The 115338-nt window shown below is 43.4% G+C and overlaps 6 protein-coding genes across 8 annotated transcripts; 3 read left to right on the top strand and 3 right to left on the bottom strand.

Annotated features, from left to right (window-relative positions):
- Positions 1 to 1549: 1549 nt before the first annotated feature.
- Positions 1550 to 36528, top strand: togaram1 (TOG array regulator of axonemal microtubules 1). Of its 2 annotated transcripts, XM_080784739.1 has the most exons (23): positions 1550 to 2346; positions 2489 to 3584; positions 7437 to 7506; positions 11711 to 11839; positions 12277 to 12540; positions 12990 to 13288; positions 14416 to 14639; positions 18589 to 18689; positions 18794 to 18964; positions 19450 to 19518; positions 21599 to 21780; positions 22320 to 22503; positions 23124 to 23354; positions 24517 to 24640; positions 25217 to 25322; positions 26924 to 27159; positions 28103 to 28261; positions 28969 to 29095; positions 29866 to 29969; positions 30984 to 31167; positions 32524 to 32743; positions 33413 to 33499; positions 34158 to 36528. In XM_080784739.1, exons 2-23 carry the CDS (start codon positions 2526 to 2528, stop codon positions 34484 to 34486), a joined length of 4659 nt encoding a protein of 1552 aa, XP_080640865.1. In that variant the 5' UTR covers positions 1550 to 2346; positions 2489 to 2525; the 3' UTR covers positions 34487 to 36528. The 2 variants fall into 2 exon arrangements, with proteins under 2 accessions (XP_080640865.1, XP_080640864.1); XM_080784738.1 differs by having other exon boundaries at positions 1550 to 3584.
- A 6531-nt stretch (positions 36529 to 43059) lies between these two features.
- On the bottom strand, positions 43060 to 55473 carry ccdc28b (coiled-coil domain containing 28B). Its single transcript, XM_080784744.1, has 6 exons — positions 55312 to 55473; positions 53581 to 53838; positions 50089 to 50258; positions 48508 to 48662; positions 45742 to 45764; positions 43060 to 44525 (listed from the first exon to the last, which is right to left on the bottom strand). The coding sequence occupies exons 2-6, from the start codon at positions 53814 to 53816 to the stop codon at positions 44471 to 44473; spliced, it is 639 nt and encodes a 212-aa protein (XP_080640870.1). The 5' UTR covers positions 53817 to 53838; positions 55312 to 55473; the 3' UTR covers positions 43060 to 44470.
- Positions 55474 to 59239: 3766 nt separating this feature from the next.
- tmem39b (transmembrane protein 39B) lies at positions 59240 to 70011 on the bottom strand. Its single transcript, XM_080783278.1, has 9 exons — positions 69843 to 70011; positions 67350 to 67557; positions 65390 to 65609; positions 64961 to 65044; positions 64183 to 64337; positions 62459 to 62792; positions 61369 to 61556; positions 60752 to 60872; positions 59240 to 59619 (listed from the first exon to the last, which is right to left on the bottom strand). The coding sequence occupies exons 2-9, from the start codon at positions 67478 to 67480 to the stop codon at positions 59386 to 59388; spliced, it is 1467 nt and encodes a 488-aa protein (XP_080639404.1). The 5' UTR covers positions 67481 to 67557; positions 69843 to 70011; the 3' UTR covers positions 59240 to 59385.
- Positions 70012 to 71932: 1921 nt separating this feature from the next.
- LOC308329587 (KH domain-containing, RNA-binding, signal transduction-associated protein 1-like) lies at positions 71933 to 79621 on the bottom strand. Of its 2 annotated transcripts, XR_013965413.1 has the most exons (10): positions 79274 to 79621; positions 78466 to 78590; positions 77886 to 78002; positions 77201 to 77347; positions 76671 to 77069; positions 76466 to 76542; positions 76265 to 76332; positions 75610 to 75800; positions 73805 to 73872; positions 71933 to 72509 (listed from the first exon to the last, which is right to left on the bottom strand). XR_013965413.1 is itself a non-coding variant. In XM_080783971.1 (8 exons), exons 1-8 carry the CDS (start codon positions 79431 to 79433, stop codon positions 75685 to 75687), a joined length of 1209 nt encoding a protein of 402 aa, XP_080640097.1. In that variant the 5' UTR covers positions 79434 to 79621; the 3' UTR covers positions 74807 to 75684. The 2 variants fall into 2 exon arrangements, 1 of the variants encoding a protein (XP_080640097.1); XM_080783971.1 differs by lacking the exons at positions 71933 to 72509; positions 73805 to 73872 and having other exon boundaries at positions 74807 to 75800.
- Positions 79622 to 83553: 3932 nt separating this feature from the next.
- LOC308328964 (uncharacterized protein) lies at positions 83554 to 92841 on the top strand. The gene is made up of 12 exons (XM_080783100.1): positions 83554 to 84178; positions 85194 to 87156; positions 87341 to 87501; positions 87605 to 87825; positions 87959 to 88079; positions 88301 to 88392; positions 89019 to 89632; positions 89873 to 90045; positions 90149 to 90372; positions 90516 to 90645; positions 90805 to 90902; positions 91404 to 92841. The coding sequence occupies exons 2-12, from the start codon at positions 85212 to 85214 to the stop codon at positions 91630 to 91632; spliced, it is 4008 nt and encodes a 1335-aa protein (XP_080639226.1). The 5' UTR covers positions 83554 to 84178; positions 85194 to 85211; the 3' UTR covers positions 91633 to 92841.
- A 4077-nt stretch (positions 92842 to 96918) lies between these two features.
- Positions 96919 to 100031, top strand: LOC308329524 (uncharacterized protein). The gene is made up of 6 exons (XM_080783856.1): positions 96919 to 97095; positions 97379 to 97545; positions 97648 to 97868; positions 98002 to 98131; positions 98355 to 98452; positions 99483 to 100031. Exons 3-6 carry the CDS (start codon positions 97657 to 97659, stop codon positions 99709 to 99711), a joined length of 669 nt encoding a protein of 222 aa, XP_080639982.1. The 5' UTR covers positions 96919 to 97095; positions 97379 to 97545; positions 97648 to 97656; the 3' UTR covers positions 99712 to 100031.
- Positions 100032 to 115338: the final 15307 nt, after the last annotated feature.

Raw genomic sequence — 115338 nt, 5'->3', positions numbered from 1 at the left:
TTTGGCTAGAACTGGAGATCTGGGGGAAAAAAATCAGTAAAAGTTACTGAAGTACATCTTTGTGATGTCACCGAGATGGGGGACCTTTATTATTAACTCTAAGGTATATTAATGACAGTAGAATGTTGAAAATGAGTGGTAGTCCCCTTTAAGGAAACCCAGTAATTACTAGGTAATGACAACTACCATGTAATTACCATGTGATTAATATGATTATAAGTAGGCAATTTACTGTAAAAGGAAGGGCTACCATATTGTATTTTGCTACCTTTCATAGTCTAAGTCAGAACTTTATATTTTCACCAAAAAAATAAAACAATTCTGACGTCATTTCTCTGTTGTCAATGGCAAAACTTTAGACGGGCAGGGACAAAAGGTGTTTATAGAAGGGCCCCTTGAAAGTTCACACCTGTGTGAAGTGAGGGCTGAGGGGCGCTCTTATCATCATACATCATCTCATTCTGGCCAATCACAATTTGCGTCCTCACTTTTCTCTTCAATGTTTGTGTTTACACACTTTTGTCTTCAATGATTGTGGTTACACAATGTTTACACACTTTTGTCTTCAATGATTGTGGTTAAACAATGTTTGTGTTTACACAAACACTCAAAGCTGGGCATAGGAGTCCCTCAATAATACACATCCACTCCGTCATAATAGGCCAGTGGTTCTCAATCTAGTGTCCTTGAGGGGGTTCCAGGTGGTCCCCAGCTAAATGATGGAGTAGGTGACCAAGGCAACCTTGAGTATAAAATGCATTTTCATTGCATGAAATGCAAATGCAGTTTCATTGCACGCTCTCAAGGAGGTAAAATGTGTTAATCATCTGCAGTATAGGCCTATACTTAATTTACAAGTCTACACAATTACAGAATCATGTAAGAATTGTCATTTTGTTCACGTTTGCCTGTTATCAGTCCTATGATGGTGCGACATCAATACAGCATGGAGTGATAACAATGCTCAAATGCCAAATAAAGAATGGGCCTCGATATGAAAAGGCCCAGCCATGGATGGTTCACATGACATGTCATGTTTCAGCCATGGATGGTTCACATGACATGTCATGTTTCAGCCATATATGGTTCACATGACATGTCATGTTTCAGGGCTAGGGCCCAAACATTGACTCTCATAGAGGTTTTTTTCGATTCTGAGTGACGAATCTCTCTCGTCAGAATCGAAAATAAATGTTTGGGTTTGAGTCTAAATGTTTGGGCTATATATATATATATATATATATATATATATATATATATATATATATATATATACATATACATACCGGGTATACACATACATATATAGCCTATACACAGTTACACACACACACACACACACACACACACACACACACACACACACACACGATCTACTTGTGTGTGTGTGTGTGTGTGTGTGTGTGTGTGTGTGTGTGTGTGTGTGTGTGTGTGTGTTTTATATCAGGGTTATAAATACACCAGACCGCTCTCGCTCGCATTTTATTCTCTCTCGAGAGTTGAAGTCGCGTCATCACCATGGCAGCGGTCAGTTAGTTTGCGACATGTATTCGCCATTTTGCTGCCTGTCTGTCTGTCTCGGTGTGTGTGTGGGCTTCACTGACTGAACGGAGCGGCCGTACTAGAGCCTCCAAAAACACCCACCCGAACCTCGATCATAGCCACCTGGACCACCACCACCACCACCACCGCCGTGGAACCATCTCCCCTGGCACTGCCCAGATCCAGAAGAATGTTCCGGACATCTGACGGTGGACTCTGCGTTCTGCTGAAGGAGCGATCGGGGACGACTTGCGGGGTGGAAAATGCGCGGTCTAGAAGCGAGATTTCACGGGCTTTCTTCTAACTTTGCTAAGAAGAATAGCATTAATCACAATACACGACAAGTCTCTTCCGACATCGGCGCGGTCTCCTCAGCAGCAGCAGCTAACTTTGGGCCATGGTGGTGGGTCGCGGTCCGCGGGTTGTTGTTGCTGGAGAAGAAGAAGGTAATCCGGTACCGTAACCAACGTTTGGTGTAAGTGAAAATGTTCTTGACGCCATGCAGATGAAGAGGGGGAGTCAGTGGAGAGAGAAGCCCTCTTCTTCTTCACCGTCGAAGCAGCAGCAGCAGCAGCAGCAGGGCTATTTCAGCCATTCCGACAGCCACAAGTGGTCGTGTTGCAGCTGTTGTTGTTGTTGTGGTTCAGACGCTCAATCTGGACAAAACAGATCGCGTGGAGGATCTATACGGCACCAGTCCAGCAAATACAATGTCAATACTGTCTACAAGTTGTTGTTGTTTACACGACAGTACCGCGCTGACGACAGACTGTACGCCTTTTAAACGTCTGGCTGGGGCTCGGGGTGAGTGATTATATGATATATGCTGGAACGAATCGCCATTAATCCACGCATGGTTCTATAGTGGAGTGTTCCTGACTGTCAGTCATAGGATTTCTAATTTTTAAATGGAATTGGTTTAAATACTTGTTGAATTTCCCCCCAGCTCTAGTGACCAGCACATCAGACTATAATTCGACTCAATGATGATACTTGGGTTGATCTCCCAGGAGTTACACGAGCAGCTCCTGGACCCGAAGAGCTACCAGAACCGAACAAACGGGGTGGAGGAGCTGAAAGACATCCTCTCCGACTTGGACCTGAAGTCGGTCCCGGCCGACAGTATCGACGAGTTCATACGTTTTCTCCACCAGCTCCTGGACGACAGCAATTTTAAAGTATTGTACGGCACTTTACAGGTCATAAATGTCCTCATTCAAAAGCTGGACTCGGACGTCGACAAGTATTTCAGACAGATAACCGGCGTGGCTCTGAAGTCCCTCGGGGACACCCACACCGTCACCAGGCGTGAATACATGAACGTCTTCCGACAGCTGATGAGAACCGCGGGACCGCAGGAGGTGCTGGACCTCGTCGTTGGACACCTGAGGCACAAAAACTCCAGGGTTCGAGAGGACATCCTCAACGTCATCACGGCGGCCATGCTCACCCATCCCCGGGGTGACTTCAACGTCCCCGACCTCTGCTTCGAAGTCGCGCCGTGCTTGGCGGACGGCAAGAGGAAGGTTCGCCACGCCGCCCTGGAGCTGTTTGCCGTTTTTGACCATTGCCTCGACGCGGGGAAAAAGCAGCCCCTCGTAAAGGCCGTGGACATGGTGGAGCTCAACGAGGACGCGGAGGGCCTGATGGCGGCGGTGCAGGCGAGGCGGGCACGGCACGTCCTCCCGAAGCTCTCCCCGGAGGGCCTGGTGGAATATGCCCTGGCGATGCCCAAACCGGGGCAGCAGCAGTGCTCTCCACAGACCGCCGGATCCGGAGCCGACCTGGACTGGGTGCTCAACGGAGGCTGGATTAACAACGGTGGCAGAAACAGTGGCAGGAACCACCGGAATGAACCGGACGGTGGCGCCGGCGGCGATCGGATGTACGGTTACGGCAGTTTGGGTTCACTGACCGATGCCATACCACCGCCGCCGAGGAGGATCGTCAGTGCGGGCAAAGGGAAGAACAAGCTGCCGTGGGAAATGTCCACGGAGAATGAGCAGCCATGCAGCGCTCCTAATGGGAAAGACTCTGAACAGGTGGGGTTATTCATCTCAATAGTCTGTATAGTCTACACCCCACCCAACTCTATCCTTCTCCTATCTATCCATCAGTGTCTTTACCCCAAACTCCCTATTGATCTCTATGCAAAGCATCCCTGGATTTGTCTGGTATTTTTCTTTTTATTGGTTTAGGATTGTTTAGGATTGAGCACATAATTATGAATAGTTTAGCTCTCCGCCTTCCCGTTGGAACCGATGCGAGGTGTTACCCTTTGTTGTCATTAATTAAGCAGTAATGTGACCACACACAAAAAAAAATATATATTATTTACAGTTCACACTGTCACTTGTTCACAACCTTGTACAGATGAGATTGAACATTCTGTCAGGTTGACTTTGAAACCCCCTTGCATCTCAAGGGCCCTAGGCTTTGATTGATGTTCATCTTGCTCCCCAATCACTCAAGGACAGCAGTAATTGCAAGCAGCACGACTCTTTGTGTGTGCTTCAATCGCTGTTTTTCTTTTGCCATGCATAATTCACCTAGGAATGCTGAAATTAAACCCGCCGAGATGATTATTGCGACTACAGGTCGCATTTACTATGAAATCGTACATGTTGTCCGTGACTGACTGTCAGTCAGCGTGTCACTCAAAATCCCCATACATCAGAAAGTCTCCAACTCTCCATATATGGTGCCCATGTCTCGTGACATTCAGATCCCTCGTCATAGTAAATGTGACCTGCTGTTGAAATTAAGCCCATATATGGAGATCAATATTGGCCAGCAACTCTACATCTGACCTCAAACCCTTCATATATGGATATGTCAGAACCTGTACACTCAAGACACGCTCCATATATGGCCAGTACAGAATTCATTCCATTATGTTGACCGACCCCCCCCCCCCCTGCCAAAGTGCCACCCAGGCGGATGCGTGCACGCGACCTCGGTCGCTTCTCACCCTCGGGCGTCTTACTGGTAGATATTGTATCCAAGAAGCCAACGTTTGCCGTTTTCATTCGACCACTGCTTATGTTGCACTACAGACAAGACAGTCAACCGGTTAGCTCCTTTACTTCCTCTAGAAGACCATGTAGTACCATTACGTGTAATATAGTCTAGTTCATGAACAAGGACCGCATGGCCACCCGTCCACAGCAGCAGCCTTTAGAGATCCAACAGAGGCGGTGCCTTTCGACGTCTGATGATGTCAACATCATCCTTCAAATCGTATGAGCACATTCCGTGCTCAAACGGACAGACAGACAGACAGACACACAAAGCTGTGCATAGCAGCGGTTGTACCGCTCAAAAACGTACGTCCAATTAATAGGACTAGTAGTTGAATCGACTGCGGGGGTCGCAGTCGATTCAACCGGTCAGTCTTTTTTTCTATGAACATCTCTGGCAAACTCTTATGACCCTTCAATAGCAAGTAGCAATTGTGAAATCAATGTTAACACGAAAAAAAATAAGCAAATATTTGATGAAAAATAGCTCATCTACAAGCTCACGCATCAATCATGTCGCAACACGTGTAGATTGACCATTTTAGCCTAACAGATTTGATGTACACTGTAGAGTGAACGAAGGAGATGACCAAGTACAGACCCCAGCCTGAGTGTAAATAGGGTTAAAACCCATTTTGGGGCGGGAACCCCTTTTGGTGTTAGCATTATGTTATGCTTTAGCTATTTAAAAATAGCAGATCTACAAGCTCATAGCACGCCACCGAGTGGCACGCTACGAGCTTGTAGGTCTGCTATTTTTTTGGAAAATCGAAGAACGACTGACATATAGAAACATAGCTTTTTCAGAAAACTGTCAGGATGTAGAAGATTTCTTTTTAAATCTGATCTCAGGTCAAAATGGGGTTAATTCACCATAGATTGATTTGAGAGGCATTACTCATCTCTGAGCCTTCTCCACAGAAAACCTTCTGTTTACACCAGCATGCGTCTCCCAGCAACAACCTCCGCCACACAGAGCACTTGGTGGGGTGGAGGTGGGGGGGGGGGCGCCTGAAACATAATTGGTAATATCGCAGGGCCCGTGTTGGCAGTAAAACATCGCTTATTTATATTTACTGCTCTTGTGTTGATTACCAACACCATCAGTGCACTGCATAGAGAGCTGATTGCACTGCAGAGGCGGCGAGATTGATCTCTCAGCCATTGATGGCCTCAGTCGATGAGGAGTGCCTCAGCATTGCTGCATGAAGCCATGCAAAAATGCTTTTACACAGGTGCTGCTGATTATTAAGTGATGTGCTTTTGTTCAGAACTGTATTCCCATATTAAAACATTGCTGTGGAGTATTTGTTCGGTAACACGGGGCTCTCCCCGTCTATCCAGCTCATTGCTAAACAAAAATCACACCCGTGTGAAGTGAGGGGCGCTAATATATTAAAGTCTTAGGTCCTATTTTACCGCTGTTTCGGCGCTGTAGTGCCGAAATGATTTCGGCTCGTCAGAAAATTTCAGTAGCACCGAAGAGGCGACTTTAGGACGGTACCCGCCCCCCCCCCGAACCTCAAATGACGTCACATTGTAGGCTCTACAGCGCCGAACCGACTTTTATTCGGCTCTAAAATAAGAGTATGAATCGGCCCTAACTCATGTTGATTAGGTTGAAACAAACGGTGCCAACACAAACATTAAATGCCACTAACAATAAAGAGACAATATGATGTATTGAGGGACAATATGACGTACATTTTCCCTTCATTGTCAATGGCGTTTTTAAAACAAACGTTGAACTGAAAACAAACATTAAACCTGTATATAGGACAAAAACTGAAAAGTCATTTTCAATTCTATTATTCAATCACGAGAGATTTGTTTTTGTCTCGTCACTTCCCATGTCACGTCTTCTTAATCCCGCTATATACTACATAGACGTTTCCTGTTCTGATAGGATGAAATTGGTATGAGAACCTGAAAATGAATTTTCTGTTCACTAAAGAGTTGGGGGGGGGGGGGGGGGGGGTGACCCGCTGTTGCTGAACAAACAATGATTACTTTCAGAATGCAGTGTAGAGCAGTGGTTCCCAAAGTGGGGTCCGGGGACCCCCAGGGGCCCTTGAGGGAGTTTCAGGGGGTCCCCAGCTAAATGATAGTTGGGAACCAAATGGCCCCCTATGTATCTGTAACTCTGACAGTGTACAAACTAATGCACGTAAACTGGGGGTCCTTGAAATTAAACGGGTTGAGAATCACTGCTTCTCTTATGGGGGTCCCTGGCATGTATTTTCAAATGGGGGTCCCGCGGGCTAATGTTGGGGGTCCTTGGCATGAAAAGGTTTGGAACCACTGGTAGAGCCACTGGACAGGTTTATCTGTCCAGTGGAAACCTCACAATGTCCAAAACTGTTACTTTTCAGGATTCAAATCTCAAAACAGCAGATCTACAAGCTCGCGTCGTCACTTCATTTCGAGCTTGTGGATCTGCTCACTCTTTATGCTTTCGCGTGACGCCGTGCGCATGATCAAGTTGGGCGTTAATTTACGAAACGAACGATAACAAAAATATCACTTACAACAACAAACCCCTGTTAACCTTTCGACGGTAAAAGATTAATGAGAACGGTCCTGGACATTTACGTGCCACTATTTAGGTGCCCTGGCAGAATCCCACCCCAAGTCCAGTGTCTCTGTGTGTGCGCTGCATCCCTTTTGTCGAGGCTGCTGGATAGAATTACAGAGGTCCCCTCTGCCTCCAGATTGCTCACGTTTTGTCATCTGAACTTCATGCTTTCTTTTTTTTTTCCTACTCCCGAAGGCACGCATGTCTTTTTCCATGTTGTAATTATGTCTCTCCACACACACACACACACACACACACACACACACATACATACACACACACGCACACACACTCTGCAGGTGACCCCAGGAGACGACAACCTGTCCCTCAGCAGGAAGAGCAGCCCAGAGACCTACATCCCCAGTTTTGGTAATTATCACCACCACCTCTTTGTTTAATAGACTTGAGCCCAGGGTGATATGGATAAAATCCAATCGTATTTTGACCAAATATCTCTATATTTCTTTTTTAAATGAAAATACTGAAGTGACTCACTACCTGTTTGCGATGTGACATGTCGTGAGTTTGTAGATCGCACAATCTTTGCCCTTATTGAAGTCTATACCACCGGAAGCTACAACATGACATCACGCTGCGGTGATGCTCACCCCAGCACCACAGAGTCACCTTATCGCCTAAAACAGGAGTATGAATAATGCCTTAAGTGTAATAATACAAGGCTTAATTGATTACAACCAGGAAAAAAAATATGCAATATCACTATATATATATATATATATATATATATATATATATATATATAACGATATCTAGTCTCATCACAAAATTGATGTAATACAGAAATAATGGCCAGCCCCAATTGATGCCACATACACTACCACATGAAGCCCAAAGGAGATAACGAGTGCAAGCTGGGATCCAAATTAGAGCAGCTTTGAATTGGATTAGAAAGCTTGCGGAGTGAAAGGAGTCGCCCACCGTTTGCACAGGATATCGAGTAGAGCTGTATTCTAGTTCAACAAGACACTGCTTTTCCCCCGAACGTGTTTGTGGAGGGGTGGGTAATTAAACATTTTCAAAGGGTCACAGAGTCACACATGGATGACGGTTCAACTTGCTACAGTAACAAAGCATTTATTGAATCTTTTCATCAAATTATGCAAACCTGCCGCGTGTTAGTTCAGTTCAGTTACATGGGCAAGGCATTTAGGGAGATGTTAATGTCACCTGAAACCTTTTGTCCGTAAGCACAACTGAGCAGAAAAAATAAAACGGCATGGCCTCCCTCTCCTCCCAGTCCCATCTTTAGCAAAGCTGCCCAAACCACAGTGCTGTGTATAGGCTGGCATTTTATGGGCATGTTGACCACATGTGCTGCTGATGGTCTATTTACATACATACTAGCGGCCCGGGGCCCATATTCCTCCCCCCCCCCCCCCCCCACCTTCACTTAACTGCAGCAACTTTAATGGGGCAATTCCAAAACATGCAACCATGACCCGCTTTAATTACGTTGTTCTAAATTAGTAGCTTAATGACTAGTATTAGTATAACTAAATGCTTTTGAAATTAAATAAAAAAGTTACTTTTCAGGATTCCAATAAAGAAATGGAAAAAATAGCGACCGTGACACGCTTGAGCTTGTAGATCGGCAATGTTTTGCTACTTTTGTAGTAGGACTTTTTTAGGGGAAAAGTTAAAATACGGAGAGGAGCGGTTTCTTCCCTACAGTAGATGCAAGGTGGCCTTCTGGAGTGAGTTTGGAAATATAATGGCCCTCTCCATCATCAAAAGTTGCCCACATCTGGTCTACTACATCTCCTAATCATGGAAATAACAATATTTATTCACCTATAAGTGGGAGAAAAAAGCGCTTCACCACTAAGAGACACGAAATACATGTTTTCACAGGCATGGATGATCAACCACGATCAGACTTTCACTCTTCACTATACACAGCTGTGGTTACAAGGACAACAGCATACATAATTTAGAGTCCTCTTAAATGAATAAAATGACCATCTAAAATAAATCTCCTCGACAGCTACGGTACGTCGGCTATTTTAGCTATTTGTCGTACGACAAAGTGCATAGTAAATGGCTTAAGGCCTTAAGCCTTAAAGTGGTTAAAAGTGCACATAATGTTAGCCATGTGTGGTTCTAAATGTCTGTGCAATCACAGAGCTCTAAACTACACTAGAGACACTGTGATTGTGGTTTGCACATAATGTGCGTGGGTGTCGGGACAGTAATATTGTGGAAGGGTGACAACATGCAATTAGAGTAAACATGATGGATTGTTGGCCCGAGGGTCAACGACGAGTCCCCTTCTTTTCGACGGGAGAGCTTCCCCCCCCCCCCCTCTATCATTGAACGTTAACGTCAGTAAACGACATGCAATTAACAGACATAAAGCAATATGCACCACCTTGGTATGTGCTAGATGTCCGTAACATAAGTATAGGTGTTCCCCATGTATCAAAAATATGTTTAATCATGTCATAAGTCCATCAAAAGCTATAGTAACAACAGCTTGATGCACCGAGTTCCCCGCAGTTTTGCGCAAACAAAGCGTCTCGTCTAACGCATGCAGGAGCTTGCAGGTTGGCTATTTTCTGTGCGTGACACCACTATAAATCCAGCTTTAAGTGCAAGGAGTCTAGGGGCTCAAATCCGCCGCGGTGCAGCCGACTTGCCGCGCGTCCATACAAACACAATTGGCCAGTGTTTCGGGGGAGGGGAGCCGTATACTCATTATCACACTGCTATGGGTTTGGGCAGCACCTGTCAGCGGGGAATGTAGCATTAAGTTAACTAGAGCGGTGCCCGTTGGGCACTGGCCTACTTGGAACGATGCAAGTTGGAAATGCATTCCCCACCCAGATATTATGTCTGTGTCCTGTTCATGCCCATATATGGAGTTCTTTGTCAGGCATGTCCAAAATGTGGAGTCTATGCAGACGTCAGAATGATGTTCTCCATATATGGACACCGGGCCCATGTCCAGAGCCGCGGGCAGAGGCCTTTTCGGGGCGGTTCTGGACAACCGTGGGTCCGACCGACTCGATACCGGGCACTGAACCCCCTGTGGGTGGGGCGGAACGCGTGTGTCGGTGGGGCGAACGGTTCTCGAGTTACGTGGATTACACACATACTGTACGACGTACTGTATGTACGTACAGACAGAGAATGACCGTGCCTTCTTATATACTAAATTATATAGTGCATATTGTTGTGGGGAGGTGGGTGGTATGGTCCCTGAGGATTGGGTGGAAATATGCTAGTGGTCCAGAGTTTAAAAAAAAAAGTTGAGACCATCCCCCAGTGGTCTGGTGTGTAGCCCAAGCCCATTTGACCACAACTCACGACAGACGTGACATTACTGCTGACCGTGTTCCTAAGCATACTGTGGGTTTCAAGGAAGCAGTTGGATTCCATTCATTCATTCATTCGTTCATTTCAGTATGGTATGAAAATCAACTTACATCAAACTTGCTTGAGACACAAGTTCATGATCCAAAACGGAGAGAGGGCTCACGATAGCGGCATTGTAACCTTTTGTCAAAGTTAACGTTATCGCTGCATTTAAATGCATTCTATAAAGTGTGGATTGATTTGGAAAGTGTCGCCAAAAACAGCCCCTTGAGAGAAGATTGATTTACTGTACAACCAATCGTATACAAACATTAATAATCAGACTAATCGATTTACTCGATTATAAAAATAAAAAAAATCTATTCGAATTCAGTCGATTTGTTGACATATAAGAAATTACTTCTCGATTATTCGATTAACCTACACAAGATTACGTTGGTTTTCAGTTCTTAATATCGGTTTTGATATATTTTCAGTTAATTGCCCAACCCCACTCTCTCTTAACTTGACCCTGTGACCATTTGATTTTGATTCCTTACGGAGGGATTGGATTCACCTCCGCCACTGTTGCTATGGTGGCATAATCTGGACACTATACATGCCAACACCGTAAGCCTCGAATGAAGATCACACCTGCGGCAGCAGGGTCGGGTGTACACCTGATTACACCTGATTACACCACGATTACACCTGCAGCCTCAGGGTGTACCTGTCCAGAGCAATGCACACCTGGCACGATTGTATCGATGCAGACTAAAGCACGTCTGTCACATGTTACCATTCAGTACTCTTTGTTTTTTTCCCCCTTCTCTTCGGTTATACACACACATGCCTGCTCAAAGAAGCATGCGACCCGACCCCCTGCATAGCCAGTGTCAGTGTACAGGAGACTGTACTGTAGTGTACACACAGGCAAGACTGGACTTGGCCGTGTTTTGTTACTAAAGGTTGCAGGGGATCTTGGCAGATTTGTTTTTACCACCGAAGCTCCACCAAACCACAAAATCTCCCTCAGAGGGAGATCTTAAGAGGGGCCTTTTAAGATTATTTCTTGTAAAATGAGTTATTCTAACCCATGTTGACCTCCGGGCACAAATGTAATGCTTTGCGATATCCACAGAAAAGCATAATGCAGTAGCCTCATCTTGTTATTGTAACACAAACCAGTATTGAAGCGTTACGCAACCCTAATTGGTTACCACCAGCGAGTATAGCTGACTTAAGGTTTTCCACGCAGGTTGCACGGAGCCCCAGAAGGCCCTGCTCTCCAGGAGAAGAGAGTCCCCGGCGCGTCTTAGACGAAGCGGAAGCCTCGACTCGGATCCCGACATATTCAAGCTCACCGGCTCCCTCGATACAGATGGTGGTACGGAATCCTTCTCCACATCATTGCCTTTCAACTTCAGCCGGCAATAAATCACATTTCCTTTCCATTATTATACGCAATGTCGTCCCCGTACAGGGGTTGATGATTCACTCGAAAACACGCTATTTTCCAGACAAATGAGAAAACAAAACTGATTTTCTTTTTTAAATTACAGTCTTACCTTATCTTACACAAATATATATTTTTTAATTTTCTTCTCTTATCCTTTTTAACCAATTATTAAATTATTATTATTATAAAGATCCTGTATTTTCTTCTTTTTTACACGCCCTCTGCCGTTTGCGTCACGATTCAAATTGCAATTTAACCGCGGTTCAAATTGTCACCAGTTTGAATCGGTTTACGACACATATCGTCGGATGCCCATATAGTCGACATTGCATCATTGGTTTCTCGTTTTGTCTTTTGTTCAACAGTGGCGCGCAAGTCGCGCGTTCTCTCGGGGAGCCCCGGCGTCGAGCGCACCTTCTCCCTCCCTTCAAACTCCGCCTCCTCGCCGTCGCCAGCGGGCTCCTTCCTCCTGCCGTCCTATCCGCTGGCGGGGGCGGGCCTGCAGCGCACGCCAACGCTGCTCCGCCGGCGAGCGGACTCCTTCCTCTCCATGTCCAACACCTGGCCCAACAAGAGAGACGGCGGCCCTCAGCAGCGGGACTCCATGAGCCCCTGGAGAGACGTCACAGGCAAGGAGGAAAAACCTGCTGAAAGCAGCAGCGGTGGATGTTTAAAGGGGAAACATTTGAGGGGAGCTCGGGTGGCACGGGGCAGGGTAAAGTTCCTATAGTGTCCTCCACCGCCGAGACTGGGAGTTTTGAGTCCTCTGCGGTGCATCTACACATGGGGTACAAGCCAAGGGGACCTGGGGATTGACAGAAGGATTAAACGGGGAGAATGGGAGGGATGGGGGGGGGGGGGGAATAGAAAGCACTGGGGAAGTACGGTCCTGAATCTGACGTAGTAAAACCTCTCACAGTGCGCTCGCTCTCATAAGGTGCTGCAGGCTGGTGGAGGTTCTAAAACGTGCGTTGCTGCCGGATTCAAGTTGCATTTTGCAGTGTCGAGCTTTCCCTCATTTCGTCGGTTTTGTCCAAAATGTCAGGGTTGACTTTATAATCCTCGTCTCTCTCTCCAGCGGACCACGCGGCCAGACAGTGCTCTCCCTGGCCGCCCCGCGCCTCCCCGGTGAGCTCCGCCTCCGTCTCCTCCTTCCGCCGCGCCCTGAGCAGCTCCAGGGTGTCCCTCCCCGTCTCGCCGGTCCTCGCCCTGCAGGCGGAGAGGGCCCAGTCGCACAACAACGGCCAGAAGCCTGACGCGAGCCCCTGGACCCAGCGGCGGCAGCCGGAGAGGAACCTCCATCTGGACCTCAGCGGCGGTCTCGGCGACGCCGTTCCAGAACCTCAGGAAGAGGAGGACCCCCTGGACATGGAGGAGGTGAGCCGGGGGAGCAACGCTTTGGTTCCACCTCGAGGCTTTTGTTCATACTTTGTCACGTGGCGGTGTGCCGTCGTCGTCGCGCGGCAAACGCGTTGCACGTTGGACGGAAGTAAACGCAGCGCTTCAGCGCTTCAACACAATCGATAATAATTATTAACGATTTAGGAAATCATCAGACGCTCTTAACCCGGAGCAACTTGGTAGTACGAAATCAGAGTAAGCCGATTTAAGGAAGAGCCCTAGCAAGAGACACAACGTGATAGTCACATGAATGGTGTTGTAAAGAGAACAATTTGGTGTTCAAGCTAAATGATACTTTCTGAAATGTATTTAGTGACAATGTCAGCCCATTCTTGAATTGAGCCTGAGGAAGGAAACGTTGCTTCTTAAATAAATGCTTTCCACATTGTATATGCCTCGTCATCGTCACACCTGCTCCAAATTACCTACCGGGTGTGCGGAAGTCATCTCTCTATAAGTGTTCAAGCTAAACAAATCTAAATAATAACTGGGGATTTTTTTGTATTTTCTTTATGACATTGCGTGTAACAAAGTATATATAAGCACTGCGGAATATAGTAAGACACTGTGCAACTTGTTCAGTGCAGGGACGTTAAATGTGGCTCATTGTAAACGCTCCACACGTCCCAAACGCTTCTCCCTTCTGGCTCCAAAGTCAGAACTGCAGCCTCACTCCCAATCTTCCGCCGTATTCTGAAAACCCAGCTCTTCAGACTCCACCATGGCTCGTAGCACTTGCCCTAGCCTAGCCCCTTAGATAGCACTTTATGTAGACTTAGATAGTATTTTAGACAGACTTATTATAGCTCAAAATGTGTCGCAGCACGATAATGTTGTTGTCGTTTATGAGCATGGTCTAGCTTTCCCCGTATTATGACATGCCCAGGCATCGGGCTCTATAGGCCTTCATGTGGTTAACCACTGATCCAGCGCGTAGACTTTGAGCAACTCGCTCAAATCTTGCATTGTGTTTCACAAGGCTGAGGAGGACAGCTGGTCTGCATTAGACCGCAGCAAAAACACTCACAAACACTGTGCTTTCCCATGGCATGGGTCTTAATGTGCGTGCTGTTCTTTTTTTTTTTCTTTTTTTTTTGGAACAGATGCTGAATTCCCTGCGCTCGCTGCGCAACAGCGCGGCCAAGAAGCGAGCCAAGATGAGCCTGAGCGGGTCGGACCCGGATCCGGACAGCCCGGACTCAGCCATGAGGCTGGAGGAGCTGGGCCTGGACTCCCCCGCGGTCACCAGTCCGGCCTGCAGCGAGAGCAGCCTCTCCAGCTTATGCTCGCCGCCCGGCTCTGCCGTCGCTGACCCCAAAACGAGGAGGTATGAAGGAAGGGGACCCACGGTTTGGATCAAGCATGTGTATTCCAATTTCCGCGTTCGTTTCTCGTGACGTTGCTTTAGCCACTTTCTTTTTTTTTTTAATATATTTTTTATCCCACGATTTTTGTAACCCATTTTTCACCCCTGTGTCAATCATCTAATGTGATCCTCGGCTCTACACACCCTCCACCAACCTGGGGAGAGCAACGGACTTAACTCATGCTTCCTTCATGCTTGAGTGTCCAAGTTGCTCCTTTACACCTGACAGGGGGGAGTTTCCCTGGTTGGACGTAGCGCGTGGAAGGAACACGTTATTCCAACCAGTTTCTTTCCCCTCCATCAGGCGCCCCGGCCGGCCAGGGGGAGGTAGTTTAGAGACCAGGATTACTGCATGTTTTTGTGAGGGTACCTACCCTAGGGGACACGGGGAGAACATGCAAACTCCACACAGAAAGGCCCTTTCGCCAACCCCGCCTTCGCTTTAGCCACTTTCAACCCAAGATCGCCAGATCGGCTGTAGCTTGTATAGTTTGCGGTTATTTTTTCCGAGCGACACTAACCATTTAAGCCCTATTTTATGCATTGTTGAAAGTACGCCAGTAGTTGCGATGATGATGATGATGAGGCTATGTGATGACCAGTGCCGGTTCTAGGCCTTTTGAGGCCCTAGGCAACATATTATACAGAGCCCCCCCCTCCTGCTTTGCCACGCCGGATAAAAATTGTAAATTTGCCATGAAAATGCTTCAATCTGGTGCACTTTGAGATCAAAATTAAGAAGCTAGGTGGGGGCCACATATGTTTATAAACAAATCCCAAAATGTTTATAAACAAATCACAAATGTTTATAAACAAATACCAAAATGTTTATAAACAAATCCCAAATCCCATGAGACTTGGTCCTACCCCCCCGACCATGAGACTTACTACAGGTCAACTGGTAGTGGTCCTACCCCCCCCATGAGACTTACAAATCCCAAATGTTTATAAACAAATCCCAAATGTTTGTAAACAAATCCCAAATGTTTATAAACAAATCCCAAAATGTTTATAAACAAATCACAAATGTTTATAAACAAATCACAAATGTTTATAAACAAATACCAAAATGTTTATAAACAAATCCCAAATCCCTTGGTCCTACCCCCCCGACCATCAGTGCCGGTTCTAGGCCTTTTGAGGCCCTAGGCAACATATTATACAGAGGCCCCCCCCTCCTGCTTTGCCACGCCAGATAAAAATTGTAAATTTGCCATGAAAATGCTTCAATCTGGTGCACTTTGAGATCAAAATTAAGAAGCTAGGTGGGGGCCACATGTGGCCAGTAGCCCATGTAAGGGATACATGAAAAATAATCTTCTCCCTGTGACGAGGCCCCCTCAGTGGTTGAGGCCCTAGGCGACCGCCTAGTTCGCCTATGCCTAGAACCGGCCCTGGTGATGACCCAATATCCATCTGGTGTTGGAACCGGTACCAACGTTGCAAAGGCTGACAACAACATCCCTTATTGACTCCCAGATTATTTATGGCCGTTTTTTAATGGTTGTAAAACAAAGAGTGAATTCTTCCTTTGCTCGCGTCTGTTGTGGGACTTGCATGGTTTGGCGAGCTAGGCTCGAAACGGGGAGAGGATGACATTGTGTGTACATGTGCGGTATTATACCGTTGCTGTCGGGAGGAAACCTCTTAACTCCATTTTTGAGGTTTTTGATTTCTTTGCATAAATCGGTGCTATTGAACAGCCTTTGTGCCAGTGTGTTTCGAAAATATTGAACCAATGGAAAGTAGGAAAAAAAGCCCCGCCTTGGACAAAACCTCTTAACTCCATTGGACCCTCAAACTGTCTGCTGAACAAAGCAACTAACTCCACCACCTTTCCCTCTCTCATGGAATTAATTGGCAATAAATAAAGTCACAACACCACCAAGTTTGATGAGGCAGTGTTGCTTTGTTTTCAAAATATTCGGTTTTCTTAATTTCCTGAAAAATTACCATTTTGGAGTTAGGTGGTTTCTTCCCGACAAATGGAGAACAACAATGATGGCATCCAGTCTCAGATAGAAGTGTTTGAAAGTGTGGCGCCGCTCTTAAAATAGCAGATCTACAAGCTCATAGCTCTATATGAACTTGTAGGTCTGCTATTTTTGAATAATCGTGAAAATGTGCCTCAAATCTTTGAATAGATATTATTACAGAGTGAACATTTTAACTCAAATCTTCACTTCTGGGGAGGTCCCTGGAACTACATATTTTCAGATAGGGGTCCTGCGGCCAAATAGAGATAATTCCGGGGGTCCATGACATGGAAAAGGTTGAGCAACACTGACATAGAAACATAGATTTTTCAGAAAACTGTTATAATTTAGAAGCCTCATTTTTCCTAAATGGGGTTAATTAGAGGAGGGGAGAACATGCCCAGTGCGTGAGCAGACGGCAACACATCCGATATGAGACGACGCATGCCGGCGATGCACGGTGTAAAATGTTCAGCAGTGTACCGTCTTCAACGTGTTCGCTAAAACAACAGGTTTTAACCGCAGCAGGTAGTGGAGGTGAAGGGTCGTCCGTTATCCCCCGAGAGTCTGGACAATCGATGAAGGGGATCAATAAGAACTGGAATGGAATCCATGACAGGGTGACAGGCCAATATGCCTCTATATGGCAGAATAATGGGCTACAGGTCACAAAGCACTCGCACTCTACTGTTCATTGTTTTTAGATTGCTTATGGTTTAACCCGGCGGTTCTCAACCTGTGGGTCGGGACTAGCTTTGGTCGTAGCGCGGCACTGAGTGCCGTGCTACGAGCTTGTAGAGTAGATCATGGGTTTTCTCAGAAAACCGAAGACATTTTGTAGAATCGAGTTCGGGTCGAAATGGGTTTAAGTTTCTATGTTGGTGGTGCTCAACCTTTTTCATGCCAAGGACCCCTAGAATTATCTGTATTTGGCCACGAAAATATGTTGTTCCAGGTACCCTCCCAGAAGCAAAGATTAGAGTAAAAAAAAAATCGCTCTGAAATTTGGACACTCAGGCATGAAGAAAGCATGAGTTCAAGTCCGTTGCTCTCCCCTTGTCCCCCATATATGGGGACTAGGTTGGTGGAGGGTGTGTAGAGCCCAGGATCACATTAGATGATTTGACACAGGGGTGAAAAATGGGTTACAAAATCGTGGGATAAAAAATATAAGGCATTGGCACCATTTGGTATTTTCACAGTGTTTGGTACTGTATGACTCGGGGCGGGGATTGAAGTTGAACCCGGACATCTCTGAGACAGTCTGAGTCTATCGCAAAGTTGGGGACCAACACAGATGTCATCAATGTGTCTGATTGGCGTAGCGTAGAACATTAGCTCCATGCTAATCAGACAAACTGACACGCCTGCGTTGGTCCCCAACGTGGCAGGTGCAGGACTGCATCCGAAACTCGTGAATAGGTGCAGTAGTAATGCAGCATTAAAGGAGAATTCCTGAAACTAAAGGGCTTTCTTACCTTTCTTTGTAGTCGTTACGTCCCCACCAAAGAGGTCCAGGTGTTATTTTGTGCAAAAGCTCCTTATTGGCTATTTCCCCTATCATAAGCCCTAAATGAATTGCATTGAATGGGGTGTTGTGCTAATTCACTTATTTCCATGGCTTTTTTTGTATATATCCTCTATATCTCTCTCTCTCATAATGTAAATAATATCCCAAGCGGCACACTTTACTACTTATTTCGATGGAAATAAGCGAATTAGCACAACACCCCATAGCCCCATTCAATTCAATGCAATTCATTGAGGGCTTATGGTATGGTTTTTGCACTTTGGTGGGGACGTAACGACTACAAAGAAAGGTATGAAAGCCTTCGAGCATGGAATTCTCCTTTAATATCAAATGCCCCATTTTGAACACATGTGATTCAACCTCTCTCTCTCTCTCTCTCTCTCTCTCTCCATCTTGTCAACAGCCCCGGAAGCTCTGCCTGCTCAGCGGCGAAGCTTCCCACTGCAAGAGTGCCTTCCACCAAACTCAGGTGTTCTCTGTCCATGGACTTCAGCAGCTTACAAGGTTAAGAGAGAAGGGAGATGTTCTAGAATTGTAATGTGTTGTAACCTGTCTCACTTCAAACGCAGGCCCTCATTCCTACACATTCTCTCTCTCTCTCTCTCTAGGCTTTTCCAAGAAGGACAAAGCCTCGCCCGAAGTGGGCGTCGTTGGCCAGAGAGTCTCCTACTCCAACGGACGGACGCAGGCCGACGACGAGGACGCTACGACCGCGCCCACTGAGCCGCCGGTCAGACCCACCTGCCGCGAGCCAATCAGAGCTCTGAGGCCTGCCAAAGGTCAGTCAGTCAGTGTCCAAAGTGTACACAAAAAAACAAACAATATATATACGTTTCTTGTAAGGAGCGAGATCTTTCAAAAAAATAAAGTGCCATGAGCTTGTATGCCTGCTATCTTTGAATAGCCAAAACGTATAAAATAACGGTTAAAGTCACAATCGCAAAAAATGACGCTTTCCAGGTTTTTATGGGTTAACGATCGATCAATCAATTGTGCTCCGGCTTGGATCAATAGAACAAACATTGTTTACCTTTAAGTTCCTAATTTTCTGTATCGCAATGAAAACACAAGAGGTTCAAGGTTTTTAAAGAAAATCATGACTCTTTTAGCTTATAGTTCAGTGTCTTACCGTTACGTTATCAATAAAGTCTTGTCCCAGTTGCAATATAAACACTGGCGGCCAGCAGGCTGGTAATGGCTGGCGTAGTGTAATAATCTATCAATAATCTAATGCATTCATGCCAATGCCTCCTGTGTCCACCAGGGTGTCAGAGCTACAGCAACAGGAGTTCACCGGTCACAGACATGATGCCTGACGGAGTGGTGGGAAAGGGTCAGTCATTGTTGTTCACTCATCTACTCAGCGTCTGGGTCACAGCTGCGTTTGAACGCAGACAGACTGCTGTGTTCTTTTCTTGGTCATAGCTGCGTTTGAACGCAGACAGACTGCCATGTGTTCTGTTCTGGGTCATAGCTGCGTTTGAACGCAGACAGACTGCTATGTTCTGTTCTGGGTCATAGCTGCGTTTGAACGCAGACAGACTACTATGTTCTGTTCTGGGTCATAGCTGCGTTTGAACGCAGACAGACTACTATGTTCTGTTCTGGGTCATAGCTGCGTTTGAACGCAGACAGACTGCCATGTGTTCTGTACTAGGTCATAGCTGCGTTTGAACGCAGACAGACTGCCATGTGTTCTGTTCTGGGTCATAGCTGCGTTTGAACGCAGACAGACTGCTATGTTCTGTTCTGGGTCATAGCTGCGTTTGAACGCAGACAGACTGCTGTGTTCTGTTCTGGGTCATAGCTGCATTTGAACGCAGACAGACTACTATGTTCTGTTCTGGGTCATAGCTGCGTTTGAACGCAGACAGACTGCCATGTGTTCTGTTCTGGGTCATAGCTGCGTTTGAACGCAGACAGACTGCTATGTTCTGTTCTGGGTCATAGCTGCGTTTGAACGCAGACAGACTACTATGTTCTGTTCTGGGTCATAGCTGCGTTTGAACGCAGACAGACTGCTGTGTTCTGTTCTGGGTCATAGCTGCGTTTGAACGCAGACAGACTGCCATGTGTTCTGTTCTGGGTCATAGCTGCGTTTGAACGCAGACAGACTGCTATGTTCTGTTCTGGGTCATAGCTGCGTTTGAACGCAGACAGACTACTATGTTCTGTTCTGGGTCATAGCTGCGTTTGAACGCAGACAGACTACTATGTTCTGTTCTGGGTCATAGCTGCGTTTGAACGCAGACAGACTGCCATGTGTTCTGTACTAGGTCATAGCTGCGTTTGAACGCAGACAGACTGCCATGTGTTCTGTTCTGGGTCATAGCTGCGTTTGAACGCAGACAGACTGCTATGTTCTGTTCTGGGTCATAGCTGCGTTTGAACGCAGACAGACTGCTGTGTTCTGTTCTGGGTCATAGCTGCATTTGAACGCAGACAGACTACTATGTTCTGTTCTGGGTCATAGCTGCGTTTGAACGCAGACAGACTGCCATGTGTTCTGTTCTGGGTCATAGCTGCGTTTGAACGCAGACAGACTGCTATGTTCTGTTCTGGGTCATAGCTGCGTTTGAACGCAGACAGACTACTATGTTCTGTTCTGGGTCATAGCTGCGTTTGAACGCAGACAGACTGCTGTGTTCTGTTCTGGGTCATAGCTGCGTTTGAACGCAGACAGACTGCTGTGTTCTGTTCTGGGTCATAGCTGCGTTTGAACGCAGACAGACTGCTGTGTTCTGTTCTGGGTCATAGCTGCGTTTGAACGCAGACAGACTGCTGTGTTCTGTTCTGGGTCATAGCTGCGTTTGAACGCAGACAGACTGCTGTGTTCTGTTCTGGGTCATAGCTGCATTTGAACGCAGACAGACTGCTGTGTTCTGTTCTGGGTCATAGCTGCGTTTGAACGCAGACAGACTGCTGTGTTCTGTTCTGGGTCATAGCTGCGTTTGAACGCAGACAGACTGCTGTGTTCTGTTCTAGGTCATAGCTGCGTTTGAACACAGACAGACTGCTGTGTTCTGTTCTAGGTCATAGCTGCGTTTGAACGCAGGCTCCCATGAGGATTATGAAAACTATTCGTCCCTGGTTACAACCATGTCTGAATGCACAAATCAGATCTGATCACTTGCAAATAAAACCGTCAGTACTAAAAGAACAGATTTGAGAAACCAAACACAATTGCCTGCCCTGCAGTCAGACCAAAGGCCAAAGGCCATTTCTGGTCTAAGAACCATTTCTGATGGGCCTTTCCTTCCAACAGTACTCCGGAACATGTGCAAAACAACACACACTTCTCACATTAGTTCTTGCATATAGCTTCAATTCAATCATTCAATTAGTGGGCATGAGTAAGTCACATCTGTCTAGCTGTCTGCGTCACCTCACCTGTCCGTCCTTTCCCCCCCCAGGCGTGTTTGGCTCGGCCGTGTTCTCCAGTCGCCAGGGAGTTGCTGAGATGATGCTTGAGCAGCAGGCCGACGGCGGTGGGGCCAGGTCCCCCAGCAGTCCCTTGAGGGCCGTCTACGGTCACGCCATGTCCGGCTGCCACCACGAAGCCGACGCCAACAGCTCGGCGCCGCACGAGGCTAAGGTACAGTGTGTCACTCTGTGGTACGCTGCGTGGACGACAGAAGAATATCACGCAGAGGTTCTACAACATGTTCATGACGAGGACACACAAAGTGACAATATATGTATTCGGACCTCCATTTTGAAAGGATGTTTGTGCCAGGGACACCCATGAGAGAAGATTGGTCAATGACTTCCAAACATTTGTGAAAAGAAGCAGCTTGGACTACTCGATGCATAGAAGGAAACATGAGGTCAGTCCGCTGCCCTCCCCAGGTTGGCAGAGGAAGTGTAGCGTCCCAGGATTACGTTAGATAATTGACACTGGGTGAAAAACATTTGTCAAAAACAATGTACAAGCTTATAACGTGTTGCATTGTGACACATTGTGAGCTTGTAGAACAGCCATTTTGGAATACCCTGCCAAGAAGACCTGGGGGTCCCTGGCTGTCCCAATGCTACGGAGAAACAATAGAACTATTGTGTTTTTAAATCGGTAGAATTTGAAAGTTTCTGCCAAGTGGAGGAAAACTAACACCCTGGTGTGTTTTCTGTGTGCAGGAGAGGGTCAGGGTTGCCAGGTGTGGTCGCGATAGCACACGGCCTCAGCGACTGGATTGGTCGGAGGTGCTTCAGGTGGAACACACGCGAGAGAGACAAACGGACGTCCAGACAGACGGACGACGGGTCAAACAGATGCTCTCCGAATGGCCCGCAGGTGACATCACGCCACCCGACAGCAGAGGTGAGAAAGATTTGCTTTTGGCCTATCCAGATCGGAATCGGATTATTCTGATTTATTTATTTATTTTAAGTCTGAACAGTCTGTCTGGTAAAGAATAAAGATGTCAAAGTCTGGAAAAGTCGGACACTGAAACCTGAATTATTCATCCGATGGCGTCGCTTGCTGAAAATGGCAGATGTACACAAGTCAAGCTCAATGTGTCGCGTAGTGAGTTTGTTACTGTATGTTGGGCTATAAGCTCACTGGAATGGTTTTGAGAATTCACCCCAAAAACGGGGATGCCCGGGGCTAATGTGGTCCACTACAAATACGTCTCCGTCGGATGTAAACCTCATACATGTCCAAAACTGTTACTTTTCAGGATTTAAAAAAAAAAGGAAAAACTCTAAACGCATCATTTCACGTAAAATACGGAGATGAAAGATTCCTGCCCGACGGCAGCGATATATATATATATATATATATATATATATATATATATATATATATCGCAACAACTAAAATGACAGAGAGGGGCTCCCAGCTTGAAAGGTATAACAAACAGCCTATAGGTGTATAAGTAACGGGTCTAATGTGGTCTCACGTGACTTTTGTTGGTTTTTTTTCCCCTGTCGTCATAGATCTGCAACTGAACGGCAGCACGTTGACCTCCACCAAGGTGGACTCTCCGCCCGACGAGACCCCCTCCTCGGCCCCCAGCCCCTCGGTACCCCATAGCCCTGCAGGCAGGAGCTCCTCCAGCCACCAGCCCAGTCCCCCTACGGTGCCTCCCTCCAACGCCAGGACGCTGCCCCGCGCCCGCCGGTCGCCCCGCCTCGGTGGGACGCGGCCCTCCCTCTCCCACAGCTCAGGTCAGCAGCAGCCGGTGTTGATCTCGTCTGCTATTATGACGACGATAAATGTTCGTCGACTACTTTATTTTTTTTCACCGATGAAAACTATACGCTACGATGACTAAAAACAACCATGACCACCGTAAATAACCCATTTAGGCCTGACCTCGAATTTTTTAATAATTCTTCAAAATCCTCCAGTTTTCTGAAATAAATATTTTCACGATTTTTCAAAAATAGCAGACCTACAAGCTTGTAGATCTGCTATTTTCCAATAGCTAAATTATAACATAATGTTTAAAACACCAAAAGGGGTTCCCGCCCCAAAATGGGATAAATATCCTGACAAATTTTGTAAAAAATAGACTTTAGACAAGTCATTTTATGACTTTGGCTCAGCTCGGGTGTTGCGCTCTGAAAATAGCCGGTCTACAAATCCCCCAAGCAGTGTGTGCTTGTAGAAATGCTGAAGTTGGCCAGAGAGTCTCCTACTCTGAAGTTAGCTTGTAGATCGGCTATTTTCAGCATGCAATACACATGGATAAACCGGTCCCTTAACCACATGGGGTGGCAGCGGCTCAGGGGTAGAGTGACCGAATGGAAACCGCAAGGTTCCCAGTTCGAACCTCCTTGAGCAAGACTCTGAACCCCTAATTGCTCCCGATGTGCAGGTTGGGGTGCCTTGCATGGTTTCCCCCGGCATCGGTGTATGAATGTGTGTGTGAATGAGTGAATGAATGCAATGCACAATCTCTGTAAAGCACATTGGATAAAGGCGCTATATAAATGCACCATTTACCATATTGACCACACCCTGAACCCTAGCATCTCCAGTCTGGGCCTACCATATAGACCTAGGTGGGACTCCATTCAACGAAGTCATTCTATGTGGAGTTTTAAGTGGCCGACACAAGGCCGCGCGCTTCATTAATTGGCCCGTCAAACCCGGCAGAGCACGGCCGAACAACATGCTCTCAGAACAACTAATGGGCCACTGCGCTCTCCTTTTGACGGGCTACTATTAAAATGCCTCCGCCCACGCCATGCACTGCTTGCTGTCAGGAGACGTAACGTGAAACTGTGTGTGTGTGTGTGTGTGTGTGTGTGTGTGTGCGTGCGCTGCGTGCGTGTGTGTCGACTGTGCGTGCGTGCGTACGTGTCTGCGCGTGCGGCCGTGCAGACGAGCTGTCCCCAGGTACTCCCAGCCAGACGAGAGATGTGACAGAATCTTCGGAGCTACGGCCCTTCTCTGATCCCGAGCTGGCTCTGACGCAGAGCTTCAAACTCCTCAGCTCAGAAGACTGGTAAGCACGAGCACACACACACACACACATGTGGATTTTAAAGCGTTGGATTTTTTAAAGCTGCACTTGGAACGTATTTTAAGCACACATCTATACAGTGATTAACTTGGAGGTGGTCTCTCTAGTCTTCCATTGACCCTGGTGTCTGAGTAGGACACCTACTGGTGAACAAGCAGTACTGCTGCCTGACGTTGAATAAAACAAAATAAAGAGTCTTCTGAAAGAATATAATTATGTTCAAAGATTTGTGCCGCATTTTCACGAAAAAAAAAAAAAAAAAAGCATATATATACATATTTTAAAGCAAACATTTGTAACTCAAAACTTTGGCGGCCAGATACATCTACTTGCACGTACTCTCCTAACGGGCTGGGGGCGTCACCTGTCAGCGGGGACTGTTGGGCACAAACCACTGATTTTAACAGGATTTAGAAGACATTTTGTAGAATCGGCTTCAGGTCCAACTGGGTTAAAATGGCAAATGAATGAACCTGCGTTATGAACACGTGGCCAGTGATATCTGTTGTGATGTCTGTTGTGATGTCTGTTGTGTTGTTGTCGTTGTTGTGAATGCAGGGAGGATAAGATTCGAGGTCTGAACGTCCTGCGCAGCCTGACACAGAACCATTCAGACACCGTGCTCAACAAGCTCCACGATGTGTGTCTGATTCTCATTCAAGAGGTACACGCACACACACGCACACGCACACACAATTCAATTTGATTCAATTTGACTAAAGTGTCAAATCACAACAAGTTGTCTCAAGACACTTTACAACCAACAAAGATCCACCCCAAGCAAGCAATATTGCGACAATGGCAACGTCAAGCAGAACCCGACTCTAGGGTGGGCGTGAAGAGGCCTGGTCCACGGTCACACTTCTGACGGGCTCCGTGAAGAGGCCTGGTCCACGGTCACACTTCTGACGGGCTCCGTGAAGAGGCCTGGTCCACGGTCACACTTCTGACGGGCTCCGTGAAGAGGCCTGGTCCACACGGTCACACTTCTGACGGGCTCCGTGAAGAGGCCTGGTCCACGGTCACACTTCTGACGGGCTCCGTGAAGAGGCCTGGTCCACACGGTCACACTTCTGACGGGCTCCGTGGAGGGGCCTGGTCCACGGTCACACTTCTGACGGGCTCCGTGAAGAGGCCTGGTCCACGGTCACACTTCTGACGGGCTCCGTGAAGAGGCCTGGTCCACACGGTCACACTTCTGACGGGCTCCGTGAAGAGGCCTGGTCCACGGTCACACTTCTGACGGGCTCCGTGAAGAGGCCTGGTCCACGGTCACACTTCTGACGGGCTCCGTGGAGGGGCCTGGTCCACACGGTCACACTTCTGACGGGCTCCGTGAAGAGGCCTGGTCCACGGTCACACTTCTGACGGGCTCCGTGGAGGGGCCTGGTCCACACGGTCACACTTCTGACGGGCTCCGTGAAGAGGCCTGGTCCACGGTCACACTTCTGACGGGCTCCGTGAAGAGGCCTGGTCCACGGTCACACTTCTGACGGGCTCCGTGAAGAGGCCTGGTCCACGGTCACACTTCTGACGGGCTCCGTGAAGAGGCCTGGTCCACACGGTCACACTTCTGACGGGCTCCGTGAAGAGGCCTGGTCCACGGTCACACTTCTGACGGGCTCCGTGAAGAGGCCTGGTCCACACGGTCACACTTCTGACGGGCTCTGTGAAGAGGCCTGGTCCACGGTCACACTTCTGACGGGCTCCGTGAAGAGGCCTGGTCCACGGTCACACTTCTGACGGGCTCCGTGAAGAGGCCTGGTCCACGGTCACACTTCTGACGGGCTCCGTGAAGAGGCCTGGTCCACGGTCACACTTCTGACGGGCTCCGTGAAGAGGCCTGGTCCACGGTCACACTTCTGACGGGCTCCGTGAAGAGGCCTGGTCCACGGTCACACTTCTGACGGGCTCCGTGAAGAGGCCTGGTCCACACGGTCACACTTCTGACGTTCTCCGTGAAGAGGCCTGGTCCACACGGTCACACTTCTGACGGGCTCCGTGAAGAGGCCTGGTCCACGGTCACACTTCTGACGGGCTCCGTGAAGAGGCCTGGTCCACACGGTCACACTTCTGACGGGCTCCGTGAAGAGGCCTGGTCCACGTCTGTCACACAAATAATAATAATAATAACACTCATCTTTGACTTTCTCTGACAACAACCTCCTATAACATAAGCCTTGGGGTTAAAGTTGTCCTATAAAGACAACCCTGAAAACAAACACCCTTGCTGCATCCTTCGGTCCTCCTCGCTGTGTCTTCCAGATCAGGAACCTGCGTTCGGGCGTGTCCCGGGTGGCGGTGGTGACGCTGGGCGACCTGTACCTCCACCTGCAGAGGAACATGGACCAGGAGCTGGAGGCCACGGCCCGGGCCCTGCTGCAGAAGGCCGGGGAGACCAACGCCTTCATCCGCCAGCACACGGACGCCGCGCTGGAGCGCATGGTGCAGCACTGCACCCCCATCCGCTGCATCTACGCCCTGATGGCGGGAGGACTCGGGTCAGTCAGGACTCCCTTTCGGTTCAGTTTCCACTTGAAAAACACACACACACAATCTGTGCCACTGTCGAGGCATCTCGTCATTCATCCGTTATAGGACGTCGCACTTGCTTTCCGCGGTGCGACGTCGTTGAAATGATTCCGCTCCGTCCGCATGCGTCACAAGCGCGATCTTTAGCAGCGTTTTTATCCTCGGAATTGAGGCTCAGATTGAGGCGATGGGAGGCGATTTAAAGACGTATCACCGCGACCTCCCGATTATGACATTAGCACTTCTGACAAAGATTTGGTCAGGTTCACAGGGGCGAATCACTGGGCCCTAAAAAATAAAAATCGGGCTTAAAATGTCCCGTTCATTTTGTTGTCAAATGGGGAACCACAGTGCCGGAAGTCAATGGTGGCATCAAAAGAGTTCAACATTTCTTCCCGTTTCATTAAAAACAATCTCTCTCTTCATCCTCAAGTTAATTCAATTTCTATTCAATTGGCATGAGAAAACGTGCTCAGGTTCAACATTGCCAAAGCAAGTGTCAAAAAGTAGTAAAACCAGTTTAAGAAAATGGGGCAAATATACACAGTACAGTCATACATACAGTATATACAGTTGGAGGGGGTACAGCACTGTGATAAACAGAGCTATGTCACATTGTGTCATTAATATATACACATGCATTGCAAGGCTCTGTTCACTGAGTAGTCAAGGCTTTCCTTAGGTTTGAGTCCTTCATCATGCTCGGGTATTCTGTCAAATGTAAATTCTCTATGTAGGGCTAGAACGCATTTTGCGGTTTACCCATGACCCTAGATTATTATTTCTATGTATTTCATGGTGTTGTCCTAGGCTGTCGCCCTGGCTTTACTCTAAATCACTCTGGATTTAGTGGATTTAGTGGATTAGCATCTGCTAAATGCCTAAATTATAAATGTGCGTTTGTGTGTATAGAAATCTGAACGCGGGGGTCCGGAAGTGCACGGCTCAACATCTGGCCACCCTGGTGGAGAAGGTTGGCACTGCCCGCCTCCTCTCTGGAGGGAAAGATCTCACAGACAGAATTGTGCCCGCCGTGGCCAGGCTGGCTCAGGACTCCTCACAGGAAGCAAGGTACCGTCGTGTAGTCACCGATCTGCTTTTTATAAAACTATTATTATTCCCAACTTTGGACAGTATAATCCGATTTGATAATCATAAAACATTTATATGAATACTTGGTACACCGATTTTACCTGGATTCAGAGTGCATAGCGACACGCTTTGATCTCGCCAAAAGGCGGTTGTCTCTATGGGCCATGGGTTCCAAACAGAACATTGCTCCTATGGCTGGAACTATCCCATTGAGATAGAATGAGCATCCCGTTGTTACAATGGGAGTCAACGCTAGTGTCGTCCACTCTCTTACTATATTACCCTGAATGGATTGAAGCAGTAATCTGGTTAGTAAAAGTGTTGCGTAAACAGTGTTATCTGATTACCAAAATCAGGGTAACGTCTAAAAAGGCCAAATTAGAAAATTTTTATGTTGCTATACTGTAGCCTGCCCTTCATACATAGCAACAAGAACCCACAAATGGGTTCCCGTCTTGAAGGGTAAAACCTCAAAAAGGGGCTTCTCGTCCTAAACAAAACCTGATTAAGACTGCTTTATTTTCATTATTTCCCCACAATATTTACATTTATTTGGCCATGTAAATACTAAATGTGTGCATGTGTATATAGCTGTTCTTGAGGTTTCTTTTTCAAGCATTATACACAAGAACATTTATTTGGACATTTAATCAAATAAGTGTATTGTAAATGTTTTCTCTCCTAAGGTACTTTGGTCGGCGGATGCTCTTGTTCCTCTCGTCACACCGAGACTTCGATAAGATCCTGGAGAAAAACGTCCCCGCTAAGGACCTGCCGACTGTCCGAGACATCCTTCTCACTCTCAAGACAAAGGTTTGTCGGTTGTGGGTCCGTTCGGTTGGGCAGGAGGTGTCGTCCTCCCGGTGGGGGCTCCTCACTGGCATGTGAGTCAGTGGGATACAACAGCAGTGACAACACAGAACTGTGTGTGTGTGTGTGTGTGTGGGGCCATCTTGCCAGCAAGATGGCCCCACACACACACAGTTCAACAGCCCTGCGTACCACCCGTTTTGAATTTGCACACAATAAAGGTCCTATCTAATTGTATTAAACGACGTCAAACTCGCCAACATTGCAGCTGTGCGTGAAGCTTGAATTATCCTCTTTCAATCTGTGAGGTTTTTGTTTCATAAGAATCCACCATAGACATGCTACGCTACTTCCTGTCAAGACATTATGTGCAGGTAATCGTTTCCTAAAAGTGTCAGAGTTTGGGTGTGCTCGTTGGATGTGACTCAGCAGCCCCTGCGTACCACCCGTTTTGAATTTGCACACAATGCAGGAGGCAGCAGGAGTCGCTTTGCTAAAAACGAGTGCGCTTCCAAAACTCCAATACTTAAAACATCACCTGGGAGGAATTCATATAACAAGTGCACAGTGGATCTTTATGAAACAAACACTTTGCAGATAGAAAGAGGATAATTCAATCTTTTCGCACGGCTGCAATGTTGGCGAGTTTGACGTTGTTGACACCTAGTTAGCAGCACCTCGCTGGCAAGATGGCCGCGGCCTGGATATCGTCAGCAGGACCAACTATAAGGACTATAAGGACAGGTCTTCACGTAGAAACGTGTGTTTTTCAGGGTCTTGGTGAAATGCCCCAGGATGCCCCAACCAGTGGGAGGCGCTCTCTCCCAGGCAGTGGTACGGTCAGGGCCTCGTCCCTCACCAGAGAACCAGTCAACAGGTGGGTGGCAACATTCGCACATCCAGGGTCCCTTTTAAGACCTTTTAATGCCTAAAAAACGAAATACGACCAAACTGTACTATGGAAACTGGTCAAATATTGGCCTAAAAAAAAGTAAGAAAATAGCTGGGCGTTGTGAGCTCGCAGAATAGATTGTCTATTTTCACAATATCTATCTGTGGAACCTCTGCGTTTAGGATTTAGAAAGACATTCTTTTGAATCGGCCTCAGGTCTTAATGGGTTAATAATTCATTAAAAACATTTTTTTATAAAGAATTTCATTTTCCATAAATTCCATATATATATTTTTTTTTTAGTTTGCTTGTAGAAAGATAAGTCTATTTTTCACTAGTTTGGGTCACCGGGGAAGACATAACATTTGTCTTTTTGGGTCTTCAAGCTAAAACGTTTGGGAACCGCACTGCTTCTACAATACGTCCTCCATCATTAAAACCCATTTCGGGCGGGAACCCCTTTTGGTGTCATGTTATGCTTTAGCTATTGAAAAATAGCAGATCTACAAGCTCATAGCGCGCCACCGAGTGGCGCGCTACGAGCTTGTAGGTCTGCTGTTTTTGAAAAATCGAAGAACGACTGGACTGACATAGAGACACAGCTTTTTCAGAAAACTGTCAGGATGTAGAGGACATTTTTAGAATCTGCAGGTCACAACATCTCAGATGCATAACGTTAACACTTGGCCCGTCCTGCAGGGCAGGGACGTGCACACATAAGACATCAAAGCCCTTTTGCCCGTCTGTAAAACAATTAACTGCCCTTTCCAGACCACCAACGCAGCATTCATGGTTTACGGTGAACAGTATTTGGCGCTGAACAAATTTGTCTAGAAATCCATGTCGTTATACAGCGCATCTCCACTAGCTATACAGAGCGCTGGGGTTGCGCCCCGAGAATTGCTGATATATGCGACGCGTTGTGAGCTTGTAGATCCGCTATTCTTGTCCAAAAGTGCCCTCTTAGCGGGACTCCAGCCCCTGCTTCTCCTGTTGCAGGGAGTCCGGGCGGCAGTACAGCTGCAGAGCCGTGCATCACAACATCTCGGACAAGACGGAGTACATCAAGCAGATCTCAGGTCTGCTGGCTTCCAAGGACTTCCGGGAGCGAATGAGAGGCATCGACCAGCTGGTGGCGGACTGCCAGCACAACGCCAACATGGTCATCAACAGCATATTCCCGGTGAGTTAACTCCATGAAACGACGTTTCATACCGCTACTGCCATGGGTTACTGCTAGACCTGAGGACGACTCGACAAATGCCTTCTAAACAGTTTTCTGTGTCAGTGGTTCTCAAACATTTTCATGTCAAGGACGCCCAAAATATATATGTAATTGGCCGCCGCCCCCCCCCCCCCCCCCCCCCATCTGAAAATATGTTGTTCCAGGCAGCCCCCAGAAGCAAAGATTTGAGTAAAAAATGTGCGCCCTGAAAGAATATGTGTTCAAAGATTTGCGCCACATTTTCACGATTTTCCAAAAATAGCAGACCTACAAGCTCGTATAGCGCGGCACTCGGTGCCTCGCTATGAGCTTGTAGATCTGCTATTTTTCAATAGCTAAAGTATAACATAATGCTTAAAACACCAAAAGGGGTTCCCGCCCAGAATGGGTTAAGAACGGGCTACCCGATTACTAGAGCAATGCTTTTCAACCAGTGATGCGGGGACCGCCCCGTGGTCCTTGAGGGGGTTCCAGGTGGTCCCCAGCTAAGTGATGGGAGAGTTCGTAAACCAAATGGACCCTTATAGATCTTTAACTCTTGAGAGCGTTGTTGGATTATTGTTAAACATTTGCATTATTTAATTTACAAGATGTCTGCACAATCATAGAATTGTTATTTTTGATCAACTCTCCATCATTTAGGCTGGGGACCACCTGGAACCATCTCAAGGACCACTGGTTGAGAACCCCTGGCCTATGGGGTTTTCAAGAGAAAAACATTATCTGTGACCCAGGGGGATAGCGCCCTCTAGTGATGACAAGTCATGATGGCAAGCCAATAGAATAGTTACTGAACCAGCTCTGGGAGGAAGACCAGTTCAGGTTTCCCAGCTAGAAAGTCCCTGTGTCATTAAAACTTTTAATGTGGTTAATTAACCCATTTAGACCTGAGGTCGATTCTACAAATGTCTTCTAAATCATGACGGTTTTCTTAAAAAAAAAAAAACTATGTTTCTATATCAGTGGTTCTCAAACTATTTCATGTCAAGGAGCCCCAGGATGATATGTAATTGGCCGCGGACCCTCCATCTCAAAATATGTTGTTCCAGGGACCCCCCCCCAGAAGCAAATATTTCGAGTTAAATACATTCGCTCTGAAAGAATATATATATTCAAAGATTTGCGCCTGCATTTTCACGATCGTGAGTGCCGCGCGCTATGAGCTTGTAGATCTGCTATTTCCCCCCCCCCCCCGATAGCTAAAGCATAACGTGATCCTTAAAACACGTCAAAAAGAGGAGACTGCACCTCCGTCCTTACCTGTGTTTATGTGCTCTCTCTCCCTCTCTCTCTCTCCGCCTGTGCTTCGTCAAGGTGTTCGATGCCTTCAAAGCCAGACTGCTGGAGTCCAACAGTAAGGTCAACCTGCACGCCCTCCGGTCCCTGCAGAAGATCATCGTCCTGATGAAAGACAACCTGTCGCCCGTGGTCAACATCCTGGTCCCGGCCGTCGTGGACAATCACCTCAACTCCAAGAGCGTCGCCATCTGCGCCGCGGCCAACGGGGCCCTCGACGCACTTCTCCTCCACCTCGGTATGCGAGCTCACATAATAACACAGTACAGAAACCTCCCTGTCTCGCATGTTTCAACCTTTTGTTATTTTGCGCATACGTCTATATGCCCTACGTCAGTGCTTTTTCAGCCCCTTTTGCACATCAAGGTCCATTATTTAAGCCATGGACAGACCACCATTTTGATGAGATTTAGCCTCTCCAAAGCAATTCCATGCTGTATTGATGTGGCACCATGGGAGAGATTGCAGGCAAACTAACGATTCTTCTACATTTTCTAACTGTGCAGACGTCTTGAAGATTAACTAATGCAGAGGCTTAACAATAATTTAACTTGTCTTTAACTCTTGAGAGAGTAAAATGAAACCAAATGGACCCTTGAATTTCATTTTACACTCGAGAGTTAAAGATCTACAAAAAGGTCCATTTGGTTACCAAGTCTCCTCCATTTAGCTGGGGACCACCTGGACCTCAAGGTGGTTGAAAACCACTGCCCTACGTCATCCTACAAGAGTGCCGCACAAAAGCAGTGAAAATAGCAGATCTACAAGCTCGCTTCGCGTTGCGATGCAAGCTTGTAGATCTTCTATGTTCACTTACCTTAATATACAGCAACGATTTACTTATCATCAGGCGGAAAGTGAGCTTTGTGACGATGACGATGGGTCTTCCATTGTGTTTCCACTCCAGATAACATCCTGCTGCTGCAGCCGTTCTGCACCAAGTCCCAGTTCCTCAGTGGCAAGGCTAAGGTGGACCTGGTTCACAAGGTGGCAGGTAATGAATCACAAAATGAAACCGACTCGTCCCCTCGACATTTCCACTGTGGAAACTATTGGCGGTTCATGAGAGCGTACTGCTGTCTCATATCAAATGTATTCAAGCATTGTCGTGTGTCTGTCCCATGTGGACCTGTTCTCACGAGAGTCTTACAGAGAATGATACCATACCACCATGATAATAGATACCTAGATGCTCCTCACGCCTTCTGTGTGTTCACAGGTGTGAGACAATCACACTCCCCTGTAGGAGTGTCTACTCTCAATGATTGTCTGTGACCTGTTTGGCAGAGTCTCTCATCCACTATAAAACCAAGACAACAAATGTTCGTCGACTACCTTTTTTTACTCCACTGAAACTAAGCTATGAATATGATATACATCAACAATTCCGTCAACAAATAAAAGAATAGCCGAAAGACGAGTGTTGAGCTCTGAAAATAGCAGATATGCAAGCTGTAAAACCAGTCATTGCGGCGCCATTAAGGCCTGCCGACATGCATTGAGGAAGAAGACAATATCAACTATAGATTTAGTTGGCGATGAACTAAACTAAATTTAAACCTGCCGTCAAATCAATCAACAGTGGTTTGGCACAATGTTGTGACTCTGCCTTCTCTCTCTCTCTCTCTCTCTCTCTCTCTCTCCCCGTCCAGATCTGGTGACGGAGCTCTACCCGCGCAAGCCCCAGATGGTGGTGCAGAAAGTGCTGCCCCTGCTGTGGCACCTCCTGGGCACCACCTCGGGCCACAGTGGCGGCGGCACCGTGCACGGGCGCGCCGGCGGCAGCGTGCGCGGCGGCGGGGCCACGGCCGACCTGTGCCGCGCCCTCCACGCCCAGATGGGGCCCGGCCTGGCCGAGGCCGGCGCCCTGCAGCCCGCCAACGTCCAGAAGGCTCTCAACGACGTCCTGAGAGCCGCCGGCGGCGCCTCCAGGCAGCAGCGCCAGGCGGAGAGGAGCGCCGACGCTAACGAGCTTACTTGAAGACGTGGACGATGGAGAGAGAGAGAGAGAGAGAGAGAGAGAGACGTTCTTGTATTTCTAAACAGTGCCTGCACTTTTGTATAATCGTTTAAAAAAAAAAAAGAGAGAGAGAACCAGACTCCGGGGGACCTGGCAAAGCTTGCATACAAAGCTCTCTTCTGCCGGAGCGCATCACCGACCCTAAACCTACCTATTATGTTCCCAGTTGTCCCACTAGGGTCCCTCCCATGTTCCCAGTTCAATAACACACATTAACCGTCCTATTGTGTTGCTGCCAGTCTGCTAGCCTAAATGGGCATATATCATTGTCAAGTACAACGGTATGTGAAGTGACCTATTTCCGGTGGTTTTGAAAGTGTGATCAAGGAATCCACACAGTGTTCTCCCCCAAGAGGGTTCCAAATGGACCCTTACAGGTCTGTAACTCTTTGAAATGAAAAGAACGTTTGAGAGACACTGACCTATTCGCTGCACCATGGCTTGCCAACTCGGGACAATGCACTTGTTGACTCGTTGGCGGGTCATTCGAGTGCTCCCTACAAGCGCCCAAGGCCTTTTATTTAATGTCAGCGTGCAGGCCCTGCCTCGTTGACAAAATCATGTAAAATCACTGCGATGTGGGGCATGGTTTGACCGTGGGAATGTGGGACACTTTTTTTTTTTTTTGTTCCCACATTGGACCCGGGAAAGTGTAAACGTACTGTAGGCATACCCCCCTTTTCTGCATGTAATCCCTCGACTTATCTCCTTCCTGCCTTCCCTGCCTCTCGCTTGCCGTCTCTTTCTAAACAACACACACATATCTGATCTCATAAAGAATCATGAACTCTTAACTCTCCTCTGGTACTCACAGGAAGACAATAGGCTCACACAGACACTCAACCACCTGCTCTCTTTGCACTTTGAAAAGGTAGCTCGTTACCAAACGAGAGGCGTCAGGTGTTTTACAATGGACGTATCAGCCCGTGATTGTCGTTTGCTGTCGTTTCTTGTTTTGTGTGTAAGAATCAAAAACGTCACGTACTGTACTGTAGTCGACAAGTCGAGACACCACATTGCGGAATGTAACATTGAAGTGCACAAAAAAGGAAATCGGAAATTGCAGGGCCTGAAAAAAAGATGTATATATTTTTTGCCGTTTTAATTCAAATATATTTCCGAGATGTGGCGTACCGCCGCCCGTACACGGTCGTTTTGAAGATTTGTGAATTTTGTCTCGGTGACTTGAGGATATTACTTTTGTACAGCTCCAATGTAACGATTTTAAATGCACAGTATTACCCCCGATCTGTAATCGTATGCCGTACGATAACTAGAGTATATAAATTATCTATTGTGTCAATGTTATGCTTTTGAGGTTCCATTGTCTGAAATATGGTGTGCTTAATCGGCACCGTCCTTTTTCTGCACGACCAAATTGTACTGACGGGGGGGGATAAAAAAAATGACGTTTATATTTTTAAGGAGATATCTATGTGTACACCGATGCCTAAATCAATGTTGGAGAAATAATAATGCTTGGTGGAGATAACAGAAAAACAATTTAGCTTTACACACTAACGCAGCGGTTCCCAAACTGGGGGTCGGTCGGGGACCCCCCAAGTATGTTTTTGTGCAACACAATGTTGGCTGTTGCACATTAAGCTAATGCGTAATGTGCAACATTGTGTTCTCGCTCAACAGTGAGACAAACCAACGTACAGCATAAGCGTACGCAGGGTATAGGTTTCTGTCGAATATTATTGTCCAAGAAAGAGGCAAACGGGATAACGGACCAATATTCTCGGCTATTTTCCACGATATTTAAGTGCTTATCGGGGTGGGTCGGGGCCGGGGGTCACGGCCTGAAAGGTTTGGGAACCCTTGCAGTAATGGTTGATTCAGAAAACAACCAAGCCCCAGCGCTGGGCTTTCTGTTTCAGTATATCTAGTGCCAGTCTTCAAGTAGCTTTTTCCACTATTCTGTTGTTAAATTATAATGAACTTGTTGGTGAACAAGAGGGAAGACAAATTGATATATATATATAAAGTGTTTTATTTCCTTAAAACTGGACCCGGTTGTCTCATTGAAATGATAATGGTTACAGGGTAAAGGATTCTGACCCCAGATATTTCATGAAGCCCCCCCCCCCACCCACCCACCCACACACACACACCTCTCAATGACTATACTAGTACTATATTTTGAGGTTCAAAATGTTTCTTTTATTTATATATATATATATATATACACGCAAAAGATATTTAACCCAACATTATGGGTTGTCTCAGCAGTGTCATTTAAATACATGGGGCTGTATTTTGCGTGTCTTAAGTACCAGGTCTTATTACTTAACTTAAGACCTGGAGGCGTGGTCAATGCTCTTTGGCCACTCAGAATAGCCAAATGCAGTGTCATTTTAGATTAAAAAAAAAAAAATCTATTACATAAGATCACAAGCTTGTAGATGTGCAATTTTAGACAATTTGTGAGAACCACAGATTTATTTTTTTAGAAGTCTTGGTCAGGTCTTGATGGGTTAGGTCAGTGATACTCAACCTCAGGCCCGCGGGCCACATCAGGCCCGCGGGCCCATTATGACTGGCCCACCAATGAAAATCTAAAAAAAAAGAAGAAAAGAAAATCTGGAAAATGAAATAAAAATAAATAAATCTGAATGAAGTTATCTTTAATTACATTATTATAAGTAATACTATTAGAGTTGTACTATTACTCGAACGAAAATAAAAGCTTGGGGGGGGGGGGGGGGGGGGGGAGATGCAATGCTTGATTGATTGATTGATTGAAATCTTTATTAACAGTTTGCAGAATTACAGTACATTTCAAGCACAAACTCAATACAAAGACTGTTAACTGTGAGTGGACGACCCAATTAAGCCTTACACTTGTTTACAACAGGGTCCACATTGTTCAATTCATCAAAACATTTAGAGACAAACAAATAGACACTTCTATGTAGTTAAAGAACAGAACAGGAATTCATCATATAGGAAGCGAAAAGGGAAAAAAAGTATATATACAGTGAGGGGAACAGGGGGATAAAAGAGAAGAAAACGAAAGACAGAGTGTAGGGCGCCTGCACACAACACCATGCGTTGATGCCATGTGTGCATATGTGCAGGCACCCAACACCACGTCCATACAAAAACATAGTACAATCCATAGTACAAAGACAGAGTGTAGGGCGCCTGCACACAACACCATGCGTTGATGCCATGTGTGCATATGTGCAGGCACCCAACACCACGTCCATACAAAAACATAGTACAATCCAGATACAAATTCAGCTTTTACAGGGGCCAGTTTCGAATTGCAGCCATCCGTAGGTGCCCTTTGAGAGCAGTTTTGAAGGAGCCAAGGGATTCACATGTCTTAATGACTGTTGGTAGGGCGTTCCACATTTTGGTCGCATAGGAGCGAAAAGAATTTAGTCCCTTGTTTGTGCCGAATCTGGGTTGTACATGGTTTGTTGCACTCCCTCTGGTGTTGTGGGTGTGGACTTCGTTTACATTAAGGAAGTATTTAGACAGGTACATGGGTATCTTGGTGGTGTATCTAATCTTGTGGACCAGACCCATTGCAAGATGCTGTACTCTGTCGTCGACCCTAAGCCATCCCAGCCTGTCAAAGTGGGCAGGGGTGAGGTGGGTTCGGGGGGTGAGGCCAAGTAGGAGCCTGACCAGTTTGTTTTGGGAGGTCTGGAGCCTTGTTTTAAAGGAGAACTGACACGCCCCTCGGGAGCTAATAACTGCTATCAAACAATGCTATCATGATTCTGACGTCAGGGTGGCGAAAGCTTTCCCCAACGACTTCTATGCGGGCTCGCCGGGCTTGGTGGCCGTGGTAGCATAGCAACTTATGCTACTATTTTGGTGTCACATTTAGCTTGAATACTGGGTGAAAGTCTCATTCAAAAAATTAATTTTTCGCAACATTGTTCAGGTGAACTGTGTGTTTATGCTTGTTCATTGTAATAATCAATATCGCTATGATTATTTTATTTATCGCCGCGTCGCTCCGCATGACAACATACAGTCTAGCCCGTCTCAGATGCAGGCTGCACACACACGGACGGACGGACGGACGGACACACACACACACACACACACACACACACACGCAATGGCACGGAATCTGCCTCGGGCGTCTGTAGCTCTCTTCCCCGCTGTCATGCACTATAGCCGTGTGTGTGTGTGCGTACACACATGCCCAGTTCAATGCGGGGACCTGACCAGAGACTATACGTCCGTCCGTCCGTCCGTGTGTGTGCAGCCTGCATCTGAGACGGGCTAGACTGTATGTTGTCATGCGGAGCGACGCGGCGATAAATAAAATAATCATAGCGATATTGATTATTACAATGAACAAGCATAAACACACAGTTCACCTGAACAATGTTGCGAAAAATTAATTTTTTGAATGAGACTTTCACCCAGTATTCAAGCTAAATGTGACACCAAAATAGTAGCATAAGTTGCTATGCTGTGTGTGTACACACATGCCCAGTCCCCCGTAGAGGCTCATGATCTCGTCCGCAAGACTATGCCTCGGCATAGCGATATTTATTATTACAATGAATACAAACATAAACACACTATAGTTCACTTGAACAATGTTGTGGTAACTAACTACGGTATTACAGAGTGAGAGCGAGGGTGTACATGTCAGCCTGCGGCTGAGAGGGGAAAAGAACAGTAGTCGCGCTGCTCTCACAGCGGCCAGACAACAGCAGACCGTCCGTAGTCGCGACTGTCGCGCTGCGGGGCTGAGAGGTCTCAGAGCGGGCAGACAGGGGTGTTGGCGACCGGGGGAACATGGGACTCCAGTCCAAAATTTGCGCTTGTGCTGCAGTTCCCCTAAAAAACCCCACGCCAACCTCAATTGCATTCAAACTAAGCATTTCTGGCGAAAAAATAATTTTTTTCAATTACATTTATAGCCAATATGACGCTAAATGTACCGTCAAAAACGCTAGCCTGACCTATAGCCACTTGTTGCTAGCGCCGTAGCCCCGTTTCAAACTGTTTCAAACTGTTTTCAGTCAGACCACGTGATGTGCTGTACCACCCATATTAATTTCGGGGCATGTCAGCGGACCTTTAAGGGCCTTTGAGGTGCTGTGGTACCAGGAGGTGGATGCATAGTCAAAGAAACCTTGAACAAGGGCTCCTGTTAAGGTCTTCAAGGTGTTTTTGTCGACCAGTGAGGAGATCCTGTAGAGGAATCTTGTTCTTTGATTGACTTTTTTGATTACGTTGGTGGCCATCTTATCACCGGAAAGATTGGCCTCCAGGATGGAACCTAGGTAGGTAATTTGATCCTTCCGTGTGATAATATCATCACCAACTCAACTCAATGCAAATGAAAGACATATACTGTGTATCCCTATTCCCTGACATAATTTTATAGAATTCTATTTTATTTGAATGATGAAACCCAGCTGCCATTAATAGTTGGAAATGGAAATGGAAATTGCGGAAATTGTAATTGCGGAAATGGTGGAAATGGAAATTGCGGAAATGCGGAAATCGAAATTGCGGAAATGGTGGAAATGGAAATTGCGGAAATGGAAATTGAGGAAATTGCGGAAATGGTAATTGCGGAAATTGCTCTTCACTTATAGCTATCTATTTTCAGGTAGATTGTTTTATTTTACTCAGTCAGCCATATCACTACTAATTTTTTTTCATGAAAAAGGTCATAGCTGGGTAATCTATTTTCAGGCAAATTGTGTTTATTGTATTTTAATAATGTCGTAATTTTATCTACTGGCCCCTTGCCATTTTTGTAATGTGGCCCACAGGTAAATCTATTTGAGTATCCCTGGGTTAGGTTATGGACACATTTATGTCGAGGTTGAATTATATCTTTATATGCCTATATATATGTAACTTAAAGCAAGGCAGGAGAGATGTTACAGCAAGCAAACCTTTACACTACAGGCCTATTCATACTCCACTTTTAGGTGATAAGGTAGTTAGTAAAAACAGAAAGATGCGTTTGGGTTAGCAGTGTGTTGCTTATCACACCGCGGCATGACGTCGTCATGTTGTGGTTTTCCCAGTTAGGTGCAGTTGGTTGCAGTAGACATACCAGTCCGACAACACCTTCGCTCCAGACATGCGAGGCTGGTTAGGCCTCGAGTCGTACACACATATGTATGGAAGTCACGTGGTTTGACCAAACAGTTGTGTGATGGGGGGGGGCAATCAAGCACAAGTGTTTGGTCAAACCACGTGAGATACATTGGAAAAGCATTGGGGCGGCCATGAAACACAGGCAGAGCACAGCACAGTTGTTCTTTATGTGTGCACGAAGCCTCACAACTAACCTGTGGGCAGGTCAAAACTCACCCGTGGCTCCCGACGTGCGTGGCAGGTTAAAACTAACCTGTGGCTTCCCTGTGAGGTTAGGGTGTCGATCTAATGCCTGTCGGTTTGTTAAAGGTATATTCAGTGATTTCACTTAATTCAAATATCACCCATGACCGCGGCGGTCACCTTATCACCTAAAACTGGAGTATGAATAGGCCTTGAAGTAACACCAGTGAGTGTCACTGTAGTGGCCGCTGGTCCAGGAGACATGAGGTAGGCTGCTAATAAAGCACATGACATACATTACAATCTGCTATCCAGTGGTGGAAAATAACTAAATACATTTACTTAAGTACTGTACTTAAATGTGATATTCTTTGGTTATAACCAAAAAGCTTTTATTTTTTAAAGGTTAAATCACTATATATTCTGATAGTAATCATTGTTTGTTCAGTAACAGGAGTCTCCATGTCTATCAAATACATTTCCAGGTAGGTGACAACATTTCAGACAATCAGGATCGGGAGTCTATGAGCATACTTTTTTATAGTGTTCCAGTTCCAATTGTGTCTGCTCATTTCTGTGTGTCATCACTTACAATTCCACTTGTTTAATCTGTCACAATATAGCTATATTTAACACTAATATTAACCAAAATAAATCACCTTTAAGTACAATTTTGAGGTATTTTACTTCTACTCCACTACATCTCAGTGGCATATATATTGTACTTTTACTCCACTACATTTATTTGAAAACTTTGATTTACTAGTTAATTTGTAGATTGTTATTAATCTGGATTAGTACAAAACGTATAACCACTTTGGCGTTTGGCCCTATAGGCCTACATTTCAGCCATTTGAACATATAGGCGATCTACAAGCTCACAATGCTTTGCAGATCTTAGTTGAAAACTGATACTTTTACTTGTCTTAAGTAAAACATTTTGAGTAATCTTTTCCACCACTGCTGCTGCTTTCGATATCCCACCTCTGGCCATTCACGTTTTTATGTTTTATCCCCGTTTCTGGTCAGACTTAATTATGAGTCATTCATTTCCTTTTGGGAAATGAAGACTGTCTGATATGGTCGATATTATTTACGTTTGATAATATCACAATTTAATTTAACCCAATCGGGATGGGAACCCCTTTTGGCGTTTTAAGCATTATGTTCTACTTTAGCTCTTGAAAAATAGCAGATGTACAAGCTCATATATAGCGCAGCACTGAGTGCCGTGCTACGAGCTTGTAGATCTGCTATTTTTGAAAAATCTGGAAAATGTGGTGCAAATCTTTGAATATATATTCTTTTCAGAGCAAATGTGGGAGGTCCCTGGAACAACATATTTTCAGACGGGGTCAGCGGCCAAATACATATAATGTTGGGGTTCCTTGACTTTAAATAGTTTGAGAATCACCAACATCGACACATAGGTTTTTCAGAAAACTGTCATGATTCAAAAGACATGTGTAGAATCGTCCTCAGGTCTAAATGGGTTCAAATGTCTGTTAAGCACATTCACCGTGACATACCTATTTTGGGGGCAAATGTTTTTTGAAAACATACAAACCGAAACCTTCATAATAATTGTTAGTTCACAATATATGAGTGTTGCAAATTTGCAATAGTGGCAAATATTCACACGCTTGAAAAGTTCCGCTCAAAACATGAAGGTGGCACAGTGGTAAAGTAGCTGCCCTTGTGCCCCACCACCACCACCACGCAGTCTGGGGGTTCGAAGCAACCGGCTTTGTCGAGGGGGAGCAGGGAGGGAAGCCAGGCGGGGGAAGAGTGATATTTGTCACTCACTGCTACTGCCTGCACATATATTTATGTGGCGCATGGCTGGTGGGGACACCTCCCGTCAGCACGGAGCCTTGGGTAGGAGGAGCGGGACAAAGGCTTCTCCCGGTGGAGGCTCCCCAGTGGCAGGTGAGTCCGTAGGATACAACAGCAGTGGTAACGCACGGAAATGTGCGTGGGGAGCAATTAACTGGCATGACAACTACATTGGGGAGAAAAAAGGAAAAAAGTTTAACCACTAAAGTCCTATTTTTGATGGCACGGGGGGGGGTCACATGAAAATAGCCGATCTACAAGCTACAAAGCCACCTGCTTTTGCTACATTTTTGAGCATTTTGGACAGTAGTGGTCAATTGCCCTGGCTGCTGTCAGCATCGAGGCCTTATACAAAGGAGCATTACATAGCGGTTTGGTTATTAAAAGCCCCCCCCCCCCCCCCCAGCTGCCTTTGGGAAAATGTCCATAACAGAGCTTCATAATTCCTGCTTCATCATACATCCTCTTGTGAATACGGCACTGCACAGTGTGAATGTCATAAAACAGATGCATCAGAATTTGACGCCGTCACATAAGAAGTCGCCGTCAACTATACATAATGTGACAGTGAATGCTACAGCTCTGCAGTAGCGGGGTGGGCTAATAGCTTGTGCTTCCGAGGAGCTACTGCCCACTTATATATGCTAATATAAGTGATATATATACCAAATATATCATGGACACATCATCAACAAAACCTTCACCGTGTTCCAGTATCAAAACAGCTACGCATGTTGACAAATGCAGCAGCTGAACAGCCAAGTGTAAACAAACAAACAACAACAGGTCTGTACATTCGTGCATTATAATGTTCAAATCCACCAGTTCGATGTTACAACTCACGAGTCACGACTCTCACGTAGTCATTCTTCGGTCCTCCAGTACTAAATGTTCTAACAAAGATAGAAAAATGAGGGAGTGCGTTTTGAATATAGCGCCGAGATGTCCCTCAAGAAGGGTCCTGAGCAGTGGAGGCTACTTCTATATGGCTCAAATTCACATACTGTAACATTTGACTGACGAGCGTCTTCCTCAAATGATGCAAGAGATAGGCATGGTATCGGTCTATAGGACCATTCACAATAGAAAAAAAACAAAGAAAGAACAGCATTCAAACATCCGTTCATCCTCGTCGAATGTGCTTTTTGGAGTTGAGACACAAGCACAGCAGAGCAGACACGGAAGAACATGAATCTTCTGGGTTTAGGCGTCTTTTTACTGCCCGTTTAGCAACAATGGAACGGCAAGGAACCTCTTAATTTAAATATATTCTTCGCACAGAATGCCATCTATGGTAGGGGTAGGGGATTACGTTTTCTTGTGCCGTCTTAAGAGGAAGTTATTCTTATAATTAAAGTCATACTGTGTAACATGCAGTTCGTTGCGTGTTTTTTGGCGACAGCGTCTTGTCTTGTCTGTCTGTATTGTCTGGTAAAACTGGTCAATTCAGTTCCAAAACAAATACACGGCGGCACCGCTCCAAAACAAATGATGCAGCAACATAACGTCATCAAAAACAGTACGCATGTACTGTATCAATTACAGTATAATGTATTAAATAAATGCATTTCCGGTGCCCGCGTCAGTGGAGTGTGAGACACTGGTTATCGTGAAGAATTTAACAATGAAGGAAAGATTATATAAAAATATATATAAGTCGTTTAATCGAAAACATGATTACACAGTATGACTTGTTAAAAAAAGTAGGACTTTTTCGGTTGCGTTTTGCGAAGGCAGCTGGATCCATGTCATGTCATGTCACTGTGTCACTGTGTGAGCCTGCTTGGATGCTGAGAGTGAGGAGAGGACTCTCCACACCTCACTTGTTCACGGACCAGATGTCTTGGGCAGATCCTGGTTCTCCGCCAAGTGCAGCTTTTGTCTGCCAGCGGTCACGTTAAGGATTCACACACGCCACACACATGATACAGGAGTCAGAACTATGAACTGAAAAGAGAGACATTCCTCAATTTCTTTAACTTTTTCTTTGTTTTTAAAGGTAGAGTCAGTGATTTCACTTAAAGGTAGAGTAAGTGATTTCACTCAAAAAACCTTAGGTTTCGTTTTTGGCTGTGGGACCTAAGCCTTCGTCCAATCAGGATAGAGAGTCAAAAACGAAACCTAAGGTTTTTTGACCCCCAGGGGTTAACTGGGGACAGGGAGGAACTCCTTATATGGTCAGCACACTCTATAGTAGAGAGGATTATCACAACAAAACAAAAAAATAAGTGATATTTGAATTAAGTGAAATCACTTACTCTACCTTTAATTCAAATATCACTTGTTTTTTTGTTTTGTTGTGATAATCCTCTCTACTATAGAGTGTGCTGACCATATAAGGAGCTCCTCCCTGTCCCCAGTTAACCCCTGGGGGTCAAAAAAACCATAGGTTTCGTTTTTGTTCTCTATCCTGATTGGATGAAAGCTTGTGTCCCAAGGCAAAAACTAAACCTAAGGGCTTTTGACTGAAATCACTGACACCCCCTTTAAATCAAATACCTCGACATTGAGATTGTGATATGCTTTCACAAAACATTTACAACATAAAGGAAAGTTGATAAATAATCCCCCAGTGATGGCTACACAATAACTAAGTGGGTAAAGACAAATAACAGCTGAAGGTCTAATCATACTCCAGTTTTAGGTGATAAGGTGACCACCGCGGTGGTTGGGAGAACAACGACATGACGTCACGCCGCGGTGATAAGCGACTCACCGCTCACCACCAACACGTCGCTCCGTTTTCACCTTATTATCACCCAAAACTGGAGTATGAATAGGCCATAACAGGTAGGTAAACTCAGAAAAGTACAGTAACCTCACTTGCACTAAAATTAGGAATGCACAATGTCTCATCTCAAATCCCAGAAATCCTGTGTGTCGTGTCAGGTTATTGACATAATATGCCGCGTGACAAAATTAATGTATCAATATGCAGCAGAGTTTGATTACATTATCATATCTAATCATATAATAACAACAATAAATACTACATACAGTAGCACAGCAAGTCGTATGACAATTTTAATATAAAGGTATCCTTAATAATCTAATCTAAAAGCAGTGCATGGAATGCCAACATCAGTAGGAAAGGATACATTGAAGTGCTGAGCTCCTCCAGCTGTGGGATATAAATAAAAGACACGATTTAATAGGACAATGCCACGACTAGAAACAGGTAGGAACTGTACTGTACTTGACGGTTTACCGTTACAGTGTAGAAATAATCTATAAAATGTATCATGTTACATAACAGCCCAGTAGTTTTTAGTTCCCGCGTCATGCAATATCATCGGATCAATACTACAATCTCCTCAGTCAGCGATGTACAACAGATCTGTTTTAGAGAAAAAACAAACACGTTATCGTCTCATGCACAATTAAGCAGGTGTAATGTAAGTATGTAACAGCCTTCCTGGTTCCACACGGGTGTCTAGCTGCTAGATCCGTTCACATTCAACCTGGTTTTCCCATTTATAGTGTCCTTATAGGTGATAATTGTTCACCTATATTGACACTATATGAATAGCAACACCCATCATGCGACAAATATGTTTGACAAAGTGAAAAATGTTCACTTGGTCAAACATATTTGTCGAGAGTACAAATAGGGCTCAAGTGGGGAACCCCTTTTGGTGTTTTAAACATTGTTATAAGTTAGCTGTTGAAAAAATAGCAGATCTACAAGCTCATGCTATTTTTGAAAAATCGTAAACAATGAGGCGCAAATCTTTGAATATATATATTCTTTCAAAGTGAATGTTTTTAACTCGGGTCTAAATGGGTTAACCCTTTCTGGTAGGTCTGCTATTTTTGAAAAATCGAAGAACGACTGACATTTTTTAGAATCTGATCTCAGGTCAGAATGGGTTATAATCAGACCAGTGTGTGTCCAGTGGAAACCTCGTATGAATCTGATATCAGGTCAGAATGGGTTAATGTTCTGGGCACCACCTTCTGTAATGAGCCGAGGGGTTTTCACACCACCCTCACACATACTGGGGCTCACTCAGCACTTTTCTCCCGACACACTTTTCAACCCCAGCAGTGGATAAATGAACAGCGGACTATATATATATATATATATATATATATATATATATATATATATATATATTAGAGATTAGAGATGGGACTCGATTAAAAAAAATTATCTAATTAATCAGAGGCTTTGTAATTAATTAATCTCGATTAATCGCATTTTAATCGCATATCAATATTCAACCCGAGAACAGTGAGAAACCTTTTTTTTTAAATGTTTTTTGGTATCCCAGTGAATAGTGACTACGGGATTCCACTCGTTTTCAACATCTTACTGTCATTAATATACCTTAGAGTTGTTGTGTGGATATAATAAGAAAGTCCCCCCCCCCCCCCCCCATTCTGTGTTGCCTAGAACTGGATGTCTGAAGTAACATTATGAAGTACATCTCAGTGACATCACAAAAGATGGAGCAGAGTGTAGAGTACTAGAGTAGGCGTGCCGCAGCCAGTTCAGTAATAAAAACGAGCCCAGTGAGAAACGTTCCGTGGTGGAAAAAAGGTGCGATTAAATGCGTACATTTTTACTTTTTCTGTAGTTAATTAATCTCAATTAACGCGTTAAAGTCCTGGCCCTAATATATACACTGTATATATACACTGTATATATATATATATATATATATATATATATATATATATATATATATATATATACATACACACACAGTCCGCTGTTCACAATAGTACACATTAAGATCGACGTAAATGGCATCGGTTCTAGTAAAAAACTAATTAAATAAATCAATTAAGTGCTACACAGTAACTAGGATACATGGTAAACATCAAACCTCGCAGCACACACCTGCATTATATGACGCTCATGTTTCTAAAAAAAGAACATGGACACACTCTGCATAGTGACGCTAATGTTCTCACATCACATGCAGCATCTGTACGTTCATCTTTATTCGTTTTATTTAACCCGTTGCTATCCCTCGCTTTCCTCTCGCTGTACTCTTGTCCCCTCTCTTTTATCCGTGAGCAGTGGCGTTTTGGTCGTAGCACAGGGGCCAGTCATATTTTTAGAACGTGTCGCCCTAGATTCACGACGCAGTCAAATGGCTACTTTGCATGACAGGTTTACCGGCGTCGAGCGTTCCCATAAACATAAAGCAACACTGTGGTATTCTGTTTACACGCAACAAGAACGCCTCCAGCAAAGAAGAAGAGATCAAGTTCAATAAGAAGAATCTTTTCGAATGCTGGTCTCGTAACGACTCGACTCTCCGTGTATCAGCCGTTCTGTGTGCATGCGCACATACAGCAGGCTGCGCACGCACGCACGGGACGTCATTAAAATACCGTACCACCGGGAAAAACACCATTACCAGAGCAGTGCGGAGCGCAAGCGGAGGTGGGAGTGGACAGCAGGCAGGGTCACACGTACTGTGCTGCGCAGCCAGAATTGCACTCCATGAAGTGTATGTTTTGCTCCGTTTTTTTATAGACACGCAGCAAAATACTTTAATGTTATACTTTTATTTCTTTTGCTGCCGAGCGACGTATAATATGAGCGTGAAGCGGAGCGCCAGGTACGCAAATGAAGGTGACTGCTGAGCGCCGGGGTGCGCGTGCGCGGGGGGGGGGGGAAATCGGGGTGCACGCGCAGATCCGACACGCCAAAGGTCCGAAGCGCAGGGACATGCGATGCTATGCGATGCGAAAATGCAACGGTCCGACATGCGCCGCTCCCGTGCTCGCGGTTATGGCTAGGTTAGGGATTGAGGTTTTCGGATCAATAGTATGTCGGAACAACAACAGCCTGTATACCCGGGAAATCAACACGAGCGCACGAGCGAGCCAGACAAAAAGTAACGTACGTTGCAGAGCAGGTGCTCCAGGTTGTGGTCCGAGGCGCCCCTCTTCTGGTCCTCGGAGAGCTCCTCCACGTGGCTGTCCAGGCTGAAGTGCAGCCGCGCCAGCTTCTCCTGCATCTCGCGTACGTGCTCCAGCTGCTCGAAGCTGCACACCTTGCCTGTAGTACGGACGGCAGGTACACAGTATTATAGGAGGAGGAGGAGGAGGAGGAGGGAACGCAGCCACAGCTTTGTCAGATCTTTATGCCAGCGGTTCTCGGCGTGGCCTTTAAGGGGAGAAGGGCCTCCGGGGGACTGTAACTGGCTCTGACTGTAACTATACCACTTGTACACTCTACATTGAGGATTTTGAAGTGTAGACCAGAGTGGGGGGTCCCAGGGATGGATGCGTGTGAGTGTGTGAGAGAGAGACACAGACAGACAGACAGACAGACAGACAGACAGACAGACAGACAGACAGACAGACAGACCTAGGCTACAGACTCAAGTAGCCTGACTTGAGTCCTGATTGAGTCCCTTTGCTGCGTGTCACTGCCCATGTCTCTCTCCCCCCACCCCCCCCCCCCCCCATCTCCTGTCAGTCCTATCTATAATAAAGCCCCAAAATAAAACTTAAAAGATAAAATGTATGGGGGTCCAGGAAATTAAACAGTTTGAGCACCAATGAGCTACCTGCAAACTCCAGAGTGTCCCATTTTACTTTGAGAGTTGAAATGCCACCCTGGACTTTAGGACACATTCATACGGTGCATTCAATCCGCTCGCAGGAACTATATGAAGTGTGACCTCTTTATGGTGGAGAGAGAGAGAGAGAGAGAGAGAGAGAGAGCCTGAGAGGTGGGGGTTATAACAACAAAGTCAAAGATATTTCCATTGTGACAGAAATAGCACCGGGCCGACCACTTGATGGCATTGTGTTCTGCTGTGTGTGGCCCGGCCGGCGGCTGGGGTCACTGTACCGTGCAGGTGGCTTCATTTTTCAAGTCAGTAACTGAATATTCCCGGCGTGGGTGTGGTCGTGGTCCCCTCCCCCTCCTCCCTGGCCTGCCAAGGTCGTCTTACATACTGGCTCTCAAACTTGTCAAGCCGTGACCTCCCAATATAATCATTACATTTTGAACGGGGGTACTACTCCCCCCCCCCCCCCCCCCATCCCGATATTCAGAAATATTGTTTGCCCCATTCTTATATCATTTGACAATTTGGCCAATGTTTTACCCGTTTTTATAAAATGGCTTTAAAAGGTCTTAAAACGGTCGAACATTGGAACTCATTATGAATTTAAAAAAAAATCATTTCTGTTTGGCTTTTAGGGCTTCGTACACAAAATGTGCACAGGGCAGATAACTTGCATAGTTTAATAACTTTATTATACTTGTACTACAAAAAGCATGAATAGTGGAAATAGACAATCTACAAGATCAAAACGTGTCACATCGCGACGCGTTTTGCGCTTGTAGATTTGCTGTTTTCACTATTTTCACTATTTAAAAAAGTTTCAACATGGAAATGATTACGACGATTATGCAAAAAAAGGCATGTAACCGATCATGCATTAACTGTGACAGAAGCACGCGGTCTTACCGAAGGCCTGCAGCTTGCCGGAGTGGAAGTCGTTGAGGAGGTTGAGGAGACCTCCCTCCATCTCTCTCACGTCCGACACGTCCGTTAGGAAGGAGTGCTGCAGGGGCGACGACTGGGCCACCTTACTGGGGCCCGCAGGCTGCGGGGCCCTCGGCTTCTCCTTGTGGGGCCTATGGCAAGCACATTGTAGTGTTACTGGGGCCTGCAGGCGGCGGGGCCCTCGGCTTCTCCTTGTGGGGCCTATGGCAAGCACATTATACTGTTACTGGGTAGGGATGCCAGAAAGTGACCATCAGCCAAATCGAATAATCGACAAAAAAAGTTTTTATTTTTTTCCTTTTTTGTTTTTTAATCAATATCAGATAAAACTTTTAAGATTTGATATTATGCACATGCCATGGTCACATAACCATTAGTGCATGCTTTGATGGTTACAGTTGTATAATCAGTTTCGATGAGTAAACCTTTGTGGAGATCTTCTCGGTTCTCATTGTATGCTAGTTACTGCCATTCAGGATGGAAAATGAAATCCATTTGGATTTGGGGAGAAGTAGTTTCATAAGGCGCTGGTATGAAGTACTTGATATAAACAGAGAACTTTCAGTTCACTAGTCTACACTCTACTCTACAACTGCCTTCATTTCATCCGATTGTCTGTCATGGCAGGCACTTAACAAGCGATCGTTAACTGTGTCGGTTAGAGAGAAGGGCAGAGAAGAGTGGCTTTGCTCAACTTGATTTATACTTATATTCTCCACTCTGATGAAGGTACATGTTCGATATATCATGCAGCCTTACTTATTAGCCTATAGTTTGGCTATTAAAAAAATAAAAAATTACATTATTGTGTTACTAGGGCCTGCGGGGCCCTTGGCTTCTCCTTGTGGGACCTATGACAAGCACATTATTGCGTTACTAGGGCCTGTGGGGCCCTTGGCCTCTCCTTGTGGGACCTATGACAAGCACATTATTGTGGCGAGTTAACTGATACGCACACACAGACAGTGGGTGTTGGGTTTAACCCAGTCGTTTTCAAGCCTTTTCATATCAAGGCCCATTGTTTATTTCAGCATTTGAGCCACCATTTCATGTCTTGCAGACCCAAGACTAAAGAATATTTTGTCATCGTTGGACAATTCCATGCCGTTATTGATGTGGAACCATAAGAGATATAACAAGCAAACAAGCAGACCACCTAGTCCTAGAACCACCGTGACCCTCAACTAGCGGTTGACAACCACTGGTTTAACCCATTAAAACCGGGAAAGCAGCATCCGTGTCCTTTTGGATTTGAGCCATCATTTATTTTGTTGAGTTTTTCAGAAACCTCTTAGGATTTAGAAGGCATTTCGTTGCCGTCGGGCAGAAAGCTCTCATCTCCTTATTCTAACTTTTTGTGTTTTTTTATATTTTCGTAAATTCATCAATGCAATGCATTTATGATATGAATGAATGAATGCAAATTGTATGTAATGTAAATGGTGAGGTTCTCTTATAACAATACTATGTCATCTTTCGCATGGAAATTACTAGGCATTATGTATATTCTGTTGTGCAAATCAAATAAATTAACGCCCTACTTGATCATAGCACAGTGTCACACAAAAGCATCAACCGTAGCAGATCTGCAATCTGTTTCGAGCTCGTCGATCTGCTACTTTTGCCACCGTCGACTTCGGTTTCCTGAAAAGTTACAGTTTTTGGACATACGAGGTTTCCACCCGACGAGAGATGATTCGTAGAAATGGCTCTTAATGGGTTAAATTAAGGGTTGGAAGGAACTGGAACTTGCACACCGACATGCCGTTGGAGACCTGACTCAGGCTATAGTATATACGTAGAGCACGGTGTGGCGGTTCTACTTCCAAAACCACAGCCAACCAGCTCCGTCACACTGATAAGAAGAAACACACCAGTGTCTGTGGACGGCTGGAGGCTCATGACAGCATCTGACTACATTCCAACTCCCCGCCGTCGACCCGTTTCACATGCAACGTGACTTTGTTAGAATGCATTCTCTCATCGCTGTCACGTGTCATTATAGCTTTTAATGTTGCACATGTGCATGGTCATTTTTAAAAAGGTAGCGTTGGTCATGCCTTAAATTACATATTCTGCATTTGGGTACCTACCCGCATATGTTCTGGTTTTGTCCAAAAATCAAACCTTTTTGGCAAATAATTCATGATCAAATCCTTAAAGTAAAATTGAGAAAATCTCCTCTGTTATACCTGTTGGGGGCAGACCCAAATGTAAAGTTGAGCTCTGCTCATAGGAAATTATTTGATCTATTTAGATTCTTGGCAAAGAAATGTATCTTAATTTTGTGGAAGACAGATGAAATACCCTAAGAACATATGTGGATGGCCCAAATAATGTCACTACTACCACTGGAGAGACTCAAGTATGAAACACAAAATAAGGCAGAAGTATTTGTAGAGGTATGGACCCCCTTTTTGGATCATATCGAAGAGTGCATTTGACTCTGTGTAGGACGGAACCCACCTTAACATGCACACATGCATTATACAACCCATGTACCACTTGGAAATTATTATTTTCATATGTTTCTTCATTGTTTTTATGTAAGTAACTGTCTTGTATGTAAGTCTGCTGTGTTGTCCTTGTGTCTATGTAAAGAAAAACCCTCAAAAAAAAAAAATATATATATATAAAAAAATAATAATAATAATAATACATATTCGTTTCAATGCATCTCATATCCAGGGACACTAGGGTGGATCCATAGTGTCCCCATTCTGGGGGTAAAAGCATTCGCCGAAAATAGCAGATCAATGACGTCCGAACGTGTAGATCAGATCAGCTATTTTCAGCCAACAGATTCGGTGGAGAAGAGGGGCTGTATATACTGTATGTGTAAGTGGATATGGTGGTACGACTTGTGTTTAGACATGCCATTTTGTGGACAACTGCCATTAAGCCATTAAAAAAACCTGGAAAGCAACCACTTTAACCACTATTTTATACTTTGGCTATTCAAAAACAGCAGAGGTACAAGCTCACAGTGCGCCACTTTGTTTTTGGCTCTGTGCGCCATGAGCTTGTAGATCTGCTATTTTAAAGCGAACATTTTTAACTCAAATCTTTGCCAAATACATATCCTTTTGGGAGATGGGAGTCCTTGACATGAAAAGGTTTGAGCACCACTGATATAGAAACATACGTTTTCAGAAAAACTGTTAAGGCCTATTCATAGTCCAGTTCTCGGTGTTCTACAACACTCATACAACACATCGCTCTGTGGTGGTCACCTCTTCACCAAAAATGAATTGGCCTTTAGAAGAGATTTGTTAGAATCAGTCTCGGGTCTTACTGGCACACACAAAATAAGCCTACAAAAAGAAATGTGGACATAGTTCTCCGTTGTCAAACTAGCACCTTTCTGGCTCTGCATATTGGATATTAATTGGCGCACGTATGAGATATTGTGAGCATTGTGTGTGTGTGTGTGTGTATCAGGGAAATACAGACCTGGTGGTCTTCGGTGGAGCTGCGACCGTGCAAACCACTTCTTTGGACTGGCCTGGCGCCCCGACAGACCTCTTAAACTTCCCTCTGTTCTTGGGGGAGGGCGGCTGCGGCAGACCCAGGGAGAAGGTGGCACTTTTGCTGGCAGGCACGACGGAGATCTTGCGTGGGTTCACTGGGGGCGGAGGCGGCTGTGGCAGCGAGACCTTGGGGCTCCTCTTCTTGCGTTTGTCCTCCATGGCTTCGACGGCGGCTTTCAACCTAGTTCACATCAAGGGCCATTATTGGTTCAGCGTTTGAGCCACGGGCCGCCATTTGATGACACTTATGCCTCTCGGACCCAAACCTATAAGGAATATTTTGTTGTCGTTGGATACGATTCTCTCCACATTTCCATGTTGTATTGATGCGGTACCGTAGTAGGAGAGACAATAGGCAAATGTTGATCAAAATAACAATTATTCTCTAATTGTGTAGACTTCTTGTAAATTAAGTAATACAGATGTTTAGCAATAATTTAACTCTTGATTCCATTTGGTTATACCAACTAATCATCTTTTAGCTGGGGAGCACCTTGAACCCCCTCAAGGACCACTGGTTGAAAACCACTGGTCTACTCACTCAGTTTGACAAGAGTCAAGTCCTCGGAGCCAGAGGGTGGGGGGGCGAAAATATAGGATGTGCTGAGAAAACAAATGTAGGAAGTTCAAACAACTTCCCAGTTCTTGACAGCTCTCCTGGCCAGAGGGACTGCGTGGACGTGGAGGATATATAGAGCGTTGAGTGTGCAGAAATGGTGCCAAACTCAAGTGCCAAACTCGGATATCTGCCTCAGTCAGTGTAGTAGTAATTGATCTAATAGTGAGTCTCTCACTCGCTCTGCATCTTAACTTAACCAGAGACCCAGACAGTCTCACAGCTTCCCCGACCCTGGCTGTAAACAGCAGCAGCTTAACATCATTACAATACTGAACGTGCATAATACCATTGCCTCGAGGATCAGGGCATCCATTAATCTACGAGTGAATAATAAAGTCCACTCAGACACTCTTGAGGGAGACACATTAATGATTTATTAAGCCTATTCTGGCATGCCTTCCTACTGGGGGAAATATAGTCAGCCTATACTAGTCACAAGAACACCTGATTTAACGAGATTCTGGTCTGTATCTGAGCAGAACGTGTTTTAATGCCATTATACTTAATAGAAACAAAATAACATGTTATTCTATTTTGCCATTATTGTCTCAGTAAAATATCAACAGTCCATTTGATTTGACAGATGGCTGTGAAAGACATTCATTTTATAATGAATAGTATGCGACACCAACGCGTCCAATGGCTGATCGTGTTCATTCTATGCATATAGGCTACATAAAAGCACCACTTCATGATATATGCTAAATTAACTCAATATATTAATACAAGATAAGCCCTTTATTATGAGCGAATATTGCGCAAGCCTGGGGTGCAATCAAAGGGATTCTCTCAGTACAAAGATGGCCACTATGGTACTATAAACACCACAATGCGAACTTTAATTCCACGTTCAAACCTTGACTTTCATCATGCATTTGACTGCAAACCGTAAAGTGAAGGAAAAAACTGCAACACGGTTTATTATGGTTTGTAGACGCGATGAAACAGCGATCATCCCAGTTGGAGATTGGTATATTAATGGGACACCAAACCGCCGTTCTCTCGTGTATATAAATGCAATAAAACAGGACTTACCGAATCAATTACGCACAAAGAAACGCGCCTGGCGTGCTGGCCAGGGGGGAGTCCCGGGTCGACCTTTCTTCTGGTTGGAATGTATTAATTTGAACCGAACTGAAGCATTTTTTGCATCAGTCTACTTATGTAGTGACCTTAGATAATAACATTCTAACGCGCGGCATCAGTGCGCTTGTTGAGCTGCTCTCCTTTTCATCCCGTCCTTAAAGGGCCAGTACAGAGAAGAAAAAAAACTCCAGCCAGCGTTGCCAGATTACAGAAACAAGCAGACAGGTCTTGCAATGCGAAATGAGTGACTAAAAGCATCTAAATCAGTTTATCATTCTCCTTAGATTCCTTACCCTATTCGTACACCACACCAAAGATGGGCAACTTTGATCGATGATGGAGGAGAGGGCCACTACAGTATATAATGCACACTCACTCCAGAAGGACACATTGCATATACTGTCAGGTTCATAGGCAGAAACCTTTTTATCTCCATATTTTATTTTCCCCTATACATTTAAGCCCTAGTTTGTCAGTCTATGTTACACAAAAGTAGCTAAATGCTATATTTGAATTGGAATCCTGAATTGTTATTTTATTTGTGAATTGGAATCCCCGAAAAGTAAACATTTTATTTAATTTAAAATGCATTTAGTTATACTCGTTATGATTCATGCCATGTACAGCTAAGTAAGTCTGTGTATTGAACTTGAGATACAGTGTACTTCATATGTGACAGTGCAGCTTGCATTGTGATATGTTTCTCTGACTGCATTGTACTTTCTAGATATGTGAGGCATCCTGTTAGGTGGCTGCTAGCCCCTTTCGGGACATGGGAAGTGAGGAAGGGAGAATTTCAGTGCAGCCAAAACTTAAAAAAAACAAACGCTTTATGCATCTTTGAAACATCTCACCAACACTCAAGCGGAGCGCTGCACGGCGCGTGTACATCCGTCTCCCATGGAGAGTGGAATAAGCACTCAGGAACCCTGGGGTAAGCTAAGCGTGTCCGAACTTCAGAAAAGCTTAATAGTCTAGTAGCCAGCCCATAGAGCCCCATTGTGAATGTTGAGTATATGTGACCATACCATTAACAACCTATAGAAGGCAAAATTTCATCATGCTTTATGTAGCATGTGACGTGTCAAATTAGGGGTTTTTTATGATGCTGAATCCATTCCAAGCATTAGTTTTGCAAAGAAAACACTCATTGGGCTTAAAACAGGCCATGCCTGTGATGACAGCTATGGCCGTTTTAGCCAAAGGAGTGTTTTTTTGTAGGAACGTGGCATGATGATGTGCAAGGTTGACCTCACGATGTACAACAAGGCTAGCCTTACTGTCTCGCATACCAGAATCATAACACTTGTTAACTTTATGAACTTAAATACAAATACAATGGACATAAAAAAAGACAATACAAATACTAGTCATTGAGCAACTAATATAGACTGAAGTAGCCTAATTAAAGCGGGTTATGTTTGCATGTTTGGAATTCTAACAGCTGAAATCAATAACATAACAGTATTCCAATAACCTGCGGGCTGCATTAAGTGAAGGTCTTGGTAATATGGCCCCTGGGCCCGTGGGCCGCCACTACCCGCCAGTTGCCCATATATGCACTATACAATAGTGATTTGAAAATAGCAGGTGAAATATTTGCAATATTGTTTTGAAACATTTGAACACCAACACCACACTAAAAAAAAAATCTGATGGGGGCCCACGTTCAATTAAATGGGGTGTTTCCATCTAACCTGTCAGATATCATAAAGGTTCATGTAGAATCCCTAGTTGAGATATTCAAACTCGACAAAGCAGATGGGCACCCCTTTGTCTTTCTTTCCTTGTGAATGAATGTAGTTCCAAGTCAATTACATTTTGCCATCACTGCCTGTAGCCGATGAAGTATTTCCACAAGTACAACCAGTTGTGTAGCATTTATTTTCTAGTCTGGAATGGGAAACAAGCCAGGATGCGTTTCAATAAACTTCAGAACAGGGTGGTTTAGGGACACCGACCTAATCTGCTATTGTATCGCAAACGCCTTTTACCTGCAGCATTTGGCATAGTGGTCACTTAAAAAAATAAAAAGCCCAAATTGATTAAATCAATTAATTACCAGCTGCATTCGTCTGCTGCTGACGTTATCACCAGTGTGAACTGAGTGGTGCAACTCCCGTCTATTGGTTCTCTGTATCGTTCCAATTTCTTCTCTGTATCGTTCCAATTTCTTCCCTGTATCGTTCCAATTTCTTCTCTGTATGATATCGTTCCAATTTCACGCATGCGCACACCACTCGTGCAGGCTCAGCAGAAAATGATCTCCTGTCGATCTCCAGTGTGTATCTACCAGTCGGAACTTTGACAAGCTCTTATTGACCAGCTTGCAGCTGGTAAAAAAATAAAAGCGTCAAATATTCCAATAAACTACTAATCACAAACAAAAGAAAACTAAGCACCCCAAAAAGCAAACCTGCAACTACCAATATGCGTTTCTGCTCTTGTGGCTTATAATAAGCACACATGGCAACCCTGAGCCCCAGTATTGTTAAAGGGCCAGTACTAGTCCCAGTATGGACCAGTGTTGGCCTGGTCGCAGTATCGATGCGACTTCGTTTGGCAGACATGGAGTCTGGGCGGAGGCAACAAGGCATTAGTGTGATTGTTTATTCAGTGGCCTGTCAGAGAAGGCAGACACCATGGAGAACAAGTGCAATAGCAGCAGGACGCTGTGGGTTCTAGCCTACCTCAGTGGTCGAAGTTTTATTATTAGTATCCTTTTTTCCCCCCTACATTTACTTAGTTTTTCTTTCTTTTTTTTATCATAACATTTAAAAATGATTGTTCCTGAAAGGAGTTCACCCCAAAAATGACTCATTTCCCATCAATTAGTTGCACACCTCATGAAGCCTTGAATTGATTGATTTTTAGTAGTTTGATTCATTCGTCTTTTTCTGTCTTGTGAATTTTGCGGGCGGTCCGCCCGTTCTCACGTCTGCTCCGAGACTGATTTACATGTGACCAAAGCTTGCGGATGTCATTAGAATGCCCTATTGTTCATGGAAAATCAATTAGTGTCAAACCTCAAATAGAATATTGATGTTCCCAACATTTGTCAACACAAAATAAAGATGTCAACGATCTATTGCTTGGATATGTTATAGACATCATTGATCAGTTTATTTATTTTCAGTTGACGCATTTAGAGCCAGATTATTAGTTCCCTCTGCGTGTTTTGACGTGTCTTAAAGTAATTTATGATATTGACCACATCAGTGATCGCATGAAAGCAGTCTTACCATCTCATGAGGATAGTATAGATGACATTCACCAATGTCATGACACAACAATGTACATGAGAGACTCAACAATAAGACCATTAGTGATGACATATGCAGTTTGGAAATAACAAATTGATGAGACAGGAACGTACCTTGATAGCTCACCTGGTAGACCGCATGTATCATATTCACATTGTTGATGTCGGGGCAGAAACCTAGCTCCAGATTTTCGTAAATGTAATGACCTACTTTTGCCGCCACGATGCAACGTGTTGTAAGCTTGTAGATCATCTATTTTAGATCACCAGACAAGACAGGCTTTTTAAGTCCGTCTGTGGGCTTGTCTACATTGGTCGGATGCATTCTGAACACAGGCTCTTTTTTCCGTTTCCTGAACAATAACGGTTTTGGACATGGACAGTATCCACCCGGCGGCGACATCAAGGCTCAGTCCTTCCTGCAAGCAGCCTGGGTTTGAACGCAGCCCGAGGAGGCCCGCTGCCTTCTCCTTCTCGCTCTCCTGCTGGTCTACTCACTGCCACTGGGTCAAAGAAAAGGCCTATTTGTGGTCAGGACAGACTGTCCTTGGATGTTTAAAAGAGCTACGTACGGTATGTAACATACTGTACAAGAGACGCAAACATTTAAAGTAATACAAAAATATGTTTCTTTATTATGGCAGATCAGAACCAAAAAAAAACAACGGTGAGACAAAAATGCAGTTGTAGAAAAAATACAAAGCTCTCATGCACGTTTTCTTGTTCCATGGTGAATTTTGGCCGACAATAACTTAGGGACTTTAACTGACCTTCTGGTCAGTTGAGCTGTTTGTATACGAATAAGCCTTCCCTAGGACTATTCTGTCTCTTAAGAGCTTGAAGAAAGCATAGTAGTTGCTGAAGAGGATCAACGCCAGCGATATCGTCTGATGCCACTTTTCGGAGCATATCAACGAGTAGAGCTGGTAGAATATCATGGCCCCCTCCAGAATGATGAGGATGTTCAGTATTCGTAAAGGCTTGTTGAAGAAGAACTGAAGGTTGGGAAATGAGAAAGAGAGAGAGATTCACCGTCAAAAATGAAAGTCCTCAGTCAACAATTATAACTTCCTCCACCTTTAAAGGAACACTTCACCACTTTTCAACCGGTCTTCATATAATAGGTCCTCACTAATAACCATGATAAAATGGCACAATTATTTTCTACTCAGTCTGTGTCTCATAGGAGGGCTGTGGGAAGTTTAGAAACCGTCTTTCAGTGACATCATTAGGCAGATTCTTTTTAAACAACATTTTTTTACAAAAATGTTTAGATTTTCATTATCGTGAGAACGATGGCGTCCATTTTCGCATTGCAACTTTTCAGGACTAGAAAGCCTGCAGTTTCTATTAGCTTGTATTCCCCATCGATGATGTCATTGGAAGACGGTTTCTGAAATGCCCACAGCCCTCCCATAAGACACAAAAAACGTCATGATTATTAGTGAATATATATGAAGATGGGTTGAAAAGTGGTGAAGTGGTCCTTTAACCACCTTGAATTCTAGTGGCACTATGCTATTGCAAAGAAATCATGAGACGCGTTGTGCAAACCTATAGATCGGCTATTTTCTACAGTGATGTACACTACAGAACCATGACAGATGCCTGTTGACAACTACCATTAACCGTTTCATTGTTGACATACTATATAGTGATTTTTTTCTGAAAAACCCCATGTTTCTATATCAGTGGTTCTCAATATTTCATGTCAAGGACCCCAAAAATGATATGTAATATGCCGCCAACCCCCATCTGAAAATATGTTGTTCCAGGGACCTCCCCAGAAGCAAGGATTTGATTTAAAAACTGAAAAAGAAAGAATATATATTCAAAGATTTGAGGCAAATTTTCACTATTTTTCAAAAATAGCAGACCTACAAGCTCGTAGCGCGCCACCGAGTGGCGCGCTATGAGCTTGTAGATGTGCTATTTTTCCAATAGCTAAAGTATAACATAATCCTTTGAAACACCAAAAGGGGTTCCCGCCCAAAATGGGTTAAAACGAGGCTTGCTTCCCTGCAATGGGATTACAATTGAATGCCATGTTCACAGTGGGCCTTTGGAGTGATTTATTGTGGCCAGCCCAAATGGACACTGGGCGTGCGCTCAGCTGGCCATACTCACATAGAAGCGATAGTGGGACACGTCTGAGGGCACTGCCACGTTGTAGTGGCCCATAGCTTTGTAGACATTCTTATTATGTTTGACCAGGACACCCTGGGGCCACATGTATTCTTCTGTCCAGCTGTGTGGGGGGGAGAGAAAGAGAATGCCATTTGTAGTCACTTTGGCACAAATAAAAGATGTTCAACCGCGTAACTTTAGGCCGATTCTAAAAATGCTTTTCATGTCAAGGACCCCCAAAATTATATGTATTTGGCCCCCAATATTTTGTTCCAGGGACCGCCAGAAGCAAAAATTTCAGTTTAAAATGTTCGCTTGTCAAATCAGCCATTTTCCCTGTGCTACGCAGTTGTACGACACGGTATAAAACGGAGCTTAAGTGTTGAAGCAATTACAGTTCTTAGTCCAGTCAGCTGTTTCTGCAAGGCAAGTAATTTCCCCTGAGGCAGAGAGAGAGAGCTTGTAAATCAAGAGACTCCCCCTCACCGTGTGAAAATCCTATCACACAATTATATTTGGCGGCCTCCCTGTGTAACTCTGAGGACCCCCTCCCCCCTAGCGGTCCCGGACCCCCTGTATTGACTCCGAGGACCCCCTAGCGGTCCCGTACAACGTACATGTGCTGCAGGACATTGGAGCAGAGTGATGGGTCCACTTTCTGCCAGCAGCCCAGGTGTGCTGCAGCCTTGTGCAGCAGGTCACAGTAGCGCGGCGGGAGCAGGTGTCTCATCAGGATGATGGAGGTGCTGACCGACACCAGGATGAAGAGCTCACAGGACCAGCGTTTATCCACGTACTGTGTGCTCTGCAGGAGGGGGGGACAAACCGATAGTGAGGGTTTCAGAAGCAGCGAAACGATAATAAAAGGCCGATAAAAGATACTGTGGTCCAAAGAATATCCGTTTTATAAGCCTGGTGTAGTAAGGCATTCCTGTCGGTTGACTACTTATGCACAAGAATAAGGACAGGTGCGGAGGAGCAAAGAACTGGTCTTCCAGTCCCGCACACTGTCGTCACTTACAATGCTTTTATTGCTGCATGCCTCATGTACTGTCTGCGGGACTGCCCCAATTTTCATATTATCCCAACTATGGAAAAAATAATAACTGAAATGATGTAGTGTGTTATAATTAAATGTATTGGCCTACTTTATAGTGATTTATCAAAGTGAAAAAACCAAACGAACTACAGTTACATATACAATACAGATCTACAAGCTCAAAACGTGTGTCACCACACTGCAACGTGTTTTGAGCTTGTTAGATATGCTATTTTGGAATTTGAATACTGAAAAGTAAATGTTTTATTAAATTTCAAATGCATTTAGTTATACTTTTATTAACTTTATGAACTCAAACCTCTAACCCTAACCCAAAATAAAGACAAAAAAAGGAAAGCAGGGGCTCGCAACTCACTTTAAGATGCTCCAAACTTTATTTAAGGCAGGCAGAAAATACGTTTCGAAGTATGATACTTGATACTTTTGTATCAATTAAATTTGGTTTGGAGGATCTTAAAGTGAGTTGCGAGCCCCTGCTTTCCTTTTTATCGTTTACAGTTTTGGCTTCAGTACCAATGGAGTATGTGTGTCACTTTTCTTACCCAAAAAGAAAACATTTGAATACCAGGCATTAAGTGACCGGGCCGTGAGTTGCCCATGTATGATCCTAAACAACTGAATTGTGGAAAAGAAAAAAAGCTTCTCACCTTGACAAACCAGACGGGTACAAAGGCCACGTAGTAAGCACTGAGCATGGAGCTGACCAGCACCTCCTTCATCCTCCAGTTGAAGTCCATCTTCAGGTACTCCACCTCCTTGCGGATGAGGTCGGGCGAGAGGCAGCAGGCGTGCGTGGGCATGGCCTGGACGCCGTACAGCTGGCTGGTGTGCTGCTTCCACGTCTCCTTGAGCACCGTCAGGTAGTCGCGGCCGCGGCCCACGCCTCCCATCTCCTTGGAGCCGATGCTGGCGATGGGCGAGAGCGGGCCCGCGCGCCGGAAGTCGCAGCTCAGGCGAAAAAAGGGAATGTACATTCCAAATCTGTAGGGGGACGACATCGCACGAGAGACATTGGGGTTTTCTGAACTGGACTGTGTGTGTGTGTGTCTGTACATCCAGGTTCAAATGAGCAAGCTGAACTTCAGAAGAGACAGCGACGGTTTCCGATTACCAGCGATTTACCATAGTCACGCGGCAGCCATTGTTGCCTTTTACATCACACTCGGGGTAGGGAACCCCGTCCTCGAGTGCGAAGTAAGCGCAAAATGACCATGGTATGAAAATGGCCAATTTGTAGCCATTGTTCTCGTAACTTAGCAGTGTTGCTCTTTGGGGAAAAAAATGAGCTCCACCTAATATAGAAATCAGAGAATCAGAATCAATCTTTATTGTCACAACACATTACAAGTAAGGTGGGTTAAAAAAAACTTGGTTGTGCAGCCTCATCATTGCAGTTAAAAAGGATAGAGAGAGGAGAGGCGCATAAAGTGAGTGCATTGTGAGTGCATAATAAATAAACGTTCACCATGGGTGAATGTTTGTACAATTGGATGATTATGGCACCAATCATAATTACAATTGATTTTTTTAAAGTGGAGTTTCTTGGATCTTTTCTTTCAGGTGGTTCAAAATGTGTTGCGTTTCCTGGTGGTGCACACAGGGCTGTAATGAACCTTCCACAGTGTTTATTTGTTGGACTCTCTGGAAGCAGTGTTTCCAAACAGCTGAATCGGTTTGACCTTTCATGTTGACCAAAAGGCTCGCTTTGCGTCATCTTGGCTGGAGCTGAAGTAAACATGCCACAGCCTGACGGAGTGCGTTTGGGCTTTTATGGAGGGGCGAAGGTGCACTGCTGCGTTTAGAATACTTATGCGATTCTCAGACAATCTTTAATAAGCCAGTTCAGAAATATATTTTAGAACATTTACATGAACAGAAAAGAAACTGCTTCCGTTTGTAACTTCGAAGAGGCGTACTTTCAGACTCACTGTAGTATTTGAACATTGTAGAAGCAAGACCCGATTGACTACACAAGCACACACTGATTTATAAACACAAGATAAAACCTGAGTATTATAGTTAAAGTGAATGTGGCACAATGTTTTATATAACCTATCTCGATTCGCTCGTTTCCATAATAATTGTAAGCCCAAATTGTAAGTAAAACTAAAATGTGATTAATTGAGCAACCCTACAGGCATCAGAGCCGTTATGCTGCATTCACATGGACTCCGGCAAGCATAGATATATATAGATATAACTTTGAACGGAAATGCCGTCTGCCGGAACAGAATCGGCGACGACAGCGGCAGAGTCTGCCGATAATGCCGTTATTCTGTCCGGCGGTCTGCCGTGCCCATTGCAGTTTGCCGTCCAGCACTCGCCTGAGCCCGTGTGAGCGGCATCATGGTGTCGTGCTCGTTATACTTACGGGTAACAGAGGAAGAGGAGGCTCAGCACAGAGTATGTCCTGAACAGGTAGATGAGAGAGCGACACAGACTCCAACCGGTCAGCGTCAGCACGGCAAAGCGTGCCATTACTAAAAAGATGGAGTGAGGGAACGATAGCTTCCCACTCTGAGACGCCTGGAGGGGAGGAAGAAAAGAAATCAGACTTGTCTTAAGTGAGTGGTGCTGTACTACTGTACAAGCCCACATCCCTGGCCTGTGTGTGTGTGTCTGTGTGTTAGGCTGTACAACATTGACACTTGGTGGTGAACAAACACTACAACACTATTTTTGCGCTCGGACAGCCACACACATAGCCGTCTCGGACACAGCCAGGGATGGACACAGCCACACACATAGCTAATGCTATCTATAGGAGTGGTTGGTTGCACAACTCAAAAACAGAGAAACAAAGACGGATAGCTAAGCACATGGGTGAAATGTTTAAAAAGCAGAGCACCTATAGGCCATTTCCTTCAGATAGTTTTGGTAGCGGTGGTGGGGTGGGAGGGTATTTTGGGCTATGAAATGGCTTGTTCCAAGGCCTATTTATAGAGTCAGCTCCATTACCTGCAGCCGAATCAAACTGGCTCTTATTAGGTCCAGATGTATCATGATGACAAATGGTGGAAATTATGTCATGATGGAAAAATTGCACAGGCAACTGCATTATCATTTGCACACAATGGGGACCAAATTAACATAGGAGAAACGCTGACGATAATGGAAATATATATTTTTTAAAGTAAAGGTGTTCCTACCTCTTTAACAACTGCTGCAATCAACCTCCGTGCCAATATGATGACGGTAAAGATCAGCATATTATAGTCGATGAGGTGAAAGTTCTGGAAGATAACACGAAACCCTTCAGTCAATAGATACAATACAATCGAGCAATAGTGCAAATGACCGCATCTTCTTCCAATTGTTCCGTCAACTAAAAAAAAACAAGACAAAGAAAACGTGCACAGAGACCTCCCAAAAGACATTTAAACAGACACAATGTGATCAATCACAACAGCAATCATTGACAGAAAAACCTACCAGACAAAAAAAAAAACGCTACATACAGTACAGTAACTTAACAAGGGTCGACATAAACAAGTATGATAAGAAGAGATAAGGGCCTCGGTCGGTCGGTGAGTTCATGCCATGGAGCCATGACGGCGACCTGCCTCGGTGCTGCTTACCAGAGATGTGTGCGAGGGGGGGTGCGAGGGCGGATACCACCACACTGTCTTGTAGATGTTGACGTAGTGCACGAACAGCGCTATGAGGTGGCAGAAGAACAGGTGCAGCTCGAAGAGCACGTTGCGGTCCACGGACAGCTCGGGGATCTTGCAGTGCTTGAGAGGCACCACGGTCTGGGTGGCCAGCGGGGGGCTGGAGATGCCCGTTCCAGAGCCGTTCCTGCAAAGTGCAAAGCGACAACAAGCGTGTGAGGGGCCCGCCCAGTGCTGCACGATTTCTTCGGCTCAGATGTGAATCTCGATCTCCCCCTCCACAAGAATTGAGATCACGATTCTCACACACGTTTTCCCCTATATGTATTGTCTTTTAGTCTGTAGTTGTTGAACATTACTACATTTAAAAATGTGGCAGCTGGAGCCAACTACTGTGGCTTTAAACAGACAACATCAAAGTGCTTGACTTAAACCTCTCTTAAAGTCTCTCTCTTGTAGCAAAAACATAAGACATGGGACCCTGGCGAAGGCTGTTGCAGCCGAAATGCGTAGGTTGTTTGTTTTAATGCTCTTCGCCATGCCGCTTAAATAAAGGCTTTTTTACCTGACTGTTATCTCAGTAACTAAAATTAATTGGACGGCTAACTAGTGCTGCACGATTCTTTCTCAAATTTAGAGATTAGATCGCATAGGTGTCTGAATGTGGATCTCCGTCTTTTTTCGAGTCATTCATTTGTGCAGCACTACGGCGTGAGCTACCATAAAGATATCATGGACCGGGCAGTGATAACAGTGAAACAGTTGGAAGTGTGGCAAAAGGGTCATTATGACAAGTGTTTAAAACACGTAAGGAGTAAGGACCATTTCAAAAATCACACCTGTGTGAAGTGAGGGGCGCTCTTATCATCATACATCATCTCATTCTGGCCAAATCACAACTTGAATCCTCACTTTTCCGTCTTCACTTTGATCTTCAATGTTTGCGTTTACACAAACACGGAAAGCTGGGCATAGGAGGGGCTAGCGCCCCTCAAAAATAGCCATTATTGCGCCTATAATGACGTGCCCGAAATAGGTACGCCTGGTTGAAAGTGGTTAAGTATAATTGTATGGATTAATATCCACAGGGATGTATATTATTGCCCAGTCTATTTCATACACAGTACTTTAACTATCAACTTGCCAACAGTGTGGTACAGTTGTGACATCACTTTGTAATTTTGAGCGAAATAAACCATCAAAATACATGAAGGTTACGGTTGATATATTTAAGACTCGGTCGAAACGTTGACAACTTTTTAGAAAACTAAAGGTGCCTTTGACATGCTTGGTGTGCAGGCTCAACCTTTTTCAACGTATGATTAATATTGAACCAGAAAGTACACCGTGGCAACCTAGTTATATGTTCTACCTTCCACTTGAAAAACTAGCCTTTCAAATGCAAGTAAAGCAGAAATCTCAAGACATGTAAAGACGAAGGAATACATACATTTGGCACAAACATATATGTTCATTCAAAATGATTCTGTTGTATTGCTTCAGTCTTGAGCACAATATGCTCCAGGCTGTACTACTACACTACAACGTAAGCAATAGAACGTAATCATTTGAATTCAAAAAGTGCACCGCACACAGCCGAGGGCAATGACACAGGCGAGTGAATGCAGTGCAAAAATCTACCGTCCCTCCCCAAGTGGCAAAGCCTCTTTCCAGCCACACGTCCACACAGTGCGATGACACAGCATTCCAATAGGAGGAGGTGCGTTATTCACTGCTGCCCGTTCTTTCCTTTGTACATTTAGTTGCTCGTAATTGTTGACATGTATTAATGCGTTCTGTGTTGATTTTTGTTATCCTTTTAGCGTAAATGTCTTACTGTACCTCCGTGCCGTTTACATTTCTCCTGTCTAATAAAGTATTCAATAAGTCACTCAATCAATATACATTACGGACACCTGGCCCTCACCTCGTGCGGGACCGCACGCCAGTGACGGGGGAGCTGGTGGCGTGGTTGCCGTTGCTCACCGAGCCGGGCTCACTGCTCAGCGGGGAGCGGCAGTATGTGGTTCGGTTCGCTCCTCTCCGACCTCCGGCCATCGCAGACACGTCCGCCACTCAATGTCTCCCGTCTGGTTTCGGGTTCTCCCTCCTTTTGATATATCGGCTGTTTACGACTGAGAGGGCAGAGCACATACATACGTCATTTATTAGCCCATTCTGACCCGAGATCAGATTCTATAAATGTCTTCTACATCCTGACAGTTTCCTGAAAAAGCTATGTTTTCTGTGTCAGTCGTTCTTCGATTTTTCAAAAATAGCAGACCTACAAGCTCGTAGCGCGCCACTCGGTGGCGCGCTATGAGCTTGTAGATCTGCGATTTTTCAATAGCTAAAGCATAGCATAATGCTAACACCAAAAGGTGAGACTGAGAGTGCGCACCCACACACACGATTTGTTTACCATTTTTAGATGGGTCAGTGTACTGTACATAAGACAAGAAACCAAGGAAACGGAGAGAGGAGAGACAAGCAAGACGGGTCAGATTTGAACCTTGATCATCACACTCACTATATGGCCGTGGTTCTGGTTCTCAAAAGTGGGCTCCAAGGAGACTTGGGGGCAGAAACGTTAGCCTGCCACCGTATAGAGGCAAGTGAGCTCTTGCCTGCCCTGGCCTGATAAGACTGACCGGATTGGGGGAAAACAAAACCGCTTTGCCCCCGTCTTCTTTCAACTGAAGGTTGACGATTCGATTATAGACATTTTCAAGCGCAAGCCCCGTCCTCTCATGCTGCAGTGTAGTAGACCAGAGGTTCCCCAACCACTGGTACTTGTTTTTCCCGACCGTGAATCTATAACCGTGCATCACCAGGACCAATGATATTATATGGTCAATGACAATATAATAATAATATAATAACAGCGGGTAGGCTATTTGAGGCCAGTCAACTGTCTTCCGTGTTTTGGTACGATGATGCGTGATTTTCTTTAGTATCTACGTGTACAATTACAATACCAGTGCAATATTGATTGATATATTTCGAACTGGTCTGTGCAATGGACCCTTTCCTTTCCCTAGCAGGAAAATGCAGCTGAAGGTAGTAAACATTGGTAGTACATGATTGGGTTTCATGTCTGTGTTTCTGTGGCAGAGTATGAGGGGTCATCCCTATGTATCCCCAGGTTATTTGTTCCCCACTTAGAATAAACCTAAACCAGAAACCTAACCTAGTATTTTTTGTAATTCTAGTAAGACTACCGGTAAACGTATTTTTAGCAACTTAGTCTTAGTGTTACTTTTAACAATTTGAACAATCCATGATGACATTACTGTAACTGTACAAGAGCTGTCCATGCTGGCAGTGACACAGTAAAAGTAAACGCCTACATTAAGTTAATATACGTCCAAAACTGAAACATCCTGTTTCCTATTTTAAATGTTATATTCTACTTTTTATACATGACTATATTGTTCTCATGTGCTGCTGTATACATGTAGTACTATATATGCTGTTTATGTGAACATCTATATACCAATGCAATGTGATATACCGTAGCTGTTTACTCGATGCTGAACGTGTATACATACTTTCCCCATTTTCAACGTGTTTTTATTATATTTTGAGTTGACACTTGCTTTGGCAATGTGTAAACGTATGGTTTCTCCTGCCAATAAAGCTGAGAGCAATGCACCAATTAAGGCAATCCCCTAAACTTACTTGGGTCAGTAGTAAACGCCTCTGATTTGTGTGAATCTACTAGGGTGGGTGTGGGGAAATAATTACATTACATTGACGTTGTGTATAAGAATGGGCGTCAGTTGGCTAACGTTCAGCTATTTAGCAATATCCAGGAGGAGAGCAAAATCATGTGGACTGGACACACACGCGTTGCACGACAACAAAAACAAAAGATGCATCCTCTTTGCACCAAAGACAGAATTGCAACAATGCATAATCTGTGGCAGGTTAAAACAGGGACATATTGTTCTGATGAGTGGGGGAAACTACAACGTGGTCGTTTCTTTCTAAAAAGAAAAGAACACCCGGGCCCTGCCTTAACAAGTTCTGCACTTCTAATCTTATTGCTGCATCACATTTTGCGGAAGCTGTGTGACTGACATTAGTTTCTTTAGCTTCTTCAACAAAACGCTGCATCATTTGCTTCTCTCTCTCTCTCTCTCGACAAATCAAATAATATAATATAATATCATTACCCTCCGTTTGTTCGTGAGAGGCGTGCACGGTGCACATTATTTAGAGTCGTGTGTGCGTGCCGTGCATGCGAGTGAAACACAACGTGATCATCACAGGAGGAGGGGAGGCAGCAAAAAAAAGGCATGGCTCGATAATAAATACAAAAGACGCTGAGGCCTAGTACTAACGTTAGCTGTGTGGCTAACAGCCAATCCAACTGGGATAATATATGGTCACAAACACAAGGAAATGTTGCACTTACCGACGCTATAAACGATAAGAACGGCTCGTTATTATATTAGCTGTAGTCTCGTGGTGAACGACGCTGAGTTAAACACGGTGAGCGCTCTGCTTGTTGGCTGGAATAACACTAGATTGGTCATTATTATGATGAGCGAAGGTGCTGCTCATTGTTGATGTGTGTGACTGTGTGAAAGTACTAGCTAGTTCACTGCTGCCTATCGGACGATAGGGGGCGCTGAAGTGACACTGACACTTGTGGGAGGAGGAGGAGGAGGAGAGAGTTTTAAAGGGACATTACACCAGTGGTTCCCAATGTCGGGTCCGGGGACCCCTAGGGGTTCTTGAGAGTTCCAGGCGTCCCCAGCTAAATGATAATTAGGAACCAAATGGACCCTTATGGGTCTGTGACTCAGAGAGTGTTTGGTTCCATTTGTACACTCTCAGAGTTAAATTAACATTGATTTAATGATACAAATTCTCAGAGATAGAAATGCCTTTAAATGGGGGTCCACTCCCCCCATTTAAAGGCATTTAAAGGCATTTCAACCCTCAGTTTGATAGGCTGCGGAGTCCGCAGCCTATCAAACTGAGGGTTGTTGAAATTAAAATGGTTTAAAATGTTCTTTTATAGGGGTCCCTGGCATATCTTTTCAAATGGGGGTCCGGGGGCCAATTACTATCAATTTGGGGGTCCTTGACGTGAAAAAGTTTGGGAACCACTGATTTACACCAGTTTGTCATCAAACTATTTCATGTCAAGCTTTTTTATTGAGTTGTAATTAAAAAGTTGTAATTCATTTGTTTAAACTTTTTTCTTTTGGGATATATATGTTTGTGCGTGTGTGTTAGTTAGAGGTATCGCAACCCATACAAATTGTATGTGATTGTGACCACTGACACGTGCAGAGTGGACTGGCTTTATTGTGTCTCTGAACAGTAAGCCCATCTCAAATTTAAATTAAATGTTTTATTGGCATTATTAACTGACACTAACCTATTACAATTGAAAGACAATGTTGTTGTGACCCCGAGTATCGGTTCATTTGTTATACAGGGCATTCATTTTACCATTTGCAAATACAATGATTGTTAGAGATAACACAAAAACCACAGCGGCTTAATTGTCTCCATTGTTGATCTGTCTTGAAAGGGTTAGGGATTAACCTACTGTAATGAGGTTAAACACAATACTGACAAAATTAGTTATTGATTTTGCTTTGGCGTCCTGTATAGGAGCATGCATGCATTCATTGACGCATTAATTGTGGTGTTTTTGTTAGGTGTTAGTTCGTGGTCATCAGAAAAATAAATTTATACATTTGATGTTTTAGATTTACGTATAGGCCTATGTTGTTTTTCCAGACAGCTGATGCCGTTGCTAACTTAATTGCTACATTGGCATTCATTTCTTATGCATCTCAGCTTGGCAGAATGCGAGGCCAAACATTTCATACATGTGCCACCATCTGCAACATTAGCCTAGTGAAAATCCAATTCTGATTCAAATGGTGCATCTTCCAATCAATCTTGGCCTACTCATTTTACTAGAAATATCAAGTCTTGTACAGTTGGTCCTGACTCCTGATAATCAACCACCAGGTGTCACTATCGAGCTATCACCAGGTTGAGATACTGGTTGAAATTCTTCCAGACGAGTTTGTAGTTTCCCCGCCATCACTCACTCAGAAACCAGACTGGCTGGATGACAGCAAATGTAGCAAAACTAAATACCCGAATAACTCCCTGCTACATTGACCATTTGTGGTTAGTCTCTCCTTTGCCCTCAAACGTAACACAATGGTAAACATTAATTTAGTCTGTAGCTAAACTGCTCTCCACATTACAGGCAGAGCAGAACATTTTCAGATATCCTGACAGTCACCGTTTCACACACAAATTAATTTAGGACAAATTAGAATGAGGTACACACATTTTACTACAACTTCTTGACTATGTCAAACAATATCTGCTCATTGTTGTGCTCAAAGATTTAAAGAGGAAGCTGCAAAACATCTTCACTACTATAAAGATTAACAGGTCAAACCAAGTCACCAAAGGACAATTTCAGTCAGTGTGAAGAGTCAGACATGGATAAATTGAGTCATTAAATACATTTAAAAACTTTATTTACAATGTCATAAAACAGATAAAACAATTTGTAATACAAAAGTGTACATCGAGCATTCAACACTTAGAAAAAAATGTATATACACCCACATATTAAAAAAGGAGCCATCGGTTCATCGGTGATGGTCAGAGATGTCAATATTAGAGTAAAAAAAAAAATAGCTCTAAAGCAGAGGCCAGATGTCTGTATGGACTTTGTAAATGACAATAAAGGCTAAAACATGCCATTCTGGACAAGTCAAACCAAGCGACAGGAAGGGATTGAGAATAAAGTGCACTTCCTTTGCAATCTCTCAAGCAATGGCTGCAGGTGGATTTGACTTAAAATGATTACATCCAGGACAGTCAGACAAAGAATCACAAATCGTAATTAGGGTGCCATAAGAAAAACGGAGGGCTGTTCATATCAGGCCTGTGGGCTGGACTTTTGGGGCTAATATACACATATTCCAGAGCTGGCCATTCCCCAGTAAAGCTTCAAAGCCTCTTTTGACTGAGGGATTGCAAACAATGCACGGAACCGCAAGGCATCAACGGCCAACATCCAGTGGGTTGACACCTGTGAAGACAGGAGAAACCGGTAAGAGACATATTCCAATATTGCAGCACTCAATAGAACATTCCTGTCCATAAACATGTCAGTTTGCGCCGTTATTAAAACAAAAAAAGCTCAAGGCCAAAGAGAAATCCTGCACCGTGTAAATCACTGTTGGTTTCTGCACCATGACTAACTAAATTGTCTTTTCCTGCTCCCTAAATTAAGTAGTTTTATTTGGGGAAGATCACACGGATGTGAGGTGAACAGTATGACTTTGTAACATTCCTTGGAAAAAAACTGAGGCTTTTTTAGATTTTTTAAAATGTCAAACTGGTGGCCCATTCAGTTTGTATATGGACCAGACTCACACCATGTCTCGCGTTACCTCTGATCTGAATGCGTTGCATTTAGAGCCATGTTACTCTTACTCTTGACCGCTCGCATGAATGCAGACCAGACTCTCGTCTTTAGCGTAAATAAAAAGGACATTTTTGCTACTCACCAAAACAAAAGCGGGATGTGTCATTAGAAGGCCTACTTTCCTTAGTGGGAGCACTCCGAGCGCCCCACCACACGTATAAACTGCCAAAAGGGGATTTTGTTTCCACCGGAGAAAAAACATGTTACTCCTCTTGCCCAGAGAAAGTACCGTTTATACTTCCAGTAAGGAAAGTAGGCTTTCTAATTCCCGGTACTTTGTTTTGGTGAGTAAATACGAGAGGCTGGACTGCATTCATGCGAGCCCCGGAAGTCGAGAGTATCATAGCTCTAAATGGAATGCATTAGAGCTATGGACCAGAGTTAGCCTCACGTCTGCTCTCGTGTCCACACTAACCCAGAAATGGAGCGTTCACACGGGCCGACGCAAAGATGATCCACCATTCATTGTCAAATGGAAGCCACTAAGCCAGCAACATCACAATGCAGAGACACTTAGTGTAACGGGTCCCCAGACACAGGGGTAGTCTTTAGATGGGTTCCAGGGACAATTTATGAGTCCTACTTCCAACGACATTAAGAGTACAGTATTGCATCACAGGGCACTGGATGGCAATTGTGTCCTTTCTCAATGTAGTCTACGGATGAAGGCCATTTGCATCACTGCTACAAATGCCAGTAGTTCTCACTTTCAAGGATTTAAAAAAAAAAAAAAAAAAGCACAGCATTGTACAAAGTGACTCACTGCTAGTTTGTATATCTGCCATTTTTGAATAGCCAATGCAAAAATAAATCACAATAGAGCAGATTGCCAAATCTTTTTTGTCAAGTACATAAACGTTTAAGCTTTTACAGACAGAAATGCAAGTAAAACTTACCATAGGTAATTCTGCAAGACAATGGCTATTGCCTCAGTTGCAGCTAAGACAATGCACTGACTGTCCACCTATAAAAGAAACATCAGTCAGACTCTCGACATGCAAGTGACAAACAAACACTCATGCAAGCTTAGTGTTAACACTACGAAAGTATCATGCAACTCGAGCTGGAGTTTTTGTACACCAATACTTAAGTTTTAACGGAATTGCACATTTCTGCAGTTTTTTCTTTAACAAATTATCAATCTGGAAATTGGTCATAAAGTATTTGTGAGTGAAATGGGTGGACCATAGTTGTTTTTTTGAGCAAGAGTTGCACAACCATTTCTGATTGTTTTGTATGACTAATTTTGCTCGGGAATACTACTCATAGCAGATTTTGTACATGTGATTTTTTTTTTTATTATTACGGTTTTTGATGACTTGCATTACTTGGCATTTTGCACAGAAAAACAAAAGAAATCTAATAAATAAGTGTTGGGGTTAGTTTTACCTTCTTGTGGCGATCTTTAGGCTTTTAGCATCCTCTCCACTGCGATTTTTGTCTTTTTAAAAAAAACAGCCCAGCTTTTCATCAAAGTAAGTCATCCCTGAAAGCTTGATTTGAAATACTGTTGAAATTCAGTTCAAATGGCTGAAGGTACATTTGACTCTTGGGCAGATGGAATAGTCTGGCTAAATAAAGCTTGATGACAGAATACACGGTCAAGCACTACATCATCAGTCAGATGTCAAAGTATTTGGCAATACATTACCTCAAGATATGATAGCTTCATTTTGAGGGTGACATAACAGTTCACGTATAGCTAAGTTTTGAATACAGAGACGAAGAGGATGTTCATTGTCAAAATAGAGCATACTTTTTTTCTTCTTTTTTTTAACATCATGACGATGTCATATATACATACAGTTGAATGGCTTTTTCAGTATTGAGAAGCTAAAATGAGGACAACGTTCAAAAACTAAAGGCATTTCTCTAAAACAACAAAGCAAAGTACCAGATTTAGATTGATTAAAAAGAAACTAGGCTTTATTGACAACGCACTGCAGCAAAACATTTTTTGGCTATGTTTAATATCCTATTTAGCCAAGAGTACACAAGCATTATGCATTTTGGAGACGGCACGGCTTTAGAGAGCACATACAGTTGTACTAAGGTTATGTACATAATATTGAGTCGGCTGCAGTTTTTCTTACAGATTGAAAGAAACGTTCATTATCTTTCAAGCTTCACAACAGATAGTGGATCACTAAAGATCATTTAGCAAGGACCGTTAAGTGAGAATACACTGCGGAACATCGCCACGGTTGCAATGCAGTTAGATTTGAATGAGATTTTACATGGTGTCTAGGTTTGAAAAATATAAACCAAAAGGCGACATAGTACCTCTGCTGGGAGTTTTTGTTTTTAAACGTAAACAGCCTAGGGGGCTGCAATTGCCACTAATTCTAAACTAGTTGGTAAAGTTACATTGAAAGATTTTGTCCTGTTATTTAAGACATTTAAAATGCAGCCTAAGTGAGAAACTTAATCGCCACAACGACATTACAGCTAAGTGAAATATCCATCATTAAACAAACTAAAACTAAAAAAAAAGTTCCCCCGTCACTGTATCTCATAAACGGCATACTCATACGCAAGTGAAAATTAACATTTAGCGAGCGGAGCATTGAAACGTCTTGCACTCTCAAACTTCAGTGGCACTCACTAATTATACATCCAAAAAACACGTCTTGTTCAAGTTATATAAAAAAATAAACATAAAAATGGAACATAAAAAAGGAACAAATGAGGGGGAAATTACTTTTGAAAATTTAAAAGTGAAGTTACAAATTGGAGACAGTTTGCGGGGCAACTCTCTCTACCAGGGGCCATTCATTCAGTATCTTCCGTATGGGTGTTGTCTGTAGTCTCCCTTGGCCCCTCCCCTGGAAGCAGGTGGTGCTTTGCCTCCTTGACCGCCACTGGCCCACTGTCCCTCCCAATCGTCTTGAGCTACAACAACAAGAAAGAAACACAACCACCGACATAGGTTTAAAGCACTGCTTTGTGGACCACCAGTGGTCCCCGAGGGGCTTCCAGGTCATCCCCAGCTTAAACTCTTGAGAACGTAAAATGAAGCCAAATCTCTCTCAAGTTAAATTCTTGTAAAACATCTGCACTGCTTAATTTACAAGTAGTCTACACAAATTAGAGAATGTAAAATAACTGTTATTTTGATTGTTTGGCCGCTATCTCTCCTATGGTACCACATCAATACAGCATGGAATTGTGGACAACATCTTATCCAACGATAGCATAGATAGATCTTTGTGACAAGGACAATACCATCAACTACTATATATATATATATATATATACACACACACACACGAATAATTGATTATCAATCTCCAACTACAGATCGAGAGACAAATTTGTTTTCTCTAAACTAAAAAAGGATGTTGTTGCCATCTTACCGTATGGTTCATATGTTGGCTCCTGGGCCTCTGCTCCCCCGTGTCCGTAATCATAGTATTCTGTATCACTGAAGAAAGAGCAGAAAGGGAAGCAAAATTAAGACTTGCATAATAGCAAACACTCAGTCACCGAATAAGGACTGGGCACATCATCCGACCGAGACAAAAATATAAAAAGGGATCAAACCCATTTGGACTTACGCAGGTGCAGGTTGTTGACTGTAATAATTATCGTAGTTCTCGTAGGCAGGCTCAGCATAGGATTCTTCATATGAAGGCTGGGGAAGCAAAACAAACTTAACAATGCAGTGTGGGGGGGGGGGGGGGGGGGGGGGGGGTAGAGGAGACAAGGAAGGACCACTGATGGTCATCATCAACAGACATGTAACGCAAAAGGAGAACTTACGTATTCTTCATAGGAATCCTGTTTTGGCTGCGACGCTTGTGGTGGAGCATGCTGGTGTTGCTGGTGGGAAAGGGCAGCGGGAGGGAGCATCCTTGGTGCCCCTGGTGCGGGTGGCCTGGAGCGGGCAGCCGAGCCACCTCTGGCGGGCGCGGAAGGCATGCCACCTCGACCGGAAGGTGCCCCTCTGGGCGCGCCACCCCGGCCCATTCCTCCCCTGGGGGCGCCGCCGAGCGGCAGACCTCCGTGAGGGCCGCCGCGTGGCATCCCTCGACCCCTGGGCCCGCCGGCGCTGTGCGGTCCTCCTCTCCCTCTGCCCGGGTGACCACCTCGTCCCCGGCCCCCGTCCTGTCCTCCGTTCAGGTAGTGGGGGTCCATGTAATGTTCCTGCTCACCAGGCTCCTGCATGCATGAGACATTGCCATGAAGTTAAAGTTATATATAAACAGTATTTTTTTAATAACCACGGTTCTTTGCTTGCATGTGCTCGTTTGTTGTGTTGAGGGAGAAAGAGGTACATTTTGTACACATACCGGGGTCAGGAACTGTTTGACCTCCTCCATGGCGCGAGCCATGCGCAGGTAGCAATCTGGAATGGGCGCCATCACCTCGATGAACACGTGCAGCTCCATGGACAGGTGAGCATACTTGGCCTCGCCTCCCTTCCTCAGCTCTTCCTCCTGAGGATCACAACAGTAATGTTTATGATCACATTATAGCAGATGTACAAGCTCACATGCGCCATCACCATTGTGGCGAGCATTTTGGAAATATTTATATATATATTTTTTTGTTATATTGTATGCTGATATACAATAAAAGTGGTTAAACCCATTAATACCCGATTCTACAAAAAAAAACATGTCTTCTAATTTCTACGTTTTCTGAAAAACTAAGGTGACACTGATACGTTCCAGGTCTTAATAACGTAACCCATTTAGGCCCGACGTCGATATAAAAATAATAATCTTCTGAAAGAATAATATACCAGTATATATTCAAAGATTTGTGCCGCATTTTCACGATTTTCCAAAAATACCAGACCTACAAGCTCGTAGCGCGCCAATCGGTGGCGCGCTATGAGCTTGTAGATCTGCTATTTTTCAATAGCTAAATTATAACAATGTTTAAACCACCAAAAGGTGTTCCCGCCCAGAATGGGTTAATGACATACAGAGACATGCCGAGTTGATAAAAGTTGAAGCCTTTTGCCCTTGCCTTATTCTTGTCTCTCATGGACCCTTTCCCCAGAACGGAGATCTTGGCTCCGGTGTCTTCCTGGAGCCTCTTGATGGTGTTACCTTGAGGTCCCAGAATCTTACCAACAAAGTTCACCTACAGAACAGAATGTTGAAGATTAAGACACAGTGAACAAGATGAAAACATTTGTAGTGTGGTGATCAGTGTAGCTAGTACTGCCATGGTAAATCAATACACATACAAGAGGTCAAGAGTTACCATTGATTTAAAAAAAAATCAATACATGGGGAACACTTTAATTTACCTCCAGGGTTAAATAAAGCTGTGTTATCATCTTTATTTAACCCCGATGGCAAAAATGTGTTATAGCTTGCACTTGTGTGCATCTGCTAAATGCCCACAGCTTGTGTTAGTCACAAAACAATGACTAAATATACCAACATGTTTAGTAAAATCTGCCATTGCGATGCCCTCAATGCCTCCCAAGATGCAATTTTGTCCGCAAAAGTAGATTTAGTGGAATAAAAATAGACCCAGCACTAAAAAATATTTTCAGGAGACTAAAAATCTAAATTTGCTTGTCATTAACAACACTTACCCTTGGGTACTGTTTGGTGGGAATGAGGACACGCTCTTTGAGTTTGAGGTTCTTTGTGGTGAACAGGTCCAGGTATGTTTCATTAGACAGGTCTTTCTTGTCTCCTTTCTGAATCCTCTCGATTTCTGCACAAAGGTTTGCATACAAGTACATATGAACCATGATGCCAGAATAATAGAAGTGACAAAACTAAACAAACATCTTCATATAATTAATCATCCGTTAAGAAGATGCATAGACACTGAAGTGGATAACGGTGCACTTGGCTACTGTACTTCAGGCCTACAATAGCAGGCCTCAACAAATAATTACGCTTTTTTTGTGCATCGTTTAATCATACAAATGTAGGTTAGATAGTGCCTAAACTCACTGTTGTAGGCCAAATTAGTTTCTAAACAATAGTCGCAAACTGTTTAAAACGCCTTCAAACCGAACGCTTTAGTGCAACGGGCCTAAACAATGACCCATTCATTCACTGTACGGTTATTTAACGTAGACTACACGTGGTTATCGGACAAAAAAAATCAGCTTGTTTTTTTTATGCTTGAAGATTTCACATACATTTGTCAACTTTGAATAAATAAATAAAATAGAATACATAAAAACAAAAGGGGGGTAGATTTTCAGATGCTCAGTTATCCTAGCCACCGGGCCTGCAGTGCAGACACACACGGAGCCAAAACTAGGCCTTGACCTACATTCACGTTATATTAGGCAGCATCCCGTCCGTCGCGCTTATTGTTATCCAACAACATGCTAACGGTTGAGCTAGTAAGCAAACAATATCGATCTAAGAGCACAATTTTACCTGCATTGATGAGTTTCATGGCGTGCGTGAAGGAGGAGTCCAGGCTGTCTTTCTCCGCCTGCAGCTCGGGCAGATACTTGTCGTCCATTTTGGTCTTTTTCTGCGCGGGACCAGATTCAGTAGGCGCCATGGAGTCAGATTTAATCTTCATCTGATTCATTACTTTTAAGCTACAAAAGTTTTTCCAGCCCTGGGGTGGCGGTGGTGTTGCTACGATGCTTCAATGGCCCGAAGTAGGAATGATAACGGCCTGAACTGGGCAAACGGGTTACGGATAGACAAAGCGTCTCCTCTCCTCGCAGGGTGTAATGTTCTCGGCCTGCTGCTGCTTCGTGGACAAAGAAGAATGGCGCAGTTTGCCTTTGATAATGTGAGAGCGAGGCAGTGACGGCCGCCGATTGGCTGGATCCCCTAGGAGGAGGCGGGCGTTCAGAAGGAAACAATGACGTCACGAGAGGAGGTTTTTTTGTGTGTGTGTGTGTGGGGGGTGGGGGGGTGGAAGAAGATTCCCCCATTCAAAAATACAACGGTACTCTAGTAGTGTGTGTGTGTGTGTGTGTGTGTGTGTGTGTGTGTGTGTGTGTGTGTGTGTGTGTGTGTGTGTGTGTGTTTGTGTGTGTGTGTGTGTGTGTGTGTGTTGGGGGGGGGGGGGGTATTTATATTTCCAAGAAATCACAATACTTGCTCACAACACAAATTTAGTGTGTATATTATTACTTGCCGAGCTCGAAGATGTTACTATTTCTAAAAGGTTAATTAGTATATCATATTGCTTTTTCTGTTTCTACTGTACCTGACCTGACTAATATATAACTTGTCATGTGGATGTGGCACGCCTTGGCAGTACGGCTGTGTGTATGATAAATATATATGGCACAGATCAAGTTCCAGACAGTTTACAAACTGTACACTGGGGCCCAGATAAATCAGATGATAATACTGTATAGGACATATCTAGAGAATCTGCCATCTTAAAGTATACTATTAGTAGCCTAAGTGAAAGGCCTTGTGGTTTCTAAACACATGCAGTAATTTCATAGTCTAGGCGGCGGCCTATAATACTTCACATTTAGAGGAAGAGAATGCCACATAAATGAAATGCTGAATGAGATGCGTGCACGCAAGTCCATTTGGCACTCAAGATAGTTACTTTCTCTCTTATTTCATTCAACTGTTTAGATCAGGGGAGTTGAGCAATTAACCTCCATCAACAAATAATAAATAGCCGATCTACAAGCTCACAACCTGTCACATATGAGCTGGTACATATTTTATTATTCTCAAATATCTTTTATTACAATTTGTTTTAGAAAATGTGTTCAAAATAGGGATGCATGTGTTTAAAATGCAGGGTATAGCTAATCTTGACGGGCTATTTGGTCAACGACTTCATTTGATACCCCTATGTCCAGCAAACTCTCAATACATTTTGCAAGTGTGAACTTGTAAACACACCTTTGAATGGGAAAGGAAACCCAACGGGGGGGGACACGGTGCGAATTAGCATGGGAATGACCCAGGTATAGCATATCAATGATCCAGGTGTGTTAAGAGAGAGAAACAGTAGAAGAGTTTGGAAACCCAAGAGAGAAGAGAAAAGGACAGGGCACTATTGATTGTTTCAACAACAGCTGTGCCCAAACGACAAATAAGTGTCATGAAACTAAAGACGTAGATTTCTGTAGATTTAAACCCCAGTTTGGTTGTGTGAAACAGGATCTTTAAACATTTTCATTATCCAGAGATGGGCAATATTTGAAATACATGTACTTGAAAATTGAAATACCGTACGTATTTTCTGTACAGAAAATATACATCAGGCCTACAATGTATTTCAAATACTGCCCATCTCTGCCATAATCAAAGACCCAGCCACTGAATAAAGGCTTCTAACTTGTTTGCCAGAAGAGTGCCTTGTTTTTCTTCTTCTTTGTCTTGCCTTTGCGTTGAATTGCTATTTGTTATTTCTTCAACTGACTGGCAATTTGTATGCTTTCCTGTGGATTGTGAAGATTTAACATCTCATCCAGTTAGTGTAGAAAACTGTAGATCTATCTCTAGTCAGTCAGAGTTAGACTATAGATTCTGTTGAAGCAGTCATTGGAGGCCATTGTGATGTTAGTGTCAGCATGGATGGACAGCCTCATTCCTGTCTAACTATGTCCCCAAAGTGAGTGACAGGCCACAGCCATGCACACTAGAGGGAGCAACCAGGATCTGGGGAACATTCTCATTCTACTACTCCATTCCCAAACCTTTTTGGCCATGCACCCACTGTTACCTCCCGACCAAGCTGATGCACACCCTGTTACCTCCCGACCAAGCTGATGCACACCCTGTTACCTCCCGACCAAGCTGATGCACACCCTGTTACCTCCCGACCAAGCTGATGCACACCCTGTTACCTCCCGACCAAGCTGATGCACACCCTGTTACCTCCCGACCAAGCTGATGCACACCCTGTTACCTCCCGACCAAGCTGATGCACCCCCCACATGGAAATATAAATTGCATAAGCTATATAGAGACATATATTTCCTTTTTAGCCACATATATGAACATGAATATAGCATAATATATGCAGCATATAGGCTATATTCTGCATATTCATATATTCTTCATGTGTGAAACTATGAATGTGTGTGTGAATGGGTGAATGTAATGCACCATCTATGTAAAGCGCCTTGGATAAAGGCACTATATAAATGCACCATTTATATTTACCAGGTAGACCGCTATAGACCTGCTGCACATGTAAACAGAGCTGCTACCTTTAAACACATCCTAAATCTGACTTTTATTTTGTATGCTATTTAAGTCTTGAAAAATTGCTGCTATTTGTTTATAAAAAAAGAAAAAGGAGCTTTATACCCTGTATAACATGTATATAATGACCTTTTCCACCGGGTGGGAACAGGTTCAGTTCAGAACCCATTTTTAGTCCATGAGCCAGACCTCCAAAATTGGAACGTTAATTATGAATTGAGTGGGTAAAACCGCCGCCTATCTATATTAAATTGTTTATAGGATCAATATAAGTAAATTAATATATTTAACCCTTCCAAAGGAGTAGCTTTTTCATATTTATCACACATTTTGTAATTTTCACCTACAGTAGGCACATATACGTGATAGGTGAATAGGTAAAAAAAAACTTCCCCAGTTGATTACTTACACAAAGACAATGATTTATTGTATTACACATTTTCTGAATTTAAATATGCAAATTAGGCATTCTGTTATTATCATTATTTAATTTGAAGTGTGACTCTTACAATAATGTATTTCAAATATTCTGTGAGAGCAGCATTGGAACAAGATCAATATTACCTTGCTGTTAAACATTTATTAAAGCTGCCACACCCAAATTATTTCTTAAGGAAACTGCATGAATGTACTTTATCAATAGCCTGATGAGCAGAGTTACAGTAAGTTCTACTGAGGCGTTAGGGTCAATAGCACTCATACATACAGTATGTATAAAATTTCGGGCTCTGGAAATATCCAAATATTATAAATGGGACCCTATCTGTCTCCATCTCCAATCCATGGGCCATTACTTACCATTAATTTGGGCTTTAGCACCACCTGCAGGATTCTGGATGAAATTATTATTTTTATTTCTGTTGGATTACACGCACACATATAATAAATTAGCCTGCTTGCCAGGCCCATTCCTTTCAGTTGCCCTTTTTACAGTCTATGGTCACCACACAGGAAAATAAAAACAAAACAAGAGCAGATAAACATTTCTCTTTGACTGGCATAAGGACGGTTGATTCACGAGAATCAGGTGTGACATCACAATCAGCTCAGTGTCTAATTAAATTAGTTTGAAAGGCCTGGTGTGACTGCTTAACCATTATTTTGTACTTCACTATACAATGGTGCTATACACAGTAAGTAAGTAAGTAAGTACATTTTATTTATAAAGCACCTTTCTTAACAAGGTTACAAAGTGCTGTACAATTAACACAATAAAATAAATCAAAATTAAAACAGGACAGTAGGCTACAACAAGCAAATAAGAACATATATTACAGTGAAATAGCACATCTACATTTTGTAAATGTAAATAAATAGTTGGTTGGTTATGAAGCCCGGAGAAAAAGTATGATTACGGTAATTTAGTGTGGATGCTGTTTGTTTTGACTTTGGTGGTCAGCTTTTGTCAATTAAGTTTGAATAAAGTTTGATTTGATTTCTAAAAGAAAAAGGAAGAGGGAAAAAACGAAGGAAGAGGCGTGTTCATAGTAGAAACTGAAAGTGGAATAGGGGAAAAAACGAACACTGCACGTTCTTGCGTCGTCATACTTGTTGTAAAGTAAACGATTATTTTATTGTCTACAGTATACCTTTGGAAAAGTGGGACAGTGCAGGCGAGAGGTTAAGCTGAATAATGACAGACTCATGGTGCGCTTTGAGTCCGACTCCTAAGCCAGGTGATTATAATATATCATTCTTCGAAAGTGTCTTTTATTGGAGCGCGGGCCCGTATCCCAGACCCAGAGGCAGCATGAGACTGTTTTTGTGACTGTTGTGAAAGCGGATTTGCGTTTATCAGCTTTGCCTTTTACTGAAAGTTAGCCTAAAGTGTGCGGCTGTATCGCGTCAGGGAGTAGGATTCTTCAAGTTCTAACTAATATTAAAAAAGTTGCATCTGAGACAGAGACATATTGGTCACGTGAGAAGAGGAAGCGAATGGAGTTCGTTGCGGACCAGGCAGGAGTTCTAGAGTGACGTCTTCACGTCAGGAGTGTGTGATGTGACCGTGATTGACAGCTGTCATCAAAGGTGTTTCCCTGACATCCAGACTACACTCTGACTCTACTCCTTGTGTCATCTACCCCTGTTCACGGCCAGCAGACTGGTAGCCTATATCCTGCTGTTTCCCCTGGGACAGAGGTATGTTATTTATTTATTTCTCAGTCCAAAATGGGTTAATGGTGTTTATTATCATTATTTCAAGTGTGAATAGGGCATGACTCTTACTATAATGCATTTTAAATATTCTGTGAAGCAGCAGATCGGAACAAGACCAATATTACCTTGCTGTTAAAACATTTATTAAAGCTGCCACACCCAAATTATTTCTTAATAGCATTTTAAGAAGCAAATATGTTTACAATGACAGAACATTATGTAACATGCAATGCAATATTATGAAAAATACACGTACTGGCCATTTGTCGTGCTGTGTTTGTTTGAGATATTGTACAGTAGGACAACTTCAAAGAATGTCAACTGGTCTCAGTCTGAAATAAGGAAAGTAGGATAGACAACATCAATGCGTGCATTTAGAGCTGAATAACTACTGGGCCATGGAGTGAAGAACTAAGAGCTTTTCAAAAGTAAATATAATATGGAAATGGAACAATATGGAGACATGAATACTGTTTGTTCTACCAGTGAGTTCATGCTTTAAAATAAATACAGACATTGTATACATTTTTTATATTTCAGCGGAAACAATCCTACTTTTAGAGGATTGCAAAGTACAACTGGTCAGGAGTGATTGATACTAGTCATTTATATTTCTAAGTGGTGGTTTCATGAACAAAATACATTGTTGCATCCAGTATTCTTACTTGAATACCTGCATCTTATGGCTGGAGTGATAAACAATTAAGTCAAATATCAAATCTTTGTTAAATGTCAAGTTCAGGTACACATTTTGGTGCTCTACAGAGGACACACAACAATGTCAAATAGAGTCCTAACCCCCCACCTTCTTTAACATGTGTAGAAATATACAGTTCATCTATACTGCAGTGTTGATCAAAGCATATAGGCACGGCACGGCAGCACGCTATGCAGTTTGTGTGTCATAAACGGGACCCAGGTCTTAGCAATTTGACCTGGCTCCCAGTAATAGATGTACTGGTCAGATGTATTAAACCGTTTTTCTTTTACCCAACAGTTATTCTGAAGCAAAGACATGGATCCATTTGCACAGAGCATGAATATTACGTACCAGCTAGTTCCACCAGTGACTGCCAAGACAGATCTTATAATACATGTCATTATTAGGGACGACCTCAAGAAGCTCAAGAAATTAATCAGAGACAAAGACATCAATGGCCTTTACCCATGCAAGGAGCTGAATGATCATATATGTCCTTTGACTGCTGCTGTGGCATTTCACAGGGGGGATATTTGTGCCTTTCTTCTGAGTGAAAAAGGTGTAAACCCAGATCAGTTATCCACAAATAACCGGACACCTCTGGATTATGCCTCAATTCAGAAAACACCCCTTGATTTTGTGCAGAGGCTGCTTGCAGCAGGAGCAAATCCAAATGGTACCACACCATTTCCCTTCTCAATGCTGACACCAGTTCAAAATGCTGCCATCAATGACAGGGATGATATCATGGAAGTCCTCATCAAAGCTGGAGGGATTATGAATTTATTCTCTGATGATAGTGAGCACAGAAACAGAAAATTCTGTGAAATGATAGATAAACTTGCATTGAGTGGTGATGACCTTTATTTAAAAATAAAACTTTTTAATGATTTAGTACTTGCTGTAGGACAGAAAACACCAGCAGAGGTTTTCAGAGTTTTTGATCCTTATATGCTGGAGGAGGATCCCCAGAGCCATATGAACATGATTGACTTGCTCTTTAATGTTACGAGTCCAAAGCCAGCAACAACAAAAGAGTATCGTCAGAGAAGTCTTCAGTGGTTAAAGGACAACGAAAAGCTGAACTTCTACATTGAAAATGCAGACAAGCGGCTTCCAAAACTTCTCAATGCACAAATTCAGGTTCAAGTTGTCATATGTCTAAATGCAGTTTTCTGCACACTGAGAGAGATATCCAGTGAGGTATCACTGTCTATGACCCCCAAACTACTGAAACTCCTTCACTCAAGCACTCCTGAAGTGCAGCATGTGGTTTTGAAGACACTCTATGTGATTACACAGAAAACTAAATTAAAAGATAACTGGAATCCAAACCTGGTTGACCAATTATGCAAAGCACTTGTTCCTTTTGTGAAGAAAGAGCAGTCTAATATGAGGGAGTATACATACGGCATACTGGCAAACCTGCTTCCATTTGAGCGTGCCACTGACGTCTTTACGTCTTTGGGAATAGATGATGTGCCTGAGGATATAATTATATCAGAAGACATGGAGACTGATGACAACCTGAAAGAAAGGCTTCGAGAATTGAAAAAGTATCTAAACAAGCCATCCTCGGAATGTGAAGTTTCCATGATCACCAATACAGAGCCACCAGGATCCAAGAAGCATGGAAAGCAAGAGGAGCTGAAAGATGAAGTTCATGTTGATGCAGAAATGCCAACAACAGTTCCTGTTGAGGAATCTGGTCTGACTGAAAGTTCACATGTGCAGCATATCGACCCCATTGTCAGTACATCACCAAAAGCACGGAAATGGTACCAAATAAGTGACAGATGGAGGCAGCAGTTAGAGAAGCTTGCAAATATTGATGACTGTAAAGTTATCAAAGTCGGGAGTCTTATGTTTGTCAAAGATGATGAATTCCGCATTGCAAGGGGAAGTGATGGAACTGAGGTGTTCTTGGGGTTAAGAGATGATGGCACTGAAGTGGCAGTTAAGAGAATGACTAAATCCAACTACCAAGTGCTGAAGAATGAGAATGACCTTTTACATCTTCCAGAGCTTGATGATCCTTTGATTGTACGATATGTTGACTTTGCAGAGGATAAACACTTTGGTTACCTTGGACTTCAGTTATGTGAATACACACTGGAAGAATACATCAAATGTGACTTTCCTGAAGACAGCCTTTCTGAATTGAGGAGGGAACTTGCAAATAATTTTCTCAAAAGCCTAAGTATTCTTCATCGTCAGAATGTTCTCCACCGGAACATCAAGCCCCAGAAGGTGCTGATTGGTAAGCTACAATAGAAAAATCAACACACACACACACACACACACACACACACACACACACACACACACACACACACACACACACACACACACACACACACACACACACCCCTATCTGTCTGTGTGCATGCTTGCGTGTGTCTGTGGCTCTCTAAGAACTTTGATCTACCCAATTTGCCCTGCAGATATTCAAAAGCGAGCAAAATTGGCTGGTTTTGGAATAAGCTGTCGACTATCCAAAGGACAAACAACCCACCGTACAAGCAGTGCAGGAACGAAATGCTGGAAGGCAAAGGAGACTTTGGTTGGAGATGAAGATGATGTTGCAAGGAGCACTGATATCCAGGTTGTTGTTTTTTTCTGTGTGAGAAGTTATTAGTTAATGCATGGGAATGAAACGAATGATGAAAACGTACTTACCGTACTAAAATATGATGCTCATTCTTAAGGTGGCTGGAATGTTAATATATTACATCCTATCTGGAGGACACCATCCATTTGGCAAAGGGGTTAAATGTGAAGTCAACATTTTTGATGGAGTCTACAATCTGGATAAGGTTCAGGATGTGGTTGCTAAGGATCTCATTGAGCAGATGATCAATGAAGACCCAACGAAAAGACCTAAAGTGGAGGAATGCTTGGCTCATCCCTTCTTTTGGTCAAATGAGAGGTACGATAGAAACAGTGTAAAAGAATCATGCCACATTATTGTACATACATTCACTGATATTTAAACGTTATTATATTTAGACTTATATTCAGACTGAGAGTAGCCAAACATTTTCAGTACTTTTTTCCCCCAGGAGAGTAGAGTACCTGAGAAACATAAAGGAAGTTCAGAACTATCGAAATGCTGACAAGGACCTCATCAGTGCATTAAACCAGTATGCTGAGCAGGGACAGTTCAACGCATGGAAACACAAGGCGAGTTTATTTCAAATAGTGTGAGAAAACCACTATTTCAATTCAACATTTGTCTTTTATTTGTCTAATTTATTGATTCTATTTATATTTATTTAAATGTATTTGTATGCATTTAAATGTGAATTTCCTTTGTTCATGAAATGCGCTATACTAATAAAACTATCTTTGTCAATGTAACAACATGTTTCCATTTTATCTTTAAGTTGTATGTTCTTTTCCAGTTCCCACCTGCGTTGGTCCAGCAGATGGATGGCAAGAAGCCCTACCCCGAGAACACATTTGGACTGCTGCGCTTCATACGCTTCATACACTAGTAAGTTGAGTTAAGAACAACACAAAGGAAAGTCACTCTGGTCAATATGTATTATACAAAAATATCTGGTTTCCTTATTTCTAATATTGTGGACTGTGGAGCACTCGTCCTGGAAAGCTTCCTTCGCTGTCAAAACAAAATGTTCTCTGTTCTCTATTTATCAGGTTTACACTTGAATTTTAGGACAATGATACAAAGGTATACTTGCATGTAGGCTGCAGTCAAATATCAATTTACTATACCAAGGAAATCAACCCAATGGGCCCCAGTTGAGACCTCCCGTTAGTCCAATCTGTGCTGCGGATTACAAAGCACCTGTGCTGCGGGTTACAAATCACCCGTGGCTTCCTGTGAGGTTGGGGTTAAGTTAGGGTTCGGGATAGTGTTAGTAATGGTCGGACTAACGGGAGGTCGAGTTCACATCAGCCATTGTCAGGGTGTTTAATTGCAATTCCTTATACAGGTTTACCTCACGCAGCATGTGGCGTTGCAGACAGTGATATGGCTGTGGTAATTATTAGGCCTATAGCTGTGTGATTCACTGAGTCACAGTGAGTGTGGTCACAGGTGGGTCACCATCAGAATACGAGACCTCCTTGAGTGACCACTGCTCTCTCTGTTTACAGTGCGGAGGTAGCTCATCTCGACCTGATGGAGATGTTTCCTGGTCTGTTTGGACACGTTTACATATTTGCCCAAGGCTGGAACTCGAGGACCACCCTGAAGGAAATGGTTAAAAGAGAACGGAAATGGCACCAAATAAGTGACAGATGGAGGCAGCAGTTAGAGAAGCTTGCAAATATTGATGACTGTAAAGTTATCAAAGTCGGGAGTCTTATGTTTGTCAAGGCTGATGAATTCCGCATTGCAAAGGGAAGTGATGGAACTGAGGTGTTCTTGGGGTTAAGAGATGATGGCACTGAAGTGGCAGTTAAGAGAATGACTAAATCCAACTACCAAGTGCTGAAGAATGAGGAAAGCTTTTTACGTCTTCCAGAGCTTGTTGATCCTTCGATTGTACGATATGTTGACTTTGCAGAGGATGACGACTTTGGTTACCTTGGACTTCAGTTATGTGAATACACACTGGAAGAATACATCAAATGTGACTTTCCTGAAGACAGCCTTTCTGAATTGAGGAGGGAACTTGCAAATCAGTTTCTCAAAAGCCTCAGTATTCTTCATCGTCAGAATCCTCCTATTCTCCACCGGGATATCAAGCCCCAGAATGTGCTGATTGGTAAGGCAGAAGGCACACGCACGCACGCACGCACGCACGCACGCACGCACGCACGCACGCACGCACGCACGCACGCACGCACGCACACACACACACACACACACACACACACACACACACACACACACACACACACACACACACACACACACACACAGTCTGTCTGTCTGTCTGTCTGTCTGTCTGTCTGTCTGTCTGCCTGCCTGCCTGTTAAACCTTGATCTATAATTTGCCCTGCAGACATTCAAAAGCGAGCAAGATTAGCTGATTTTGGAATAAGCCGTCGACTACCCAAAGGACAAACAACCCACCGTACAAGCAGTGCAGGATCAAAATGCTGGAAGGCAAAGGAGACTTTGGATGAAGACGAAGATGATGTTGCATATAAATTTAAAAGGAGCACCGATATCCAGGTTGTTGTTTTTTTCTGTGTGAGAAGTTATTAGTTAATGCATGGGAATGAAACGAATGATGAAAACGTACTTACCGTACTAAAATATGATGCTCATTCTTAAGGTGGCTGGAATGTTAATATATTACATCCTATCTGGAGGACACCATCCATTTGGCAAAGGGGTTAGAAGATGTGAAGGCAACATTTTGGATGGAGTCTACAATCTGGATAAGGTTCAGGATGTGGTTGCTAAGGATCTCATTGAGCAGATGATCAATGAAGACCCAACGAAAAGACCTAAAGTGGAGGAATGCTTGGCTCATCCCTTCTTTTGGTCAAATGAGAGGTACAATGAAAACAGTGAGGGGGGTAATTTACTGATATTTAAACATTATTACAATTAATCTTAATCAGTTTTATCTGTACGTATATTCTACAAATCAATGCAGACGTAGAGCAGCCTAAATTTTTCGGTACTTCTCTTTCCAGGAGAGTAGAGTACCTGAGAAACATTGGAAATGAAAAGGAAGTTCAGAACTGTCGAAATGCGGACACGGACCTCATCAGTGCATTAGACCAGTATGCTGAGCAGGGACAGTTCAACGCATGGAAACACAAGGTGAGTTTATTTCAACTCACCTTCAGAAAACATAAAACCACTATTGGAATTTAGCATTTGTTTTGTATTTCTCTACTTTATTCCTTATATAAAGCACTGTCAATTACATTTGTTTATGAAATGTGGCTATACAACTTTGTACCTTGTATGTTTTTCCAGTTGCCACCTGCGTTGGTCCAGCAGATGGATGGCAAGAAGCCCTACCCCGAGAACACATTTGGACTGCTGCGCTTCATACGCAATGCACGTGAGCACTAGTAAGTTGAGTTAAGAACAACACAAAGGAAAGTCACTCTGGTCAATATGTATTATACAAAAATATTTGGTTTCCTTATTTCTATTATTGTGGACTATGGAGCACTCGTCCTGGAGAGCTTTCTTCGCTGTCAAAACAAAATGTTCTCTGTTCTCTATTTATCAGTGTTACACTTGAATTTTAGGACAATGATACAAAGGTATACTTGCATGTAGGCTACAGTCAAATATCAATTTACTATATAGGCCTACCAAGGAAATCAACCCAATGGGCGGACTAACGGGAGGTCGAGTTCACATCAGCCATTGTCAGGGTGTTTAATTGCAATTCCTTATACAGGTTTACCTCACGCAGCATGTGGCGTTGCAGACAGTGATATGGCTGTGGTAATTATTAGGCCTATAGCTGTGTGATTCACTGAGTCACAGTGAGTGTGGTCACAGGTGGGTCACCATCAGAATATGAGACCTCCTTGAGTGACCACTGCTCTCTCTGTTTACAGTGCTGCGGAGGTAGCTCATCTCGACCTGATGGAGATGTTTCCTGGTCTGTTTGGACGCGTTTACATATTTGCCCAAGAACAAGGCTGGAACTCGAGGACCACCCTGAAGGAAATGGTTAAAAGAGAAAATGTCGGCACCGCCAGTGCCGTGTGCAAGTCCCCAAACACTGAGAGAAAGACAAGTGTCAGTCTACCAGTGCAAGAATCTGGATTGAAAGACTCAAAGTGACTTGAAGAGTTTTCATAAATGAGCTGAGGGAGTTTGATATAGGCTACTGTATATAGTATACTGCCATTGACATGTCTTGTCTGTTAAAGGAAACTGCATGAATGAACTGAATCAATAGCAGAGTTACAGTAAGTTCTACTGTGGCGTTGGGGTCAATAGCACTCATACATACAGTACACATCAGTATAGAGATATGATTTTGGGCTCTCTGGAAATATCCAAACATTATAAATGGGACCCCATGTCTAAATCTCCAATCCATGGGCCATTAATTACTTACCATTAATCTGGTCTTTAGCACCACCTGCAGGATTCTGGATGAAATTACTTTTTTATTTCTGGTGGGTTACACCTTAATACTCTAAGGGTTACACGCACACATACATTACCCTGCTTGCCATTCCTTTCAGTTGTTGGCTTGCCACTTTTTTCCCCATTATTTTTTTTACAGTCTATGGTCACCACACAGGAAAACGAAATAAAAATATAAACAAAACAAGAGCAGACAAACATTTCTCTTTGACTCGCATGTGAGAGGATGGTTTATTCATGAGCATAAGGTGTGACTTCACAGTCAGCTCACTGACTAATTAAATTTGTTTGAAAGTTTTTGTACTTCACTATACCATGGTGCTATGCAGTGAAAATAGCACATCTAAATTTTGTAAATGTAAATAAATAGCTGGTTATGGTCACATTATCATATATCAAAAAATAAATATTTTTTCCAAAAAAGGACAGATGGGAACTGGATATCCCCATCTGGTGTGTAAACCAAAGCTCTGCACGTTGCGAGATAAAGCATGTCTATGGTTCAGAAAACGACCTATAGGCTATAGCCTATACTGTACAATCTGTCAAAAAATTAAACGATGCGTATGTGTGCCAAATCAGGGCTGGCATACTTGGTCTTCATATGACATGATAGATTATGTAGTTTGTGTGAAATGAAATGAAATGCATTTTGATTATTTTTATTGCCCATTTATACAATTCTATCAGGCAGATACTAAGGTCGATCCTTATTATTATTATTATTATTATTATTTTGCTTCATTTCTTGAAAAGGCCTATAGAGGCCTAGGCTAAGGCTGGTCAATGTTGGTTCAATGCTGGTTCCATCCTTCCTTCATTCATCTGTGGTCTCTGTGGATCATCAGTTGATGCTGTTTGTCTTGACTTTGGTGGTCAGCTTTTGTTGTTTTAAATGTGCTGTATAAATAAAGTTTGAATAAAGTTTGATTTGATTTATAAAAGAAAAAGGAAGAGGTGTGTTCATATACAGAAACTGAAAGAGAGGAAGAGGAAAATAAACGATCACCACGTTTTTGTGTCGTCGTCGTAGTAAATGTCAAACGACAGCACAAGTCAATACAAAAACTGTTACTTTGAGGATGAAACCATGAAAAGCACTAAAGCCATAACCACACCAAAGGGTCACCATGCAACTCCTTGGGTCCAGACGGTTGCAAGGAGTTAACGCTAAAACCACCTTGACCCTTTGGTGTGGTTAGGGCTTAAGACTTGTTTACATCAGAGTCCTCCATTTTCAATTCCTCAGAACATTTAAAGACGTAAAAAAATAAGTTTGTGTAAATATATATTTAGGCCTACACAGTGCAAACACACACACACACACACACACACACACACACACACACACACACACACACACACACACACACACACACACACACACACACACACACACACACACACACACACACACACACACACACAGTGTAGCAGAGTGGTTTACAATCTCAGCCTGATGTCATAAAAGTCTAATATATCCCTAAGCTATGGGTTTGAATCCCGGGCATTACATACTGTATGCATTGTCTCAAATGTCCATTTCTGTCGAAGCAGGACAGATGTCAGTATCGGTAGACGGGAGGAATACTGACTTGACGCAGTCATTGGAGGCTAGTATATGATGTCAGTATCAGTATGACGTAATGACTGGTGTAGATACAGTATATTGGTACCTGGCATTGTGCAGGCAATAAAGGTTTCAGTCGTACATCAGAACTGTGAGAGCAGTATTTCTGGGTAGAATGTCCTAGTTTATATCTACACAAAATAAAATAAAATGTACAGAACATCATTATCTATGAGTCAACCTGTGGATATTTAGAACAAAATTATATATTTCTAATAGTCAATAAGAATTCACTGTACATGTCCTGATCTTAAGGTTAATGATTAAGAATACTTGTCCAATATGCCAAGCTGCCGAACCCGGAAATACAGTTTTGGTTGGGTTACTCCCTATTTTATTGTAGACAATAAATGCATAAGCATAGAGAGGTCCAAATGTCCATTTTGAAGTGTTGATGTGGTTCTGAAAGACACGCATGCCGGTCAATGTGAAGATCATATACTTGGAAATTGTAAGTTTAATTTACCTTCAATATTCTTAACAGTGTAATATTATGCTACATGCTGACAGAATAAACCTGAGCAATTATAATTCATATAAAAAATATAATCTGACCATATTTTTGTATATACTTTTAGGCTATTTTAAAGTGTGAATAGGGTATGACATCTGCAAACATGTATTTTAAATATTCTGTGAGAGCAGAATCAGAACAAGACCAATATTTCCTTGCTGTTAAACACACATTTATTAAAGCTGACACACCCCAATTCTTTCTTCATAGCATTTTAAAAAGCAAACACGTTTACAATGGAACAACATTATGTGTCTGCACTACTACAATGTAATGAAAAATACACGTATTGGCCATTTTTCGTGCTGTTTGTGGAGATATTGTACAGTAGGACAACTTCAAAGAATGTCAACTGTTTTCAGTCTCAAATAAGGAAGTTCAAAGTCTAGAGGATAGACAACATCAATGCGTGCATTGAGAGCTGAATAACTAGACTAGGAAGTGAAGATATAAGAGCTTTTCAAAAGTAAATATAATATGGAAATGGAACAATATGGAGACATGAATACTTAGTTTGTTCTACCAGTGAGTTCATGTTTTTAAATAAATACAGACATTTAAATATTTTTTTTATATTTCAGCGGACAATCCTACTTTCATAGGATTGCGAAGTACAACTTGTCAGGAGTGACTGATAGTCATGTTCATTTCGAAGTGGTGCATTTCATGAACAAACGGACATTGTTGCATCCAGTATTCTTACTTGAATACCTGCATCTTATGGCTGGAGTGATAAACAATTAAGTCAAATATTCAGGTACACATTTTGGTGTTCTACAGAGTAGGCCTACACATAACGATGTTAAATAGAGTTCTAACCCTCCACCTTCTTTAACATGTGTAGAAATATACAGTTCATCTATACTGCGGTGTTGATCGAAGCATATAGGCACGTACGGCACGGCAGCACGCTATGCAGTTTGTGTGTTGTGGTAGAATGTCATAAACGGGACCCAGGTCTTAGCAATAAGACCTGGCTCCCAGTAATAGATGTACTGGTCAGATGTATTAAACCGTTTTTCTTTTACCCAACAGTTATTCTGAAGCAAAGACATGGATCCATTTGCACAGAGCATGAATATTACGTACCAGCTAGTTCCACCAGTGACTGCCAAGACAGATCCTATAATACATGTCATTATTAGGGACGACCTCAAGAAGCTCAAGAAATTAATCAGAGACAAAGACATCAATGGCCTTTACCCATGCAAGGAGCTGAATGATCATATATGTCCTTTGACTGCTGCTGTGGCATTTCACAGGGGGGATATTTGTGCCTTTCTTCTGAGTGAAAAAGGTGTAAACCCAGATCAGTTATCCACAAATAACCGGACCCCTCTGGATTATGCCTCAATTCAGAAAACACCCCTTGATTTTGTGCAGAGGCTGCTTGCAGCAGGAGCAAATCCAAATGGTACCACACCATTTCCCTTCTCAATGCCGACACCAGTTCACAATGCTGCCATCAATGACAGGAATGATATCATGGAAGTCCTCATCAAAGCTGGAGGGATTATAAATTTATTGGCTGATGTTAGTGCAGAGCACAGAAACAGAAACAGAAAATTATGTGAAATGGTAGATAAACTTGCATTGAGTGGTGATGACCTTTATTTAAAAATAAAACTTTTTATTGATTTACAACTTGCTGCAGGACAGAAAACACCAGCAGAGGTTTTCAGCATTTGTGATCGTTATATGCTGGAGGAACATCCCCAGATCCATATGAACTGTCTTGAAATACTCTTTCATGTTACGGGTCCAGTGCCAGCAACAGCAAAAGAGTATCGTCAGAGAAGTCTTCAGTGGTTAAAGGACAACGGAAAGCTGAACTTCTACATTGAAAATGCAGACAAGCGGCTTCCAAAACTTCTCAATGCACGAATTCAGGTTTAAGTTGTCATATGTCTAAATGCAGTTTTCTGCACACTGAGAGAGATATCCAGTGAGGTATCACTGTCTATGACCCCCAAACTACTGCAACTCCTTCACGCAAGCACTCCTGAAATCCAGCATGTGGTTTTGAAGACACTCTATGTGATTACACAGAAAACTAAATTAAAAGATAACTGGAATCCAAACCTGGTTGATCAATTATGCAAAGCACTTGTTCCTTTTGTGAAGAAAGAGCAGTCTAATATGAGGGAGTATACATACGGCATACTGGCAAACCTGCTTCCATTTGAGCATGCCACTGACGTCTTTACGTCATTGGGAATAGATGATGTGCCTGAGGATATAATTACATCAGCAGACATGGAGACGGATGACAACCTGAAAGAAAGGCTTCGAGAATTGAAAAAGTATCTAAACAAGCCATCCTTGGAATGTGAAGTTTCCATGATCACCAATACAGAGCCACCAGGATCCAAGAAGCATGGAAAGCCAGAGGAGCTGAAAGATGAAGTTCATGTTGATGCAGAAATGCCAACAACAGTTCCTGTTGAGGAATCTGGTCTGACTGAAAGTTCACATGTGCAGCCTATCGACCCCATTGTCAGTACATCACCAAAAGCACGGAAATGGTACCAAACAAGTGACAGATGGAGGCAGCAGTTAGAGAAGCTTGCAAATATTGATGATTGTAAAGTTATCAAAGTCAAGAGTCTTATGTTTGTGGAAGATGATGAATTCCGCATTGCAAGGGGAAGTGATGGAACTGAGGTGTTCTTGGGGTTAAGAGATGATGGCACTGAAGTGGCAGTTAAGAGAATGACTAAATCCAACTACCAAGTGCTGAAGAATGAGAATGACCTTTTACATCTTCCAGAGCTTGATGATCCTTTGATCGTACGATATGTTGACTCTGCAGATGATAAACACTTTGGTTACCTTGGACTTCAGTTATGTGAATACACACTGGAAGAATACATCAAATTTGACTTTCCTGAAGACAGCCTTTCTGAATTGAGGAGGGAACTTGCAAATCAGTTTCTCAAAAGCCTAAGTATTCTTCATCGTCAGAATGTTCTCCACCGGGACATCAAGCCCCAGAATGTGCTGATTGGTAAGTTACAATAGAAAAATAAACAAGCAGATAATATTAGAAATATAATCCACACACACACACACACACGCACGCACGCACGCACGCACGCACGCACGCACGCACGCACGCACGCACGCACGCACGCACGCACGCACACACACACACACACACACACACACACACACACACACACACACACACACACACACACACACACACACACCCCCCTATCTGTCTGTGTGCATGCTTGCGTGTGTCTGTGGCTCTCTAAGAACTTTGATCTACCCAATTTGCCCTGCAGACATTCAAAAGCGAGCAAAATTGGCTGATTTTGGAATAAGCCGTCGACTACCCAAAGGACAAACAACCCACCGTACAAGCAGTGCAGGAACAAAATGCTGGAAGGCAAAGGAGACTTTGGATGAAGACGAAGATGATGTTGCATATAAAAGGAGCACTGATATCCAGGTTGTTGGTTTTTTCTGTGTGAGAAGTTATTATTTAATGCATGGGAATGAAACGAATGATGAAAACGTACTTACCGTACTAAAATATATGCTCATTCTTAAGGTGGCTGGAATGTTAATATATTACATCCTATCTGGAGGACACCATCCATTTGGCAAAGGGGTTAAATGTGAAGGCAACATTTTTGATGGAGTCTACAATCTGGATAAGGTTCAGGATGTGGTTGCTAAGGATCTCATTGAGCAGATGATCAATGAAGACCCAACGAAAAGACCTAAAGTGGAGGAATGCTTGGCTCATCCCTTCTTTTGGTCAAATGAGAGGTACGATAGAAACAGTGTAAAAAAAATCATGCCACATTATTGTACATACATTCACTGATATTTAAACGTTATTATATTTAGACTTATATTCAGACTGAGAGTAGCCTAACATTTTCAGTACTTTTTTCCCCAGGAGAGTAGAGTACCTGAGAAACATTGGAAATGAAAAGGAAGTTCAGAACTATCGAAATGCTGACAAGGACCTCATCAGTGCATTAAACCAGTATGCTGAGCAGGGACAGTTCAACGCATGGAAACACAAGGCGAGTTTATTTCAAATAGTGTGAGAAAACCACTATTTCAATTCAACATTTGTCTTTTATTTGTCTAATTTATTTATTCTATTTATATTTATTTAAATGTATTTGTATGCATTTAAATGTGAATTTCCTTTGTTCATGAAATGTGTTATACTAATAATACTATAGCTTTGTCAATGTAACAACATGTTTCCATTTTATCTTTAAGTTGTATGTTCTTTTCCAGTTCCCACCTGCGTTGGTCCAGCAGATGGATGGCAAGAAGCCCTACCCCGAGAACACATTTGGACTGCTGCGCTTCATACGCAATGCACGTGAGCACTAGTAAGTTGAGTTAAGAACAACACTTCAGTCAGACAACTCAAGGAGGATGTAATATATATATTTATTGAATATAAGATAATCAATGCAATATATTTATTATGGTTTGGCGATGTATTGGATCTGCTTTTTAGGTACTCAGGTCAAGCGCATGAGTCCCGACCATAGGGACTCTGAATCCCCCGTACCTAAACAGTAGATCCAAAACGACAGGTGGTAGCTGGGGTGGAGGTGGGTGAGCACGTTGTATACAGCAGCGCACAGTGTACAATAAGCAGCAGCAAGCAAGCAAGCAGGAGGATGAATGCAAAACCTTCGGTTAAAGTAGCCGGTATGAGATGGGGTGAGCTGTGATTGGCTGAGTGAATCATGTGGATGAGAGCCTGATGCTGCGGTGGCCCAATTAACGGCCGGCGCGCTGACTGAGGTTCCCTGACTGAACTTGCTCTGCGCATGTCTACGACAGGCGCAAATGCTCATAAAGGAAAGTCACTCTGGTCAATATGTATTATACAAAAATATTTGGTTTCCTTATTTCTAAAAGTGTGGACTGTGGAGCACTCGTCAACAAAATGTTCTCTGTTCTCTATTTATCAGTGTTACACTTGAATTTTAGGACAATGATACAAAGGTATACTTGCATGTAGGCTACAGTCAAATATCAATTTACTATACCAAGGAAATCAACCCAATGGGCCCCAGTTGAGACCTCCCGTTAGTCCAATCTGTGCTGCGGGTTACAAATCACCCGTGGCTTCCTGTGAGGTTGGGGTTAAGTTAGGGTTCGGGATAGTGTTAGTAATGGTCGGACTAACGGGAGGTCGAGTTCACATCAGCCATTGTCAGGGTGTTTAATTGCAATTCCTTATACAGGTTTACCTCACGCAGCATGTGGCGTTGCAGACAGTGATATGGCTGTGGTAATTATTAGGCCTATAGCTGTGTGATTCACTGAGTCACAGTGAGTGTGGTAGGTGGGTCACCATCAGAATATGAGACCTCCTTGAGTGACCACTGCTCTCTCTGTTTACAGTGCTGCGGAGGTAGCTCATCTCGACCTGATGGAGATGTTTCCTGGTCTGTTTGGACGCGTTTACATGTTTGCCCAAGAACAAGGCTGGAACTCGAGGACCACCCTGAAGGAAATGGTTAAAAGAGAAAATGTCGGCACCGCCAGTGCTGTGTGCAAGTCCCCAAACCCTGGGAGAAAGACAAGTGTCAGTCTACCAGTGCAAGAATCTGGACTGAAAGACTCAAAGTGACTTGAAGGACTCAAAGGTTTTCATAAATGAGCTGAGGGAGTTTGATATACTGTATATAGTACGGTATACTGCCATTGGCATGTCTTGTCTGTTAAAGGAAACTGCATGAATGAACTGAATCAATAGCAGAGTTACAGTAAGTTCTACTGAGGCGTTGGGGTCAATAGCACTCATACATACAGTACACACCAGTATAGAGATATGATTTTGGGCTCTCTGGAAATATCCAAACATTATAAATGGGACCCCATGTCTCCATCTCCAATCCATGGGCCATTAATTACTTACCATTAATTTGGGCTTTAGCGCCACCTGCAGGATTCTGGATTAAATTACCCTGCTTGCCATGCCCTTTCCTTTCAGTTGTTGCCTTTCCCCCCCCTTTTTACAGTCTATGGTCAGACTCGTCACCACACAGTAAAATAAAAACAAAACAAGAGCAGATAGACATTTCTCTTTGACTGGCATAAGGACGGTTGATTCATGAGAATCAGGTGTGACATCACAATTAGCTCAGTGAATTAAATTAGTTTGAAAGGCTGCTTAACCACTATTTTATACAATGGTGCTATACAGTGAAAATAGCACATCTAAATTTTGTAAATGTAAATAAATAGTTGGTTATGAAGCCTGGAGAAAAAGTAGAGATTATGGTAATTTAGTGTGGATGCTGTTTGTTTTGACTTTGGTGATCAGCTTTTGTCGTTTTAATATAAATGTAACCATGTGTAGCAAAGGATTTACTTATAGCTATGACTACGCCACCTTGAGATCGTTCAAGGAATTAGAATAGACCAGTAAACTGGGTTCCCCAACAAATGCAAGTTCATTTATAAGGACTTGAGACTTGAGTTCCAAAACAGGAATTTATTAAACTTTTAATAAACAGTAGGAATAACAAATATTTATTAGACCAATGTCCAATTTCATATATATAGGCTAATGCAGTAAAATGCGAACAATATCTTAAAAAACTAAGAACACAACTAAACACACGCACTGAATCACGCAGCATGCAGCAAAACAAGAGGAAATGGCTCAATTAAATAAAACCAAACACTAAAATCAGTCTAAACGAACAAAACAAAACAGCAGTGGTGACATCTATAAGGAAATGAAAACAAAACATTCAGTACACTATGAAGTTAAACAAATAAATCATTGCAACAACAATTTGATATGGCCCCAAAGGCTCAATTCCAGCCGGCTACATATATATATATATATATATATATATATATATATATATATATATATATATATATATATATATATATTATTTACGGATATAATTACAACCTACAAGTAGGCGAAAGTCAATTTCGGCTAGGCTTATTATGTCTCTCCATCTACCCCGTCTTCAAGCCTCCATCCCCATGGGCAGAGGTTGATTGACTGGTGGTCGGTGGTGGTCAACAAATTGTCAACACATATGTGAATTACGGTATATGTAATTACTAATTGGCCACCGACCCCCATCTGAAAATATGTTGTTCCAGGGACCCCCGGCCCAGAAGCATAGATTTGAGTTAAAAACGTAATAAGGCAGACGCTCACTCTATTCTGTAATTCAGGTTATTGGCAGACACTCCCTAAGCAGGCTTCACGCGCGGGCTCTTTAAAGGGCTTTGGTTTTCCCACCACCCCCCCCCCCACACACACACACACACACACACGCTCTAAATAAACTGACGAGTGTTTGTCTGACTCAAACTCCTTCGTGTTTGTTAGTAAAACAGTGAAATAAACAAGTTAAAACGTACCAACTTCCACCTCATGGAAGATGAGGAGAGTTGTCAGTGTTGTCAGGGAGTGGAAACTGCCCAGAGACATGAAGGTGACAGCAGGAGGAGAAGTTTAATTATCGTCCAGACCAGGGAGTCCAGACCATGCCCCAAGAGACCAGGTGCGTTAGCTTACCTAGCTACTACCTACAGTTAATTAGCTGCTTTAGCATTCATGGTTAATAGAGGTGAATTGTTTGTTTGTGTGTAATGTCATGTCACTCATTATATTTAGTAGTAAAATGAAAGAACTAGTCAGGATATAGGCTAAAGCATTGTTTGTGTGCTGTGCCTGTGAAGTGAATAATATTGTGTTTGTTTGCTGTTAGGCAGAAATATCATATCCCCCATTTACTTTAGGCCTGAAATTAAAAAAATATTATTTTCTTCTGAAAAACCTCATGTTTCTATATCAGTGGTTCTCAATATTTCATGTCAAAGACCCCAAATAATTATATGTAATATGCCACCGACCCCCATTAAAAATATGTTGTTCCAGGGACCCCCCAGAAGCAAAGATTTGAACTGAAACTCTGAAAGTTTTTTGAGGCAAATCTTCACTATTTTTTCAAAAATAGCAGCCTTACAAGTTCATAGCGCGCTATGAGCTTGTAGATCATCTATTTTTCAATAGCTAAAGTATAACATGTTTAAAACACCAAAAGGGGTTCCCGCCCCAAAATGGCTTAATGCCTTATACTTCTTCATACAAGACTGTCACACTAAAGTATGAGAATAGGCATTTCTACAAGCTATGTGCAAATGTTTTTCTTTAAATACTAAAATAACAATAACTGAACAAGTATTTCAACTATAATTATTATTATAAGTCAATGTCAAACAATTTACAGTAATAAAACCATATACAATGTAAAAAAATTATACTCTACTATATTCATGTAAAGTGTCCTTGTTTTTTTAAGGTGCTATATACATTTAAGTTATTATTATTTATGATTTATGAACCCCTAATTGCTCCTGATGTGCAGGTTGGTGCCTTGCATGGTTTCCGCCGCCATCTGTGTATGAATGTATGTGTGAATGGGTGAATGTAATGCACAATCTATGTAAGGCGCCTTGGATAAAGGCGCTATATAAATGCACCATTTACCATTCATGATGTCCGCTCTCCTATATAGCTGTGAATGCTGGACCCTGAAGCCTGCTCTATCGTCCCTGGCCCCACTGTGCTACACCAGAATGCTACGTGCAGTGCTAAACATCAACCAGGATGAACGTTACCAACATGCATCTGTATGGAGTGATACCGAGGGTGGGTGAGAGAAGATGGCCTCCAGGAGGAGGAGAATGAGGCTGGTCGGTGCCATTGACACTGGGATTAAATGGTAAACGGTGCCATTTATATAGTGCCTTTATCCAAGGCGCTTTACATATGCATTACATTCACACACACACACACACACACACACACACACACACACACACACACACACACACACACACACACACACACACACACACACACACACACACACACACACACACACACACACACACACACACACACACACATTCATACACTGATTGCGGCGGAAGCCATGCAAGGTACCAACCTGCACATCGGGAGCAATTTTGCCCAAGGACCTGCTCTGCCTCCTGAGCCACAGTCACCACAGTCGGGATGTATGGAGGATGGAGAGGACTGGAGGCCCCGCTGGAGGGCTCATCTGAGGACCAACTAAAAGAGGACTGCTCTATCTCTCTCTATCCATTGGTGGGTTCCAAACTTTCTTTCTTCTACAACTGAAGTAGAAGACAGCTCAAGGTACGAACCCTTTTCCCCATCTTTGCTTGCTTGTGTTGTAAGCAAATTAAGCTGTGTGTACACTTCAAGTTGTTGCTGTCATTTTAGGACACAATGATTGGGTGGCAATTAATGAAACATGTTCAGTCAGTGACTGTTTGTGTCTCTGGGATTGGATGCTGCAGTCTGTGTTGTGTTGTGTTTCTGCTCTGGGATTGGACGCTGCAGTCTGTGTTGTGTCTGCTCTGGGATTGGGTGGATGCTGCAGTCTGTGTTGTGTCTGCTCTGGGATTGGGTGGATGCTGCAGTCTGTGTTGTGTTGTGTTGTGCCACTGAACAAACTGAGTTGTTGTAACAGAGAATAGTATTATCATGTGGATCTTGGCCACTTCAATTAGCCTTTTAAGTTTAAGCTAGAGGTTTTGGGCTTTCACATGACGACAGCCAATATTTAAAAATGAAGACTGATGTTCATCTACACTACAGTTAGTAGATAGTTAGTGTTACTAAGTGTGCGGCTGCTGTGTTGTGGGTGTGTTGAAGATTGTGTGTTGTGACGGCTATTGTTTAATGACTGGCTTGACGGCAAAACTTATCTCTATGTACTGGTCAATTCCTCATAGCCCGCCGTGGACATAATTATTTCTTTCTTTCTTTCTTTTCTTGCTCTAGCTCTCTCTCTGGTTGGTTCATATGACGCTGGCTTGTGTCAACACCTCTGTCAATGTAGGCCTTTTCTTAAGTCCTGCCAAGCATGTAGCCTCATCCTTCTCTCTCTCTCTCTCTCTCTCTCTCTCTCTCTGCATGTAGCCTCATCCTTCTCTCTCTCTCTCTCTCTCTCTCTCTCTCTCTCTCTCTCTCTCTGCATGTAGCCTCATCCTTCTCTCTCTGTCTCTCTCTCTCTCTGCATGTAGCATCATCCTTCTCTGTCTTTCTGTCTGTGACCCGACCCGACCCCTGGTATACTGTAGATCCCTGTAGAGTAGACAGAGGTTCACATTTCTGGTGTGGTCCGTCCATGTGACACCTAGTTAGTACATTGTTGTGCAGACTGACTCCATCCAGGGCCCTTGTCCTGTGTGTCCATGTCTCGGCCCCATACAGAAGGTACCGTACAGCAGCACTGATGACTGCTGTGTGAGAGAGGGACACTTCCTTTGTCTTGTATGTGTATGTGTAGGACATGTTAGTGATGCGTGACGCGTGGGTTCATAGTCATGTCCAAGCACCCAATTATGTGTGACAATTAATCATAAACTTCTATTTGTAATCGTTACAGCCCTACCATTTGGTGTAAGAGCGTGTGTCCTTATTATGGAGAGAAAGTGTGGGTACCTGAGGAATAAAAAACAACACAAAAAATAGCGGCAATACAAAATTCCATCCTACAATATTTACAACAATTAAGTTTCGAAATACATTTTAAACCCATGTCCTGCTTTCCTTTTTAAATATGCTTTATTTAAATTATTCATGGCACTCATATTACATTGAGTTTGGCAGTACAGTAGTAAGGAATTGCAATACACACACACACAGAGTGTTGGTATCAGTTTTTCTGTCTCGAGTCCAGGGTTCTGTCTTTTCAGTTCAGTTACTATTTGTATGAAGACCACCTCCCCAGAGATGGCCCTCCTGATCACTCCTGGTGTTCCAGATCTTATTGACCACAGTGCAAACCACAGCCCAATAAAAGTCTTGTTCCATAGCAGACATGTTTTTCATCAAAGACTCCATACAATACTCTTGAATACTGCATTATAATAAGTAATGTTAATGTTAAAAACCGATCTGTGGCATTTCCCCCCATACATCTCTAGACCTCTGACAGTCCACTAGCAGGTTTTCTATGGTTTCATCTGGGTTACAGTTTGCATCCGGGCATTTAACAGTTTTTACAGAACAACTCCAAAACAACTCCATTTGACCACCTCCCTTACTCCCTTAATGACATCCCTCTTTTTTATGGATGTACTTTTACTACCAATGTTCTTTAAACATACCTGTTTTTGTTTTTCATCAAGATTTCTTTTTTTTCTAACTTGTATATATATTGCCATTATAAGCTCATTTACAGGCAATTTGTTCTCTCAGTTCATCATTTTGTTTTTCAGTGTTAAAGCAAAATAAAATTACACTTTAACCCATTTTGTTATACGTTAGCTATTGAAAAATAGCAGATCTACAAGCTCATAGCTTGTAGAACTTGTAGGTCTGCTATTTTTGAAAAATCGTAAAAATGCGGCACACATCTTTGAATAGGTATATCTTTCAGAACGTTTTTTTTATTTCGACGTCGGGCCTGAATGGGTTAACTAAGCATTATGTTATACTTTAGCTATTGGAAAATAGCAGATCTACAAGCTCATATCGGCCACCGAGTGGCACGCTACGAGCTTGTAGGTCTGCTATTTTTGAAAAATCGTGAAAATGCGGCACAAATCTTTTAAAGGACTTTTTTATTTATTTCGACGTCAGGCCTAGCTAAAGAAAATGGAAAGCTCACGTGCTGTGAGCTTGTACTTTTGAAGATTGCGTCATATGGCAAAGTAGAGTAGAGTACTCAGCCAAGTCTATGGACTTTAATGTTCGTTTAGAGAATCGATACATTTCATTAAGCACTTGTACTGGATGTTCACCAGATTAGATTATGTTATATATTTCAGAATATTTCTATTATTACCAGAATTAAAATACCTATAAGACAAAACAAATTCTTTTTATATAGTCCATTAAAGGTGATATAGACAAGTTTTCAGCCAAAGTTTAAAATATATATACATTTATTTTGTGGGCCTTTTTTCCCTCTATCTTTCTGAGGTGTTCTCCTGCAACAACACACTCTCCCTTTGGCCCCCTCTGGCTGAATGCACTGTTTATACCCACTACTGAATCATGTCTACTGATTTTAATGGTAAACACTCAAATCAATTAACCAATTTATCCATTAATTAATCCATCCATCCATCCATCCATCCATCCATCCATCCATCCATCCATCCATCCACACCTGATGGTCTGATCATGACTCACTGATGGTAAAGCCTTCCTGGCAATATAATGTAGCCTCCACTAGAGGGCAGCAGAGGACCAGAGATAGGAGGGTGGTCTTTGGCGTGGTTGACTGTATTCTTTCTCTTTTTGATTGTATTGTCTCCACCAGGCCGAAGGCATGGTGAGAGAGTATGTTTTGCGGGCCTGTTGCGTGACCAGGAGGCCGACTTTTGAAAAACATTTTTTTTACATTACTCCTCCAGATTCTGTCCAAAAATCCCGCAAATCGTTACACACTATCTCTATAGTCATGTGTTCAAGCCGGATCAGTCCACTATTTCATATTCAACCCTAATTGGCTAACATTGGCTTTCAAAGTTTGCAGGTTTGGTCATGTCACCTTACTACTACTTTTTACTACTAGGACTTTATGTACAAAAAGATTATGAATTATTATTAATTTACATTTGGGGGATATCTTTCACAATAATGAATAAAACATGTTATAGACATTCTAATGATCACAAAAAAACATATATTACAGTTATTTTACTTACTTTTATTAGGGTTAAAGGTCAGAGATTTTTAATTTGTGTTAATTTCAGCCTCTGTGGGGGTATTTATATGCACATACTGTATCATGACTAATGGAATTGCAATGAACATCAATGATGACGTTTAGGTGAAAAAAGTAACATTAAAAATATGCTTAAATTAATGAATCAATTAAAATATGTTGTAGTATTGCAACGCTGGGTGTTACAGGGTTAAGAGGTTGTCACTTCTCTGCCTTTTAGTTCAGATTTGTTGGATGTCATCACATTAATGTCCCTATTCACACTTTTCCTGGGCTGTGTGTGCTCCAGATCCTGTCGATTTGATACAATGAAACTGGTCAGATGACCAATGATATCCAATGAAATCAACAGGAACTGGAGCACACACAGCCCAGGAAAAGTGTGAATAAGCAGTACATCATTTTGGCCACTACATGGCAACCTAATATCTGCATAAAACTGAACCCATGGGAAGGTCTGAAACCTCATAAGGTGCTGCCACACTATCAAAAGCGTTCGGCTGCGCACAGCTTCAAAACCGGGTTTTTAAAGACAGCTGGTGGATGGAAAAGATCAAGCTCCACTTCCGAGGACGACTTGCGCGAAAAAGCCAGATTCCCGGAAGCGCTCTCCTCCGCGTCAATCGTCCGCGGAGGTGGAGCTTAATTCCCATCCCAACCAGCTGTCTTAAAAACCAGCTGCGCCCGCACACGCCGCACAGCTTCTTCTGTCTGCGGCGCAAAACCGTTTTGCGCTTAGGTGTGGAAACAGTGACCCAAGCCTTCTTATTCTTCTTCTTCTCCTTCTCCTCACACTTGAGGATAACAGGACCTGTGGTTCTCAAAACGGCCAGAGCTGGCATCACAAACTTAAATGTGATGAGGTCATCACATTTGGGCCACAAGTGGCTGTGGCCAAGGAGTGTTTTCCGTGCAAAACTAATGCTTGGAATTGATGCAGAATCATGAGAACCCCCTAGTTTGACACTACTTCCTACTATAAATGCGTGTGTGTGTGTCTGCATGCGTGTGTGTGCTGTTGTAATGCACGTAACTCGAGAACGCTTTTCCCCACCAACTTCACATTCGATACACGCGTATGTGTGTGGTGGTGGTGTGGTGGTTCTCCAGAACCCCCACAAAAGGCTCTGGTCAGGCTCTGCCAGTGGGCCTTATCAGCCTCAATCCCCTCACCTGTGCAATTTCCAGCCTCTGCCTCAGCCAATTGATTGCCATGGCAACCCCACACCTGCAAATTGATTACTTAACCTGCACTCCACTTTTCACAGTCAGTTTGCGCTCTTCAGACACAGGCAGATACAGAGATCTCCTTGTGCGACACAGACAGATAGTTAAAACGGGTGCTATATGACACGTTGACAATGGGTATGTTTCCAAGTTGCATCGCTCTCATGTAGACCGGTGGTAGAAACGTACAGGTAAAGCATAATGGAATGTAGAATTTCTTTGCTTTATTGTTAATGGCGGCCATATGGATTTGGCCTCTGTGCTGTGGCGACCCCTGACGGTCGCCGGCTCGGGTGCCCTATATAGCTTAATCATTACAGAGCATGCCCTGGGCTATACATCTGGCTTCATCTGTGCAAAATGTGGCGCTTTTAGACGAATATGCGCGAAACCAACCTTATCTCTCCCTAAGCTCCTCCACTAGTTATATGCTACTATTTAGTTACTTTGTGGAATTGTTCTTACACGACACACTAACCACGTCAACCCTAGATGTATTTTGGTCATTTGAAAATAACTGAACTACAAACTTGTGAACTTGTAAATCTGCTATTTTCTAAAGATTGTATGCATTTGAAAACTATACGTGACACGTATCCTACTTTAATACACATGTAAAATTCCAAATACCGGAGTATTTCTACACACACACACACACACACACACACACACACACACACACACACACACACACACACACACTTTAATACTTTTACTGTGTTTCCTCCACTGAGGGAGAGCCAATTTAGTAGCCAGCTTAAAGACTGTTACAGTACAGTACAGTACAGTTGCCACTTGCCTATCAATATAATCCTGGACATTGTTTTTCTGCCTAGTGGCAGCAAAACAATTAACAAATGACCTCTTCAAGGACAGTCTGTGAGGGTCCAGCCGTATGCTGGGTGCAGATTCAGAAAGTACGTATAGGAGAATAGAATACGCACTCTCAGTAGGACCAATCAATCAATCAAATCAACCAATCAATCAGTCAGTCAACCAATCAATCAGTCAATCAACCAATCACCCTTCCTGTCCGGCTTCCCTCCCCAGAACACGGGCCAATTGTGTCCGTCCCTATAGCAGTGTTGTTTTTGGCAGCACATTTTGATTTTAGTTTTAGTTGTATAGTCTCTTGAATAGTTTTCATTTAGTTTTAGTCACATTTTTGTCACCTGGAATGTTTTAGTGTTTAGTCTAGTTTTAGCCGACTAAATATAAGATTTTAGTCGACTAAATATAAGATTTTAGTCGACTGAATCTACAATTGATTTAGTCGAACAAAATGTATTTTGTCAGGCCTTGATGCCGTCAAGCACATCCGCCGCTCGTTAACCAACAGGGAGAAGGCGCCATTACCATAATCACATTTACATACAAAATACATTGGTATCATACATTGATACATTGGTATCACATTTACCCTGCGTATAGGGGAAATAAAGAAAAAAGAAACATAGAGAACTCTTCTCCGTGACCCTCTCACATTCGTTTTAGTCGACAAAATCAACACTGCCGTCTGTAGTAGATGCTCGGCAAAGCCGGATCCACCGTGGTCTGCGATGGATCCGGAGTCCCAGCCTCTGTGGTGGTATTGCCACCGGGTCATAGGCTCTTTACCCACTCTGTCTTCATCGCCTGCGGTGATTTCTTTTATCACACTGGCAGAGCTGGTGGTTGTCAAACATATACATTTTACTGAGTGTACAAATGGAACCAAATGGTGCATTTATATAGCTCCTTAATCCAAGGCGCTTTTGCATAGATCGTGCATTACATTCACCCATTCACACACCTTTACATAGATGGTGCATTACATTCACCCATTCACACACTTTTACATAGATGGTGCATTACATTCACCCATTCACACACCTTTACATAGATTGTGCATTACATTCACCCATTCACACACCTTTACATAGATTGTGCATTACATTCACCCATTCACACACCTTTACATAGATTGTGCATTACATTCACCCATTCACACACCTTTACATAGATTGTGCATTACATTCACCCATTCACACACCTTTACATAGATTGTGCATTACATTCACCCATTCACACCCACATTCATATTCTCCACATGATGGAGGCGGAAACCATGCAAGGCACCAACCTGCACATCGGGAGCAATTTGGGGCTCAGTGTATTATTTGTATTTATTTGTATTTATTTATTCAGCACAGTATAAAAAACAGCATAGTGAACATATAAATATGAGAAGGGTAGGGTGCTAGGCTGAGGCAAAAAAGCCCAAGGGGCTTATACGAGGCCTCTACCTATATCAATTAAAATGAAACATTGTATATGAGATATAGAATATCCAGAAAACAGTCTTGCTGCAAGGACACTTCGACAGTAACTCTGCTCTGGGGGGGAGCCCGGGTTCGAACTGGCAACCTTGTGGCTATACCGTCCGGCCACTCTACCCCTGAGCCACCGCCGCCGCCCCTAAGGATTCCATCTGGTTCCGTTTGTATACACACTCAGAGTTACAGTCCTGTGAGGGTCCATTTGGAACCGGCCTATATGGGAATCGTTAAAGTTCTAAAGTCCCAACCCTATTTGTAGATAGATGTTGATAATATTATAGTTGGTGGGGAAAAAAAATAGGGTTGCCAGGTTGAAAGTGGTTCATTTAACTCTTCAAGTGTGTATTTAAAAAAGAAAAGGGAAAATAAATAAATAAATGGGAATGGACTTGGACGGGTCAGAATCCTAAATTGGTTAAATTGGGACTCTGGATCTGTCCTACATGTGTTCGGCGGTCAGGCACGGTCCTTCTTGTGGTTTACAACGTTTTGGGTCTCCGCATGTTGGACACACATACGCCCTCATCCCTACACTCTCCAAGGAAAAACAAACACAAAAAGTGGTCTATAAAGTGCTTGGTAGATGATGAGGGGTAGCTGTATAGCATTCATTACCCCCCCAGATACCCCAGATGGCCTGACGTGGTAAAAAAAAAAAAAACCCTGTGGATGAAAGAAAGTGCAACACTGAAGGCTTTGTAAGTATAAGCAATGAGTCAACGCTCGTTAAAAAAAGCCCCACAAATAATGGAAACAGCATTGTTTACTCTCTCCGCGGCAAACAGGTGTACCGTGCCCGCGCGTGTGCGTGTTCTTGCGTGCGTGCACGTGCGTGTGTGTCAGATGTGGTGTTTAAACAACATCCGTGACGCTGTATTTTCCACTATAATAGTTATTATTAAATTCTTATCTGCCCCCCCTCGGTTGCTTTTTACACCCTTTTTTTCTTTTTTTTTTTTGCTCCTTTGGACTATTAATTAGCAACAGCTGCGGACATTGTGGAGGAGGTCCTGCTAACACTATGGTGGCGCATCGGTAGGGAATGCGGGCGGCAGGCTTGTTGCAATAACTAAATTTGACTGAGGGACTGTCATTTGTTTTTGTTCATGACATATGAAAGCAGGGAATCATATCTTCAAATTGACATATTGATTGTTCAGTTTGCAGAAAACAGCGTGCTGAGAAAACAGGTTTGAAAGGTTCACTTCTGTGGTCTCTATAACATTACACCTAGATACATGTTTAAGCATTCATTTCATATTTACATGTCGATTTCAGCTCTGACACTTATTTCAGACATGCTCTACTATGTGAAGAGTCTATTAACTCATTTTGAAAAAAAATAAAATAAAAAAAGTTTTTCACTGGTGCAAAGCTGGAATGTGTGCGATGGCAGGCTCTCAGTCAAATCTGGTCATATTATGTCGGAGGGATTTCCCTACTCTAGACCTGCGGAAGGGATCTGGTAGAATGGTAAATGGTGCATTTATATAGCGCCTTTATCCGAGGCACTTTACATAGATTGTGCATTACATTCACACAAAGATAGTCCATTCTATATACAAACCCACAAAGCAATATCGTGCAAACGCGACACTTTGTGGCCTATCAATATACTGTAGGTATAGTCTACTGTATATATTTATTTGGCACATGACACCGTATTATAAGGCATTAACCATGCAGTCTGTCCCCTCTCACGTCCCACACATACTCCAGTGTTTACTGTAGATGATAACCTAAAACTACAGCGTGACGTCACTGAAGCCACGGTGATAAGAGGCTTGCACCACCGCTCACCGCCCCAACACACCTCTCTGTTGTTACTAACCTAAAACTACAGCGTGACGTCACTGAAGCCACGGTGATAAGAGGCTTGCACCACCGCTCACCGCCCCAACACACCTCTCTGTTGTTACTAACCTAAAACTACAGCGTGACGTCACTGAAGCCACGGTGATAAGAGGCTTGCACCACCGCTCACCGCCCCAACACACCTCTCTGTTGTTACTAACCGACATCACCTAAAAGGAGTTATAGTTAACTGGAGTATGCCGTGGGCCTTTTTAGTCTCCCATGGGGACAAAGGAGCTATACTTCTGCTATTTTTGAAAAACCATGAAAATGTGACGCAAATCTTTGAACATATTCTTTCAGAGCGAACATATTGAACTCAAATCTGCTCCATCTTGCATCTGGAGAGTCCCTGGAACTATACATATTTTCAGACGGGGGTCGGCGGCCAATTTCAGATAATTCTGGGGGTCCTTGACATGAAATATTGAACACCACTGACATAGAAACATAGGTGCACCTGGGACTCCCAGAAGAAGGTGTTAAAACACCAGGAGCCCAGGAGGGGGGGGGGGGGGGGGGGTGGCATTATAGGGCAGCAGGTGCAAACTTCAAATTAAAGTGAGTAGTAATGCTCTGCCTCGTTAAAAAAAAAAAAAAAAAAAAAAAAAAGCCTTTTTATTTTATTTTAACAACTGCATCTGTTTTCAAGGCCCCGCTGTGCTAATGCATGCCAACTAACTCCAGAAGAGAGCTCTGCTTAGGGGGGAGAATGCTTCTTCATTACGTAGCCAGCGAACACAGACACAATCGTTGTGGGATAGTATTGTTATGTTCTCTCGATCCTCGAGTTGCCTGCACTCGCGTTATTAAACGCCCTGGACCTATAGATTCTGATAGGGAGGGGGTGTTTGGTCCGACGGCATGAATTAGTCCGACACCCTATATACCCCAATCCCTAACCTATAACCCTATAATGTCACAGGAAGCCACAGGTTCGTTTTAACCTGCCACGCATGTCGGGAGCCACGGATGAGTTTTAACACGGCCACGGGTTAGTTTAGTGTGGGAGCGACGGTGTTGTCGGACTAATGCCTGTCGGACTGTTGGTATACATGTCTAAACCAACGTATCTTAGTATATGTACCCCCTGGAACTAGGCTATAGGGGTTCTGATATACTACAAGTTATTGGGGAGGTTGAGAGGGTACAAGTTCAGGTAAACATGGACGCAATGCAGGGAGGCATATACTTGGTTCGACATTATCATTGGTTCGAAGGAGCATTGGTCCGAGGTGCGTTAAGGGTTGGGAGAGGGTTATGGTTATAGGTTTAGGTGTGCTGACCCGTGGGAGGTTAGGGTTAGGGTGAGGGTTTGAGATAGGTTGTCGTTCGGACCAATGGCATGTCGTTTGCAGGTGAAAAGTACAGCAAGTGCATTTACTGTACTGAATTTCCTACAGTACTACTTACTGCACTTGATTATACGTCCATATTTGTCAATGCTGTACACTTCTACTCCACATACATGCCCGAGGCAAATACACAAATATTCAACACAAATATTGTTTTACTTTATAATATAGTTCTATAGTGTGTCGTCGAAAAACCATGAACTACATGCTTAGATTATTAATACAAAACACATGAACCACTCAAGCAATATTTTATACTTCAGTTATAAAAAGTCAAATAAAATAGCCAATCTACAAGCTCACAACATGGAAGAAGCTTGGGCATTATTAAAACATTTTTGGAACTTTTACTTTGATACTTTATTACGCTGATGCCAATACTTTTAATCAAGTCAGAAGTTCTCAGAACAGTTGAATACATGTAGGCCTTTTACTTGTAATAAAGTATTTTTCTATATATGTGGGTATTGACAGTAGTACAAACTAATATAAGTACTTTATTCCACCACTGTGAAAAATAATTGGTAAAAATATATGTGTGTACAAGCTCCTAATTTCTAATAATAGTTAACAGAAGTATAGGCCTACAGGTGATGTGCCAGTTGCTCAAAGACATTTGTAGAATCGACGGTACTTCTATGGGTTAATCAAGGCGTTGGAGTACTCAGAGCTGCCAATTGACTCTAAGCGTAAACGCAACAACCTTCAAACACAGTGATCGTGCACGTGTTCTTTTTTTTAAAAATGTTTTATCCCACAATTTTGTAACCCATTTTTTCACCCAGTGTCAGTTATCTAATGTAATCCTGGGCGCCACACTCCCTCTGCCAACCTGGGGGGGGGGGGGGGGGGGGCAGCGGACTGACCTCATGCCTCCTTCTATGCATGAGGAGTCCAAGCCGTTTCTTTTCACCTGACAGGGGGGAGTTTCCCCGGCCGGACGTAGCTCGGTGGAAGGAACACGTTGTTCCGACCAGTTCCTTTCCCCTCCATCAGGCGACCAGGCTGACTAGGGGGAGGTAGTTTTAGAGACCAGGATTACTGCATATTTTTGTGAGGGTGCCTACCCTAGGGGACACGGGGAGAACATGCAAACTCCACACAGAAATGCCCTTTCGTCTGCACTTGTGTTCTGCGCTGAAGTTCATAGAGGAAAACACGTACACAAAAACAGACACTAAAACAGTGGTTTTCAACCATTTTCATATCAAGGTCCGTCCATGTATTCGGCATTTGAGCCATGGACCACCATTTGCTGACATTTAGCCCCTCAAACCCAAAACTTTTAAATATTTTGTTGTCGTTGGATAAGATTTTGTCCACAATTCCATGCTGTATTGATGTTAATCTTCTTGTATAAATTAACTAATTAATGCAGATATCTAACAATAATTTAAATATTGAGAACATAAAATGAAACCATTTTGCACTCAGTAAAATTGGTTTAATTGTACACACAAATTTGGCAAGGTTTGACCATGCCGTTTTTATAGTAGCCATATAGTTTGTTGATTGCTTTTGATGCAGTAAGGGTCTATTTTTAGATCAGTGGTTCTCAATCAGTGGTCCGGGGACCACCAGTGGTCCCTGAGGGGGGTTCCAGGTGGTCCCCGTGCAGATAAATGACGGAGTAGGGAACCAAAACGGACCCTAGTTAGATCTTTAACTCTCGAGAGCGTAAAATGAAACCAAATGGACCCGTTACGCTCTCAAGAGTTAAGTGATTGTTAAACACCTGCATTACTTAATTTAC

The sequence above is a fragment of the Protomyctophum bolini genome (genome assembly GCF_963924005.1).
Source record: "Protomyctophum bolini genome assembly, chromosome: 15".
Classification (NCBI taxonomy): domain Eukaryota; kingdom Metazoa; phylum Chordata; class Actinopteri; order Myctophiformes; family Myctophidae; genus Protomyctophum; species Protomyctophum bolini.
The sequence above is the reverse complement of the archived record's forward strand: the minus strand, read 5'-3'. Positions and strand labels throughout refer to the sequence as shown.

What these genes read in the sequence shown, in the direction of transcription:
- togaram1 (XM_080784739.1), top strand. Translation starts at nt 2,526, where the DNA reads ATGATGATACTTGGGTTGATCTCCCAGGAGTTACACGAGCAGCTCCTG. An exon ending in TGACGGAGTGGTGGGAAAGG is followed by an intron (nt 19,519 to 21,598) that starts GTCAGTCATTGT and finishes TTCCCCCCCCAG; the next exon opens with GCGTGTTTGGCTCGGCCGTG. An exon ending in CCTGGTTCACAAGGTGGCAG is followed by an intron (nt 33,500 to 34,157) that starts GTAATGAATCAC and finishes CTCCCCGTCCAG; the next exon opens with ATCTGGTGACGGAGCTCTAC.
- ccdc28b (XM_080784744.1), bottom strand. Translation starts at nt 53,816, where the DNA reads ATGGAGGACAAACGCAAGAAGAGGAGCCCCAAGGTCTCGCTGCCACAG. An exon ending in CGGCAAGCTGCAGGCCTTCG is followed by an intron (nt 48,663 to 50,088) that starts GTAAGACCGCGT and finishes TCCGTACTACAG; the next exon opens with GCAAGGTGTGCAGCTTCGAG. An exon ending in GAGGAGCTCAGCACTTCAAT is followed by an intron (nt 44,526 to 45,741) that starts GTATCCTTTCCT and finishes GACCGCTGGCAG; the next exon opens with ACAAAAGCTGCACTTGGCGG.
- tmem39b (XM_080783278.1), bottom strand. Translation starts at nt 67,480, where the DNA reads ATGGCCGGAGGTCGGAGAGGAGCGAACCGAACCACATACTGCCGCTCC. An exon ending in GGCGTGCGGTCCCGCACGAG is followed by an intron (nt 65,610 to 67,349) that starts GTGAGGGCCAGG and finishes TGCACTTTGCAG; the next exon opens with GAACGGCTCTGGAACGGGCA. An exon ending in CCCCCTCGCACACATCTCTG is followed by an intron (nt 65,045 to 65,389) that starts GTAAGCAGCACC and finishes GTTATCTTCCAG; the next exon opens with AACTTTCACCTCATCGACTA.
- LOC308329587 (XM_080783971.1), bottom strand. Translation starts at nt 79,433, where the DNA reads ATGAATCAGATGAAGATTAAATCTGACTCCATGGCGCCTACTGAATCT. An exon ending in AGTCAACAACCTGCACCTGC is followed by an intron (nt 76,333 to 76,465) that starts GTAAGTCCAAAT and finishes CTCTTTCTTCAG; the next exon opens with TGATACAGAATACTATGATT. An exon ending in GCCAACATATGAACCATACG is followed by an intron (nt 75,801 to 76,264) that starts GTAAGATGGCAA and finishes TTGTTGTTGTAG; the next exon opens with CTCAAGACGATTGGGAGGGA.
- LOC308328964 (XM_080783100.1), top strand. Translation starts at nt 85,212, where the DNA reads ATGGATCCATTTGCACAGAGCATGAATATTACGTACCAGCTAGTTCCA. An exon ending in GCCCCAGAAGGTGCTGATTG is followed by an intron (nt 87,157 to 87,340) that starts GTAAGCTACAAT and finishes TTTGCCCTGCAG; the next exon opens with ATATTCAAAAGCGAGCAAAA. An exon ending in CAAGGAGCACTGATATCCAG is followed by an intron (nt 87,502 to 87,604) that starts GTTGTTGTTTTT and finishes CTCATTCTTAAG; the next exon opens with GTGGCTGGAATGTTAATATA.
- LOC308329524 (XM_080783856.1), top strand. Translation starts at nt 97,657, where the DNA reads ATGTTAATATATTACATCCTATCTGGAGGACACCATCCATTTGGCAAA. An exon ending in TTCTTTTGGTCAAATGAGAG is followed by an intron (nt 97,869 to 98,001) that starts GTACGATAGAAA and finishes TTTTTTCCCCAG; the next exon opens with GAGAGTAGAGTACCTGAGAA. An exon ending in CGCAATGCACGTGAGCACTA is followed by an intron (nt 98,453 to 99,482) that starts GTAAGTTGAGTT and finishes CTCTGTTTACAG; the next exon opens with TGCTGCGGAGGTAGCTCATC.